General features: G+C 35.7%; 1 protein-coding gene and 1 pseudogene across 3 annotated transcripts; both read left to right on the top strand.

Moving 5' to 3' along the window:
• The first annotated feature begins 27,201 nt into the window (after positions 1-27,201).
• On the top strand, positions 27,202-138,670 carry Hdx (highly divergent homeobox). Of its 3 annotated transcripts, none has more exons than XM_051142411.1 (10): positions 27,202-27,356; positions 47,747-47,893; positions 58,956-60,065; positions 78,787-78,840; positions 100,080-100,226; positions 114,024-114,231; positions 122,035-122,114; positions 124,854-124,937; positions 131,133-131,255; positions 137,770-138,670. In XM_051142411.1, exons 2-10 carry the CDS (start codon positions 47,747-47,749, stop codon positions 137,893-137,895), a joined length of 2,079 nt encoding a protein of 692 aa, XP_050998368.1. In that variant the 5' UTR covers positions 27,202-27,356; the 3' UTR covers positions 137,896-138,670. The 3 variants fall into 3 exon arrangements, with proteins under 3 accessions (XP_050998368.1, XP_050998369.1, XP_050998367.1); XM_051142410.1 differs by lacking the exon at positions 27,202-27,356 and adding an exon at positions 45,811-45,903; XM_051142412.1 differs by lacking the exon at positions 47,747-47,893.
• LOC127185830 (casein kinase II subunit beta-like) lies at positions 84,753-85,990 on the top strand (annotated as a pseudogene).
• Positions 138,671-144,179: the final 5,509 nt, after the last annotated feature.

Here is a 144,179-nt window from a genome sequence, read left to right as displayed (position 1 = left end):
TGGCGCACACCTTTAATCCCAGCACTCGGAAGGCAGAGGCAGGTGGATCACTGTGAGTTCGAGGCCAGCCTGGTCTACAAAGTGAGTCCAGGATGGCCAAGGCTGCACAGAGAAACCCTGTCTCGAAAAACCAAAAAAAAAAAAAAAAAAAATCCAACCTTATGAACGCTTCCTGGTTTGTTCCAAATTGATTTGATTTCTCTATATCCTGTGACCAAAGTATGTGTTATTTTCAGTAATAGGGTCTTAAAATCAAGATTGGTGAGAAACAAAGAGAAATAAAATCTATGATCTAAATTCCAAGAATTTAAAAATTCATATGAAGCACAAAAGAGCCAGATAACCAATACAATCCTGAACAATAAAAACACTGCTAGAGTTATTAATACTTCTAATTTTAAGTTATACTACAGAACCACAGTAGTATAAACAGCATTTTACTGGCTTATAATGGATACATGGTGAGTAGAATAGAATCAAGTACCCAAATAAAAGTCTACCCACTTTCACACATCCAATGTCTGACAAAGATGCCAGAAATACACACTGGGGGGAAAAGATAGCATATTTAACAACTTGTGTTGGGAAACTTCAGGGTTTATGCATAAAAGGACAAAATTTGATCTTTATTTTTCACCTATATACAAATACATTTACAATGGATCAAGTGTTAGACATGAAACTCTGAAATTTCCAAAATAAAGAATATAGAGTACACTTCATGATGTAGTATCAAGTAAGGACTTTCTGAAAAGGATTCCACTTGCCCAGGAAACAGAACCAATAATCAAGTGGGACACCATAAAATTAAGCAAACTAGAACACCTGAAATTGTAAACTGAACAAACTCTTTCCTCCTTAAAAGAAAAACAACAATAAAAACTTCTGTCCTACCAACTGAAGAGGCAGCCTACTGAATGGAAATCTTTGCCAAACAGCTCAGTCTCTTTGATGTGATATTTATGACTACATGTAACAAAAATTAATGAAGAAAGGGTCATTATTTGAAAGAGAGCAAGAAGGGGTATATTGAAGTGTTTAGGAAGTAGAAAGAGAAGAATAAATTTGTATAATTGCATTATAACCACAAAATAAATGAATTATAAAAGTAAACTTTGTCAGTTATATATATAACAGAGGACTGGTGTCTAGAATTCACAAACTTATTAAAAATTGAAACACCAAGAAAACAAACAAACCTCATTGAAAAGAGGGATAGAGTATTCACCATCCCTAGCCATCAAGAAAATCCACACAAATTAATCTTAAAATAAATTTGTACAGGACAGTTTGAATACTGTTATTCTACATGAATGGGTAATGCTGATCCAAGATGACAAAATCATCAAACAAAACTCCCAGTGACTGACATAGCACATATCCCTATGAACTCTTGGCCAGGGAAACCCCAGAGGTTCCAAACACAACACAAGATACTGCTGTTGCTCTTAGTTGCCCACCAGAACTATATAATAAGATTCTATTGCTGAAGACCTTGGTTGCCTGAAAGATAAATCAAACTGCAACTGAACTAGATGTTCCCTTCTTCCTTACTAGTGTTTCTAGTGTTAGAAAGTCCTAGGCCGGTTGCTGGAGTAGATTACTCATCAATAATTTATTAAGCTACTGACTTGTGTTCTACAGTAACTGGAAAGATGTACCCACTGACAAAAATCTATAATTCCAGCTGTAAGGGAAAGGATCATAATTTTCCCTTTTTTAAGCAACAGAGTATATTATACTCATTAACATTCTTGATATCTACACTGTTAAGGCTGATTCTGATTGTCACCTTGATATTTAGAATCACAGCAAGATTTGTGTGTCTGTGGGTGTTTCTAGAGAGGATTAATAAAGTGGGGGAAGGGATGTCTTCAAAATAGGCATCACTTTTCAACAGGAGACCCAGATATACAGAAATGTAAGGCAAAAGCAGTGCATATTTGCTTGCCTTTGCTTCTTCCTATGCGAGCACTTCTAGCACTGTTGCTGCACCATTGGCTGATAAACTATTTCAGCCTTTCTGACCTTTCATTGTGAACTTACTACAGCTGACTCTTGAGGAAGTTTTCAGGCCTTCAATACTCCATACTGAAACATTCATTTTTATTGTCATATTTTAAACAACCATTTTTAGTTTGGGCTCTTTAGATATTTTTCTCCATACTCCACCCAATCTCTTCTAATACCCCAACATCAGGTAGGAGAGAAAGTTTAGTGGTGAGAGGAAATGTAGCTTTCCTTGGCTACTTCCTGCTGTTCAAGGTCCTCTGGTTCCTTGGGGTAAGTTCAGGCCTTATTTCAGGGTATCTTCAACATCTTCTCATCCAACTGCATCAACAGCAACCAGGAGCAGCAGGGAAGGGGAGCACCAGCAGCCCTCTTCCATCTAGGAGGCCCCAGTCTCTCTTTGGAGCCGGCTTTTATGCTCACTGACAAAGACCACATCCTTGCATGAATGTAGATTGCAGCTGACAAGCATCACATGCCCTCTCACGAGGCAACTGTCAGCTGTGGACAAACTGGAGCAGCCCTCATATCCCATACCTGGGATTAAAACAAAAACATGTTTACATATAACCCAAAATTTCCACAGCAATTCTTACAAACTGAGAAATTACTGAATTTTTTCCTTCTTCACCATGTAGAAGCCAATCTAACAAATCACCTTTTATATCCTATTATATATATCTTCTAGAGAACTTTTTTCAATACACATTTCTTTTTACTTTAATATGGCTAATATGTTTGTTAATTTACTGAATTCATTTTCATATAAAATACTGTTCTGCAGTTTTCTTATACTTTTCATCTGGATTTCTTTGTACCATTGTTATAATTTTTAGAGAAGTTTGAAAATAATATGTCAATACTTCTTTAAATATCAGGCACATTTCACCTGTGAGTCCACCTTGTCCTGGGCTGTCTTTGGAGGGTTGTCTCTTCGCTTAATAATTACTTTTATTCTCTCCTGTTTCAGTCTTTCTCTTCCTTCCTCCTTCCCCCTCTTTCTTTCTTTTCCTTCATCCCTTCCTCCCCAACTATGTGTGTGCCTGTTGGGGGGTATGTACACAACTGAATGTGCAGTATATACAGTTAATTGCTGAGCTATCTTTCCAGCCTCTGTTTTGTTTTGTTTTAATTTATTATTAGTTAAATCTCCTTATTAATTTGTAGATGTATTTAAATTTTTCTCCTTCTGAGTCAGTTTAGTAGATTGTTTATTCATTTCATCAAGATTACTATATTTTTTGGTATAAAAATGTTTAAAATACTCTTTTGTACTCTTTTTCTGCCTTAAAAATAACTATTAATATTGTTACATTTGTGTTTTAAAATAACGTAACACCTACATATCTCTTTTCTCCTTTCTTCTCTTTTTTTCATCTCCAGCCTTCCTATGCACCACTTCTCATGTTGTCAATCAAGTTAAAGTTTTGTCAATATTATTCATACTTTCAAAGATGGAAAGTTATTTTTTCTTCCCCAAAATACAAAGTTATGTTGTTTATTGAATGATTATTTTCCTATTTGTTTTAACAAAAATTTTTTATCAGTATAAATTTTTCTGAAAGAACCCCTTTTACTTCATCCCACAAGTTTTATATGTTTAAGAAGCTTCTGGATTGAATTGACAAGATGGCTCAGTAGGTAAAGGTGCTTGCCTTGTAAACACGGTGACTTGAGTTCGATCCTTATAAACTACCTAGCTGACTGAGTTCAATCCCCAGAAGTCACAAACATGTGTATATAGTGAACTTATTCCACAAAGTTATCCTCCAACATCCACATATGTTCTGTAACACACACACACACACACACACACACACACATGCATGCATGTGCATAAACACTTTAAAATTTTTAAAAGAAGCTCTTCTATTTAGAAGAAAATTCATATTGTTTTAAAAAGACTTATACTGTCCTCTTTCACAATCAGTTTATTTTTGCTTCTTAGCATGATATGAGGCTGTTTGGCTTTCCCCAGTGCACTGATAACCCATTTCTCAACAATATTCAAGAGTCAGTAATTCCTCACTGATCCATAAAATCAATTATCTATAGATGAAATGCAAATTATTCATACAGTTCTCTCAGTTGTTTTTGTTCTATGTGCATTCATGATCATTAACTACTTTCTTAGCAGTTCCTCCCATTTTCTTCTTCATGAACACTATGGCTGTTTCTGGCCATTATTACTTTAAGCAAAAGCAACAGAATCAGCTTGTTAAACTCCTAAAAGAAAAAAAAAATTTAAACACATTGCATCTATGCATCAATTCAGGAAGTTGATATTCTTAAATATCATTCAAATAACATTGTCTCAAAATTCTTAAGCATGCTGCATATTTGTGATATGTATGTTTGTGTGTATGTGTTCATGTGTGCCTTAATTTATTTCTATGTTGCAGAAGAATGTTAATTCAGAACATGGCTGTTCTGGCAAGAGATCACATCCAAAGACCTTCTAGGTCTATGTGATCCTGCTGACAGGAGATCACATCCAAAGATCTGCTAAGTCTGTGTGATCTGGCTGCAATACAAATATGCCTTCAATCCAGGAAACAGGCAAACAGATCTGAGTTCAAGGCCAGCCTGGCATAAAGCAAACATCAGGTAAAACAAAGTTTAGGTCCAGGTATGCTGTTACATGGTTTTAATCACAAATGAAGGTAAAGTAAGTTTGTAGAAGGAAGCACCCATGTTTGAAAGTAATGTCTAATTGAGTGGCAGAAAAGGTGACGAATCAGAGTAGGTTTGACAGAATAGGATACGCCCAACTCTCATGAGAAACTTTTGTTTTGTTTTGTTTTGTTTTCGAGACGGGTTTCTCTGTGTAGCCTTAGCTATCCTGCCTCACTTTCTAGACCAGGCTGGCCTCGAACTCACAGGGATTTGCCTGCCCCTGCTTCCCATGTGCTGGGATTAAAGGTGTGCGCCACCACCCCAGGCCAGGGAAGGTTCTTAAGAGGTAGTTTTACTGAAAGAGGAGGCAGTTTTACCAGGACAGTAATAGAAAGATTGGTAGCAAAGAGAGAGAATTCAGGTGAAGACAAGATGGAACAAGCCAGAAAATGAGAAGCCAGAAGATTAGAGCAGATTGCTGAGTTAGCTTGAGGCCAAGCAGAGCAATTCTGGGCAGAGAGAAGCCAGATTAAATAACCCAGCTGGAAGAAGAGTTTGACCCAAAACAGTTAAGTTTAACCAGCCAGCCCAGACACAGTAAGAACAAGAAAGCAGTAACTCTCAGAGGCTGAAAGTATTCTAGGCCTAGGTTAGATTGTATGGAGGCTAGAGGCTTCTAGGACTAGGCCTAGGTTAGCAGCAGGAGACAGTAAGCCTCCCAGACAACAGCTGAGCAAGGAGAGTAAAAGTTACTTTTACGTACTGCATTCAATGTAGGTGGTAGGAAAACCCAAAGTGATTGAAAAACAAGAAAGCCCACAAATATTGCAGAAGCAGAGGACATCTGACAGATAGCCACAGAGAAGTGCACCTGGGATCATCTGCAGAGGAAGATGCAGTTTTTTGAGTTCTGCTGGATGCCCAGAAAGACGTGGGAGATCTTGGAGCAGTGGGAGCCTCGAGCCCAGAGCAAGGGATGACACAGGCGCCTCTCAGACAGTGAATCACAGTAAGCCACTCCAAAAGACAATTTTTATTATATAGACAGGCTTTTCCTGTATTAACAATAGGAAACTCCATTTCAAATCCCTTGAGAACAAGGGTAGGAGTTCAGAGGATAGAAATGTTACTTGAAAAAGCCATTGCAGTACTCATTGCAATTGTGACCAATGGAGTAAACAGCTCTCCACTATCAATTACAGTCTTTATATTTTTCCCCTCAAAAACGGTTGAAAAATAGCTGTACTATAAGAAAAATTAGTTATGATATTACAAATGCTTGAGAGAAAAGAGACAGAGGAACCAAGAGAACAGAAAATGCTTAATTATGAACCTATGCTACCTAATGAGATTGATGATCAGGTAGACAGTCCATTGATAATGGATAAGAAGCCTGGCTTGCTGGGATAGAGATCAGCTCACTGGCATGGAGCTGGGGATATGAGACTGCTTAAATGTCTAGTTTATGTGTGGATTCATAAAGATCTAATTGTGCCTTGAGAAACTTTATGTTTCTTATTTCACCCTTGTTTTACTGTGAGAAATGTTTAATAGAAATAATGTTGAATATTCAATAGTAACAATTACAGTAATCACTCCTAGTTTGTATCTTGATATGAAAAAAGTCTGTATTTCATTGTAAAATACAAAATCCTATGTAGTTGTCTAGATTTTAAAATGGAAATTGGGAACTGGATTTTGAAAGTTTACCTCTGGGTTTGTTTCCTTTCACCATGCAGCTTCTGCTCAGATTATCAGTCACGGTGACAAGCATATTTACCTGCTGAGCAACCTGTTCATTTTACCCACTCTTCCAAAGGGATCTTCACTGTTGATATAATTCTAGATTGGACCAGTTTAAATTTTGTCCACTACGATGAATTTATTATTTCATTATCTTTTGACCTTCTGTGTTGCTATCCATAATGCATCAGTGTATGGAAGAAGCCACAGTGATTTCTTGGTTGTGTTACTGATATCAGTTATAATTTGCTTGCCACTTTTTAAAGATGGTATCTATTGTATAGACTTCTCTTAATGACTTTCTATTTTTCTTTTATAATTGTCTGTTTTCTTATGGTATGTGTAGATATTTTTTACTCTTGATGTCTGGGTTCCTAGTATAGTTAATTATCTTTCTTTCATTTATTGTCCTTGAACAATTAACTGAGACTATTTTGAAAAGTACATCAAAGTTTATTTTATCTGGAGAATTTTCGTCTGCCTTTGAGTGAGTGGGGACAAATGTGTTACACTATCAAAATAAAAATCTACTTGGTGTTTTCTGAATGATTCAAGTGAAATACAATAGGATTATGCAGAGTAGTATACTTCTGGTGCACTCTGTCCTTAATTGTGTACTCTTGAGAACTGAGATTCAAAAGTACATATTCCCTAAGTTGTTGAATATTCTCAGGGGTTAAGCAGTTTCTTTGCTCTTTTTACCACTCTGAATTTTCCCTCTCCCTTCAAATTTCCTGTTAGTTCTCAAGCATCTTAACATTTTTTTATTGGTGCTTCTGTGTAGTTTTGTAACAAAAAGTCTATTCAGTATTTTAATTCTGCTCAGGAGGGTCAAAGTGGGAATTATATAACATCTACTTACCAACATGGAACTCTTTCCTTTACATTTTTCTTAAGTTCAGCTATGTATGCATTCAAAGGGGTGCTCTTACTATCCCATCATTTCTATATATAGTGTAGTGAGACAAATTTCATGCTGTTCATTGTGTAAGTATCTTAATTAAATTTGTAGAATGTATTTTTCAACTAACTAGGCCAAACTATATGAGCCTTAGGCCTATTTTTGTTCCTTCAGTCTAGTGTCAGTATATATGTAATCTGCCTACTTGTTCTTGAGTCCTTGTTCTTCAGCAGATGTTTTTGTGGTTGTTAGGTACCTAACTCAGGTACTTCACATGTTACCCAGATTATCTATCTCTGAGGTGTACACCTAGCCCTAACAAAATGTGATCATGCTGTGCACACCAGCTTTTCCTTTCTTACCATATTGACTACTTTGGAAGAGAGTTATTACACAATTCTAGAGATATTTATGTTTCTGTTATTTAATTTGAAAAAGTCTCAGCTTTGGGAAACTATTTGTTATCTAATTGTATGTCTTTGCGTACACTATTTTGTTATAATCATTGTTATTACTTCTCTTCCTGGGTAGTATAATGCTACAGGTAAGTGGGTGGCAATGTGATAGTAGAGAAGTCTAAGCACTTAATTCTTGTTCTATGGCTAGGAAATTTTAAATTGCTAGGTTTAACTACTGTTAAGAGATAACTTCATGATCTTTGGATAATTTGTCATATTTTAACAATAATGTTCCAGATAAAAGTTTATAAATATCCCTATAGTTCATTCCTTATATTTCAGTACTTTTACTTCATTTTTATTGAAAATAGATTATTCTTTCATACAATACATCTCATAAAGAACTTTAATTTCAATCATTACATTATTTATTATTTTGTTGTTTCTCAAAATTTCCGGACACATTTTTGAAGTATCAGGAACACGCTTGTCTTCTTCTCTTGTTAAACTTCTCTTGAAGTTTATGCGGGACCCCTGGGCCCAAATTTGCCTATCATAATGTTCTTCTGGTAGGTTTCTAGGACCCTCTGGATCCTTCTACTTTGCTATTCTCCCATGCTTCTCTCATCTAGAGTCCCAATAGGATGTCCTCCCCTCTGTCCCAGTTTCCTGGTAAGTGAAGGCTTTCATGTGACATGCCCCTTGGGCTAGTATGCAGATATAAGTTGAGAATATACCATTTGAGTCTTTCTGCTTCTGGGTTAACTCACTCATTCTCCACAGTTGAGTGGAGAGTGGGGTATGACTTTCACATGTACTCTGGTGCCTCATTTTGACCACATCCCCTGAATGGGGAGAGACCTGGTGGCACTCAGAGGAAGGATAGCAGGCTACCAAGAAGAGACTTGATACTCTATGATCATATACAGGGGGAGGTGATCCCCCTCAGGAACAGTCATAGGGGAGGGGAGTAAGGGGAAAATGGGAGGGAGGGAGGAATGGGAGGATACAAGAGAGGGGATAACCATTGAGATGTAATAAGAATAAATTAATAAAATAAAAAAGTGTTATTATTTTTGTAAAGAAATTTATTGGTTATAAAGCATAATAATCATACATATATTTGATATTATATGACATACTTTGTGATGATAGATAAAAATACATCAAATGTAGACATTAAAGCTCAATAGTTTCTGTACATAGTAGTAATTCCATAAATTTGTATATCTTGCTATTTATAAAGAAATATATTTAATCTAGTTGAAGTATAGTTAATCTAGTTGCATATGATTTAAAATTTTTTCCATACTTAGAGAAAAATTTTCTAGTATTATGCTAGTATGATCACCCCATCTTTATGAAGTAAGGAATGTACTATACCTACTTCTCTTCTGCATCATGTTTTAAGTATTCTATAGTTTTTTTTTTTAACTATAGTAAAAATGTAATGCTGGATTCGAACTGCACACTGTGTCCAATCAGAATCTTAGAGCCGGGACTATGCCCAAAGCTCAGCTAGAGTCACTAGGCCCAATCTGTCTACCAAGCACAGTTAGGGACTCTGGCCCCAAACTGCACGCCGAGCTCCACCCGAGTCTCCAGGGCATAATTGTACACCGAGCTCAGCCAGGGACTCTGGACTCGCACTGCGCTCTGAGTTCAGCCTGGGACTCCGGGCCTAAACTGCGTGGAGTCTTTGGGCTGCCGAGCCTGTGTGCAAGCTCAGCTAGAGTGTGTGGATCCAATCTAACCGGCATGTCCAGCTAGGGCCTCTGGGCTGAATTTAGGTGCTGACCTCAGCCTGTCAGCGCCCCAGAACTGCCCGTCGAGCTGAGCTAGTGTCTCGGGCAGAACTGTTTGCTGAGCCGAGCCAGTGCCACCCAAACAAGAAAGAATATATCTTCTTCTTCTTTGCACCCTATTGAACCTTCTCCAAAATTGACCACATCGTAGGTCACAAAGCAAGCCTCAATAGATACAAGAGGATTGAAATAATACCTTGTATCCTATCAGATCACCATGCTTTTAGGCTGCAATTCAACAACAACAGAAATAACAAAAAGCCTACACGTTCGTGGAAACTAAACAACTCTCTGCTAAATGATACCTGGGTCAGGGAAGAAATAAAGAAAGAAATCAAGGAGCTTCTGAAATTCAATGAAAATGAAGGAAGAACATATCCAAATTTGTGGGATACATTAAAAGCAGTGCTAAGAGGAAATTTCATAGCACTAAGTGCCTTTAAAAAGAAATTGGAAACATCACACATAAGCATCTTAACTACACAACTGGAAGCCCTAGAAAAAAAAGAAGCAGAAACTTCCAAAAGGAGTAGATGTCTGGAAATAATCAAACTCAGGGCTGAAATTAACAAATTAGAAACTAAGAAAACAGTCCAAAGAATCAACAAAACCAAGAGCTGGTTCTTTGAGAAAATGAACAAGATAGACAGACTGTTAGGCAAACTAACTAAAAGGCAGAGAGACAGTATTGAAATCAACAAAACCAGAAATGAAAAGGGAGACATAACAATAGACACTGAAGAAATACAAAGAATCATAAGATCCTACTTTGAAGGTATATATGGCACAATATTTGAAAATATAAAGGAAATGGACAATTTTCTTGATAAATTTCACTTGCCAAAGCTGAGTGAAGAACAGATAAACAAGCTAAATAGTCCCATTTCCCCTACAGAAATAGAAGCAATCATTGATAGTCTCCCAACCAAAAAAAAGCCCAGGGCCAGATGGTTTCAGTGCAGAATACTACCAGACCTTCAAGGGCGAGCTAATACCAATACTATTCAAGCTACTTCAAAAGATAGAAATGGATGGAACATTACCAAATTCATTATATGAGGCCATAGTCTCATTGATACCTACACCTCACAAAGACTCAAAAAAGAAAGAGAATTTCAGACCAATTTCTCTTATGAACATGGATGCAAAAATACTAAATAAAATGAATGCAAAACGAATACAAGAACACATCAAGGATATCATTCATCATGACCAAGTAGGCTTCATTCCAGGCATGCAGCGATGGTTTAATTTACGGAAATCCATCAATGGAATCCAACATATAAAAAAAATGAAGAGAAAAAAACCACATGATCATCTCTTTAGATGCAGAGAAAGCATTTTATAAAATCCAACACCCATTCATGTTTAAAGTTTTAGAGAGATCGGGGATACAAGGCACTTTCCTCAACATAATAAAGGCTATATACAGCAAGCCAATAGCCAAAATCAAAGTAAATGGTGAGAGACTCAAGGAAATGCCTCTAAAATCGGGAACAAGGCAAGGCTGCCCACTCTCTCCATATCTCTTCAATATAGTACTCGAAGTTCTAGCCAGAGCAATAAAACAACAAAAGGAGATCAAGGGTATCCAAATGGGAAAGGAGGAAGTCAAATTATCCCTATTTGCAGATGATATGGTAGTGTATATAAGTGACCCTCAAAATTCCACCAGAGAACTCCTACAGCTGATAAACACCTTCAGCAAATCGGCTGGATACAAAATTAACTCAAAAAAGTCTGTAGCTTTCCTATACACAAATGACAAGCTTGCAGAGGAAGAAATTAGGAAAACCACACCCTTCACATTAGCCACAAGCAATATAAAATGTTTAGGAGTTACTCTAACTAATCAAGTGAAGGACTTGTTTGAAAAAAATTTCAAAACTCTGAAGATGACATGAGAAGATGGAATGATCTTCCTTGCTCATGGTTCAGGAGAATTAACATAGTAAAAATGGCCATCCTACCAAAAGCAATCTACAGATTCAAAATACCTACACAGTTTTTTAAAGACATTGAAAGTTCAATTCTGAACTTCATATGGAAAAACAAAAAACCCAGAATAGCTAAAACAATCTTGTACAATAAAAGATGCTCCAGAGGAATCTCCATACCTGATGTCAAACTGTACTATAAAGCAATAGTAATTAAAACAGCATGGTACTGGCACAGCAGCAGGCTGGTTGATCGTGGAATCAAATCAAAGACCTAGATATGAACCCAAACATATATGGTCACTTGATTTTTGACAAAGAAGCCAAATCTATTCAATGGAAAAAGGATAGCATCTTCAACAAATGGTTCTGGTCTAACTGGATGTCTATGTGTAAAAAAATGTAGTTTAACCCATACTTGTCACCATGCACAAAACTCAAATCCAAGTGGATTAAAGACCTCAATATAAAATCAGAGACACTAAGTCGCTTAGAAGAAAAAGTGGGAGGGGGAGCCTGGAACATATTGGCACAGGAGACAACTTCCTGAACAGAACACCAACAGACCAGGCCTTAATGTCAACCATTAATAAATGGGACCTCATGAGGCTGAGAAGTTTCTTTAGGCAGGAGACACAGTGAAGAGAACAAAGCGACAGTCTACAGACTGGGAAAAGATCTTCACCAACCCTACATCTGACAAAGGTCTAATATCCAAAATATATGAAGAACTCAAGAAATTAAACACCACCAAACCAAATAACCCAATTGAGAAATGGGGCTTGGAACTAAGCAGAGAATTCTCAACGGAGGAATATCAAATGGCTGAGAAATACTTAAAGAAATGTTCAACCACCTTAGTCATCAGGGAAATGCAAATCAAAACAACTCTGAGATTCCATCTTATACCCATCAGAATGGCTAAGATAAAAAATTCAAGCAACACTGCATGCTGACGAGGATGTGGGGAGAGAGGAACACTCCTTCATTGCTGGTGAGAATGCAAACTAGTACAGGCACTATGGAAATCTATCTGGTGCTATCTCAAAAAACTGGGAATAGGGCTTCCTCAAGACCCAGCTATTCCACTCCTTGGAATATACCCAGAAGATGCTCCAGCACACAACAAGAAAATTTGCTCAACCATGTTCATAGCAGTCTTATTCATAATAGCCAGAACATGGAAACAGCCTAAGTGTCCCTCAGTAGAAGAATGGATAAAGAAACTGTGGTACATATACACTATGGAATACTACTCAGCTATTAAAAACAAGGAATTCCTGAAATTTGTGGATAAATGGATGAGCTAGAAATGATCATAATGAGTGAGTTAACCCAGAAGCAGAAAGACTCAAATGGTATATACTCACTTATATCTGCATACCAGCCCAAGGGGCATGTCCCACGAAAGCCTTCACTTACCAGGAAACTGGGACAGAGGGGAGGACATCCTATTGGGACTCTAGGTGAGAGAAGCATGGGAGAATAGCAAAGCAGAAGGATCCAGAGAGTCCTAGAAACCTACAAGTAGAACATTATGATAGGTAGATTTGGGCCCAGGGGTCCAGCTCAAACTAAGGCACCAGCCAAGGACAATACAGGCGGTAAACTTTAAACCACTATCCAGATCTAGCCAATGGGCAGAACATTATCCACAGTTAGGTGGAGAGTGAGGTATGACTGTCTCACGTACTCTGGTGCCTCATATTTGATCATGTCCCCTGGAGGGGGAGACCTGGTGGCACTCAGAGGAAGGACAGCAGGTTACCAAGAAGAGACTAGATACCCTATGAGCATACACAGGGGGAGGTAATCCCCCTCAGGAACAGTCACAAGGGAGGGGAATAAGTGGAAAAAGGGAGGGAGGGAAGAATAGGAGGGTACAAGGGATGGGATAACCATTGAGATGTAACAAGAATAAATTAATAAAAAATATAATGCTTTCTAAAAATCTAACATTTGCCATAGACATTAAAATTATACAGTTATGGAGAGGCACTTTAAGAATTAAATCACTCAAGACTTCGAATAAACATGCTTCCCCATTGAAAACAAGGCAAAATTTATCTTTTCCTCCACCACTTTCATTCTATCATCTACTCATTCATTTTCTGTTCCTTTCATAATCTGTGTCTATCAGGCCTTTTTCATATACTCCTAATTCAATAAAAGGGGTCTTTAATTCATGTTTTATTTTCTCTCAGTGTCAAATATTAATATATTAATTGGTTCACATACTTTCTCCTTTCTCTAGCCACACTGGATGAAGGTATCAGTCCCAGATCCAGACCAAGGTCACAAATGTACAGCAGTGATTATTGAGCAAAGGGCTCCATTTTCCTCAGGAACAAAGGACACGTAAATCTTTTACCAAGTTTTCAATAGTTTTTGAGACCCTAAATATTTTGAGACTGTAACATGCATCTCTGTCACATATCACACTTTTCAACATGCAACATAATGTGATCTATAAAATTGAATCTTGAGAATGAGAATTTGAAATCAAATATATATTTATTATTATTCTGGGATACATGTAGCTCATAGGCCACAGAATGGACACGCCCTCAAGCTCCTAAAGGATTTAACATAATACTCTTAATCCATACATGTACTGTATTAATTACTTGGCTCATAAATGATTTAGTATAATATTTTTAACCAAGGTAGGTACTGTATTAGTTAATGTGACAAAATGTCTGGCAAAAAAAAAGATTAAGGAAAGAAAGGTTCATAATGGATTGCATTGTGAGGTTACCATGTATAATAAGGAAGCAAGAGAATGGAGCACTTGCTTGTGTTGAATCTTGAATCAGAAAACAGCAAGTAATGAGTGTTAGTGCTCAGCTAATTTTTTTATTCAGTCCAGGATTCCTATTCTTTAGAATTGTGCTGCCCATAGTTGAGGGGAGTATTTAGATAATCTTTCACATGTATATCTACAGGCTTGTCGCCTAGGTAATTTTGTGTCCTTTCAAGCTGACAATAAATTTTAACTATAGCCTGTACGCACTAAAATGAACTGTAGCTAATGTGTTTTTATCACCCTTATCATTCCTCAGCATAGATATGAGAATTGTATTAGTAAAGTCTGCTTTGGGCCTCTGAGAGCTGTACACATCTTTAAAACCATCATCAAGCTATAGGATTAAAGTCATTACTTCCTAAGCTCCAACTTATCATTTCTTGAATATAAAAAATGACTGCTTAACTTTTCCCTTGCCTGATGCCAAAACCATGAATCTAACTGTTTGTTCATGTGACCAACCAGTATGTACTGAGTACCTATTATGTACCAAGGATTATGCTAGCTTTTTGAAATATAATCATAAACAAGAAAGGCAGAATATGTTGCCTGTACCGCCAAGTGCCTTTTCAACTTGGTACAAACTAGAGTCATCTGGGAAGAGGGGAATCTCAATTGAGAAAATGCCTCCACCAGATTGGCCTGTGGGCCAACCCATGGTGCATCTGCTTAATAAATCACAGATAAGGAAGCACCCAGATCACTGTGGGTGGTGCCTCGTCTTGGCCAGCGGTCCTGGATTGTATTAGAGAGCTTGTTGAGAAAGCCTTGTGGAGAAAGCCAGTAAGCAGTGTTCCTCCATTGCCTCTGTGTTGTTCCTGCCTTCAGGTTCTTTCCCTGCTTAATTCCTGTGCTGACTTTATTCATCAATAGATAGTTACCTGGAAGAATAAGATAAAATAAACTCTCTTTCCCAAGTTGTCATTGGTCATGACCTTTTATTATAGCAATAAAAAAACTAAGACCTTACCTCATGGAATTTATCATCTAGTGAGGAAGAAAATAGTTAGGAAGTAATAAGTGATTTAATATCATATAGTGGTAAGTTACTTGAGCAAAGAATAAGGCTCAGTAAGGATATTAAAAGGAAATGTCTTCTTTTTTAAAGAGGGGTCAAAGTAGCATGTTTCTTTATGCATTGGGTCACTTTGTTTTTTAAAAAATCTAAAGGGAATCAAAGTATAATGTTAAAAATTCAGTGGTCGAGAATTTTTATTGTTTTCAAGACTTAGAAGCAATAGAAAACTTTACAGAGTCTTAGTAGTCACTCACAAAACTTCTCACTATATCACATTAAGTATATGTTGTTTACTTTTCCTGCGAGCAATCTGGGAATATGCGTTCAGATTGTCTGGCAGCCATGTGGTTCTAGTACAGTTGTATCAGATGCCAGTGGCTCATAGTTCAAAGTCATTAGGTTCTGGTAGGACATAGGAAGAAAATAAGAATCATTTGGTTCTGTGTATGATTTGTTAAAAAGAAAGCATGATATAGGTAATGAGAACATCTCTGTTGGCCATTTAGGAAGTGTAAGACCATAGAGGATTTGATTTCTTTAAGCAAATTATCTAGTACTTAAATACATGAGAAAGTGAAGAGAGAAGAAACAACTCCACATACACCCATAACTCAGGTTCAACAATTGTCAGTATTTTGCCACAAATACTTAGTTTAAATGGATCTTTGATTGAGTATTTCAAATCAAACATTAAATATCACACATTTAACCCCTCTGTATATTTCAGTATATAACTCTAACTTATTCCTATGTACTATATAGAGCCAGTCCTTGAGTAAATTTTACCATTGGGACTTTTGGCAAAAGTAATGTGAATAACACATGAACACAGAAAGCAATATAGCTGGCGATAATTGAGCTTTTCTTTTATTATGATTTATATTTTCTTTCTTTTTCATTTATGTATGTATGTATTTATTTATTTAATCACTTTACAGCTTCATCCTAGTCCCTTTCCTCCTCTTCTCCAAGTCCATCTTCATGCCCCCGATTCTCCTCTCTCCTTCTCAGAGGAGGGGAGGCCCCTAGAGGTACCAACCCACCCTGGCACATCAAGTTACAGTAGGGCTAAGTGCATCCTCTCCCACTCAGGCCAAACAAAACAGCCTAGCTAAGGGAAAGGAATCTGAAGGCAGGCAACAGAGTCAGAGACAGTCCCTGCTCCCATTTTTAGGGTACTACTAGGAAAAATTATATTTGAATATTTGTTTTCACACATACAAGTTTCGTGATGTTAATCTCTCTAAGTTTGATTTCTTTTTTAAACTTTGAGTAATAATCTCTTATAGGTTCTATATAAACAAATATATTTTAATTTACTTTGTGTATAATATAGAACTATCATTCAATAAAATGACAGTAAATTTTTGGATGTCTTATTTTTAAAAGGATGGAATATATATAAATAAGTATTATAAAAATGTAAACACATGATTGTGTAAACCTCTTGTTAAAATAATTTATATAAAATGTTTATTAATGTCTGCTTTATTTTCATAATCATTATTCATATTAATTATTCTCATATGTAATATAGATTCAATTATCTCCTTTCTGAATTATGAAGATTAAATGAGATGATGTATGTAAATATACCTATTACAGTGTTCAATATCACTTGAATTTAAAATATCTGACTTTATATGTTTTATTTTGTAGCCATACTAAAATATTCATGAATGCTGTCTTCATCCTTTATTGTTCATAACATACACAGTTACATTATTACAGGGGATGTTATATAGGGACTAGTGTATTTAGAAGGTGAATGATTTCCTAAAATACTAAATGAACACTTGGGTTCTTCATTCATCCAATAAAGTTGTTATATAGAATAATGTTCCTTGGGGTTTAGAAATATCAGTGCTTTGTTTTGTCCAGATAAAGACTACCTTTAAAATTTGAGGATATTGGCCATTGTCTTCAACTGAGTTTATACAGAACACACAAAGTAACCTATTACAGGAAAGTACTGATTTATAAACAGGTCTAACTCATGAATCTCTATTGCATTTTCACCTAGCATTACTTTCAATTCCATACTTTACATATTCTGTGAGTATCCACCTTCTGTTTCTTCAGAATCTGGTTCCATATATAATCACTTAAGTTGGGCTTTAAACTTTCAGGCATAACTCTGTCCTATTTATGTATTTCTTCTCAGACCCAAATGACATATAAAATCACTCAATCTATATCATCTACTATTATCCATCTAAAACCAACTTTCTTGAAAGATACACCTTTTAACCCTGGATTTACATTTACTCAATGGTGTTTTAATTCTTGTTTAAATAAAAATTTAGGTAAAAACAACATAAGGAGATATAAATAGGGTAAGATACATTATAATTTCTAAATAAGTACTTCAAAAGTATACATTGGATTTAAAATATTTTCTCTGTAAAAACATTCTATTTAAAGGTTTGAAAGGTGAATTTGTAAGACATACAGTGGTATGTTTTCACTTCTTCTAATCACAGACACATTTCCAAGTTGTAACTCTTATTTTAATGGTAACCAAATCAAAGTTAACTAATTCTTCTGAGTTAACTTCAAAACACTACTCTACTCTATCATCTTCTTACTCTTGTCAATGTAGTTTTTACGTGAAGGGGTAACAAATAACTTTTTAATGAAGGGGTAGCCCTCATTTGTTGCATTTGCTGATTTTGTCTTACTACCTCAAACATAGCTACATTTTACCAGAGTGAAGTCACTAGAATTGAACTTGGGAAGAGATGAACATAATTACTTCTTTTAGGCAGCTATTGGCAGGCCCTAGCATATCACTGCCTTGATAATCTTATCTTTATCATAACATTGTTATTAAGAGGACAATAATTAGGGCTGGAGAGTGCTCTTAACCTCTCCCAAAGGTCCTGAATTTACTTCCCAGCAACCACATGGTGGCTCACAACAATCTATAATGTGATTGGATGCAGTCTTCTGGCATGAGGCACACATGAGGATACTGTATAAATAATAAATAAATAAATGTTTTTTAAAAGAGCAATAATTTTAGTGTCTCAACTTTTAAAATTATCTGCTCTTTTTGGATATAATGCTTTTAAGGGTGGAAAGAAGGGCATTAGGAATAGAGAGGTAGTTAAGTGGTAGAACACTTATTTATGTGCATATATGTATATAATATATATACACACATATGGGTTTAATACCTGCCCAGTATTCAAAAAATGAGTTATTTATAAGAAATGATAGATATAAAATAACCTATGTTAATATTTAAAACTTAAAATGAAATGAAAGTTCAATTTATTCAAAGCAGCAGATTTTATAGATACAAAGAATTGTAATTTTGTAAATTGTTACACATGATACTTTGTTTAAAAAAATAGTTTTTCTTCTCAGCCCATGGTGGGATTTACATAGCCACTTTCCCACCCTCTATGTTGGAATTTTGTCTGGTGAGAATGTAGTGTATGATGACTATTAATAGAAGGAGACTTGGTTTTGAATTTTTAGTGATGTGATCCCAGGTAGGCAGACCACATGCAACAATAGGCCTCAACCCCAAGACTAGCTTGGGAACATAAACTGGATTCCATGGGGAAAGATAAAAAAAGTTAAAAGGATTAATCTCAAAGTTGGGTGGGAATGAATGGGAGAATTGCAAATGTGGCAAGTGGAGAGGCTGAAGGGTATGGACATTTTCAAAATACAATTATGTGAAAGTTTCAAAGGATTTATTAAAACTGATTTTAACTAAATACTATGCATGTAGAATGTATTATAAATATATCCACTTATCCTTTCCCATCCATCTCACACTCAGATAGGTTTCCTTCTCACAAACCTACTCCTGTGTCTTTTTTGGCTGCTTGCTTTCTGTTTTTTCTTTTCTTTTTGTTATTATAATTACATCATTTCTCCTTTTCTTTCCTCACTCCAAATCATCCCATATATCCTTTCTTTCTCTTTCAATCCATGACTTCTTTTCTCATTAACTGCTATTACATATGTGCATTTGCATAAAATACATGTGTATATATGTTTGTGATTGTAACAGCTATGGAAAATATAGGAGACAATATTTCACGGATTTCCTCTCCATCCTCTGACTCTCTCAATCTTTCAAGCATCTGTACTGCCATGTTCCTTTTGTCTTGGAGGGGGTTTTACAAATGCCTCCTTTAGGCCTAAGTACTCAACACTCACTTATCCTTAGCAATTGTACAAGTTATATGACTCAGCTGTAGAGGAATTTAAACCCAGCAACATGGGTGCTCTGGCACAGGATCACATCCAAAGACCTTTTAGGTTTATGCGATCTGGCTGGAATGCAGACATTTCCTTAGTATACACCTTTAATCCTAAACAATGAAGGTAAAATTAGTTTGTAGAAGGAAGCAACCATGTTTTAAAGTGATGTCTAATTGAGGGGTAGACAATGTAACTAATCAGAGAAAGATTTGATAGAATGAGTCAGAAATAGGACACACCCAATTCTCTTGAGAACAAGGCAAGAAAAGAAGGCTACTTAAAAGCAGCACAGGGAGAGAGAAAAATGTCTTCTTTTAACTGAGAGTTAATTGCAGGGACAGTTTTAGAGATAAAGGTTACAGAGAGAACAATCTAGACACAGATGAAGACAGAATGAGCCAGAGAATAAGAAGGTGCCAGCAGAGTAAAGCATATTGTCAGAATTTGCTTGAGGCCAGGCAGAGCAATTCATTAAGGAGGTAAGAGAAGCCAGTTTGAGTCAGTCATCTTGGAGAGGAGTTTAGGGCAGTACAGCTGAGTTGAATCAGCCAGTGAGAGTTCAGAAAGAGCTAGAAAGGGTAGAGAGCATCTTTCATCAGTTTCGTCATCTGAGGAAATAAAAACAACATTTGTAGTGGTGGTTTGAATAAGAATGGCTCCCATAGACTCATATATTTCAATACTTGGTCACCAGGAAGTGGCATTATTTGAAAAGATTAGGAGGTGTGGCATTGTTGGAGGAAGTATGTCACTGGGGGTGAGCTTTGGGGTTTCAAAAGCCCATTTCAAGCTCAGATTCTCTTTTTTTCCTGCTGCTGCCTGTGGGTCCAGATGTAGAACTCTTAAGCTACTTCTGTAGCACTATATATGCTTGCCTGTAGCTATGATTCCCACTATGATAATAATGTACTAAACCTCTGATACCGTAAGCGCAATTAAGTGCTTTCTTTTATGAGTTGCAGCAATCATGGTGTCTCTTCATAGCAATAGAACACTGACTAAGAAACTTATCCAATGCTTAGTAGTCAGCCATGACATCACATCTGTACACATAAGCTTATACAGACTAAGCAGGTTGGATTTATGTAAAATTTATTATATATAATGTGGTGGTTTGAAGAAAAATGCCTCTATATGCCCACAGGGAGTGGCCCTAGTAGGAGGTGTGGTCTTTTGGGGGTGGGTGTGGCTTTGTTGGAGGGGTGGGCTTTGAGGTCCCAGGAGCTCAAGCCTGGCCAGTATGTGACTGTCACTTCCTGCTGCCTGGGGATCCAGATGTAGAACTCTTAACACCTTCTTCTCTAGGACCATGTCTGCCTATGTGCCACCATGATCTCTGCCACAATGACAATGTACTAAATCTCTGAACTGTAAGCCAGTCCCAATTAAATGTGTTGTTTTAATGAGTTATTGTGGTCATGGTGTCTCTTCTCAACGATAAAACCCTAACCAAGGTGGTGTGTGTGTGTGTGTGTGTGTATAAAAGGCCATGCATTTGAGAAAGAGCAGGGGTATGCATAGGAAGGGATAGAGAGAGGCACCAAAAAGGATGTGATTTTATTATAATTTCAAAAAATAAACATTTTTGTAAAAACTGTTTTCATATTTTACCTTAGCCCTGTCAAGTGACTAATATTAAGAAGAAGAAGAAAAAAAGACAAGTTATAGTGAGGATATAGGGAATGGGAAAGGCTCACACATACATAGTTGTTGGGTCTGTAAATTGTTGTAGCCATTGTGGAAATCAGTGTGGCTCTTCCTGAGAAACTTAGAAATAGACTCATCATATAATCTACTTATGCCACTCCTGGCAATATGACCAAAAGGACTTATTTCCTACAATATAGAGATGATGCTCATCCTTGTTCATAGTTGCTCTAGTCACAATAGCTAAGTCATGGAATTAGCACAGATGTCCACTTCTTGATGGTGAGCGAGAAATTTCTAATTGGACAAAATGCCCAGTCACTAGGAGGGAACCCACAGCTGATACTATATAACTAGCCAACTACCTGTCCTGGTGAAGCCATGGAACCAAGAGGAAAACTTCTACTGCCACTTTCCTAAATAAGTATAAATTTTAACTACACAGTTAAGTGTTGTTCTCACCATTCATCAAAGAACATTCTTTATGTAGCAGACAGAAACCATTACAGAAACACAAAGCTGGTCAAATTGCAGAGAACACTGACTATAGGGTGCTGAGCCTTACTACAACACAACCCCTACACTTAAGGCTTGAGGAACACCTTTGAAGAAAGTGTAAAGATTATAAGAGCCAGAATATCTGCACATCTGCTGTGCAATTGTGTCTATTAGAACACAAAATAAGTTAAGATGCATTTATATAATTATATATATGTATGTATATACATTCATGTACTAATATATATTTTTAAAACACACATATATGTATATATAAGAAATGGAGACCAAAAGTTCAACATGGAGTAGAGCAGAAAGAAGTAAGTAATAGAAGGATTGGATGAAGAAATTATGAAAGTCTCAAAAGTTAATTTAAAAAGTTATAAAGAAAGAAAGTATGGTACCTATATACTGTAAGTAAAACTAAAATTGAAAAATCAATAGGGAAATAAATGGTATTGAAAAATAATACACTGAGTGAAACAACCCCGACCCAGAGAGGTACATGCCATGTATTTTCATCCAAATGTAGATCTTAGTGTTGATTCTTTAGCTTTAACTTAGATTATTCATAGAATTCAGGAAACTAGAAAGAGATCATTCATGGGAGGGAAAAGAAAGGCCTTAAGGTAGAAGACATAATAGAACACTAGTGATATGAAGAGGAAAAAAATAATGGGGAGGAAGGAATAAGAAGGGAAATGAATGGCATGGTAAGGCAGAGGAGTGGGTTGGAAAAGAATTAACTGCTCTTTCTAAGCCAGCGCTCCATAAGGATGAAGCCATGTTCAGCTCAAGTGCCAAGACTGTGAGGCCCAATGGCCAAAAGCCAGAAGAGTTCGAATTTGGCATCCTCAGGCTCTGCTTGAGCTAGAGATGAACTCAGATCTCAAATCACAGCTGTGGGAACTCAACAACACTGCAGCCAAGGAAATTGAAGTTGGCGGTGGCCAGAAAGCTTTTATAATTTTTGTACCAGTTCCTCAGCTGAAATCTTTCCAGAAGATCGAAGTCCAGCTAGTTCGTGAATTGGAGAAAAAGTTTTGTGGGAAGCACATGGTCTATTACCCTGTAATACAGCTTGAAATCAGGGATGGTGGTACCTTCAGAAATATTTAGCTATTCTGTTTTTTTTTATTTTCATATGAAGTTGAGGATTGCTCTTTCATGGTCTGCAATGATTTATGTTGGAATTTTCATGGAAATTGCATTGAATCTGTAGCTTGCTTTTGATAAGATGGCCATTTTTACTGTGTTAATTCTACTGACCCATTAGCATAAGAGATTTTTCCATCTTCTGACATCTTATTCAATTTCTTTCTTCAGAGACAAGACTGAGGGAACAGCCAACCAAAGACCCATCCTATGGGAGAAAACCAATCCCTGATACTATTAATGTTACGCTGCTATGCTTGCAGACATGAACCTAGCATAAGTTCTCTGAGAGGCTTCATCCAGCGCCTGATGGAAACAGATTCAGAGACCTACAGCTAATCATTAGGCAGAGCTGGTGGAGTCCTATGGAAGAGTTGAGGGAATGATTGAAGCAGCAGGAGGGGTCAAGGACTCCCCAAGAACACCTTCAGAGTTATCTGACCTGGGCCTATGGGGGCTCATGGAGACTGAACCATTGACCAAAGAGCATGCATAGACTGGTTCTAGTCTCCATGCACATATGTAGCAGATAGACTGCTTGGGCTTCATGTGCATCCCCCAACATCTGGAGTAGGGGCTGTCTCTGACTCTCTTGTCTGCCTTTGGATCCCTTCCCTCTAACTGGGCTGCCTTGTCTGTCCTCAGTAGGAAAGGACATGCCTAGTTCTGCAGTGACTTGATATGCCAGGGCAGGTGCACACTCATGGGGGACCTCCCCCTTCTATGAGGAGAAGGAGAGGGGAGAATGGGGGGTGGCTGTATAAGGAGGAGGACTGGGAGGAGAGGAGAAGAGCTGAAATCAGGATATAAAGTAAATAAATTAATTAATTAAAAAGAGAAAATTTATTCTAACAGAAAAACATGATACGCATTTTTAGAAGAAAGATTTTTATCTTATTAATTGTTATGAGACATTCAAAACACTGTATATTTTTCTGGGTTTATTGTTGAAATCTGACTGCTACAAGTGATTCCTTTTGTCCACATGAATTTCACTGTAGACAGATATTCCTGATTATTTCCTCCCATCTTCAGGACAGTGTCTGAACACATTGAGGTTATCAAAGTTCCAGCTAAAAGCTGAGCATCTACCCTTATTTATTAGATCTGCCTTAGCATTAGTATGTCTATTTTACTTTCCCATAATTTGTTCTTTACATTTTTATTTCTCTCTTTATTAAGTTGCCTTGACTCCTAATCATTTTCTTGTTTGATGTGTCAAACTGACCTTGTTTGCATTTATTTGCTTGAGTCTCTATTTCCTTTCTTTTGGGGTTGATTTTTATGACTACTAAGCTTTTACTGCCAAATCTCTTTAACTAAACTCTTAAGTTTTGAAACTCAACTTGAATATTTCTTCATCTGCAATCTTGAATATTATCGTATGTTATTTTTCACAACTAGCTACAATTTGGACTTTATTTTCTGATTCTGGCTGTTAAGACCTTCCTGTTAGACACTTGCTTTCCTCAGGTGATTTCAGAACATTAATTCTATCTTTACTTAGCTCCAGTCCTTGAAGCCCTGACTCATTTTGCCAAATCTTAGCTCTTCAATTTGTATCTACTACCTGGTGCTGGAAATGACATGGTTGTTAAAGGTCATTTTCGAATGATCATCAACTCTATCGGATTGAAAGATATAATTTAGTAAATTATTAATCCATTGGCTTTAGGTAATTAATTCACTTTGTGCTTTCTTGTACTTTCCCCCACTTTTAAATAGTGATGCAAAAAAAGGTACAAATGATATGATGGTCTTTACTTCAAAAATAACTATTTTAACACTCTATATTTTTAGCCCATTCAAAAGTTTGAATGGCTCAGGACTTTTATTTCAACTGGTTGAGGTGCTTCTAATCACATCCTTTGGAAGCCAGAGGCAGAAGGATTGAGAGTTCAAGGGCAGCCTCAAATAAAGAGAGAAGCTTTCTCAAAAGAAGGACTAGATGTGTAGATAAGTAGTAGAGTACTTGTTAACCTGTGGTGGGTCTGAGATTGATCTGCCGCACTAGATAAAAAATTATTTACCCTTTGCCTTTCTGTTTCTAACCTTCACAGAACTCTACACACAGTTTAGCACAATTATCCTTCTGATTTTTTCATATTTATTTTATTTTATATGTGTGGCTCTTTTGCCTGCATGTATATCTGTGTGTACCATGTGTGTGCCTGGTGTCCACAGAGATGGGCATCAGATCCTCTGGAACCAAAGTTGCAGATATTTGTGAGCCATTATGTAGGTGCTAGGACTGAAACCTGTCAAGTTTATTTGGTTAGGGGATAAGATCGTTTTAGATCAACATAAAGAAGTTAAGTTATTAGAGTTGAGATAGGATAGATATTGAATTTCATTCAAAAATTTAGACCCAACAAGACAGGAAAGGCGGCAACTTCAAGCTGGGCAAATACAAAGAGCCAAACCATTTATAAACATATATAGAAATCATGATTCTCATGATTGTCACATGGTTCTCCCTGCTGTAGGTAGTTTGTTTTATACATATGTAATAAAATAAATATATTTTTAAAAAAGAAATGCATCCAGAACTTTTAACCACTGAGCCATAGCTATATACTGTTGCTATGCTTATTATATTGCTATTTTGTTTGCTATTCATGTGAATGGCAAAGCATTAATTTGGATGATTCTTCAGATATCTTTTCCTTTTTGGCCAAAAGTATCTCAAATATAATTCTTTTATTTTGAAATGAGAACTACTTACTGGTCCTTTCAAATACTTTATATCTTCTAGTTTCTTTATGGATAGATGGTATGACAGAACAAATCTTAAATATTTGGCTATATGTTGGTGTGGATCAGAGGGGGGATGATTTAAAGCATTCTGAGATGGCCCACACTTTGCAGTGCTTAGTAAGTAACCAATTCTTTCTTTGACATTTTTTTCTGTACCAGTAACACTATTATGAACTAAATAATTCACTATGTATAAAATCTCAAGTCATTTAACATGAGAATTATTTCATTAGAATCTATTCATTACAGAAAGTGTACAGGAAATGTATAACATCTCTCCTTCTTTAATAGATACTAGTCAATTCTCCTGTGTATGGAGAAACTGAATGTCACATTATCAAAACTATCCACAATGCTTCTTGTTGAAAATTACTTCAGAATTTAAATAAACATTATCAAATCTCTCCAACTACTAAGTTTCCTTTCCCAGAACAATAATATTAAGGTGACTCCTGAAGGCGATTAAGGTAAGTCTGCTGCTACAGGTATGGTAAAATGCTACAATACATTTCTGTAGGGTTGATAAGAATTTACATTTTGTAGTGTCTGAGAATGGAAGACATTGAGAAATCTAGAGTTGGGTGTGGTTTGAATTATGTTTGATAAAAATTGTCAGAGCTTTTCATGGATCTTTGATTTGAGATTGAGAAGCTTTGAACCACAGCTTTTGGTGGCTTTTAATTGAATCAAAGTATTCTATTTCCCAAGGCTTTTATTATCAGCCTATCCAATCTCACACTAGTTCTTACTATTGGCCAAGTTGGTTTAATCCACAGTATACATATTTACTTCTCTACTCTTGTTTATTCCTTTCCCCCCTTTAAGACATTTGTTTCTTCTTATCTTAACCAACAGCTAAATTAAAATATTAACATAGAATGCTTCCCCAGTTCCCATCTTACTGATGCTTTCATTCATAAAACAATGTAGATCTTAGTTAATGATAGGACATATAATCATGTATTTTATTTTATTGTTGTCAATTTATTGCATGCTAATTCTATCTTCCAAATGGTGTCCCAAATTCTTCAATAGTAACTAACCAATAAATTCTCTCTCTCTCATGACATCCAGCTAATTTGGGTAATGCATCAAGTGACTAAATCAAGTGCTGATTTAACTCCCCCCTCCCCCCCCATAACAGTGATCACCCAGGTAAGTTTTTTGATTTTTTGTTTTTGTTTTGTTTTTGTTTTTGTTTTTTGCAAAACAGGAATTAAGTGAAGGTAGTCCATTTCTTGCCTTAGTCACCATAGTCAACCCAGTCACAACTGAGCACACTTGTTTTTTATTGGAAAAATTCCAAAGGGTCCTTGGTAACCTTTTTGACTTTAAGAACAAGCTTATATACCTGTCAGTTGAACCCTTACACTATAATTTAGTTTTGGTAATGGGAAACAATTTTGCTCAAAGCAAATCTCAAGTTTGAAAACAAGGCATCACTTGACTTAAATGATTGCCATGAAACTTCTATAGGCACAGGGATGCTGAATGTGCACAGCTATCCAGGGAGAGAAGTACTGAGAGGCCTCACAATAGATCCAGCAGAAAAGTGCTTGGAAGAGCCAAGCCCGCTACAGGAAGTCATCTCTCCTCCCCCTCCCTCCCCACTCTTGGGTTCTGGGCTGAGGCCAGGGACTGTCCGGAGCTGATCTCGGGCTCCCATTGGCCGCTGTCTTTTGTGACGTCACGATCATGATGAGAATTGATGATCGGACACGCTGATTTCATTGTCTGAGGCGGCAGTGACGACCCACGAAAAATCTCTCGGAATCCGACTGCTCTGGCCCTGGTCTCATCTTGGATCCTCTTATCTCTTCAGTGACCGCACCACGCCCGAGGTAAGCGCCTAACCTGGGTGGCTGTGAAGGGCAGAGGACGACTTTCAAGACACGGGGACAATGTGCCCAGTAGGGGGCCCGTAGGGTCTGTGGCCTAAAAAATACTGCCAATAAATTGGTGCTGCTTCTGAGAAGCCAACTGCCTCTACCCTCCTAGCAAAGGCTTGCAAGAGCGTGAAATTAGAAAGCAGCTGAGGATGGGGCTACTGTGGGGATTGCCTCACAGTGCAGGACCTTGCTCTGAAAGAGGGCGATGGCTGGGGCATACTATTGGCTTGATAGTAAGAGAAACTGGATCCTCTGTTTCTGAAGAAAGAACAGGATTGAATTCTACCACTTCTAGATTTCACTGGACAGTAGATTTCTCATAGCCCCACTCAAACGCACCGTGGACGCTGCGCCTGCGCCTCAACACCCTGATTAGAGGGGAGGGGGGCGGTTCACTGCAGGGAGAATGGGCATGGAAATTGCGCAGGCGCCTTTTCCCTTTAGCTGAAGGGGGAGGGGCTGAGCTCTGTCTGAACTGAATAAGGGAAAGGTTAGGGATTTGGCCTTGAGATATTTCAAGTGCCATTTGAAGTGCAGGGATCTGCCACTGTTTTTGCATTTGGCCTACTGAGTGTACTCAGCATCAAAATGAACCTGAGTAAAATGTATTTCTCTGAGTCTCCCAAATGATGTTCCAAATTACTGAATAGCATAGCAAACCGAAGCGCTGAAGATTGAAAGTTGGATTTATTTGAAAAACTAGTGTGTTCTTTGCCCCATCCCAAACTTTTAATCTAAGTATCTGGAAATTAAGAATTTGCTTTCTCAAACTTATCAGGTTCATAAAGTGAAGGTCTCATCAAATATTGGCCCATTTTCCTTTGAATGTCTTCTTATGCCATCTTCACCTACTCTGAAATGCCATCTCTTATTCTCTTCTAGTAACCAAAGGTGCGCCCTAGCCAGTACATACCTTTCACCCCACAAGACTACTTGTCTATGAACACTATTTCAATATTGCTTTCTCTAATAAGGATATTCTTGGCTTCCTAATATCTATGTTCCCAAGACACTTTATCTACTATTCAAATCCAGACTCCACTTGGTTTGAAAAAGAACCTCAATCTAGCCCTTTTGAATAGTAACACCTTTTCTTCAGTGTATATTTCCCTAAAGTTTCTTGAACGATTTTGTGTGAACAATAGCTTCTTTATTTTTGCTTCTCACACCACTATTCTACATAATTTAAATCTTGTCCCCCTTGAAAGCTCTATTCAAATTATGCTTCCTATATGTGCCTTTCAAGTGTAACTCAATGGCTATACAGTCACCTATCCTAAAATTTTCACATCTATTCCTTTTTTGTCACTTTGCTCTACCCTGTTGTCTACCACCTTATTTTGTGCAGTATGTGTGTGTATGTGTGCGCGTGCACGTGTGCACACATGCACATGTGCATTGTTGTTATGTACTCTTTTAGTGAACTTTGTAGCCTTAGGCATTGGGAACAGACCAACAAGTTCTTTATCATCTTCCCACACAGCTGGCTGAATAAAGAAAAGGGCTATAGCCATTTAACAGCTTTTCTTCCTTAGAAAAACAAATTCCCTGGGGAGCTAATGAATATTGTTTTGGAGAGAATTATACACACATAAAGTTTAGTCATCATTAGTCAGGCAAGGACTCCTCTGGTGACTAAGAAAACCTGACTGTGAGTCAGGCAAAAGGCATAATGGAGATACCTGTTTTGTGAGTGGCTTTCAAATATACCATGTTTTAATAAACAAGACCAAAGGACCATTGCCTCAGAAGTAAATTTGTTTGAAATTTGGAACATTGGAAAGACACTGCTTAGAGATATTCGATCACTCTATACTTCTTTCTGATCACATTGTATCATGAATCCTTTCTGGAAAAGTCTGCTGTTAATCACTGTTTATTGCATTCTACTTTAAATTGCTATATTAGATTGACTACCCTTTATAGTTTTCTTTTGACAACTGATCAGCATGATGGTTGTCACAGTTGTGTATACATACATACATACATACATACATACATACATACATACATATTCACTTGGGATTAAAATTCAATTGTTCCACAGAGCAGAACTTTTGCTTGAATGATAGTGTAATCATAGTTATTATAGAGTTTTGGGTTTTTGTTTTGTTTTTGTTTTGTTTTTTTAGATAAATAGTTTTCTTTTTTCAATCCCTGCTTCATTTTGGGCACTATGTAAATACTTTTTCAACGTTGTGGTTTGAGACAATAGCTTAAAAGCAATTGAGAAGGCTAGATAATTTATGGATTTAAAGGGGTTATTGTAAGAGAACTATGAATGTTATTTATTATTAGGGAATGTTTTTATACCCTGACCTTTTCTCCTGTTACATAAATTATGGAGTTCTTTCAAAGAAGTTTTAGCTTGTAGACAACAAGTATAATAAGTAATATGATTCCCTTAGATGTTTATTTGCACACCAATAGACAGAATGAGTCAGCTAGGCAACTATGAATAAAATGTGGGCCTTAAGATCGAAATATTCTTTGAATACTCTTGAAAGGAGATGTTGTAATCAAATTACTCAAAAGCAAAGAAAAAGATTTATTTAAACTTAAAGAAAAAGAGGCAGGGTGTGGTGTCGCACACCTTTAATCCCAGCATTCAGAAGGCAAGGCCAGCCTGGTCTACAAAGTGAGTACAGGGCACCCAAGGCTACACAGAGAAACCCTGTCTCAGGAAAAAAAAAGATCAATTTAGCCAGATGGTAGTGGCATACGCCTTTAATCCCAGAACTTGGGAGGCAGAGGCATGTGGATCTCCATGAGTTCGAGGCCAACCTGGCCTACAGAATGAGTTCCAGCACAGCCAGAGCTGTTACACAGAGAAAGCCTGTCTCGAAAAACCAAAAACACAAAAATCCAAAACTAAACCAAAACAAAACAAAAAAACAAACAAAAAAAGAAAGATAGAAAGAGAAAGGAGCTGGGCATGGTGATGCACGCCTTCCTTTAATCCCAGAACTCAGAAGGGAGAGGCAGGTGGATTGCTGTGAGTTCAAGACCAGCCTAGTCTACAAATCGAGTCCAGGAGAGCCAAGGCTACACAGAGAAACCCTGTCTCAGGAAAAAAAAAAAAAAAAAAGAAAGAAAGAAAGAAAAAGAAAGGTGCTGTAACAGCTAGGGCTGAGATTTGGGTCAGTGTTAGAGTACTAGCTTAGTAAAATTAGATCCAGAGTTTGGTCCCCAGCAATACACACACACACACACACACACACACACACACACACACACACACACACACAGCTGGAACATTTAACATATTGAGAAACAGTTACCAGCGTCTTGGAACCTTTCCAGTCGTAAGTAATACCAAAGCAATAATTTAAAACTTATCTGTGTAAATAAAGTCATCCTTGTGCCAGCTAGTGAGAAAACTGCCAGAATTAGATTTTTAAAATCTATGTATACTGTAACTGGATACTTGATATTATACCACGTCAGTCAGTCAAACAATACATTTTACATCTTCATCATGTGAAGGTGTACAAGAGTAGTTGCTCTACTTTCTTGATCCTCTATTATTTTACAGCTAGCTTTATAATCAATTGAATTGATCAAGATAATTTGCTCCTTTTCTTTGGCAGAGAGACAAAAATTTCAGGAAACTTATCTCCTTAGTTTCTCTTCCCTTGGAATGGGAGAGATTTCTTTTGATGTGCTTTAAGCACTCTTGCAAATATATGACTTATATATCCCAGTAAAAGTTTTTCCAATGTAGACAGATATTTGGGGGGGGATGTGTTTGTGCAAGGTCATGCAATTAGTAAGTGGCAGATCATGGACATAAAGAAGTGTTATTTTAGACTAAACACGTCTTTGTTAAAACTCACTTTGTTTTTCAAATGTTTGTACATATATGTGTTTGTGTATATGCCCACTAACTTCTCTCTTTCTGAATTTGTAAAGTCTATGAAATTTCCATGTTTTTCTCAATGGATACATTTTTCTTACATATACAAAAAGCTGAGACTTAGGGGAAAGAGGTCATATGAACCTTCAATGGTGTCAAATGGCATAAAGTAATAGACTCATATTCTTTACTATGTCAAAGCAACTAATGGTAAACAGATTCCCTCATGGAGTTTTATGAATCAATGCATTATAAGATTATATGCTTTCAACTACACTAATTTATTGCTTTAATACTTTGTTATTTGGTTAGCTGGATGTACCTATTGTGTATTTTATGATTGAGTAGCTGCAACATTTGAGAAAGTAATTATCTCAGACCTATCTTCAAAGTAGCTTTGCCCTTTCATAGACTAACAACTTTCTGTGTCAAAATCTTCACAAAAGAGCATGATTGGTAGAAACCTAATAAACTCTAAAATATGGAAGAAGAGATATGTTCTTCATTAGTGGGAAGTATTACATTAGATAATCTGATTTTTCAGCCTTGAACATCTCTCCTCTTCTAAGACAGTAGTATAACCACTTGAGTTATTTTTAAATATAAGTTACTTATTTTGTTTAGAACCCCACCCTTATATTTATTACTGACAAATGATATCACATTCATGAATGTATTGGAAAAGTCTGTGTCTACATCATTTCTAGTTAGAAGAAAAAAACACTTCAGATTTACCTCCAGCATTTTAAAATAATTTATCAGTTAATTTACTTTTCTGGTTGGGTTTGGTGTATTTTTGTCTACTAAATCTTTGATAGCTAAAAATGTTCCATGGAATGGATGTATGGCTGTCTTGGAAAGGACGTAGAAACTGCAAATCTGTATTCTAATCCAGATAAAAGCTCATCATCTGTACTTTTAGCAAGATCCCTCAGGTGATCTATATTCACAATAACATCTGAGAAACCCACTTGGAGATCAAAGTCAGAATTTCTTCACTATCTAGACTTTTGAAAGCTGGTGATCATAGACAAAAACTGAATTTCTTTTTGTCCTCTTATACAACTGTACAGAAATATGTAATCAAAGTATTTTCATTGTTCATTACCTGCCTAATCTATATAAGCTTCCATCCATCATGGAGTTGATACTTTTTTATTAGAAGAATAGCTATAGCTATTTACGAAATTACATTGTTGAGTTTGGATGAATCCTCTTACTTTGATGATTGCAGTCTCATCACCACTAAAATGATATTTATTGTTATACTTGACTCATAAACAGAATCAACACAGTCACAAAAAGCATATACATAGATGTATTGGGGATCTTCAAGCATATTAAATGGAGAAACTAAACAGTTTTTCTGTTTGTTGATGGAGTATAGTATCATAAAATTAGTATTTTAAGATAGAATTAATTTGGTATTGTAGAATACTGTAGCTTCAGCACTTGCAAGACAGAGACAGAAGAATCACAAGTTTGAAGCCAATACTGGCTTCTTAGCAAGATCTTGCATTGAAATAAACAAAATAATAATAATAATGATGATGATAATAATAGTAATAATAATATGCATTTGTTGTGAAAGTGATATTTATCAGGTGATTCTCACTGTATTAAAGTAATTTGTCAATAGAATTTCCATTTGTGGCATTCTAGGAAAGAAGCCATTTCCTTGCTTCTCCCAACTGTTGTAAGTTATCTACATTTTCTTGTCTTATAGCCTTTTTTTTTTTTTTTTTATCTTAGAGCTGGCAATGTTTGATTAGGTCTCAGATGTCTCATCATTCTTGATACTGTTATGGCTTCATCTTCATATTTAAGGACCTTTATGATCACCATATTTATCCCACTCAGATAATGCGGAATAATTTATGACTATCAACTACCAATATTTATTTGATCTGCAATCTTAATATTCTTTAACTATGTAATCTAATATTTTCAAGTTTCAGGAATTCAGGGATGAACATCTTGTTTGTGGTAAAAGACATTATTTGACCTAATATAAAAATTGGTAATTCTTTTGGTTCTTAAATGATGTTAACACTTAATCTTGTTATCTTAATTTTGAATTAAGTAGTAATGAGGCTTGAATTATGCCCACCACTCATATCTCAAAATTCTAATCCTTGGCATCTCGGAATGTAAATGTATCTGTAAATAAAACCAGCGTAGATGAGTTATATAGATAAAGAAATATAAATTCATTCTGGACTAGAGAGGGCATGTAATCCTATATGACTGGTGTCCATAAAAAGTGAGACATATTGGGATGTCAAAAAATACTCAGATGACAAAAGATAATGTCATCGGAGTATACACATGATATCAACAAATCATGAATGGAGACCTGGAACAGATCTTTCTTTCACGTTCTTCAAAAAATAATGAACTAACCTAAGATGATGTGGAGGGTGTGGTTCAGTGTGGTCCTAATATGTGCAAGGGCCTGTGTTCCGTGCTAAACACTTCTCTCTCTAAAAGGATCCTAATATCCCTATTGCAGTTTGTTAAACTTATGAACTATAACATGATACATTTTAGTGATAAAGTTAGCCAGGGTGTGATTTTCCCCCACTTTTTTAGATCAGCTTAAACAAATTTAGTTACTCAAGACTGTCATTTAAGATATATAAAAATATTTATTTAATAGTTTTGTGTCCTATAATACCCTCAGTTTTGACAAAGGAATCTAGACATTAAAGAGTTTATGGTGTGTATTAGATATTTTTGGTAAAACAAGTTCTGAAATATGTTACTTTATATCTCTGGTCTTTAGTTTCCTGATGATACCACAATCTTATTTATTATAATATAAGGTTACTTCTAACTTTTTAACTCTATGATTCTATTATTTTACTAACTTATTAAATCTATGCATCAATAGAAAGTACCAAGTGCAGGCCAATTCCTCAAGCTCTTGTAAAATCTTCAGAATGCTGCGTCAACTGGACCTTTTCCAGTACTTTACTACCCTCTTTCTAACTTTCTGTTTTCCCTTGAAGTATAAACATTGTACTGAGAAACATTATTTGAACTCTCTTGACCTTTTTAAAATTTATTTAAGATTCATTTTCCAGCTTGACATGAGGGTTCATACCTGTAGTCCCAGCACTTGAGAAACTGAAACAGGATTGTTCAATGATTGCTTGGGATACCTACTAAGATTCTGTCTCAAAAGACAAAACAACACACACACACACACACACACACACACACACACACACACAGAGCACTTTCACACACACAGGTACACATACACTCACACACAGAATTATTGTAAAAACAAAATATATGTTCAAAAACATAGCATATTAATGGTCTTATGCATAAAGTGTATAGTTTGATCCTTTTACCTGCATTAAATATGAATGATAAAATAGCATTTGCTGAATATTGTCAAGATTAGACCAGGGATAGAATATTCTGTAGATTCAGATCTGGTTTGTTTACCACAAAGGAATAAAATTATAATGAGTCAAAAACATATCATCTGTATAACAATATTCCTTACTGTTATATATATATATATATATATATATATATATATATATATATATATGAATATATAGCCAAGAGTAAATGACAAGAAAAACATTAGGAGTTAATGCTATTGAATATATACATGATTATAATGTGGCAATGACACATATGCTCAATTTTAATTTTACAAGCTTGGAATAGGACAGTATTTCTAAAACTGAGGCTTATAGATACTGTAGTAAGTCCAATGAATTGCTTTGCTTTCAAATGTCTGAAAAATGATTTTTTTAAACTTAGAAGTTTTAGTTCACTGATAATAAAAGAAAATGCCTGTGTGTACATACACAACACAGAGAAAGATATATACTTCCTTATTTCTGTGTATAAAGACAAAAACTTCTGTCTTATAGTTGTAAACAACTGAAAGACAATCACTGTACTAAGAATTGAGTACCTTGAGGTAGAATACCTTAGACTCAAAGAAATTTTAATCTCTTTAGAAAAGACTATGTTTCTAGTTTTGGTTGTCTCTTTCAAATGAACATTGAACAAGTGCCTTTAAGGATAAGGATGTAGCGCAGTTGGTAGAGTGCTTGCCCAACATTGATAAGACCCTAGATAAGGTACTTACCATCACACCAAACTAAGCCTGTTTACAAGTGATTGCAAGTTCAGTACTTGGGAGGTAGAGACTAGAAGAACAGAAATTCAATGTCACCCTTGGCTACACAACCTGAGCATGAGAAAAAAAAACAAACAAAATAGAAATGTCTTTCTTACCCATGGCTATTGAACTCAGAACTGTTTGCTTAAGAGGCTTTTAAGTAAGGAAGTACTTTCTCAGTTTATGAAAATGTGTCTGAAGATAATTATTTGTTATTTAAATGACAATGATTATATATGTATTATATACTTTTAACTTACAGTGTTTAGGGAAACACAATCTCTATGTAGCCAAGCTTGAACTTCAGCTAATGGACCTCTTGTCTTAATTCCCCAAAGTTCTGGAATTAAATATGTACACCACAACATCTTACCAACATGATGTTCTAATATATGTACATACTGGAATACATAAATCTAATTAACATACATATACCTTACTTACTGTTTTTGTTCTGAGAACTCTTACAATTTATATTCTATCATCTTTAAAGTAAATAATCCATTATTAACTACAGTCATGATATATGATAGATCTCTTGAATTACTCCTTTTACCTATATGACAAGTTCTATCTTTTCATCAATATCTACCCACCATCTACACAATTCCAATTATGGTTTTATGAATTCAACTTTTTTGGATTCCATATATAAACAAAATCATGCAGTATTGTTTTTCCTATTCTTGGCTTATTTCACTTAGCATAATTTCCCCCACTTCCATCCATGTTGTTGCAAATAGCAAGATTTCCTTCTGTTTTAAGGTTTAATAATATGTCATTTCATAGATATACACACTTCCTTGATTTAGACATCCATTTATGGGCACTCAGGTTGAGTTCACTGTATCTTGGCTACTGTGAATAGTTCTATAATGACACAGAAGTGCATATGCTAATTTCATTTCCTTGGATATATACTTACTAATGGTATTACTGAATCAATACAACAGTAATATTTTTAAGTTTTCAAGGAGACTTCATACCATATTTTATAATAGATGTATAAATTTTACTCTTTACCAACAGTTAATTTGAGTTCTCCTTTTTTGAGGGAAATAAATCTGTTTAGGTAAAAATATGTGTCTGTTTGTATACTCTTTGTCCACTATATATCTGTGCACTTATACAATGTCACTTACTTACCACTAGGTGGTGTGCTTTGAGGGACTCTTCTTAAATCCTAAAGAAGAGCTTGTGTATGGAAATGTTTTCCCCACTAGGATTTTGTAGAGTTTTATAAATCAGAAACAGGAGATAGAAGAAATAGATAGTACAGTTTCTCTTATCAAGACAAAGCTACCTTTAACGTAAACTGTGCAAATCTGATTCAGGAAACGTCTAAAGAACATTTAAGTAAAGAAATATGACGCTAACCTTTAAAAACTAATTTTATCCACCAACAAAAAATTTCTTCTGGTAGTAGGGTAAGAAGAGAAATTGGATGAAGTTATATGGATTAAAAATTTTGAGAAAGAATGATTAAGAACAGACTTCCAGTATAATACAAGGGAGAAAGGTTTTCCTTGCAGTTTGTTTAGGGATAACATTGCAGAAAGAAGCATAATTTAATGATGAAAAATGTATGAATCAAGGTGCTGGATTAGTTTATGAGGTGTTACTATTAATCACAAAATATTAATTTCATATGTTCTGTATATGGATGGGCTGTAGATTCATGTGAAATCAGAGCTAAAGATACAGCAAGATTACTCATATATTATAACCTTATTTATGTTTCTTCCTTGTGCTGGAATATTTGTTTGAAAATAATTTTTCTCCTTTTTATAATAGTATGAATTTTATTATCCAAATATAGTTTATAGACAGTTTAATTTTACCATTAACACATGACAAATGCTAATGTCTTCAAAGCTGATAAATGATTATTGATGAAGCATTTTGAGATCTAGGGATTTACTTGCTGACACATTTTCCTACCTTGGAACACGATTTTTCTAAATTCTTTAGACTTTAAGCATTAGAGCTGGACATGGTGGCTCATATTGGTAATCCTAGCACTCAGAAAGTTAAGGTATGAGTATTGCCATTAATTTTTTAAAATTTTTTTATTAATTTATTCTTGTTACATCTCAATGTTTACCCATCCCTTGTATCCTCCCATTCCTCCCTCCCTCCCATTTTCCCATTACTCCCCTCCCCTATGACTGTTCCTGAGGGGGATTTCCTCCCCCTGTATATGCTCATAGGGTATCAAGTCTCTTCTTGGTTACCTGCTGTCCTTCCTCTGAGTGCCACCAGGTCTCCCCCTCCAGGGAACATAGTCAAATATGAGGCACCAGACTACGTGAGAAAGTCATACCCCACTCTCCACTCAAGTGTGGAGAATGTTCTGACCATTGGCTAGATCTGGGTAGGGGTTTAAAGCTTACCGCCTCTATTGTCCTTGGCTGGTGCCTTAGTTTGAGCGGGACCCCTGGGCCCAAATCTGCCTATCATAATGTTCTACTTGTAACCTCAGCATTTGGAATTATCCAATTGCTAAAATTCAGAAAAACAGAAAATATGAAAAGCAGGAAAAAGGATGGAGCACTACACTTTATGAGATGCCTCACTGCAAACAAGCTAGAAGGCAGTGAAGCCACACCATTTGAGAACTTAAAGAAAATATAGCCTGTGGCTTGGAAATGTAGCTCAGTTAATAAAGTGCTTGTCTAACATGCATGAGGCTCTGTGTTCAATTTCGAGTACTGTATAAACCATATGTGCTGGAGCACATTTTTAATCTTGGCACTCAGGAGTTAAATAACGACAAAAGGATAGGAAGTTCAAGTTCAGCCTCCAACACATAGAAAGTTTGAAATCTTGCTGGCCTACATGAAACTCTCAAAAATCCTGAAATGGTAGCCTACAAGATGACTTAGCTGGTTGGCTTTGTGCACAGACCTGGCTACCTGTTTCTGGATCCCACAAGGTGGCAGGAGAGAACTAACTCTAGAGAGCTGTTCTCTGATTTCCAGGCATATAGAGAGTGGCTGGGAGGGAAAGGCGGAAAGCACGGAATGAGGGAAGGAAAGAGGAAGAAAAAGAAGTTTTTAAAACCTTAAACGTTAAAAATAAGTAAATGAATACAAATGCAATGAAATGTAGTTCTTAGCTACAAAGTGAGTCCTTGGCTACAGATGGAGTCCAAGGTTAGCCTAGGATACATGAGAATCTGTTTTGGAAAAAAAATCAATCCGAATTCCTTATCAAAAACGTCAAAGCAAAATAAATGTATTTTTGCTTATGCAAGAGAAAATATTTCTAAAATGTTCCAGCAGCAGGTGCACAATAACAAGGATGTTAAAGTCCTTTTTAAAAAAGACAAAAATGATAGCAAATTGAAATATGGAATGTGTAACAGTAAAAACAATACTAGAAATAGTACATTTGTAGATAAAAAATGAAAGATCTTTTTCATTTTAGGAATCATAGTATGACAGCACTCTTTATTTTTTTTAATGAAAATTTATTGAAATCTTTAAAACAATAATAAGAAGCTGTTTTACAACAGAATAAAGGCTAGTGGCAAGAGAAATTAAAGTATATCATTGGAAGCATATTCAGTGTGATGTAATATGATATAACTTAACATGGCAGTGAATTCAAAAGGTGTGCCACCATCTCCAAAGAATTTACTAATATAAGAAAACAAAGAATGATGAGCCAGTAAGTTAGAATCATGAAAACATTGAATGAATACAAAAATTCATTAAAGAAACAGAATGGGTAGAACAAATACACAAATAGGAAACAAGTAGAAATATTTTATACTTAAACTCAACCAAATAATATTTATATCAATTAAAAATCTGTCAAATTGTGCACCCTAAAAAGCAGAAGCTATATCAGATAAAGAATAATTCAAAAGAAAATATATTTTTACATATAAAGATGACGGTTCATATTAATAAAGGGATCAACTAATTAAAAGAACATAAAAGGTTTAAACAATTTATAGCAAATAATAGCACTCTAAAATTTGAAATAAAAGCATAAAAAAGAAACAATGACAAATCATATTCTGAAAGCTTAATTACCTTTTCTTAGTATTTGCTATAAATGTAGAGTCAAAAACCAACTACTTTTTAAAGACTTAAATGGAACTCTCAGTAAACTGGACTTAGTTGATTAGTACACGCCATGAAAAAATAACAAAATATATGTTATTATAAAATGCACATAGAAATTTGATCAACATGGACCATAGTTGGGGATATAAAACTGTCAAAAAAGTAACTCCAAGAAAGTATGTTCTCAGGTCATAATACAATGAAACTAAAAGTCAATAAATGAAATACTTGGGAGCTCTCTAAATTTTTGGAAACAGAACTTTACACCCACTACAAAGAAAAAGAAGGAAATATCATTTAAAGGCAGAAATACGTGAAACTGAAAAAAAGAATTAAAAAAGCCAATTTGCTATTTTTTTAGAAAAGAATATACTATATATCAGTGTACATAGGGTTTTAGCCAAAAATCCAATGAATTAAACATAAAGGTAAAAACTATTAAAATAATTCAAAATAAATTGGAAAAGTCCCAGGTATGGTTGCTCACATCTATAGTCTGGGCTCCTGAGGGGTAGATGCAGGAAGAGTTCAAAGTCACCCTCAGCTTCCTGTGATTTTGAAGCCAGCCTGAGAAAAAGACATACATAAATTCATCAGCTGTTACATGATAGCATGTTTCTAAATAAAGAAATCAGCAAGTGGGAAAGAAGGCATCAAAGAACAAACTTTAAGAGTCAAGCAATTATTAAGTTGAATATATTAGTCTAATTATGTCAATATATTCAATAGCAGTGTTCTTGTTATTCTAAAGACATTGATTACTTGCTGGATGGTGGTGGTGCACGCCTTTAATCCCAGCACTCGGAGGCAGAGGCAGGCAGATCTCTGTGAGTTAGAGGCCAGCCTGGTCTACAGAGCAAGTTCCAGGACAGCCAGGGCTAGACAGAGAAACCACGTCTCAAACAACAACAAAATCTAAACTATATGCTTAATAGAAAGAATCTACTTTATATTACAGTCATAGAATATGAGTAAATGGACGTAAAATGCTAAATATACTTTTCTTTTTCTTTTTTGGATTTTCAAGACAGGATTTCTCGGGGTATCCTTGGTTGTCCTGGACTCCCTTTGTAAACCAGGCTGGCCTTGAACTCACAGTGATCTGCCTGCCTCTGCCTCCCAAGTGCTGGGATTAAAGGTGTGTGCCACCATGCCCAGCTTACACCGTGATACAATCTGTAAACAAAACTGAGGTATATAAATTGATATTAAACCTACTTGAATGCAGATCAAGGAAAAACACAAGAATAAAGGTTCAATATTCCAAAATATATGACAATGCTCAAATGTCCATGTGCCAAAAAACAAACTTTAAAATACATAAAGAAAAACCTAATATAAATAAAAATATAAAAGATTCATAACTATACTTAAAGACATTATTTTTATTAACTAATTTAAAAGATAGCAAAATCCATAAATATATAGAAATCTCAAACAATATTTTGAGTCAAGGTAACCCAATTGACATTTTTAGAAATGCTCATGTAAAACTAGAATACATTCCTTTAACTGTACACGGGACAGTTAGCAAGGGACAAGCACATAAACTTTGAAAATTAACTAACTGCCCAAGGAATTTTAGAAATGAACAAAAATAAGCAAATTGGAGAGGAAATCAGCATTTAGAGAAATGACCATATGTGGGTAAGTTTCCCCCCTTTTCTTCAGTAACTCAAATGACATTCTCTGCTTACAAAGTAGACTCAAGGGCTGGAGACATGGGTCAGAGGTTAAGAACACTTACTGCTCTTCCACAAGACCTGAGTTCAATTCCCAGAAACCACATAGTGGCTCACAACCATCTATAATGAAGTCTGGTGCCATCTTCTGATGTGCAGGTATACACGCAAGCAGAATACTATATACATAATTATGAATAAATCTAAAAAATACCAAAGTAGACTCAATACCAAAATAATATAATACCTAGATATTTTAGCTATCTAGAACCAAAGGGATTTTGAAAGAACCTTGAGCTGAAGGGCAACTTTAAATTGGTACAACAATTTTCAGAATATGAATGACTTCCTAGAAATTGATATATAAACAATTGCCTATAACTGTGAATAGTAAATCTCAAAACAATGGTATAAAATCTTATTAAGAATCTATGGAAAGTACAAATTGAATCTAAAAAGGTCAAAAATAAAGGAACCAGTAAGCAGTAAATAGAGCAGAAATTAAACATAAATGTAAATAAAGACAGGAAATGTTGACAAAAATCAATGAAATGAAAAACTAGTTCTTTCAGATCAATATAAGTGATAAACTTCTTGCCAAGCTCACAAGAGGAAAGAAACACATCACCAATACCAAGCACAATAGGATAGATTACTGCCGACTCTATAGTCATTAAACAAGTAAAAAGGGAATGGAATAAATAAATTCACACTTTTGAATTCAGCTATTTAGATTGGATGAACCAATTACCTGTGAAAGACAGCATACCCAAATCACTAAAACTTAGAGCATTTAGATAATATAGAAATATGATTTGCAGTTTAACACTTCACAGTAATAACAAGCATGGCTTGATTTTTAAAGTGTGTGTGTATGTATGTATGTATGTCTGTGTGCGCATGCACATATGTGAATATTAAAGTACAACTTTCAGGAGTCAGTCTGTTCACACAGTGTGGATCCTGGGGATCTCATTCAGGTCATTAGGCTTGATGGCAAGTACCTTTATCCTCCGAGTTACCTTGTTGACTCTCCATGGTTTTTGTTTGTTTGTTCTTTGAGAGGGTTTCTCTGTGTAGCCTTGGCTGTCCTGGACTCGTTTTGTAGACCGGGCTAGCCTCGAACTCACAGCGATCTGCCTGCCTCTGCCTCCCTGAGTTCTGGTATTAAAGGCATGTGCCACACACATGGTTTATTTGGTAATTTTAAAACAAATATTTAAGATAAAATATAGCTGTTCTATGTAATCTCTTATAGAATACATGTAGAATATCTATTTTGTTGCTCATTAGTTTAGTACCCATGCTAAATATAGCATAAGAGAGCCACAAATATCCCAAAAACCAGACTCAAATGTAGTGATACAAATATTTACAAAACAATCAGTCACTAGGGGGAAAATGTTTCTCTTGCTAATTAAAATAAATTATGCTGTAGTTCCTAGCCAGTGTAGTAAGGCAAGATAAAGAACTAAAAGATAATTATTGGAAAAGAAAAGGTAAGCTTATCTGTGGGGATATCATATGGTGGGGCAGGAGGTCCCCTTCTCTCAGAGGTCTAAGGGAGGGGAATAGGGTGAAAGAGGGAGGGAGGGGGGAATGGGAAGATACAAGTGAGGGGATAACAATCAGAATGTTATCTGAATAAATCAATTAAATAAAAAATAAAGTATAAAAAGGGCAGGTTTGTTTGGGAACTGAAGCTCATGGGTGAGTTCAACAGCCTCAGGGGACTAGGCCAGAAGAAGTCACACCCCAACTATGGTGGCAGGGGGCGTTGTTTAAGAATTGCAGGTTAAGTAAGATGACTTGTATGCCACTTGCTGGATTGGGGAGCTGGTGACTCCAGGAGAGCGAGTTTGGGGGGGTTGTTCCTTCTAGGGGACAGGGTTGGAGAAAGCACTAGGATTTAACAGACCATGTCGGGGAGGAGGACGAGGGCAACCCTCCCACCAAACACTTACCTCAAAGGAAAGAGGAGACTGTTTATTCTACAACTATCTATGAGGGATTAGCCACACAGATTCATATTGCTCTAAACACAAAGTTCCAAAATGATAACAGTTCCATGAAGTTTTCATATTTATAAAACAAAAGGAAATTATGAATCAAGGAATGTCTCAAATGCAGTGATGGGAACTTCAGATGGACAAGTTATCAACGAGAGAGGGATTTCCTGCTGTACTGAGCAGGCACTATCTGATAACATTATTACTTTCAATATATTTCTTTTATTTTTTGATGTTAGAATGTAATAATTTCCCCCTTCACTTCTCTCCAAACTCTTTCATATACCCTTCTTTGTTTTCTTATGTATTTATGGCCTTTTCCCAGTAATTGTTATTACATATATATGCTTATACATATACATATACATATATTTGAAAATACATAAGTAAAACCTGCTCAATCTTTGAAAAAAAATGTACCAAGCAATCAAAAAGCTTTTGGAAATAATATGTGAACTGTGCAAAGTTTTAGCCTGCAACGTCAATGTACCAAAAGAACAGTGTATTTATTACACTGGAAATTTTATAAGGAATAAAATTTACAGTAATACCTTACTCCCAAATAAATACGTTAGCATAAGTTTAACATTACAGGTATTTGACCTATATATTGAAAACCAGAAATCAACATTTAATTAAATACACTGAAGGCATAGTAATACTAACATAGATTCAACATACAATCACAGCAGGATTCCAAACTAATGCCAAAATTTGTATGAAAAAATATTGGATATACAATAGTCCAGGTCAAGCAAAATTAATATAAAAAGCACAATCAATAAAAGAGGAAAACATAAATAGACCATCAAAATTATGCCCTGAAATGTATTTCTAAATGTTAACCCAAATATTATTGCATTATTTCCCCCTTCCCTTCCCCCCCCCCCCCAACCCTTCCCATACTCCCTTCCTCTAACCACTCAAGCCCCAGGACCTCACTCCCTCTCAAATTCTTTTTTTTTTTCAATTTTAAATTGAAATTTTTTCATACAAAATATTCTGATTATGATTTTCTATCCCATAACTTCTCCAAAATCTTCCTCACCTTCCCCCTATATTGTTTATGTAGATGTCATGTTCAAATACTTTCCAAATGCTGTAGATATTTTAAAATAATTATCAAGTTTTCAGTGTTAATTATAGGCTTTATCAGAAATGTTGTCTTAAAAGATCTATCTGATATCAACTTTTTATTTAGTATTTAAAAATTTAAATACTAAACAAGATAAGTGGTATAAATGAGTGTATTAAGTGCATGTTCAACATCATTAGCCACAAGAAAATTACAATGTAATAAAACTATAACAATGTCCAAATCACATACCTATTGACCACATTTTCAATAATCTTGAGAGTAGCAAGTGCATATGAGGAAATGAAATAATGTAACTTTGTATGTTTATTAAATAAGAAAATTATAAGATAAGCTAACAGATACCAGATATTATGTTATAGAGGAGTTTATTAAATGAGAATGGGGAGAGAAGGAAAGGAAGGGCAGAGGAGTACCCCAGAGAGAAAAAGATATGGAGACAGAAGCAGAGAAGAGGAGAGAGAGAGAAAGAGAGGGGGGGGAGGTAGCGAGGAGTAAGAGGAGTAAGGGGGAGGAGGTAGGACTGTCCTTTTATAGCGCCCTAGGCAGGGCCATGCCCCCGTGGCAGGTAGGCAATGACATCACAGGTAGGCAGACTGATGTAGAATCCTAACAACCTTCCAATGAACACTGCATTTGAAATCATATAACATATACCATTAACATACACTTAAAGCATATGACCCAGCAATCCCACTCCTGGTTATTTATACAAAAGAAGAGAACACTTATTTGAACCCATAAAATTGCACATACATTTTCTTAACCACTTTGTATATAATTTCCAAGAACTTGGAAGAACCCAGATGTTCATCAATAAAATAAAAAGGAAGCAAACTATTGAAAACACAAATTAGTCTGAAATACAATATGCTGAATAAAAAGAGTGAAGTTCAGGAGACCACACTGTATGGTTCATTTACGTGAATTTCTTTAAATGTCAAAATCATATGAATAGCTTAGTGGGTCCAATCTGGGGTGGCTGGAGGCATCAATTACAAACAGGCAGCCTAAAGAAAATATTTGGAAGAGCTTGAAATATTTTATATATTGACTGCCATAGTAGATTTATGACTATATACATTTGCCTTACTAAAACCATACTTTCAAAAGAATGAGTTTTACTGGATTGTGCTGGGTAGGTGAGGAGATGTGTAGAATATAAAACTAGAGAATCTTGAGGTAAGGCTAAAGGATGTGTGATTTCAGTAGTCATCCAATCCAGACCCTCTTCCCATGTTAATCCGATGACTGTTTCCATGGAACCGATGGCATGCCATTTGTTTTACATAAATAGATACTTTTGAAAGATCTTTCTGATTATTTTTGCTTTGTAACTGACTAACAATTTTGGCTGTGTTTTCATTCAATATAGATAAACATAGATAGGGTGAGTAGATACAATGACATCTTATTCAGATGGGTTATCTAGTTTTTACAGTAAGGAACGAAATCATGTAACTTGAAAGAAAAATAGCTCTTTTTGTTGTTAGTACTGAATTTAAGGGAAAGACTTAAAATGTCCTTCGCATTTCCTATTTCCAGAATTATAGATGTGTTTGGTACTCAGTCGCTTGCATTTGAGTTTTGGTTATCAGTGGAGAAGTTCAATCTTGTTTTTTATAAGGTAAGTGTAATGACTGCAGCCAACCAATAGGACTATAGTCCATTCTATATTTCAAGGGAGGTATGCTCACACATGGGTATCAACTGCATCCGGCAGTGTAGGCTTTTTACTGTAGGTACAGCTAGCGGCATAGGAAAGGATCAGAGTGATTATGCTAATTATGCGTTTATAACTTGAAGTTTGCCACCCTCAGAAACCATCCCAGAGTGCCTTGCTTCCAAGTCAGATGAGGAATTTCAGGTATTTGACTTCCATCTTCTGGATTTTCTCCTGATTGTGGCTGAACCATTTAGGGTAAACTCTGAGAGTTGGAAGCCATAATAGTAAAAATTGATTTGATGGATACCATCCCTACCTACTATTGCAATCATCCTTGAGTGTTTGGTCAAGTTGACATCCACATTACTGAACATCCTTCAGAACTCTCCTTCGGAAAGTTAATGGAGGTCTTTATTTCTGGATGTTCCTGAAAGAAACTCTACTCTCATTTCTCCTGTGACCTCTCCTACATTTAATTTTCTCTAATCAAATCTCTTAACAGAGAAGGGCTTGTGTGAGTGAAAAACAAAGTTTTAAAAAAAACATTGTGTATGGTTACATTTTATGATTCATTAATTTTTATTGTATGGGTTTACTGTTATAAGTATTCAGAGTTAGGAAAAATAATTTGTCTTTCCATATTGGTGAACTTGATTGTTTCAATATACTGTATAGTAGGAAAAATGTTTGATTTGACGGATGGTGCCTTTATTGTGGCAATTTTCCTAACTTTAAGGAACCACTTCCTCAGGAAAGTTTTTCTATATGACAGATTTTTAACAAAGATTTGAAGTTCCCTTTACCAAATTACACATGTTCTTTATAAAATATACTACTATACTTCTTCCTTTTAAAATAGAGTTTAGCCTGCCATTTACTTGTGAGATGCACAAAGTTCTTTGCCCTTTGTATTAAACATCTCATCCATTGGCAGGAGAAGTAAACTTATTTTGTCTAATTTGATGGTGTCAAGTTAATTTAAAAGTACTGTTTCCACATGGTTTTAGCAAGTTATACTGATTTTGAATTTTCATTTAGATACTATAGTTATTAAAATAATTATGTTGGTTAATATAATATAAAGAAAAGGCACTTTCGTGGTTATTAACCCCTTCTATTTGTTGCTAATCCGTTATGAAATGCTTTGTTGAGCGGAAGGTGTTTGTGACTCTTGTAATCCCAGCATTCGCTAGAGGCAGGAAGATAAGGAGTTGGAGGCTAGCCTGTGCTACATGAGAACCCATCTCAAGAGCAAAAACTAAAACTAAAAATTAAAAGAGAGGTTTTAAAATATATAATAAAATTCTTTTTAATCTCAGAATGAGGAGAAAAGAGTCCCCTTTATTTCTGAACACAGCTTCTGACTGTGAAGACATATGCCAGATGTTTTTCTCGACAAAGAACAGTGAGTGTCCCTGTTGATAATTGACTCTGTATGGCTAACACCATCTCTGGCTTTACTAGCCATAAATATTTATTTCAGTGAAAGCCGTTTTTCCCATGTACTGACAATAACCAGATAAGGGATTGCCTCTTTTTTCTTTTTCTTTTTTTTTTTTTTCATTTTCTGTTTATGTCTTTGAAGTTTGTGCTTTTTAAGGCAAATTAAATGTTTGTATATATTTTTCATGGAGAAGCTGTCTCCCTTTAACACACAAATTACTGCCCATTACTGAGGATTAATTTATTTAAATAAATTCTGCAGCTTAGCAGCACTGAGATTGTATCAAGAACCAAAAGTGTTCAAATTCTACACCTACCAAATTTTTATTCCAATTTTCAGAGTATCTTCTTTTATTTTTAGATGAATCTGCGTTCTGTATTTACTGTAGAACAACAAAGGATTTTACAGCGTTATTATGAAAATGGAATGACAAATCAAAGTAAAAATTGCTTTCAGCTCATATTACAGTGTGCACAAGAGACTAAGCTGGACTTCAGTGTAGTCAGGGTAAGTATTGAGGTCTTGCACTTGAATTTATAGCTTTTTATTACAAATGATATTCACTTACTATAAGAAAAAATTTTTTCAGGGAATGAAGTCCTAACTTTATATACAGCTTCATTTCCCTGATGTAAAAATACTATTTTGATAAATAGATATACTCATATAGTACATATTTGTTTTCATAAATACCTTGAAAACACTAGAACCATTGTAGTATAGACATATCTTGTATATAAATCTTTGAACTAATAAATCCCAGTAGCATTAGTTATGGGTTGTTGATCATATGCTTTATTGAAACTCTCATTTAATTTACACAGAGCCTTCACCATGATAGTGACACAGAGATTTTTCTGAAGCTTTTTTGTTGTATTTAGAATTTTTCTTCAGATATGAGAGTTTTTCATTTTAGGAAAGTAAAATTGGTTTTAGGAATACTGGTTACTGATTAAGAGACAGGGAGTCTCAAAGAAAGAAATTATTGCAATCATTCTTACTCTGTTAAAAAAAAAAAAAAAAAAAAAAAAAAAAAGACCAAAACCAGAGCTGCTTCACATTCCTGAAAAGCAATGAGGTGATGGAGCGGATAAATATACCAGAACTAGTGACTGATATTGTTGAATGCGTTGGTCCTTTCATGTTTATTTAAACATTTTACAAAGATTCACAACTTTCCAGTCCATGGCATTCACTAGACTAATTTTGGGAAATGAAGGATATATGTTTTTCAAGTTCATTTTGCTGTACAATTATACCTTCAAAGATCCTAGAGAAAAGATTTTTTTCATAGAACTGTGTTCAAAGTGTTTCTTAAGAACTGAAGAATACTTTAGTTTTAAATAGGAAATTATGCCATAAATTACAGGGAAAAGTATTCTTATTATCTGAGATGAACTGTCAGATTCATATTTCTGCAAAAACTAGAAATATCTCCTATTGGTAGCTTTCTATGCACCATTTAAATTAACTATTGAATCTCAAAGGAAAATATTTAATAGCTTTAGTAAAAATAATAAAACATTTCAAGTTGATGAGATTGCACTTTATACAAATAAACTTTTTTCCAGCTGATATTTCCTTGAACTTTTTCTCCCTTTGTCTCAGCATTACTTTGAATTAAATCATCTTGCCAGGCAGCTGCAATATAGACCATCTTTCATATTTCAAATTTGTTATTGCACTCTTTCCTTTATAACTAATATTGTATTTCAATATAGAAATTATAGAAATATAGATCTTTATATTTTTATTGAGCATGGAGTGAAAATCTAAAATAATGGGGGTATTAGATTTTAATTCTGAGAGTGTAGGATTATGACTGTGCTATTGTATAGATATAAGGACTTGTGTGAAGCAATCAGTTCTCTTCATTCCAGGAAATCATCATTGGTACACAAGGTCATTGTTTCAAATTTAAATCCCAATATAATGTTAACTCTTTTCCACTCATACAATAGCTCAGCAGATCAGTTTGTCGATTTGTAAATCTATGATCATCTCTATCTTTTGCTTTTTATATGTCCCACTTGAGAGAGATCTTTATTGTTTTTAATGTAAAGTTATTGTGGTTTTTCTCACAAGAACTTAAGTCCATTATATTAAGTATTCACTTCATACGTTAAGTGAACTTAAAACGTTAAATAAAAAATGCAAGGAAAAATCAAAATGAAGCAAACAGATGAGAGAATAAACAGTGAGATATAGAAAAGGGTAAAGAAATTTGGAACACAAAAGTTTAAAAATGCTTTAATGAAACCATTCTTTTGTATGTTAATTTTCCAAAAATTAATAGAAAATAATAAGTAGTGGTAATGATTATAGAATGCTGGTTATATATAGAAATAAATTGCTGGACTGAAAAATGAAACTTAGAGGTAATGAATTTCTAAGATAGATCTAAAAGAGAACTTTATGACTTCCAAATATTGGCAACTCAAATCCATTTCCTTTCTTTCTTCCTGTATATAGTATATTTGCTACATCATTACCTTAGATTCTCATTGCACCAGTTTAGTCTGACATGTTTTTCTTTTTGATTAATGAGGAATTTATAAGTGGTGGACATTTATATTAGATAGGCATTGCAAAATTTTAAATCTTAACCCTCAAGCAATGAGTTTTCTTTATTTTCAACATTTTAATTAGAAGTATTTCTTAAGTGTATGTTTCTGTACTTTTTTTCAACAGGGATCTTCAAAAATAATTGGACTCTTAGATTTTGTTGCTTAGTGATTTCTTATGAAATGGTTTTATGTTAATATACTTAATAGTGGATTTCATTACACTGTTTTTATGATTCCTCTGTCTCTTTCTTATGGATAAGGAATGTTGTATTTTTAAACACTCTATGGCTTATTCAATGCATTGTTGAGCTGGATGTGGTGATGCATGCCCATAATTGCAGCATAGGGGAGGCAAAGATAGGAGAATCCCTACAAGTTCAAAGCCAGCCTGTCTACATAGCCCTAACCTGTCTCAAAAAAGAAGCTGTACAGAAGTATTAACTTTGAAGATTTAAGAAAACAGATATTGCCATACAAAAGCATTAAAACAAACCCCAAAGTTCTACAAAATACAAAATCTGCACAAAATACCCACTATGAAACAAACAGTTTTTAAGGGTTTTGGATATTCTAAATGTTTATAAACCAAGGAACTGTGGATTTGTTTATACTGGTAAGATGATTTTTTAAAAGTTAATATATAGTAATTTAATCACATTTCTCCCCTCCCCCCCCTTTTGACAAAATTAATTCTTTATTATGGTCTAAGTTTACCAATTTCAAGAAAAGAGACAGTGATGCATATTTTTTCTTTATTGGTCCAAAAGAGAAACATTTAGAACATGGAGATTATGTAGATGAAGAAAAATCTAAGAGTTACTCCATCCAAATGAGCCTAGACATCAGCCTGGAATAACTAATGTTAATCAATCAGAAGTGATGTAACATTAAAATTTATTTTACCACTCTTGTTTTAGATTTTTCTCCCTTCTTCTTCTTCCCTCCAATCCCTATGTCCCATTCTTCCTCAGATTCATGGCCTCCTTTTTTGCTAATTGTTATTGCATGCATATATTTATGTATATACATATATATTCCTGAATATATCCTCCTCAGTCTGCATAATTGTATGTATTTTCAGAACTCACTATTTGTCACTGCGCAACCAATTTGTGTGGTCTTGCCTGAGGAAGACCACCTCTCCTGTTTGCAGGTTTGCCCAATTGCCTATAATTCTTAACATAAGCACTCTAAAATCAGGTGTGGTTGGGGGCACACCTGTAATCCTGGCACTTGGAAGAAAAAGTTGGGGGAGAATCAGGAAATCAAATGTCACCTTTGGGTACATGTAGAGGAATTTTAATTTATAACATGGTTGTTCTGGCAAGAGATCACATCTGAAGACCTATATCTGTGTGATCTGGTTCAAATACAAACAGGCATTTAATCCAGGAGACAGAGGCAACCAGGTCTGAGTTCAAGGCCAGCCTGGTATAGAGCAAGCATCAAGTAAAGAAAAGCCACTAGGAGTGGTGGCACAAACATTTAATCCCAAACAATGAAGGAAAACTTAGTTTGCAAAAGGAAGCACCGATGTTTGAAAGTAATGTTTAGTTGAGTGGCAGAAAAAGTGATAAATCACAGAAGATTTGATATAATAGGATATGCCGAATTCTCACAAGAAGAGAGAGGAAAGGGAAGATACGTAACGGTCAGTGCAGAGAGAGAGAGAGAGAGAGAGAGAGAGAGAGAGAGAGAGAGAGAGAGAGAGAGAGAGAGAGAGAGAGAGAGAGAAGAGAGGCAGTATTGCTGTAATAGAGAGACAGGTTGCAGAAAGAGAATTCAGGTGAAGATGGAATGAGCCAGAGAATGAGAATGAGCCAGAAGATTAGAGCAGATTGCTGGAGTTAGTTTAAGGCCAAGCAGAGCAATTCTGGGCCAAGAGAGAAGCCATATTGAGTAAGTCAGCTGGGAGAGGAGTTTGAGCCAGAATAGCTGTGTTGAACCAGGCAGCCCAGACATTAGAAAGAATAAGTGAGTTTTTTAAGCACTAAGTCTCAGATGCTGAAAATGTTCTAGGCCTAGGTTAGATTGTACGAAGGCTGGAAGCTTCCAGGACTAGGCCTAGATAGCATATAGAGACAGTAATCCTCCAAGACAACAACTGAAACAGGTGAATGAAGTTCGTATTACAGGGACATAGCATGTCGAGGCCATCCTGACCTGCATGAGACCCTGTTTCGAAAAGCATACGCATCAAGTGTACAATGAAAGTTCTTCATGACTAAAATAGAAACTTTATTGCTAATATTAGGTCATTTTTTTTCTTTTGAGATTATAATCCTCCCACAAAAGTTTATTCCAAGTATTGTATTTGAGTCAATTCTGAAACATTTTTACTGTCTCTGCTTATAGTTTTAATTTTAAAGCACCAATTAAAATAACAAGGCATGGTTATGCACACCTGTGATCTGAGCCCTTGGAAGGCGAAAACAGGGTATTTAGAATTTTGTGCTCATCCGGTAACATATAGTAAGTTCAAGGACAGCCTGGGTACCCTATCTCAAAAGAAAAAGAAATCATACATCTAAACTAAAAACAAACTAACAAACAATGGTAGTACTATAGTACATAATTGAAATGTATCTCAGATAAGTGCAATTAGTATAATGATACCTTAAAAAATAGGGCTGGAAACATAGCTTGGTTGGTATACTACTTGCCTAGCATCTAAGAAACCCTGGGTTCTGTCCTCAGTAACACATAGATTGGGTGGTGTGGTAAACAACTGGAAGGAGGTTAAGGTGTGGGCAATCACAATCACAACTTCAATATTGTCCTTGGCTACATAGGCTAGCCTGTGCCCTAGATACTGCATAATGCAAATTTACAAGTATGGAAATGAACAGAAAAATCAAATGCACAATATTTTAAAAGTGTTTGCTTTGAACATGGATGGAGTCAACATGACAAGTGAAATATTCTTACCTGCTCATCATATTTTATTTAGTAGCCATATAAGCAAGCATATGCACATACCTCAGATTTTTATTTTAATAACAATGTATTGAAAGTAAATATAAACTTTAATACTGATTTGCTTTCAACTAGTCTTCCAGATGCCTACTATATTCCACTTAAATCTTGTATTTGTTAATGCTCTAAATTTATAAGAAGGATAATTAAAGGTTCTACTCAGAAATATAACACAGGACTGGTAAAATAATCATTTGGGAAAATAAGTGAAAAATTTGAGCTGAACATCTTTATTAATATTGATCGATGATTCAGCCTTTAACTTGGACTAAGATGCTGTTTCTTTATCCTAATAATACGGTGTAAGATATTGTTAACTTGTTGCATAAAATACTATGGAGCCAAAAATTTATCTTCTTAAAGCACTGTGAGAATTTCACAATGGGAGTTAATGAATGGCTTGCTACACAGTATTATTCCTAAAATGTGTCTATTATACATGAAGAAACAAAATGGATCACACTGTTTTGCATACCCAAGGATACTAGCAAAACTAATTTTAGAATCATAAATCCTCTGTATCTCCTTTCCTCTTCCCAAGGACCTTCTTTTTCATCTTTAGCATAGTTACCATCATATTTATCTTGATTTTATTTTTTCTTTGATATGAGATTCATTTTTCTTCTTCTGAATCTGAGCCTGTTTCATTGTTATCCTCTTATTCTTCCTCCTTCATTTCCATTCTTAGAATTCTCTTCTCTTCTGAGTCTGATTCATCCTGATGAAAATCCATCTAAGTGTGTGGTTGCTGTAGCAGTTCAAAAATACTTTATGATCTCCCAGTTATACAAAGACAAGTTCCTATATTGTGGTTCTGACTTTCGTTACTACTTAAATTGAGGTAGGTTAAATTTGGACATTTCTCTGTCAGGATATCCAAACCTCCAGAAATTATGTTGCCACTGAATTCTAGTTTTTGAAGCACAATCTGGGAATCTGGGCCAATAAGTCTATGTCAGCTCTATTCAGAATTGTAGTTATTTAAAAGTGCCATCCACACCTTCCGCTCTTCCATCGACCCAAAAGCAATTATCAAGACTACCATACCTCCCTTAGACTCTATTCCTTAAATCAAAGTTAATTTTTCAGCCCCATGTTCTTTTCCTTCCAGTCTGCTTTTACTCTTTTCCTTCCCACTTACTTTGCTACCTCTCACAATACCCAGAATCCTAAATCACTTTACTGATCTGTAAATGAATAAAAATAAATACAAATATAAAACTCCCATTGCCGTTAAATGGCTTTGCAGGAAAAAGAAATGAATATCAAATGGAGTCTAGGGAGTGGGACCTCTTGACTTGACTACCTCCATTTCCTTGTCCATACACATATTCATACCCTGAGTAGTTGCTAGGAGACTGAGCCTACTTCCTTTCCCCTTTTTTTTAATGAGCAATGTTTAAGTGCTTGATTTTAAGTATTATCAGGGAGCCTGATCACAAGAACCTCTATTATTGATTCTACTTTTTTTTCTTTTTTTTATTAATTTATTCTTGTTACATCTCAATGTTTATCCCATCCCTTGTATCCTCCCATTCCTCCGCTCCCCCTTTTTCCCATTATTCCCCTCCCCTATGACTGTTCCTGAGGGGGATTATCTCCCCCTATATATTCTCATAGGGCATCAAGTCTCTTCTTGGTTACCTGCTGTCCTTCCTCTGAGTGCCACCAGGTCTCCCCCTCCAGGGGACATGGTCAAATGTGAGGCACCAGAGTACGTGAGAAAGTCACATCCCACTCTCCACTCAACTGTGGAGAATGTTCTGGCCATTGGCTAGATCTGGGTAGGGGTTTAAAGTTTACCTCCTGTATTGTCCTTGGCTGGTGCCTTAGTTTGAGCGGGACCCCTGGGCCCAAATCTGCCTATCATATTGTTCTACTTGTAGATTTCTAGGACCCTCTGGATCCTTCTACTTTGCTATTCTCCCATGCTTCTCTCGTCTAGAGTCCCAATAGGATGCCCTCCCCTCTGTCCCAGTTTCCTGGTAAGTGAAGGCTTTCGTGGGACATGCCCCTTGGGCTAGTATGCAGATATAAGTGAGTATATACCATTTGAGTCTTTCTGCTTCTGGGTTAACTCACTCATTATGATCATTTCTAGCTCAATCCATTTATCCACAAATTTCGGGAATTCCTTGTTTTGATTCTACTTTTCTGATGCTTTTAATTTGTGGGAAAGTATGATACTGTTCCTGTTCAAAATATGTGTAAAATCAGAGAAAGTGGACAAGGTTTGTGATCACTGTATTGATGAGCTACATCAATTGATCTTGTGAATTCAGTGTTGATTGTGTTCCAGATAAATGAGGTTTCTGGGTTACTAGATAGCTGAATTTTAGATGTACATGATATTTTACTTTTGATGTGTACATAATATATATACTATTATTTATAATATACAGCTATATATGTAGACAGTAGAATTATATAAGTAAGACATATGGTCCAGAGATGTTCTCTAGGTATAATAGTTTCTGGATTCAAATTTTACCAATTTGCCATGGTTTTCCTTAATATTTTTTTAAGTTTAGTGGCATATATGTATACAATGTTAGAGTACATCATCTTATGCATCTTACATTGAAAAACTGGAAAGATTTTAATATTTGTATTTGTGAAATTTACTTTTGGGAAATTATGTTTACCCAAAAATATTTTTCCTTCTCTTGTGAATATTTATACTTACACACATTTCAGATCCTGCTTGTAGATCTTTCTTCTCTTGTTCAAAGAAATCAAAGTAATTCTAAAATTCCCACTATATCATCTGAAGCAACAGGGAACATCACAGTTTCTAGAATACTTTCTGTATTGAAAATGTAATCTTGAAAGTAAGATGGTCAATGGATAACTGGTTCAGCAAGTACTAGGCACTTTATATGAGGCAATGGAGGAAGAATACATTTGAAATCAAGCAGAATTCACTGAATCATTGTTACTTGCTGGCAAGTTATTTTCTCTAATGTTATTATTTTGGGGCCTCAGTTCTTCATGTATATAATTTAAAAAGTAGCACCTACTGAAATAGCTAATATATAAAAATAGTCATTGTAGAATCTAGTACATACATACAGTATTACAGCAACATTATTGTTGTTTCTCTGCATTCTGTAAACACTGGAAATTGGATAATTTATGAGGTTTTCGAAAGTACATCGTTAAAAATTTCCAGAAATCAACCTTACATGATTTATATGTGAGATTAGTTTATTTAAGATTTTAATTTACTCGTTTATTTTGTTTAATTCTTAAGAGATTATAGTGTTTTAGTAGTTTATCATATGATATATACTTTGAATATAAAGTTGCGTAATCACATTATGGAGTGCAATATTTTTATTGTGTATTTTAAGAAGAACCATGATTCAGAGAAATTATAGGAAGGCAATTATAATAAATTATTTATACAGAAAAAAATGTATTTTATAATTAAATCTTAAATGCCAACCTATTGTATTACTTTTATTCAAAAGTTTTTTCTGTTCTTAAAGTAGTGCATATTCATTATACAAAACTTTTTAAATAGAAAAAAGTGAAAAAAAGGTAAATGACTACCATAAAATAACGACAAACCAAAACAATGGCGTTGTGTAACCAAGTTACTATCTTTATAGAAAATTGTCTTTGAAAATCAGTTTTAAAAGGTGAATATCCTAGTATAAAAAATAAGCATATGTTAATCGTTGACCTTAGAGCCTGGGTTGTTGGTGTTCTGTTCAGGAAGTTGTCTCCTGTGCCAAGTACAAGGCACTTCCCACCCTTTTCTTCTAAGATATTTAGGGTGTCTGATTTTAGTTGAGGTCTGTAATCCATGTGTACTTTACTTTTGTGCATGGTGATAAATATGGGGCTATTTCCATTTTTCTACATGTAGCCATCCAGTTAGACCAGCACCATTTGTTGAAGATGCTATCTTTTCTCTGTTGTATGGACTTCACTTCTTTGTCAAAAATCGAATACCTATAGATGTGTGGTTTTAATCTCATGAGGCTGAGAAGATTCTGTAAGGCAGAAGAAATAGTCAGCAGAACAAATTGCATCTCCACCTATGTTATAAAACAGTGTCTCTCGGCCCGATCTTGAATAATTTTAAATTAAAATGAGAATGGAAATATTACTAGAGGAAAATAAAAAGAACGTTACGGTAAAAAGAAAAAAATTTCTTTTATTAATATTAAAAACCCTCATAAAAATTAATAGTTTTTAATCCAAACTGGACATAAAATTTGTAACAATAAAAATTCTAATATCAGTAAACTATTCAGGAAGTACATAAGAAAACAAATAATTTCAAAATAAAAATGGTTTAATAACAAAAAAATAAGCATATGTAATGCATGATATCAAAACAATGCATTATCAGAAATCCAATCAAAATATGTACTTTTTAAAAGATCAATTCTTAGATTAGTAAAAACTACAGAAGAGTCAAAGTGGAGTTTTGAGGAATACAAAATTTTTGTTTGTTAGAGGGCAGCTAGAGAATAGAGATTTTCGTTATTTCTCTTCTAGTATTGCATGACAACAAAAATGTATGCAAGATAAGGTGTATAATAATCAGTATTTCTGAAAATGATATAAATAGTAGTATGAAATTAACCACATGTATCCCTACAATAGAAGTCACTTAGCCTGATGATTATGCATACATATTTGATTAATAATACAGTGAGCATTTTCTAATGAGTTAAAGAGCTGACCCTTAGTGTGCTTTCATTTTTTTGATATTGTAAATAAATGTATAATGAATATGGTTAACTATAAACTTTGTCTACATCTGTGCCTACATTTTAATAGTTATTAGCATATATTATATAATATTGAATTGCACTGTGGCATTTTCACAATGTATATATTTTGATCAGATTCACCTCCCATTTCATATGATGCCCTTCCTTTTTCCTCCAAGTCACATTTCTACTTTCATGCCCCTTTTCAATTTCTTCCTGTGTGTGTATCTCTATCTATCTATCTATTTTATTTTTTCTGAAAGAGGGTTTCTCTTTGTATCCTTGGCTGTCCTGGACTCACTTTGTAGACCAGACTGGCCCTGAATTCACAGATTCGCCTGTCTCTTCCTCCCAAGTACTGAGATTAAAGGCATGAGCCACCAAATCCAGCTACTCTGTCTCTCTTTTTATATCTGATTCTGATGATTGTAAATTTCATTAGGGCTGTTTTCAGGGTCCTAGGTAAGGAAATACAGGAGCATGGGTTTGTTACTAGAAGCTAAGCCATTAAAGAAAAAAATGTATTTTCTTTACCCCAGAAGCTATTAACTGCTTATAGATCCTCAGGGATTGTTGAAACCTGGTAAGCCTTCCCCATAGCTATTATTATTTTCTTATAGGTTGGGGAGTAAGGGGGACTCAAGTATATTGGGTAACCAACCACTCTGATCAAATTTGAGACCTGTTCTACAGGAAGGAATCCACTACTGGCACTGTCAACCTTGTCAAAACCCGATAGTTGGCAAGGTCATCAGCCCTAGTGGGAAGCTACTGCTATTATTTTCAAAATGGACACTATGTCTTCATCATATTTCTGTCCCTATAGCTATTTTTATACTCAGATTTGTGCTCCTATCACGTTTGGTTAGAGGAAGTTTTGGTTGTTTTGTTGTTGTTTTGTTTTGTTTTGTTTTGCTGTGGGCAGGGGTAAAAGCAGAGAGTTATAACTAGTCAAAATATAAATACATTTTAAGAGATGTTCCTAGAAAATTATTTATTGGGGCAAAGGACAAAAACAATGTTAAAATTCTTAAGCATTTTTGGCAGTTCTTACTACATATTAATTGATGGATCTATGGCAGAGAGGAGTAATAATAGGCTCTTACTAGTGTTCTCAAGTATTTATTGAGTCCTTAATCATGTTTGCTCTTACACTGGTTAATTTGACTTTTACTGGATTATTTTTGTTCATGTGTAGGCTTTGTTTCGATAAGAAGAATACAATTTATCACTTAGAAATTTTTTCCAAATTTGTTTACTTTTTTCATATTGCCATTTTTTTCTTTATCCTTTCAGACGTGGGTTGGCAATAAGCGGAGAAAAATGAGTAGTAAGAACTCTGAATCAGGAACAGCAGGAACTGCTTCTGGTACTTCATTGGCAGCTCCAGATATTACAATCAGAAATGTGGTTAATATTGCCCGGCCTTCAAGCCAGCAATCTTCTTGGACTTCTGCTAGTAATGATGTCATTGTAACTGGTATATATAGTCCAGCAAGCTCATCAAGTAAGCAAGGGACAGCAAAGCATACAAATACACAGATTACCGAAGCACATAAAATTCCTATTCAGAAACCAGCCAGTAAAAATGACACTGAGTTTCAATTGCACACTCCTGTTCAAAGACATGTAGCACACTGTAAAAATGCTTCTGTGCTCCTAGGGGAAAAGACAATTATTTTGTCAAGACAGACAAGCGTATTAAATGCTAGAAACTCAGTGTACAATTCCACGAAGAAAAGCTATGGAAGCTCTCCTCTGCAAGCTTCTGAAATGACAGTACCTCAAAAGCCATCTGGGTGCCACCGACCTTGCAAAATTGAACCAGCTGCGATTCAAAGGTCATATAAAGCTGAACATGCAAGTCTGGCATCACATAACTTATGTGCTCAAAAGCCAACCCTAAGAGACCCTTACTGTAGAACACAGAACTTGGAAATTCGTGAGGTGTTTTCATTGGCAGTCAGTGATTACCCTCAGAGAATTCTGGGAGGAAATACCACACAGAAGCCTGGCTCAGCAGAAGGAAATTATTTGTCCATTGCAATGGAGACTGGAGATGCAGAGGATGAATATGCCAGAGAAGAAGAACTGGCATCAATGGGAGCACAGATAACAAGCTACTCAAGGTTTTATGAAAGTGGCAATTCCCTTCGAGCTGAGAACCAAAGTACAACTTTGCCTGGACCAGGAAGAAACCTGCCAAATTCACAAATGGTGAATATTAGAGATTTGTCAGACAATGTACTGTATCAAAATAGAGACTACCATGTAACACCACGGACCTCATTACACACAGCATCTAGTACTATGTACAGTAATACTAATCCATCACGGAGTAATTTTTCACCACATTTTGTATCATCAAACCAATTGAGGTTATCACAAAACCAAAACAATTACCAGGTAAGGTATAAATTTATTTTGTAAAGATTCTTAGTGGCATGCTTGTTTTAAAAACGATGTTTGTGTACAGTTAGATTACAGCCTAGGCCACAACTCATATTTTGAAGTAATTTGGTACTTTTATTTGAAAATGGTGGATGGCAGTAAACACCTTGAAGAAAGTTGTATTTTCTTTATTACACTTAAAAGTGAAGAGGTCAAGCCAGGCGTGGTGGCACACACCTTAATCTTAGCACTCAGGAGGCAGAGGCAGGCAGATCGCTGTGAGTTCGAGACCAGCCTGGTCTACAAAGTGAGTGCAAGACAGCCAAAATAAAAATAAAAAATAAAAAATAAAAAAGAAAGAAAAAAATGACGAGGTCTTTTTTTTTGATTAAAGGAATATAGACATTTAATAGCACCTTACCATTGACATGAAAAAACATTTTTGTTCAAGAAATAGTACCTTTATAGGAAGCATAACATTTCCCACATCTAAATTGAGATTAAATTGCCTATGTACCCAATTGCCCTCCTTGGGTGTATAGGTAGGCAAGTCAGTCAGCCCTTTAGATGATACTAGCTAAGAACTTAGAGCTTACAGTTGTTTTTTATTTGTTTGAAAGTAGATGCCTGATTAAATGTTAAGTTCAGCATTAATCAAATAATCTTTCATATGGCACATACCAGGAAAAGATATATTCCAGAGTAAGATTTTTAGTAAACATTAGAACTGGGAACCAAACAGGACTATTTCCTTACTGCTTTACATATTCAGTTGCTTAGATATGTTTCAAATACTCTTAACTATCTCAGAAGCTTTCATTTTAAAATATATTTTATTAATTTATTCATATTACATCCCAATTGTTATCCCATCCTTGTATCCTCCCATTCCATCCTCCTCCCATTTTCCCCTTACTCCTTTACATTGTGACTGTGATTGAAGGGGACCTCCTCCCCCTGTCTATGCTCATAGGGTATCAAGTCTCTTCTTGGTCGCCTGCTATCCTTCCTCTGAGTGTCACCAGGCCTTCCCATCCAGGGGACGTGGTCAAATATGGGACACCAAAGTTCGTGTGAAAGTCAGACCCCACTCTCCACTCAATTGTGAAGAACGTCCTGTCCATTGGCTAGATCTGGATAGGGGTTCGAAGTTTACTGCATGTATTGTCCTTGAATAGTGCCATAGTTTGAGCAGGACCCCTGGGCCCAGATCCTGTCATAATGTTCTACTTGTAGGTTTCTAGGCCATCTGGGTTCTTCTATTTCCCCATTCTCCCATGCTTCTCTCACCTAGAGTCCCAATAGGATGTCCTCCCCTCTATCCCACTTTCCTGGTAATGAAGATTTTCATGGGACATGCCCATTAGGCTAGTGTCCAGATATAAGTGAGTATATACCATTTGACTCTTTCTGCTTCTGGGTTAACTCACTCATTATCTTTTCTAGTTCAATCCATTTGTCCACAAATTTCAGGAATTCCTTGTTTTTAATAGCTGAGTAGTATTCCATAGTGTAAATGTACCACAGTTTCTTTATCCATTCTTCTACTGAGTGGCACTTAGGCTGTTTCCAGGTTCTGGATATTATGAATATGCTGCTATGAACATGGTTGAGCAAATGTTTTTATGTGCTGGAGCATCTTCTGGGTATATCGCAATGAGTGGAATAGTTGGATCTTCAGAAAGCCTTATTCTTTGTTTTCTGAGATAGTGACAAATAAATTTCCAAAGTGGCTGTACTAGTTTGCATTCCCACCAGCAATGAAGGAGTGTTCCTCTCTTCCCACATTCTCGCCAGCATGTAGTGTCTCTTGAATTTTTGATCTTAGCCATTCTGATGGGTATAAGATGGAATCTCAGAGTTGTTTTGATTTGCATTTCCCTGATGACTAAGGAGGTTGAGCATTTCTTTAAGTGTTTCTCAGGCGTTCGATATTCCTCTGTTGAGAATTCTCTGTTTAGTTCTGAGCCCCATTTCTCAATTAGGTTATTTGGTTTAGTGGTGTTTAATTTCTTGAGTTCTTTATATATTTTGGATATTAGCCCTTTGTCAGATGTAGTGTTGGTGAAGATCTTTTCCCAGTCTGTAGGCTGTCGCTTTGTTCTGTTGACAGTGTCTCCTGCCTTACAGAAGCTTCTCAGCCTCATGAGGTTCCATTTATTAATTGTTGACATTAAGGCCTTGGCTGTTGGTGTTCTGTTCAGGAAGTTATCTCCTGTGCCAATGTGTTCCAGGCTCTTCCCCACTTTTTCTTCTAACTGATTTAGTGTCACCGGTTTTATGTTGAGGTCTTTGATCCACTTGGACTTGAGTTTTGTGCATGGTGACAAGTATGGGTCCAATTGCATTTTTTTACACATAGACAGCCAGTTACACCAGGACCATTTGTTGAAGATGCTCTCCCTTTTCCATTGAATAAATTTGGCTTCTTTGTCAAAAATCAAGTGACCATATGTGTGTGGATTCACATCTGGGCCTCGATTTGATTCCACTGATCAACCAGCCTATTGCTGTGCCAGTACCATGCTGTTTTAATTACTGTTGCTTTATAGTACAGCTTGAGATTAGGATGGAGATTCCTCCGGAAGATCTTTTATTGTACAAGATTGTTTTAGCTATTCTTGGTTTTTTGTTTTTCCATATGAAGTTGAGAATTAAACTTTCAATGTCTTTAAAAAATTGTATAGGTATTTTGATCGGGATTGCATTGAATATGTAAATTGCTTTTGGTAAGATGGCCATTTTTACTATGTTAAGTCTCCCAATCCACAAGCAAGGACGATCATTCCATCTTCTGATGTCATCTTCAATCTTTTTTTACAGAGTTTTGAATTTTTTTTTTCAAACAAGTCCTTCACTTGCTTGGTTAGAGTAACTCGTAAATATTTTACATTGCTTGTGGCTAATGTGAAGGGTGTAGTTTTCCTAATTTCTTCCTCTGCATGATTGTCATTTATATATAGGAAGGCTACAGACTTTTTTGAGTTAATTTTCTATCCAGCCAATTTGCTGAAGTTGTTTATCAGCTGTGGGAGTTCTCTGGTGGAATTTTGGAAGTCACTTATGTACACTATCATATCATCTGCAAATAGGGATAATTTGACTTCCTCCTTTCCCATTTGGATACCCTTGATCTCCTTTTGTTGTCTTATTGCTCTGGCTAGAACTTCCAGTACTATATTGAAGGGATATAGAGAGAGTGGGCAGCCTTTACTTGTTCCCTATTTTAGAGGAATTTCCTTGAGTATCTCACCATTTAACTTGATTTTGGCTATTGGCTTGCTGTATATAGCCTTTATTACGTTAAGGTATGTGCCTTGTATCCCTGATCTCTCCAAAACTTTAAACATGAATGGGTGTTGGATTTTATCAAATGCTTTCTCTGCATCTAAAGAGATGATCATGTGTTTTTCTTATTTTCAGTTTGTTTATATGGTGGATTCCATTGATGGATTTCCATATATTAAACCATCCCTGCATGCCGGGAATGAAGCCTACTTGGTCATGATTAATGATATCTTTGATGTGTTCTTGTATTTGTTTTGCAATTATTTTAGTGAGTATTTTTGCATCAATGTTCATAAGAGAAATTGGTCTGAAATTCTCTTTCTTTATTGAGTCTTTGTGGGGTTTAGCTATCAATGTGACTATGGCCTCATAGAATGAATTTGGTAATGTTCCATCCATTTCTATCTTTTGGAGTAGCTTGAATAGTATCGGTATTAGCCCATCCTTGAAGGTCTTGTAGAATTCTGCACTGAAACCACCTGGCCTTGGGCTTTTCTTGGTTGGGAGACTATCAATGATTGCTTCTATTTCTATAGGAAAAATGGGATTATTTAGCTTGTTTATCTGCTCTTAATTCAATTTTCACAAGTGGAATTGATCAAGAAAATCGTCCATTTCCCTTAGATTTTCAAATTTTGTGGCATATATGCCTTCGAAGTAGCATCTTATGATTCTTTGTATTTCTTCAGTGTCTGTTGTTATGTCTCCCTTTTCATTTCTGATTTTGTTGATTTGGATACTGTCTCTCTCTGCCTTTTAGTTATTTTGGCTAACAGTTTGTTCATCTTGTTGATTTTCTCAAATAACCAAACCAGGCACTGAGCTCAGCTAGAGTCAGGGGCTGAACTGCGAGCTGAGTCCTGTTTGGGTCTCAGGGCATGAGCCAAGCGCTGAGCTGAGCTCGGGTCGCGGGCCCAGTTTTTGCACTGAGTCCCCTCTCCCTCAGCAGTTCACACCAATCACCGTGCCACTTGCCTCTGCTAAAGGGTTCCCAACTCCCAACCTCAGCTGCTGCTCCTGTCGCTCTGGTCCAAGAATATCCACGCTCCTCTCGTGTGCAGAGGTACGCAGGTATTCTGTATTTTGGTCATTTCGAACTGTGGAGTACTCCCAGTGTAGTGAGGTGGGGAGCTTGGTGTTTCTGGTTATGGACTGAGCTAGAAATGGTCATAATGAGTGAGTTAACCCAGAAGCAGAAGGACTCAAATGGTATATCCTCACTTATATCTGCATACTAGCCCAAGGGGCATGTCCCACGAAAGCCTTCACTTACTAGGAAACTGGGACAGAGGGGAGGACATCCTATTGGGACTCTAGATGAGAGAAGCATGGGAGAATAGCAAAGTAGAAGGACCCAGAGGGTCCTAGAAACCTACAAGCAGAACATTATGATAGGCAGATTTGGGCCCAGGGGTCCCGCTCAAACTCAGGCACCAGCCATGGACAATAAAGGCGGTAAACTTTACCCCTACCCAGATCTAGCCAATGGGCAGAACATTCTCCACAGTTGAGTGGAGAGTGGGGTATGACTTTCACACGTACTCTGGTGCCTCGTATTTGACCATGTCCCCTGGAGGGGGAGACCTGGTGGCACTCAAAGGAAGGATAGCAGGTTACCAAGAAGAGACTTGATAGCCTATGAGCATATACAGGGGGAGGAAATCCCCCTCAGGAAGAGTCATAGGGGAGGGGAGTAAGGGGAAAATGGGAGGGAGGGAAGAATGGGAGGATACAAGGGATGGGATAACCATTGAGATGTAACAAGAATAAATTAACAAAAAAAATAAAAAAAAAAAAGATTCCATGCAATTCCCTGAATCGTTTACTGGTGCTTCTAAACAAGGTCCATGCTGCTTGCTGAGATCTTGGATCTCGCTTCCTCAGAAGCTTCCTTAAGGTATTATCCCTAATATATATATGTGCTTTTGAGAATTTGAGTAAGAGGGTGCATATCATTGCTATGTTTCCTTGCTACTGCCTTAGACACTCTTACCTGTTCAACCACAATACTGAAGGATATATGCTTCTACGATGTTGCCAATTTAACACATTTTCTCCTAACTCTATTTATAGTTTTATAATTCAAAATGGAAAGTAATGGCTGGTTGTAGCGGTATATATATATACCAGGAATCACAACAAGCTCCTGGCCATCCTAATTTAGTAGGCCAGCCTGGGCTACATTTGTGAGTCTGTCTCAAAACAAAGACAAACTGTAAGGGTTGGGGAAGAGAAGTTAAAAAGAAATGGTGTAGCACTGGAAGTACTCTTTCTAACATCTGTCCCTAACAAAGAGGAATTTGGGTATCTATTAGTAGTTATTTCTTTCTGAAAGTCAATTCATTTTTCTGTTTGTTCTTTACTATTAATATCTTCTTCACTTTACACGTCTCCATTTCTTTTTTTTTTTTTTTTTTTGTCTGATTGTTTGTTTATCACAAGGGCTTGATGCATAGCTCTGGCTGGCCTGAACGGTCTGTCTATGTAGACAAGACTGGCCTCAAATATATTATTCCTTTGCCTCTGCCTCTTGTGTGTTGTGATTATAGGTGTATGCCAACATTTCATCATCATCATCATCATCATCATCATCATCATCATCATAATATTTACTATGTGTTTAAGGGCTTTCAAACGTCACAGGCCAACCTGAGCTACAAAATTAAGCCCTATCTTAAATGTAAACTAATTAAATGTAAATACCCTGGTTCTCTTTTATTTATTACTTGTACAAAGATATTTTCCATACCCTTAATTGCAGGACTATTGATGTCCTTGAATCCAATATAAGTAAAGTGTGGATAAAGGATTATTGAATCTTGTTTTTGTTTTCTTCATTTAGCCACTCTATAGTATCACTACAGAATAAAATTCATTTATGCTTAAAGTAATTGTTGACAGGAAAGGACTTACTAGTTTGATATTTTTGCAGTTCCTTCTTTCTTCCTGTCTTGATGCCTTCATTTGTAATTTTAAATGTTTTTTATAATATGCTTTTATTCCTTTTTTGTATATCTACCAGAAAGTTTTGTTATTGTTTTTTGCTTTGTGGTTATCATAAAGCCTGAATACAATCTAAAAACAAATTCCTAAAGCTTTTTTTTCTAATGAACCCATTGTATGAAGCTTCTCTTAGAATATTTATTAGATTTATTTTCTTGCTCTGAATAGATAATAGTGTCTTGTTTCTTTGCATATACTATTTTTTTTAACATTGATAGTATGAGGAGGAAATAAATTTACCAGTTTTAGCATTTTGGCTTTATGGAGACATTCACTGGTCAGCCTAGCATAAAGTTTCAGGTCTTTTAGTCCTTTCTTAGCTTTTCACTGAGCCCTTGTGCATATTTACCAATTCCTCTGAGTTAAAAGCTTTGTTATAATATTTTAATTTGTCCGAGTCTTACTCTTACTTTGTGAGGAGCTTTTAGTTATTCTGTTCTAGTCCAAAATCTACCTTTTTGTTGATCAGCATTCTCCGTAAGATTTTCATAACCATTGCCCACAGTTTCCCACCATTTCTTCTAGCCTGAGAGCTCACCTGTACCACTTTTGGATATCTGAACATCCAGTTCATAAATGAAGAGACCAGTCCCTCAGACAGCTCCAGACACATTACAGTAATGAAAAAAGTTCAATCACATTAAGTGTACTTCTTGTTCACAGAAGAAACTAGGGATTGGGCCAAAACTGCCTTCAAGTCATGTAGTGTCACACTAAAATTAGTTCTAAAAATGATCAATAAAAATGCCATACACTTTACAAGTACTTTCATCATGACATTTTCTTGGGCATTTGCTTGCTTAGCTGCTATAGGTTTTTCCAGGGCTTTTATAGCTGCCACAATGCTGTTTTAGTCATTCACTATTTGCTTTTCATTTTTGCATGTTTGTTTTGACATAGGGACCCAACATATAGTCTGCTGGCTTTAAACTGCCTATCTAGGCTTGTCTTAGTCTTGTAATCCTCTTGCCTCAGACTCCCAACTTCTGGTTATGTGCTCTTACCTCCATGAAATTAGTTGTTTATTTAATATTGTCTTGGCAGAGCTTCCTAGTTCTTATTGTTGCTAACTTCAATCTGTGGCTTGTTTTCAAATTACAGAGTTACTACATTTGAGTATATAAAGTTAGTGCAGCAAACAGCTATGGTGTTTAACACAAAACAAAACTCCTGTATTTGGTTTCAACAAAGAACTGTGTATGAAGGAGAGATATGGTAAAAAACAAACAAACAAACAAACAAACAAACTAATATAGCCCTCCAAAAATAGTAGTTTACTAACAACAATGGCTTTTCTATTGCTGCCTAGAGCTCTGATATGATAATATCCATGTTATAAAATTACTTCATTTCAGTTATAAGAAGATATTGAAGACTTATTGCTAACATTTGGTAGGTACATTTTCTGAAATTAGTAATGAACATTTATATTTTCTCAAAATTTTTGTTACCAAACTTAGTTATTAAAATGTTATGGAGGGTTTAATTTTAAATTTGTAATTAGACACTTCCCAGTGCTTTTGAATCAGAAAAAATATTTCCAGATAAAAATTTATATGATTTTACTTATAAGTTTGCATTATTCTCTAGCCAGTATCTCAAGAATTAGAAATAAAATTAGAAGTATTTTAAATGTTATATCCCAGAACTTTTCTAATTTCAAGTTTTTTTATCTTTATTTTTGTAGCTCATAAAAATTAACTACTAAAATCATATACAAATAAATTCAAATTAGCATCTTGCTTGTCAAGTGTAATAATTTTGGTGGGCTCATAACTTTCCTAAACATAAAATTTTCTAATTTTTTAATGAAAAAACTTAATAAAAACTTCAACTTAATGGATAAAAAGATTTGTATACCTAAAACATCAATTACTTATCCCAAAATGATAATATTAAAAAAGTAATTTGTAAAACTAATCTACTTCTCAAAGCCCGGATAAAGACTTGGTAGGGCGAAGAATGGGGAAAAATTATATATGCAGAAGGACATTATTTCTTCTTTGCTTCCAGGCAACTCATTCTCAAAAAGACAAATGCCTAATGGTCTTTCTTATGTGTTTCCTAGCCTCTAACTGTTAAATATGTGTATACAGGAGCGCTTAAATTATGGTTAAACTCGGAAGGTACAAAAGACTTCATGATACGGGGACGAAGTGGGGCTTTAAGGAAGGGAGTGAGGAAGACAATAGAAGAAAATGAAACTGAGAATAGTGGCAGTGAAAGAGTGCATAAGGGAAAGGGTGGGTAGGAATATAAGGATGGCGTGGATAAGAGAGTAATCAACAAAAATGTAAAATATATAAAATGCCAGAAGCAATTTCCTCTTATATCCCCATGTTCTTACTCTATAAAAGTCTTTTGAATATTGTCATGCTTAGCTTTTTGTTGAGATCCAGAAAGTCAAAGCAAGTGAAGAATGAAGGTTCTAATCAATACAATTAATTAGAAAGTATTTATTGGCTTCCTATCACGTGCCCAACAGTATTCTCATGTTATAAATCTGGTACTCTTAAAAAAAAAAAAAGAACTCTAGGAGAGCACAAATTAAGCATTGTAATTGGCAGGCACTGGTGCTTAGCTAATACCAGAACAATTGAAAGAAAGCTAAAACAATGATTTATGAATTTCTTACTGTCAAGAGACAGTTATTGGCTAATTGTTTCAGTTAATCAAATTACATTTAATGAAATGCTAATTAATAAAAATTCAATTTTCCTAACTTATATAAAATGAAACATATTTCAGGTAGTAGCTTCAGTCTACTCATAACATTTAAAATTTTAAAATTAGGGTATCCGGCATGTATATACAATTCTTTACAGATGTCATAGTTAGGATCTATTGCTGTGATAAAGACCATGATCTAAATCACTGGGGTGAAGAGAGAGACTATTTGGCTACACTTCCACACCACAATCCGTCACTAAAAAAAGTCGGGGCAAGAACTCCAGCAAGAACCTAGATGCAGAAACAGAAGCAGAGACCATGAAGGGATGCTGGTTAGTGGCTTGCTCCTCTTGACTTATTCAGTTTTCTTTCTTTCTTTCTTTCTTTCTTTCTTTCTTTCTTTCTTTCTTTTTCTTTGGGTACAACATTTGGGTCTAAAGCTAAACTTTGTTATTTTTTTTTGTTTTTTCATTAATTAACATTTATTTACTTTATATCCTGATCTGAACTTTTAGACCTTCCCTCCTCTCCTACTAGTCCCTCCATGTCATCTCAATTTCCCCTTTTCTCCTCAGAGAAGGAGAGACCATCCATGGATATCACCCCACCTTGGCATAATACCCTGGTACCATCTGCTCATCGATAGCATCACCCACAATGAATTACCTCCCTATCAAAAATTAATCAAGAAAATGCCCTACAGGATTACCTACAGGTCAATCTCATGGAGGCATTTTCTCAATTGAGGTTCTCTCTTCTGAGATCACTTTAGCTTGTGTCAACTTGACAAAACTAGCACAATTGACCTCTTGTCAACTTGACACACACAAAAAAACAGATCACTATTAAACCAAAAGCTGTTCTTTCCTGTTTGTCTGCAAAATGTCATGTTACTATTAATAGTGAAATATAAAACATAGTACAACTTTAAAAGTTCCAGTCTTCAAATTTTTTGACAATTTAAAAGCCAAGTTCTCTTTGAAAACTCAGTGTCTCTTTAAAATTTCAAACTCTCTAAAATATTCAAGGTCCCATAACTATGGGTTCCCAAAAATAAGAAAACAATCTAAATACTTTATTGTTCCAAGAAGGAAGAAAAAAATGCATAGTCACAATCAAAGCAAAGCAAAACCACCATCCAGAAGTGTAAAACAAATCTTTCAGTTGAATGTCATAATTCTAGAATTCTCTTAGATTCTTCTGATCTGCAAAACTTAGGCAGCTCCATTTCTCTAGTTCTGCCATCCACAATATGCATAGCTCATTTGATAGGTTCAAGTTGGCTTCGTGCTACTGCTGCAAAACCTTTATCCAGGTTCTGTGGAGCTCAGACCATGCAAGTGATAACTTGAGTTGCAAACATATAGGTTTTGGTCAGCTAGGGCTGAAAAATCAGTAATGATTAATAACAGAACAGCACTATTATAATGAAACCTTTTCTATGCTGGGACAAATCAGCTGGCTGATTTAGACTGAGAAATCAGCTATGATTAATAAAAGACCAGCATCATTGAGGCACAGTAGAGCACTTGAATGGCCTGGATAAAGTTTTTGAAGGATTCTCAAAAACTTCACTCTAACTAAACCTTAAGCACCCAGGCTTCCATTCTCTGCATCTTTTCAGCATTATCTTTTAAACTACCACAGAACAGCTCATTATATTTTGGGTAATAAATGACTTTTCCAGCCTAGCATCACAAAAAACATCACAATATTCCAAAGACTAACATGGTCAGGTGTGTCACAGTGATACCCCATCATAAAACACCATTATAAAAGTGACTTGGGGAAAAAAAGGTATTTAGCTTACACTTCCACATCACAATACATTCTTGAGGGAATTTGGTCAGGAACACAAGCTGGAACCTGGAGGGAGGAACTGGAGCATAAACCATGGAGAAATGTTGCCTACTGACTTGCTCTCCATGGTTTGCTTTTTTTTTTTTAGTTTATTTTTTCTTTTATTACGTTTTTACTTTTACATATACATTTATATTATCACACACACACACACACATACACACACACATAATAAACTACATACAGCAAGAAAGACCATGAACCAATGATGAATTATATAAATGTTACATTCATAGTATTTTTCCTATTTGTATTTGGCAACCTAGGAGAAAACATCTTTCCTATCGTGGTGAGTTTGGAATTCTGAATGTAAATCAATATCTATTATATCTCTTAATCAACTTAAAACATCTACTACACCCAAAAACATCTTAACCCCTAAACAACTAAGCTTAATTGTAGAACTAATCTATCTGGTCTTCAATCCCATCAGTGACTTGAGAAGGAATAAAATTAGTTATCTGAGTAAACAGGAAGCGCAAGTTAGCAGCTTCCAAAATGACAAGATGACAGACAGTTTGTTGCCTGTAAAGTCATGCAGAACTCTCTATAACATTGGAGCATCTTCTTCAGCCTTCTGGCCCAGTATATCTGAAGACATATTTGTGAGGCAGGAACTATTGAGTACTTGCTTACCCTATCTTGGCAGAATTTGGCCATGGACTCTGCCTTCATCCAAGCTTGCCTATTTTTAGGCAGAATTCTGTCTCTGGCAGACACGAGGACATTTTGCCCAGTGGCTTGTTTGCTGCATTTGAAGCCATCTATCTCCATAAGAAGGTTCTTCGATGCTCATCATCTTCTTTGAAGTAGGCTGGGTGTTGCCAGGAGTTAACCTATCTCATTGTCAAAAGATCCTTAAAATGATAAAGAAAAATCTTTAAATGGTATATTCAGTATGTCTTTAAGGATTTTGAAGACCTTATCTATTTATTTTGTCTTATCTAGCTGTAGAACCTAGGGTGTATATTCTTGTGATGAAAATAGACTAGTAATTGAAATGGCCATGAGTTGATCAACTAACAATTAACTTGTATAACTTACTTATCCTAAACAGCCTACAAATCACTTAAAAAATATTAGAAGTAAACCTTGCCTTCTAATTGAGTTGTACGAGTATACTATCTCATATTAGAGTACACACATATTTAATGTGTGAACAATAATCTTGAAGTTGAATTCTATACCAATGTATCAAAATAGATCTTATTTTACATCAATATACAAAATTCTATATCAATGAATTAAAAATAATCTTGTTTGTGAGTAACAGTTAAGGCCTAAAGTGGAGGAGTAGATTCAATAAACTACTTTTTGTACTGTCATCCTTATATATTCCTATATTCCGCCTTCTTTCTTTTCAACCCCTATTTCCACACCTAGGAAAGAAAGATAAAGGAAAAGAGAAATCCCTGAGTCTAATCTCATTTTCTCTCTAAATACGACCAATAGTAACTTATAACCAACTCCCAATGAAAATAAACCTCCATATTCCAAGAAAACAATCAAAACCCCACCTTAAGGGAAATGGGGTGTCATTCTCTTTTTAAGGCTTCTTTTGGCTGATTTGAGACCAATAATACCTTTGTAGGGGCCCAAATACATTTGGGAAAAATGGTTAAACAAGCTAGGAATAACATTTGTGGTCCAGTCTCTAAATGTTGAGAAATTACAGTCCTGTGTGGGACAGACTGAAATGCTGCAACAATTGGAATCACAAGCTTTCTTTGAAGCTGTCTTGGTAGCTGACTTGTTCAGATAAGGAACAACAACTGAAGTAGTTAGTGCTGGAACATAAAGGATGCAGGATGTTAGTGTCCAGTATGCTGAGAAGAATGATTCATGTCAGGTCTGATCCAATGTCAGTGTCCATGTCCGGTTCTTTTGTTCTGAAAATATATAATTTCTCACAAGCATTATACAGTCCTAACATTATAAAAGTATGAGGTGTACATGATGCACAGAACAATTAAGGCTAATTCTCTGCTCTTTGTATGAGCAGAAGAAAGACATCTGTAAATCTTCATTCATACCATGTGAAGAATGGCATCTAATAGTAATTCATAGGGATTCTGTAGCCAACAAGAAGCCTTATCTATGCATAGACATTCATATCTCTGCCAGTCTCAGAGCTATTCTTATGTAGTGCAACTAGCAATATAAGTTACCTGCTTGTTCTGCAGTTTGAGTTCTTCGCATCCCAATTGAATCCCCTCCCTCATCCCCTCTCTATACCCCTCCCTTCCATATCCTCTCTCTCTCCCTCCCCTAGTCCTCAGAAAGCAAAACAATACTCTCCTAAAATCTGACCTCTACCTATCAAGAACAGAGAATTCTTAACAAGGAATATCGAATGGCTAAGAAACAATTGCTCAGCACCCCTAGTCATTAAGGAAATGCAAATAAAAAAGACTCTGAGATTCCATCTTACACCTATCAGAATAGCTAAGATCAAAAAAAAAAAAATCAAGTGACAGTACATGCTGGTAAGGATGTGGAGAAAGGCGAATATTCCTCCATTGCTGGTAGGAGTGCAAACTTGTACAACTGCTTTGGAACTCAATCTGGCACTTTCTCAGAAAATTGGGAATAGTGCTACCTAAAGACCCTCTTATTCCACTTCTGGGCATATACCTGAAAGATTCTCTACTATACAACAAGGACATTTGCTCACTTATGTTCATAGCCTAGAAGTCCCTCAACCAAAGAATGGATGAAGAAACTGTGGTACATTTACACAGAGGAATACTATTCAGCTATCAAAAACAAGGATATCTTGAAATTTGCAGGCAAATGGATGGAACTAGAAGTGATCATCCTGAGTGAGGTAACCCAGACCCAGAAAGATATGCATGGTATATATTCACTTATAAGTTGATATTAACCCAACATAGATGTCCTCTGAGAGATTCTACCCAGTGAGGGACCAAGAGAGATGCTGGAACTTGCAACAGGACTCTGGAAGAAGAACTGCAAATTACATGCAAGAGTTGTGGGATGGAGGGTCCTGGAGAGAGCAAGAGCCCCACAGGGAAACCATTGGAGCCTAAGGATTGGGACATGGGGGTGGGCTGTATGTTCTGATGCACCAAGTACAGTGCATGCGGAGAACCCCCTGCTCAGATGATCTACTGCCAATTCCACATGGGGAAGGGAGGATACTGCTGCTGAACCTCTGGCATGCCCTTGGGTGCCCACACTTTGGTCTCTGCCCCTAGGCAAGATGGCCTTGCTGGCACACAGAGGATAATGATGCAGTCTATCCTGTTGAGACCTAATAGACTGTCACTGGACATTTGGGGTGAGAGGCCCTCCTGTTGGAGGTCTGTGGTAGGGGAATGGACAGAGGAAGGAGGGAAGGTGTTTTATTTTTTATAGAACTCAGAACCATGGGCCCAGGAGTAGCACCACCCACAGTGGGGCCTCCCATACCAACCTTAATCAAGAAAATGCAAGTACAGACCAATCTTTTGGAGACATTTTCTCAATTGAACTTTCTTCTTTTCAGAAGAGTAACCTGGGTCAAGTTGGCAAAACACTAACAAACAGAATAAGTAAATTACTTTTAGAATCAAGTTAATGCTTTTAAGATGTGATTCCTGTGTTACTTTTTATAAGATCTAAATTCTCTAAAAAGAAACAATGTTTAAATGTAAAACCTATTTTTAAAAATCATTTTTAAAATTCCTTTAAGTAATCCATAAAAATTAACCCTTTTACATAGCTTCTTATGGATGTACACCCATGAAAAATAGTATCTAATGTATATTTAATATATTGGTATACATCGTTAGTTTCAAGTGTAATTGTGATTTTACATGCAATGTGTGTTACATTTGCATTCACTATGCTCATAAACACACACAATGTAGTTCCATTTTGTATACAAGCAGTTGTGTTGTTTTTTTTTAATATATCCATTCTTAGCCATAAGACACATATTTCTATCATTTCCTTGTAATAAACTTGTAATTCTTAGTTGGATTGAATAGGTTGGACTGTCTAGAAAGTAGCTCTATAGTGATCATTTTAAAAGGGCCATTGTCATCTCCCAAGCATCCAATTATTTTCTGTCTCATATATAAGATCTGTCTTTGGGTGTAGGTATTTTTTGCATTTTTCTTCTTTCTAACTTCCCCTATCTTAGTTTCAAGCCTGGATTTCCTCCTGTACAAATTCATAGAAAATTTTCTCTACTTCTTATACATGCACAGTCATATTAAACTTCATAGTATATAAAAATACAGTTCTGTCACATAACAGGTATACCTCAGAAATATCATGAGCTCCATATTTTCCTCAGCATTCGGTTGAACTGTATATGGCATTGCTCACTTCCACAAAGTGCCCTTCGCTTACCATAGTAGCAGTAGTTGAACTGACGTTTCCTCAGACACAGCTCTCCTTTTATGCCATGGTGGTGATGCTATTCCTTTTTCCTGGAACGTCTTTTTTTATTTCTATCAAAGTTCTCACCTTTTTAGATTCAGCTGAGATATCAACACACAAGTGAGTATAATTTTGCCATACTTCGAACTCCTATTACTTTACTTATTGGAAATCGATTCTAATTCTTATTATAGTTTTCTCTGTATTAAAATCTTTCATCTCCCTGTCTTTTCTCTTCCTTCCAAATAATAGTTCTTTCCCTACAGGAAATTAGGTTTTACCTATCATTTTATTTCTTGCAATGGTTAAAACACTATTTCATATAGAAGAGATACCTGATAGACATTTGAACGGAATTTAAATTAGATACCTTGAAAAGTTATATCTACTTATTTTAATAATGTTCAATTTGTCAAAAAGTTTTTGAAGTCTCTTACAATTGTTTTAAGAACCTGTGGGATTCTTTTAAATGCTTTTAGTGATGACAAATCATCACTAAAACTTGATTTTGGAAAATAGAATTCATTCTGAGCCACATTTAGTGAATAGTATGAATGTTTAATCTAGGGCGTATCTTTTAGATACAATAAAAGGTGTGTGAACTAATGAGACAGAATCTTTGGATGAAGCATGAACTGACATTTCCAAGTTTCCCAAATGCTTTCAACAATGACAACATTATTGTAATGAGTTTATAATATCCTAAATTTTCTAGTTTGAAATATAGAGCACTTATTTGGCTGTGTAAGTTCTGAAATATTTGTTAGATCCATATCTACTCCTTGTAACTTAATTTCATAAATTTCTAAATCAGGTTGCTTTTATGTAAAAGTAAAACTTATGGTACATTTCCTTTGAGTGCTATGTTTTATAGTATCTAGTAAGTGAGAATCCTGTCTTCAATCTGGTACAAAAAAGACTCCCCAAAGTTAAAGGAATGTTTATCTGTACCATCAGTCAATGTTTTCTACAATCTAGCTATTTTGGTTAGTGGTTCTTTGGGTTGTGCTAGAAATGTAAGGAATTAAAACTACATTACAGTGATTTACATTCGGAGTTTTAGACGTACCAAGACAGGAAAGATGTTTTCATCAAGGCTGCCAAATACAAATAGCCAAAACACTATGACTGTTCCTGATTGTTTCATGGTTCTCCTTGCTATAGGTAGTTTATTGTATGTATGTGTAATAATATAAATGTATATTTAAAATTAAAAATATTTAATAAATTAAATAAATAAACTAGAGTAGAGTAGATTTTAGCTGAATATAAAATTTTAGTATCATCCAACATAGTTTATAGTTTGGGAATCTGTTTTATCCATAATTGTTTTGTATACCATACTTGTTTTCTAGAAGCTCTATGTAACTACTTTTAAAATATTCTTACTAAAAGGAATATGTGAAGTGATAATTCAAAATAATTGAATATTTCCATTTAAATGGAGCATATGATGTGATTATTTTAGTTAAAACATAAAGTCAATTATTCATACCCTGTCATGCCTTTAGCATTCAGCTAATTGCCATTTTATTGCCATTTTATTAGACATTGAGTGAAATTATTTTACATTGAATAAAAATACTTGTACTGATCTTGGGTCAAGCTCACATGTTTGTTATATGGAGAACTGATGTAAGTATATTCTTAGATCTAATCATTACTCTGTTCCATTTGTAAAAGTAAAAGTCTCTCAACATTTAGAAACAGTATTAACAAGTATTTGCTGAAATACGAAATACTTGTATACTATGGAAGATGTATTTGTTCATGATTGCAACATTGCAAATCTTAATTATCAACATTAAACATTGAAATGCATCTCTAAAAGAACAGATTTTACTGGACACATTTTTATCTAGAGAATTTTGATGTATGGATAATATAGCTTAAAATTTGCCTTTGCTACTTTTTACAGTCATGTATTATTTATACAAAAGTGTCATCCTTTAGATCAGTGGTCCTTTAAAATCTACATTTTACCATTCTGTGATAAAAGGTGGAAAACATAGCAAGATATGTATCTAATGAGGATATACTTTAGAAAACAGTGTTTCAGTGATTTGTACTGAATTCCTATGGTTCATATTAAGAAGGTGACTGTAATAATATTTATATTAGTAGGTGCTCAGTGTTCAGAGTAAATACAAGTAGTGCCATCTCTTGTTTTGTGATGATGTGCTATTTAAAAAGTTCTTTCTGCTTAAACCACAGGGCATTAAATTTTTAAAAATAATTATGTTTCCTTCACTTTCTCTTCAGTCCCGTTGTGAGGATTGAATGTGGGGAGAGCAGGTGGTGGGGTGGGGTGGGGTGGGGTGTGGACAGAGGGTTTGCAGAGAGAAGAGAAACCACAGGCGGGGGTATATCTGTGACAAGCTAGAGACCTGCAACAGAGTACGCTTTTGGAATATATGGAAGTGACTCTAGCTGAGACTCCTAGTAGTAGGGGTCATGGAGACTGAAGAGACAGCCCTCTAACCAGACAGGACTCCTAATGGAGAAAAGGGAACACTAACCCAACCACAAAAATTTCAACCCAAAATTTACCCTGCCTACAAGATGTGCAGGGACAAAAATAAAGCAGAAAGTGAGGGAATGTCCAGCCAATGCCTGGCTCAACCTGAGACACACCCCATGGAAGACAGACAACCTGACACTATTAATGACACTCTGCTATGCTTGCAGACAGGAGTCTAGCTTAGCTGTCCTTTGAGAGGCTCCACCCAGCAGCAGATGGAAACACAGAGACTCACAGCCAAACATTGGGTGGAGCACAAGAAGTCTTGTGGAAAAGTAGGGGAAAGGATAAAAGGACCTGTTGGTGACAGGAGCCTCACAAGACAACAGAGACAACTAAGCAGGGCCCAAAGGGGCTTGGAGAGACTGAAGTACCAACCAAGGACCATACATAGATTGGATCTCGAGCCCCCTACACAGATGTAGCAGATTGGCAGCTCAGGCTTTATGTGGGTCCTCTAGTAAGGGGAGAGGGGTCTGTCTCTGACGTGGATTCTGTTTCCTGCTTTTTGATCACTTCCCCTGGAGGGCCTGTCTTGCCTGGCCACAGGAGAAAAGGAAGTGCTCAGTCCTGATGCAACTTGATGTGCTGGGGTGGGTTGGTGGGGGTGCTCCCCTTTTCTGAGGAGTAGGGGAGGTGAAATTGGGGAAGAGGGAGGTACCAGGAGGAGAGGAGGGAGGGGGATACAATTGGGATGTAAAACGAATACATAAATAAATTAAATAACAAAAAGTAAAATATAGTAATAATGTTATTTTCCACATACTTTCATATCCCTTACAGAGCTCACCAAACTTTTTTTCCTGAGGAAATTTTACACCATTTCTCATATTTTTCTACAAGGGAAAGCTCTTTAAATCAGTAAAGAAAGAATGTCTTTGATTTGGAATATATCTAGTTACAGACCTATTTCCCTTCACATCATATACAATGTTTTTAGTGTTGCTTAACATTACAAGCAATGTTAATACATACTTACTAAGATTTCATTTGTTGTTTTCACAGATTTCAGGAAACCTTACTGTGCCTTGGATTACAGGGTGTTCTAGGAAAAGAGCAGTAAGTAATCTTTGGTTTAACACAACAAATGAGTTTTCTCTCATATTCTTAGTGGGAATATCATTGGATTTTTTTATTTTTATAGAACTAGAAAAACCTAGCTTTGATAAATGGAATGGTCTCAAAAAACATATTTCCAGATCGTAAACTCTAATTTTTAAATGCAACTGTAATTAAAATCAAGAAATCAATATACTGAATATCTTGTGGGCAGGACTTCTTTCTGTTTAAAAACAAATTTATATTTATATTTGCAATTTTTTATAATGCAGTTTATAAAACAAAAGAAACATCTAAATAAAATTAAAGAAAATGGATTTATAAATAAAAGAAAGCATTTAAAGCAACTCGTTAAAATATCTTAGCTTTCTTCAGCTTAGTTGATCATACAATTTAATCTTAATAGACAATAAATATTTACTAATATACGTTACCATTGTTACTACAATTCAGTATTAAAAGTGATATGTCATTAATAGTTATAACTACTCTTAAGTTTGGAACTATATTTTCCCATGAAATCTCATTGAATTTTTCTGTATAGGATCCATAAAACTATATCTAACAAAGTGTACAGAATACTTAGTTGTAACTGGTACATAGAAAACTATAAAGCCATGAAAAATAAACAGACATTTAGAAAAGTAACTTAGTTACAAAAGGATTGGTAAGTTAGAGGACAAATAAAATTAAAGCTAGGACTTAAATATTTTGGACAATACTGTCCAGGTAGTTTGCTTTTTTCTCTTCCTTATAAAATAGAGATACAATACTAAAATTAATGTAAGACATTTCTGAAAGGTGGAAACAAGGTGAAATAAGGAGAGAATCCAGGGCATGGAGAAACCATAAGGTATTTTGTCATTTAAGTAACAGCAAAAGCAGAAGGCCACCTTATTTAAATGAGTTATAACACTCAAACTAGCAACAGAAAAAGACAGCATTAATCCCTTCACCCTCTTCAAGACTTCCATAAATACGTTTGCTAATTTGGTAAGGAAGGTCAACTGGAAAGATGCTTTTCCTGACATTTTACTGCCAGTGAGGTGCTCAACTTCCCAACTGAGCCTGCACTTACGTGATCTCCAAGAGACATCCTGATAGAATGCTAAAGGAGGACTCTGAAACAAACAGACTTGTCTGGGGAGCCTTTGTCTGTGTCCTATACACTACACAGTTCTGTGTTCCACGATCAAGCCAGATTGCGAATCAACACTGTCAAGAGGAATTAAACCACCACAGGAAGCCCCGAATATAGTGAATCCATTTTTGTTTCTACACTTAAGGGTCTATTGAGTGGCATTATCAGAAAGTTATCCTCACAAGAGCCTTGGTTTCCATCACTTTAGGTGGCACAAAGATTAGTAGAAACATCAATGATGTCAGATAATATGAACATAGCATATAGAAATGAAAAAAATATCACTAAAACAATAACCTTGGTGAGTTTCCAGAGTTCTAAGGACACAGTGGTTCCAGAGATGCCCAGGGACAGGCAAAAATTTAATAGAAGTCAATCTACAGGCAGTGTCTGAGGTAAAGGGACAGCTAACTGGGGAAAACCAAAGGGTGTTGTTTTTCAAAGTTTCCTTAGGGAGGGTAAGTGTTGCACCACAAGAAATAGGTCTTGAGTCAGTTGACATTACCATATTAGGTTAAAATGTACTGTGTACTTAATGGTTTGGGGCTAAGGCAGATGTTTGCAAAGTTCCAAGCACATCTCCGGTTAAGGGCTAGATAGAAAAGAAACACAGAACAAAGGTCCTAGATAATATATGACTTATCAACATGACAATGCTCAGCCTGTTCTGGGCCTGGGAACCAGGGAAACTGAGTGTGTCCTTGCTCTGCTGAAGCCCTTTAATTTAGTACTTGGTTGTCTGGAAGGCTGGTTTCCAAGAGACATGGGTTTCCCTGCCATCTGATGTGACAAACCTGCAGGCACCACCAGGCTTTCTAAGCCAAGCCTAAGTCGATACGTATCTATTAAAAAAGATAAGACTGAAAGCCTAGGGAGATAATGGTCAAAATGCCCAGGGATCTGGTGAAATCCCTCAGTATACAAAAAACCAGAAACGTTGCAACCCTGGTAATAAAAGGCCCTCTAATGAAGCAAACACAGAGGTGAGGCAGATGCTGGTATTATCTGTTAAAAAGCTTCAGTAAAGCAGGTCCACTTTATCATAAACAACAGAAAATGAGTGTTGGTAAGGTAGCTCTTGGCACAGTGTTTGCTTGCCATGCACTAGGCACTGGCTTCCATCCCTAACGCTTAATAAAATAGTCTAAAGAAAGCATTACACATTAGCAGAGTAAAATAAAGTATAGTGTTGAAAAATACATCTATGGGGTCTGACTTTCTCATGTACTCTGGTGCCCCATATTTGACCAAGTCCCCTGGATGGGGAGACCTGGTGGCACTCAGAGGAAGGATAGCAGGCTACCAAGAAGAGACTTGATACCCTATGAGCATATACAGGGGGAGGAGGCCTCCCTCAGTCACAGTCATAGGGGAGGGGAATAAGGGGAAAGCGAGAGGGAGGGAGGAATGGGAGGATACAAGGGATGGGATAAACATTGAGATGTAACAAGAATAAATTAATAAAATATATTTTAAAAAGAAAAGAGAAATACATCTAACATAAACCACTTGCTAGTTGGCTCAGAATTGGCATGGAGATGAAAGACTACATAGTAAGTGAACCTGAGACCAGGTAAGTAGAATTTAAGGCAACCAAAAAAAAGGGGGGGGGGCATGGGAGTAAATTTCAGAAGATTGAAGTGAGTTTATAGTGCATCTTAATTATAACTTAATAAATCTTTAACAGTTTATTCCATTCAGTTACTGGTACACCTAAGTATTTTAATATATGTTAAAATTCTAATACTCGAAAATGCTAACTCTCATGAAATATAAATACAGTTATAGTACATATAATTGTAATGTTGCCTTCAAATTGGCATGTCTAATAAGTGTAAATTACATATTTGATTTCAAAGATCTAGGGTGGTAATTCAAAGTATCTCAATTTTTATATCGATTTTGATAAATTTCATTAAAACAGAACATGAGATATTATGACTTAAAAATAAATGTGTAAATAGAGTATGTGGCTTACTGGAAGAGCATGTGCCTAACATGCTCAAATAGCTATGTTTTATCTTTGATGTCTTTGAATAGTTCAAATGCACAATGCAATATTATAAGAATAGGCACAGTGTATTTCCAGAGCATACTTAATTTTTAGTTATTTTACATACTTTTGCTTTTAAAGGAAATGATTACATTTTGCAACATAATTTTTATAAACTTGTATACTGAAGCAGTTAGAATATCCATCTCATATATGTATCATTCTTGATTTTGTTTTATTTCAGAGCTGTGGATTAGATCTAAGATCTGGAAAGGCTATAGGCAAATGCTCTACTGACTGAAGCATGTCCTTAGCTGGCCATTTCTTTTCTGTGGTGATAGCATTGACAATCTATTCTCTAAGTAAATTCCCAATATATAATATAATTTATTGTATCTGTACTTATTTAAATAATGTTGGTGCTGAAAGATGCCTCTGCAGCTAAAGACACTTAGCTGACATGCTTGACCATCTATTTGAGTTTGATTCTTAGATTCCACTTGGTGGAAGAAGAGAACCTACTCTTACAAAGTGTTCACATAAAGTCTGTGGCATGTACCATCCTGACATAGAAATTAATGAATGTAATTTAAAAGTTTAAATGATCTTTCTTATCTCTCATTGCCTTTATGAGACTCTTCATACATATATTTGTTCACTGGGTGGTATCCCATAGTCCCCTTGCTCTTTATTCATCCTTTGTTATTATTTATTTTCTTTTTATCTTCCAACTGCATAATTTAAACACATATCTCCATGTTCATTGGTCTTTTCTTCTGCTTAAGTCTCCAGGTTAACTGTTCTGTTAATTTTTTGTTCTGTTATTACATGACTCAGTTCCTTAATTTCTAGTAACTAGAACCTAGCTGGTTCTTCATCATATTCATCTTGTTAATATCCTTCTTTTATGCATGCATTCTGTTCTCAGTTCAAACGCAGTGCTCACCTATGACTTTTGTAATTTGTTGAACTTCTTTGTCTGATAATTCATATTCTTTTTTTTCTTTAAGGCTCCTTATTGGAGATTAATTTTGATTTGACTTGATTCTTTTCCTTATTATTCATAGCCTTTATACACTTCAGCTGGTGTTTGTGTTTGGAAAAATAGCCCTTTCCTCCACACAGACTAATTTGCATGACCCATCTTTACCTAGAAACCTGGTTAAAGAGTCCAGGTGTCTGTTGTTAGCTTTTCCAAGTATGCAGAATTGCTTGTCCAGAAACTGATAATTTGTCTTCCCTTGCTCCCTGCCTGTGTCACCTTGTCACAGTAATTTTTCTATGGGAGATGTGAATAAATGTCCACTTACCTCATATAGGGCACCACCAACAGAAGAAAGTATGATTTCACTGAAGTCTAACTTGAGTACCATGCTATGTAAGAAAAATATAAAACCATGTTTGTGTCTTCCCACAATGTCAGGTTTTATTGAAAAAGTAATTTCAAGCAGTTTCAGTGTCAGCTGTTTGCCAGACATTCCCAATTTCTTGGTAACCCTTGTAAAGGGAACATGGGTTCTTATTTTCTAACATTAATTAATAATATTTACTTTCAGATCACACATCATACAGTAAATGCATCTGTCTGTCTGTATTTGTGTGTATGCACGCACCTGGGAATTCCTGCACAGTGACTTCAGTGTTCAAAGGGGCAAGGCATTTTGAAGAGGTCTGGGAAGCCGATATTGAGAAACAGCTGGGGACGATAGAGTCTGTGTGCTGATAAGATAAAGAGCCAGAAGAGGCCTGCGGGGAAGAAGTTTCTGTCATGAGTCAGGCAGCTGCACGTCAGAGATTTGAGAGGCAAGCTGCTGGGTTGAGTCTAACTAGCAACAAAGGTGAAAAGGCAAGGACGCAGGGATGAATAGAAGTTATGTCAAGATGGATAAACAAGAGGACATGCAGACAGCATAAAGGACTGCAACATTTTAAAACCTATCCCCTTAGATTATATTATTTTGCCCTCTTTTGGAAACCAGCCTTGATCTAAGGTGGCACCTTCCTGGGTTAGCCTCCCCACCCTAAATTTAGACAAGAAAAGGCTAAAAGACAAAGCAATAAGGAAAGAGGAATGTCTGCCCTAAAATATAGCCTCCCTACTGGTCTTCTGGTTTTCTAGGCTTATAGGAGAATCTTGTTTTGGGTGTTACCTATGATAAAGGATAGCTGCCTGCTGCAGTAGGAGGCAGTTTATAATAGTTTTAGGATTAGATGTTGTTAATTATGAGGGATCTTTGGAAGATATGGGTCCCTTCTTCTAAAATGGGAATATGATCATGGACAATAGCATATTTAGAATTATGTAGATACTTTATTGTTAATCTCTTGTGTGGAGTTATGTCAGCCTAGTTCTGGAAGCTCAGAGGTTGTAAGATAATTCAGGTAAGGACCTCAACTCTAGAACTGAGTCTGAGGCAGCCATAGCGTACCCTGCTTAGGTGGTTCCTGCGTTTTAATGATGATCACATCTCTTAACTATTGTAGGAACTAAAGCGCGTAAAGGAGAGTCAGAAACATTAGGGAAAGGCTTAAAAACTAAAAACATAGTCTAGGCTCCAAGCTCCTTTTCTGGAGCTGGGAGGATTAATGCTCAGCGTTAAACGAAAGCCCATGAGGACACAAAGAGAGATCTGTGGCTTGCTGAGGATGAAGTAACACCACAGCGCCCATCACCACTACTCTGAGCAGGTTTCGAAGAACACACTTAGGGTCTGCAGCAGGATGCGTCACTCAAGCCCTGAAGGAAGGGAGAAGTGCTAAGGGAAGAGCGACAGAATGGCTGGCGCCACCTCCGCCTACTTAAAGATGAGTAGCTCTGAGGAGGTGTCCTGGATTTCCTGGTTCTGCGGGCTCCGTGGTAATGAATTCTTCTGTGAAGTGGATGGAGACTACATCCAGGAGAAATTTAATCTTACTGGACTCAATGAGCAAGTGCCTCACTATCAACAAGCTCTAGACATGATCTTGGACCTGGAACCCCAACTAGAGTGACCTGATTGAACAGGGCACGAAGATGCTTTATGGTTTGATCCATGCCTGCTACATCCTCACCAACTGAGGCATTGATGGTAAAGTACCAGCAGGGAGACATTGGCTGCTGCCCTCGCATGTACTGTGAGAACCATCCCATGTTCCCTATCGGCCTCTCGGACATCCCAGGTGAGGCCATGGTGAAACACTACTGCCCCAAGTGCATGGACATGTACACACCCAAGTCATACAGGCACCACCACACGGAAAGCGCCTACTTTGGCACTGGCTTCCCTCAAATGCCAGCAATGTGCATCTGGAATACTGCCGCAAGTGACCCACCAACCAGTTTGTGCCCAGGCTCTACAGTTTCAAGAGCCATCCAATGGCTTACCAGTTGCAGCTTCAAGGTGCCAGCAACTTCAAGAGCCCAGGCAAGAAGATTCACTGATCCCCCAACCCCCCTCTCCCTTTGACACTACCATTCCTTTGCTGCCACCCTTTCAGGAAGTTTATGGTTTTTAGTTTAAATTAAAGGAATTGTTATTGTGTTGGGAGTATGAAATAAAGTGGAAGAAAAAAGGCTGTGAGAAAAAAAAGTATAGCCTAGTATCTCAGAAAAATTATGAACAGCGTTTTGGGAAGCTAGTAAACAGGGAGATGAAGAGACATATAGTTGTGTTTAGGGAAAGATATCTATATAGAGATATGTATATAGTTTGTAGGAGAATTGCTTACATAGCTTTGAGTTAAAAACAGAAGATCATAGAGACTGGTGGGTTAAGAGAAGTTGTAGACAATGAAACACATAGATTTGAAGATGGAGGGCTTAATGAATCTCCACCGCTTAGGTCTTTTGGATGAAGAAATCAGTAACTAGTAGAACCCTTAGGCAGGAAGGTCATTCTATAATTATTTTATCGAATTGTTTGGAAAAGTATTCAACTACTTGCATATCAAAAGTCACAATGCATATGATGTTGGATATTTTCACCAGTCTTTTCTGCAACTAATGATATGATTATGTGCTCTGTACTTAGACTGTCCATGTGCGGGGTTATATATTTATATTGATTTTATGCATGTTGAATCATCCATACATTTTTTAGATGAAGCCAAATTAACCATGCTACATAAACTTTTAATACATTATTGAATTCAGTCTGCAAGTATTTTTATTAAGAAGTTTTGTATCTATGTTCATCAGAGATATTCTGTAATTTTTTCATTAGGTTTTGGTTTGGGTGTTGGGATAATACCAGATTGTAAAAACAATTTGGAAATATTATTTTAGTTTCTAGTTTCTAGAATGATTTGAGAAGTATAGGTGTCAGTTCTTTGAAGATCTGGTAGCATTCTGTGCTGTATTCATTAGCCTTGAATATTTTTAAGTTGGAAATTTTTTCTTTTCTTTTTAAATATATTTTATTAATTTATTCATATTACATCTCAATTGTTGTCCCATCCCTTGTATCCTCCCATTCCTCCCTCCATCCCTCCCCTTTTTGCATTACTCCCCTCCCTTAAGACTGTGACTGAGGGGGACCACCTCTCCCTGTATATGCTCATAGGGTATCAAGTCTCTTCTTGGTCGCCTGCTATCCTTTCTCTGAGTGCCACCAGCCTCCCCATCCAGGGGACGTGGTCAAATATGGTGCACCAGACTTCATGTGAAAGTCAGTACCCACTCTCCACTCAACTGTGGAGAATGTCCTGTCCATTGGCTAGATCTGGGTAGGGTTCAAAGTTTACTGCATGTGTTGTCCTTGGCTGGTGCCATAGTTTGAGCAGGACCCCTGGGCCTAGATCCGCCTGTCATAATGTTCTACTTGTAGGTTTCTACGACCCTCTAGATCCTGCTATTTCCCCATTCTCCCATGCTTCTCTCACCTAGAGTCTCAATAGAAAGTCTTCCACTCTGTCTCACTTTCCTGGTAAGTGAACTTATATCTGGACACTAGCCCAAGGGGCATGTCCCATGAAAGTCTTCACTTATCAGGACATTTTTTTCTTAATGTCTCATCTTTTTTGCTATTATGGGTCTTTATATTATTTAGTTTGCCTTTACTTAACTGTGGCAGATCATATACATCTACAAATTTGCCCATTTCTTTTAGATTTTCCAGTTTTGTGGCGTATAAGATTTTGAAGTATGTTGTCATATTCTGAATTTTTCAGTGTCTGATATAATTTTCATTTCTAGTGTTATTGATTTGGGCTATCTCTTTCTTTTGGTTAATTTGTCTAAAGGTTTGTCAATCTTGTCAGTCCTTTTAAAGGAACAACTGTTTCATTGGAACGGTCAGAAGCTCCACATGAAGACCAATGGAGCCAACAGGTCCAGGAAATGGAGGGAGTGCTGCAGAGACTGATGCATTGACCAAGGACCATGTGTGGTGTAGACCTAGACCCCTTGTCAGATGTAGTACATAGGCAACACAGTCTCCTTGTGGGTCCCATAATATGGAGAGTAGGGACTACTTCTGACATGGACTCTGGTGCCTTGTTGATCACTTCCCCCTTGTAGAGAAGCCTTGCCAGACCACAGAGGAAGAGGATGCAGGCCTGATGAGACGTGATATGTATGCTGAGGTCAGATGATGGGGGGTAGGGGGAGTCTTTCTTTTCTGAGGACTAGGAAAGGAGGGAGAGGATATGAGGGAGAGAGAGTGGGATTGGGAGGTGATGATGAGGGGACTATAATTGGGATGTAAAGTGAACAAATTAAAAATTTAAAAATGCAGAAAAATATTCTTTGTCTTTAACCTGGTTTTCTTCTTGCTCTATTCCTATTATTTGTAGATTTGGTGTTTTCATACTGTCCTAGAGTCTTGGCTGTGTTGTTCCTTTTTAAAAAAAAAAATATTAACTTTGACTGAGGCATCTATTTTCTTCTATCTTTTCTTTAGTGCCTGAGATTTTCTCTTCCATCTCCGTACTTTGTAGGTGAGGCCTACCTCTGAAGTTTTTGTTTGACTTCCTGAATCTTTCGTTTCGAGTTTTATTTCAGTTAAGCTTCTTTTTTGTGATTCTTTCTATTTAATTCTGTTTTCATATAGTGAATTGTGTTCATTATTTCATTCAGCTTTTTGTAGTTTTTCAGTCTTCATTCAGGCGTTCATAACCTCTTTGAACTCACTGAACATATTCATACTTTCTCTAAGTCCCTGTCTTGTATATCAGCTAACTAACTTGCTTTTCTGAAGAATTATTATGACTTGGGTATTGGTTTCAGGATGAAGCATATTGTTTTTGCTGTTCATGTTGTTTGTATTTTTTACAATGAGATCTATGCATCTGGAGTTAGGTCCTTTTGTGGTATTGCATATCTTTTCTCTCATTTGTTGTATGGTTTATGAACCAACTGGATGGCTTTGTTTTCAGTCTTGGAGCCTTGGGTATGGGTGGGACCCTCAATAATCACAGAATAGAGTGATAATTAATGCTTAATAGACAGACAGGGTCAGAGAAGGATACTGCTTCTGCAGATCTTTAATGATGATTCTGGGCTGCCACACAGTCTCAGAGGCCATGGACTGGTTCTAGGAGTTTCTACTTGGAATAATGGTTCGACTTCACTCCACATAGTCCCAGGTCTGCACCTATGATTGGGTGAGTGGCTTTGGATTTTTTTTAATGCCATATGGACAGGAGCACAGGGGCCTGCGTTAGTCAGTGGAACCAGAGGTGGAAAGAAAAGGAGGATGGAGAAGACAGTTCTGAAGGGGTGGGAGAGGAAGCTAGCTGACTTGGAGGGGGCTAAAAAGACATAAGGAAAAGAAGGGTCAACATGGTCACAGGGTCAAAGTCAGTAAAAGGGTCTCTTGGAATGAGTAAATTGTTCCATAGCAACAGGTTTTTCACTTAGTAGCACGATGTAGCAAATGTAAAAGATTCACAGAGAAATTTGTCAGTAACAAAGAAGATAGCCTGCAAGTTAGGAGCTGTAGACAACCTCAGATTGTTCTACATAAACTTCTCTAAATCTCTAAGAATGTTAGAGCCAAATGGTACCATTTTCAAGTCAGTGGACTCTTGTAATGCATTTTGTTTGTGACCAGTATTCTCAAAGAAAATAATTTTTGATATTTCCTCTAGGATAAAATTTCTTCAGGTTATGCAAAAGGCAGCAAAGCGGAGAATCCTTGGTTAGGTAAGATTTGGTGTCTGTCATTCATTATGAAAACTGCTCAGTTAAACAGGTCCACCAGAAAGGGTGTGAAGGAGAAAATCATCCCTTTGCCCCTCAGGTTCCCTTCTAGAATTATACATGGGGACTGCCAGTTGATTATGACCATGCAAGGGGTGCCTTGACTCCACAGGTCTTGGTGAGAGAACAAATCCAAAGGCAGAGTAACCCCTGACCTCTTGCTAGGATTTGTGAACAGATAGACAAGGAATCCTGGAGATTAAGAGGAGGACAAAGGTCTCCTCTTTTAGATGCAAAGATAGCAATGGCAAGGGTGCAGCAGTCTCCTCGAGCAACCCAGCTCAGTAATACCTGCCTCAGATTTGGGCACCAAAATGTTAGATTTGTGGAGAGAAGAGAGAAAAGTATAGTTCAAGGGAGCTACGGAGGTGAGAGGTTTCCCTCTAGGCAAAAGGTTTATTAGATATGACAGCACAAATATACTTTAAGCCAAAAAATAATAAATTCATCCTAAGTGTATTTTAAAAATCTGAAAGTTTTATAAAACAATATTATGAATGGTCCTTATATGAAAATTTTACATAATTTTTGAAAGTATCCAATTAAAATTATATGTATGTAATAAAAAATGTATATCCAAAATACTGGGAATATAAATTGTTGATTAAGAAAATAGTAAATCACAGTTATTGCTGGTGAGAAAACAATGTGTTATAACTAATTTGGAAGATTGCATGGTAGTTTCATAGAGAGCCAATAAACAGTCTTATCATATGATCTAGCACTTTATTCCCAGTTATTTGCCCAACTAACCTGAAAATATATGTCCATCCAAATTTTTACTATAATTATTAATAGCATCTTTGTTTATATTCATCAAAAACTTGAAGCAACCAAGATTCCCTTTAGTAAACAGATAAACAAAGTGCCATTAATCCATAGAATAGATGGGTAGTGAGTTCATTAATTTATATTCACACACTGTATGCAGACGTTCACCCTTGCTAACATTTGTTTTTTGTTTCTCAATAGCAGCTATTCAGACAGGTGAGATGATAACCCAATATCATTTGATTTTCATTTACTTGATAACTAAAGATAAATATTTTATGTCTTTATTGGTCATTTACACTTGGTTTGTTGAACTATCTGTCCAGTTTACTCATACACTGTTTCTTTCTAGTTTTGTTGGTTTATTTTTAGGAGGCAAGACCTCATGTACCTATGTGAACTTTAGACTAATCAATGACATACACACCTGATCTTCTTTCCTCCACCTCCCAAGCACTGGGAATGAAGTAGTCATCATGATATATGATACGCAAATATTTTTCCAGCATCCCCAGCCCAGGTTATCTGTTTTTAGTTATTTAAATTTTAACATTTTATATTTTAAGATCTTAATTTCCTGTTGGAACAAAAGGGGCATAGATTTTTCTCCTATAGACTCTAATGATTGATTGATTTGTCTTGCAGAAGCTTGTTAATTTAATGTAATCCTAGGTGTCTTATCTTGCTATCTTTCTTTTTTTTTTTTTTTACCTTTTGTAATTCTGTTGAGAAAATTGTTGCCTAGGCAATCAAAGACCTTAATATAAGGTCTAAAATTACCAAACTCCTACAGTCTTCAGTACTTATTGGGCTTAGTTTTTCTGTTTTTCTCTTTCATTGTATGTGCTTTTGGTATCGTATCTAAGAAGCCATTTTACCAAATGCAAGGCATAATAAATATACCTATATTTTCTTTTAAAATTTTTATAATTGTAGCTTTTACATTTAGGTGTTGATCAATTCTGAGTGAATTTTTATATGGTACAAAGTAGAAGTCCAGCGTCATTTTATGTATGAGGCTATGATATCATGCCATCAGTTTCCACTGAATGCTCTTAACATATAATTCTCATAAAACCAATCAACCAAAGCCAGACATGATGAGGAGCACATTTAATTTCAATATTTGAGAGGTCAAAGTCATCCTTAACAACATAACAAAATCAAGACCAACCTGAGTTAAATGAGGCCCACCTCAAAACAATACAAAAATTAATCGACCAGAGATACATGTGTTTTGTTCTGGAATCTCAATCTGTTTCATTGATGTTTCTCCATGTCTCATACAGTTTTGCATTATATTTATTAGTGTGCTTTGGTAATAAGTTTTTCAATCAAGAAGTGAGTTTTTCTTGGGTAGAGTCTGTCTCAGTTCATGGAATGTTTACCTAGCATATACATAGTTCCAAGTTCAACCCTTAGAACCACATACATCTGAATGTGGTGGTATAAATCTGTAACCCAGGCACTCAAAAGATAAAGGCAGGGAGAGAAGATAGATGTTCAAGGTCAAGTAGAGCAGAGAGCTAAGGCCAGCCCAGGCTGTTTGAGAGCCTGACTCACAAAATGAAAGAGAAAAATATGAGTTCTCCAAATATTGAGTTATTTAATATACTTCAAGGAGCAATGGGTTTGATAGTAACAAAATTTCAAGCAGTGCCTGTGTCCTTTAGTACTAATTACTTGAAAAAATTATTAAAGCATGCAGAGTATTTTACCATTTTCCAGTGCCAATTAACAGGATCATGTGAGTTTTTTTCCTCCTGAGTTCTACTAATATGTAGTTTTACATAATTGATTTTTTTTGTTGTTGTTGAACCACAGTCATACTTCATGGAAAAGTCCCAATTGACCACTGTAGAGTGGATATGCTTAGTTCCAATTCTCTATTATTGGCTTGCATGATTTTATATGTGTTCATAAAAGTTACTGAACATGTAATGGCATGAAATCATGATGTCCTTACCTGGTGTGGGTATCAGATAATGCTGGCCTCAAAAAACAAGTTAGGAAGTTTAATTTCTGTTTGATGTTTTCTAAGAGTGAGGAGACCTGATGTTAATTTGTTCTAAATGTTTGATAGATTCACTACTAATGCCATGTTTATGCTGTTGTTTTGTTTCCTGAGGGGTCTTTTTTACTATTATTATTATTATTATTATTATTATTATTATTATTATTATTATTATTATTATTATTATTATTTCCATCATTGCCTGTAATTGACCAGTTTCTATTTTTTTATTTCCTAATTCATCATGTTTGGCTTGTATGGTTTTCAAAATTATCCATTTCTTCACTATTTACCACTTGCTCATATTAGTCCCTTATGATCTGTGGGTTTATTTCTGGAAGTGTGTGGGACTAGCATCAGCATCTGTTCCTCTCTAGTGATGGTCAGGCTGGATCATAATGAAAGGAACAAGTGCAAGAGGGAGAAATCACATGACTAAACAAGAAGCTAGAGAGAAAAGTGGAAATTTTAGAGCAAGCAAAATAGGTCTAAGATCAGGCAATTTAATGAGAGAAACTATCTTAACACTGTCATTTTGAAGTTATGATTGTTTTAAATATATTGCCAAAGTAATTACCACTGCTTTGTCTTGCACGTGGGACTTTTAGACAAGTGATTAAATTGCAATATAATTTCCTTGTACATACATATTTTATTAAATTAAACTGCTTGTTTTACATCACAAGTGATATTTCATACCCATGGCAGAAGATTTTTCCATTTACAAATAAAAACCTAGCTAAGTCACCTATGATAAAGCCTTGAGAATTTAAATACATCTTATGAGGTGAAGTTCTCATTTTTTTAGTTCTTTATTGTGCTTTCCTTGAGTGAGATTGAAAATGTTTAAAGCATAATATACAAACCCATTCTTTAGAGAATACTTGTCTCCGGTATGCAAGGGCCCCATAAGAAGGTCCTCAGGCTTCCAAGAAGATGGGAAGACTATGCTCTTGGACTTGCAGAGTTGTGCATTAAATACATCTTTTTTTCTTTATACAACATGGTTAAAGCAACAGATAGAGAACAACAAAAAAATCTATAAAGTGGATTGGTAGTAAAAGAAAAAAATTAAGGTAAACAGCTATCAAGTTTCAAATTTATTATATAGAATTTTTGGTTATACATAGATTTTTTGGAGGAAACGTAAGATTATAAATAGTACTGATCTCACTTGGTCATTCTCCATATATATGTATACATATACATATATATGTGTGTGTATACCTATGTACATATAGATACACATATGTGATATGTGTAGATATCCTCTGCATTTATGTGTGCACATTCATGGTGTATGTACAGTGTTAATTGACTGACAAAAGATCTTATCTAGTGGAAGGCTTATCAATTTCTCTTATATCAGGTTATACAAAATTTTATTTTCTTTAAAAGTTTAAGTTATAGATTAAATATGGTTAATGATGATTTATGATGCCAAAAGTTATTTTTTAAAAGATGTAACAGCACTTTTTGTTGTTGGATTAAAGTTGTGAGACATATGAAATTGTATAAGTTTTCCCAATGACTTTATTACTTAATTTACTACAATATTTACCCATTGAGCTATCATTTTTATAACACGCTTCTTTTTCTCCCTTGATCTTACTTTATTCACAAGATATCCACATGTTCATCCTATTATAGCAACTAAGCAACTCTTGAAAATTACATTCTAGGACAGATTTTCCAATTTGACTTATTTTAGCCAATTGCATCCCAATTTTATGTATTTATAAATGGGAAATGGAGAAATACAGCCATTGTCCAAAAACTGTAAGAAGTTAGCAAGAAATATGGTAAAATGAGGAGCTGGCTAGATGCCTTATTTTATGAACTTACAGCAGATTCCCCTGCAGCCCCAAAATTTGTCTATAAAGTAGAAACATCTCAAATTTAAATTAGTCAACAGATACATTTCCTCATACAACAGAAACAAGAAGTAATAATTGTGAATCAGAAGTACCATCCAAAAAAAAAAAAAAATCTCTAAAAGAGTTAATGAAGCTTCAACTGCATCCTAATGATCCAAGAAAGGAAATCAGATTCTTTCCGTAGTCAAAATCATCTGTGCTATGTAGATACTGTGACTGAAATATAAGTAAGAAACTTTTTGGCCACATACACTATTTCGAATATATTCAAATGTTTGCTTTTTTAAAATAGAAAAACAGTATTTGTAGTATGGTGCACTTTACTAAAAGGCTGGGAAAATTCCAAGCATTTTGAACTAATCCTGCTCTATCTAAAATTGGTTATTCCCCTGAGGTATCTGGGATTTTTACTTCAATTAAGTTTACCTCTAAATATCTTGTACCTTTTCTTGTTTAGGATATAGATAGACACGTGGAGGAAGTGAGAGTCAGGATGCTAACATTTATAAAATCCCTATGGTTATGAGCCTCATTTATTTTGTGTAGGATTTCTTATTTAATCCTTTTAGTGGTGCTAGGAGAAAGATAGTCTTAATCCCATCATTATCGGATAAAGAAAGGAAGCCTCAGATATTAAATCACTTGGACCTCACTTAGGAAGAAGAGGAGCTGAGATTTAAACTTAGGATGTTCTAGATTCCCACTCATTATCACTGAAGAGAAAAATAACAGCTTTATTTATGAGGTGCTGAAGGTTGAACCAGGACTTTATGATGTTAGGGAAACAGCATGCCTACTGTGCTAAAGCGAAAGCCACAACTCCTCTTTTTATTGAAATTGCTTCCAGAAAAAAAGTGTTCAATTATATGAAGACTAGTGAGCCGATTTTCAGTGGAATTCTAGTTATGCAGATATTCAATATGTGTAAGATCATCAATCATAATAGAGGTTTCGGTCCTTCAAGGTGATAGTGGCACACACCCTTAGTCCCAGCACTAAGGACGAAGAGGCAGGCAGATCTCTATGAGTTTGAGGCCAGCCTGATCTACAAAGTGAGTTCCAGAACAGCCAGTGTTATACATAGAGAAACCCTGCCTTTAAAAACCACAAAAATGAGTTTACTTTCTATTATATGATGACTGAAATGGCTTGTGAGATATGTCATATTTCTGGGCAATGTCACTTCTAACTCTAGACTTCACTGCTCATCTTCACTTAATTAATGTTAGCCAAAAAGCCAACAAATCGGTCACCTTTTGAAGAAAAGTTAAGCCAAAAATTATATCTATGGGCAGAGGATATATGTCAATAGTAGAGACCTTACCCACTATATGAAATATACCTGTAACAGTTCCAGATTTTCAGGTAAGTATATATATTTATACTAATAAATACATATAATTGTATATATATGTATATTGTATACATATATATATATATGGTGGGAAGCGAAAGGAAGAATCTTACACATAGACTGTGCCTATCCTACTGTTTGTAACTCGAGTGATTCTCCTGCCTCAGCCTCTGTAATGATGGCGTTATGACATAAGCTACTGACCCTGGCTCTCTGTATGCATTATAATCCTAGAATGTTACTGAGTCATCTACTGCTGGTGGTTATGTTTGCTCTGATAATTGCAAGTTTGCAGGTGAAAGGAGAAACAGTAATTGATTTGATACTCTTCAGGATTTATTTTTTATTTAATTGTATTTCATATTAAAGGGTTTCTTGAAGGTAGCTCACTGATAGTGCTTTTTTTTCTTCATGTAGGAAGCCCTGGGCTTTGGGAATGCTACTCTTTACACGAAAATCAACAAAATTATTTGCCAGTGTTCTTTTACTAAGCCAGAACTTTAGGCTTTAGTATATGTCATAACATGAAGTTGACTTGAGAGTCCAATAGAAAGACAAAATTGACTTCAATTTCAGACTTCCTTACGGGAGAATTCACCTCATCCTTTAAATGTCCACCCACTCTGTTCTTTCACTAAATGGGTATTCGCAATTTTAATGCTAATTGATTTTATTACCTTATTTATTTTCTTAGTTAAAATATGCTCTTAGGAGCTTTAAAAATAACTGTGCTTCTTTCATAAGCTTCTACTTAATAGGCATTGTCATAATAGATCGCCTTTAGCATTGCTAATGCTGAGACCCCAGCACATTTCTAGCAAATCAAATCAGGTTTTATTTAGTTCAATTTAAAGAATGAATCAGCTTTGGATGTCCTCTAAATGAATTACAAATTAATTGGCTGAGTGTGTTCAGTGTTCTGTTCATTACTCCTTCCATTCTGACAGTAATGTAGGTTAACTCGAACTGGAGAATTTGGTGCAATGGAAATTCACAGAAATATTCATGACAGCAGTTGTGATTGATTATTTGAGTCTTTCTAGAATCTTCTACCATTGAGTTTATCCTTATTTTTGAGAATTTTAACTCCCCAACTGTTGTGGAATCCATGTAGAAGGAACACCTAATGTGAATTTTATGTTGCAAATAACTTAGTTATATCCTTTGATTGGAAAAAAACATAATTGGCATGTTTACATTCATTCATTGAAAACATGAGATTTAATAATAGTAACATACAATAAATATTACTTGATTTACTAAGTAAAGAGAAACAGATTTAAATAATAATTTTTAGGTTTCATTTTTAAATTGTGTGTTTGTGTGTGTGTGTGTGTGTGTGTGTGTATGTGCCTGAATGTATGTTTGTGCACCACATGTTTGCGGTTGCTTATGGAGACCATAATAGGGGTCATATCCCTTGGAACTAGAGTTACCGGTAGTTGTGATACATCCAACATCAGTGCTGGGAATCAAATTGGAGCCTTCTGAAGAATAGTATATATTGTTAACTGCTGAGCCATCTTTCTATCCCCTTGTAATTGAATTTATTAATATACATGTTCACATACACACATGCACACACACATGGAGAGGGGAGGAGAGATACATATACACACATGTGCACACATACACACACACATACACACACACACACACACACACTGGAAGAGGAAGAGAGGGAAGAGAGACTTAGAGATGGAGACAGAGATGGTTACAGAGCGATGAAAGTCTCTTTGAACCTGAAGCTGCCATTTTGTCTAGATTGGCTGGCTGGTAAACACTGGGAATCCAGTTAGTTCCACTTCCCAGTGCTGGGGTTACAAGCTCACTTTGCACACACCACTTTTACATGGGAGCTGTTGATTTGAACTCAGGTCCTCATGCTTACATGGCAAGTGCTTTTGCCCACCTCTCCAGCCCTTGTTGTACATATTTTATTTCTCACTGTTAATCTGAATCTGATTTTAGATAATCCTCATGTTAAGTTTCAATTAGAAATAAAATGTTAAAAGGAGTATGTGAGTAGGAAGTATTTGAAGGGTAGTCTTAGCGTAGAGCTAAGTAAACTTCATCTTAGGCAGACGGCAACACCAGAGCCTCTATTGTACAGCTTTTCCCTTGGTGCCGTGAACAAGTGTCTATTCATTCCAGATACAGCAACAAAGACAGAACAAAGGAAATATTCCATTCAAATCCAGTCTGTGTAACCAGTGGGATTATTGAGTTTACTTACTAAAGCATGGATGACTCAAAAGCACCTGTGCTATACAAAAGGCCTACCCCAGCATATGCAGACCCAACCTCACTGAGCTGCCTCATAGAGCAGTGCATTCAATTAACCTGCAGTGCACTTTAGCACTTCTGAAGGCCACTTGCAGTGAGGAGGCAGGAGAGAGTACTAGATATATTCCCAGTTGAAGGTCCTATACTTTCCATCTGACCTACTAGAGAGAGATACTTGGCAGTTTCACTACTATTAGCAGAGCCCTAACTATTAGTATATTTTATTTCCTTGCCTGGTGATGGGTTCAGGATTATCTTTGCTCTGTGTTGGTAATGAGAAAGTCATGTTAGGCTCAGATGGACTAAATATACTACAATGACCTCATACCCCAAACATGATTTGTAATGTTTTCTAAATAACTCTTACAATACCCTCTTTCTCTCTCATTTGTCTGTCTGTCCATCTGTCTGTCTGTGTATCATCTATTTTCTCTTCTTTCCTCCATAGCTCCATTCCTCTTTCTCTCCACCTGTCACTCTACGCAACTCCCTGTGCCGTCTCTCCACTGCAACCCACCTTCTCTCTCCCTATCCTCTCCCTCTCACTTCTTTTTTTCTTTCTCCTTTATCTCACCACACAAACAAAATACACATGGAGGTTTTTCAGGATATATTTACTTTAGATAATTGGATAAATCGTAAAGTTAAATCTTATGAAAGAAATTAAAAATGTATATTATATATATGAGATATTTCTATCTTTACCTCTGCATTGGATGATTTGTGCCCTATTGAATGAATCTTTTGACCTTTTTTTTCCTGTCATATTTCTAGTTTACTTCCTAAGGATGCCTCCAAGACTCATTGAATTAAGCAGTATATAAAGAATGTAGTATACTACGTTTTTTAAAAGCCTAAGAACTAAAAGAGTTAGGTTTATTGGAAACTTTTGAACCTACAAATATGATTAATTTGTACAATTACAATGTCCTCTTCACAGTTTACTAACTTGTGTTTTAAATTCATCCTGTTACGCAGGGTCTTTAAGTTCATGAACCTGCTTCATTGTAAAAGAATGATGAAATAAATTGATGAAGCAATAGATTTGTTTGCAGTTTGGCCCAACTGGGAGAAAAAAAAGATTTATAGTTTCTTTCTACCTTTTCTGTAGCAGTGTTAGAATTTTATAAAAAAAAAAGATAAGCTATGAAATATATATGGGTTAATTTAAGGTGTCAGATTTGTGTGAAATCTCTTCTTCGGAAGCAAGTGTTTTGGGGGCCTTTTTCTCTACCTGTAAAACAACTCTAGATTAACATTAAAAGGCAGCACAGTAATGATATACTATCTTGTGTGTGTACATGCATGTATGTATACATGTGTATGTTCATATATCTTCCAGATATGCATATGTGTATACATTTATATATATGTTTAAAGTCTAGGGTATTACCTTTGAGATAGGGTCTCAAAATTGGCCTGCAGTTCTACTATTAGGCTAGGATTGGCTGACCACTGAGGCAAAGAGAGTCTTCTGCCTCTGTCTCCCCAATACTGGGTTTACAAGAGCACACCATCATATGACCTTTTACAAGAGTACCTAGTACCCAAAGCAAGTACTCCTGCATGCAGAGGTAGCACTTCAGTGAGTGCACTGTCTTATACCCTGCCTCCATCTTTATTTTGTTAATTTTTTGGAAATGTATGAGTGGGAATGTGTGCATTATAGGTAAAAGTTTGAAAGAATATAAATTAAAATGTTAAGTGTTATTCCTGGATCTTAATTTAAATTATCTTCTTGTTTATCTGTTTGATATAATGAACATATTTGCATAATGAAGAGCATTACATTGCTGTCATTTAGAAACAATTCTCCTTTCATCCTAGCATACTTATTATGGAAATTTAAAACAAAATGTACCTTTTCATAATGAGGAAACAGTATAAAACTTGTAAAGTCTGTTTATCTGTTATTTTTGCTGAACACTTTGGTTCATAAACTTATAGTCTCAGCTTCTCTGTATTTTAGACAATTTAAGAAACAGAAATTAGTACAAGCAAATGGACTTATTGACAGTTTGGCCAAAGCGGGGAGGTGCCTAATTTACTCCCCACCATTCCTGTAGACATTTCATAATTTCTAGAAAGCCAGGAGACAAAGGATAGCTCATGCATAAATAGTTGTAAATGTAAGACAGGCCAACGAGTCCTTTTCTAGGAATAAGGAGACCTCTGGGTTTCAGGTTTTCTCTGGAGTAGGTTGTTGTCGCTATTTTGTTTTGTTGTAGTTTACATCCAGATAGAGAAATATAGGATCTTAGAAACCCAGCATTTTGAAAGGGAAAACAACATTGGATTCCTACCCATTCTGGGCCTGTTAAGAGTTTTTTGTTACAAGTCTATTGCTTTGAGAGATGCAAAAAGGCCAGCCATTTGTGCCTCTTCTTGAATCATCAGTTTGAGCTCCTGACTCCTGTATTCCCTTTAAACCTGCTAATTTCCCAAGTGAAAAAAAATTATGATGTCTTAGCTGAAGGAAGAGGCCCACGTGTGTCTCTCAGAGACTCTCTGGAACACTGTCACAATATTATATATGGAACGTAGCTTGGTGTGTTCCACCCTGTTTACCTTCTTAATAACATTGCTTCCTTTGATCATAATAAAATTTATATATTTTTTCTAGCTACAGGACCGCACTCAGTTCAGTGATCGAGACTTGGCTACCCTTAAGAAGTACTGGGACAATGGTATGACCAGCCTTGGCTCTGTATGTAGAGAGAAGATTGAAGCTGTTGCAACTGAATTAAATGTCGACTGTGAAATAGTTCGGGTAAGACATGTTCAGTAATTTTCATGCTTTAGTTGATGAGCAGCATAAATGAAAACTTGAAAGTAGCAGCATGGGGTACTGCAAACAATATCATTAATGAAGTGAAAAGACCGGCTTAATGGGAGACTTTTTTTCAAATTATGTATCTATCTGATAAGGAAATTATATCCAGAGTGTGTAAATAATATAACCGAATGATAAAAGAAAAATAAAGCATTTTAAGTAACAAGATATATATATATACAAAATGTGTGTGTATAAATTTCTTCAAACATTATATATATATATATATACGAGAGAGAGAGAGAGAGAGAGAGAGAGAGAGAGAGAGAGAGAGAGAGAGAGAGAGAGAGAGAGAGAAGTGAGATCCAAAGCTATTGAAATGGTAACACCCACAATGATGGGTATAATTAAAATTACAGATAATTAAAAATAGGTCAGGACATGGAGAAACTGAAACCCTGTGTACTACTGATGGGAATGTTAAATATTTACATTTGTCCTTCAGAAAACAGTCCTAAAAAGTTTAGAATAGGTTTATTCTATAAGTCATCAATTCTACTTCTGGCTTTATACTTATATAGAACAAAACAAAAACCTCAATCCCAGACATCTGACAACATTATCCATAGTAGCCCCAAAGTGCAAGCACTGTAATTGCTCTCCAAGTGCATATATAAATAAATATAGTATAGATATATAATAGAATATTATAGATCCATATAAAGAAAACTGATGCTTCTGCATGCTTCAAGAAGGGAAATCCTTAAAAGAATCTAATGACAGTATGATTAAATTTATATGAAATGTACAGAATAGATACACTGTAGAGTCAGCAAATAAATTGGGGTCACCATGGTCTAGGAGCAGGGAGGTAAAGGTAATAACTATTAGTGCATATAGGGTTTCTTTTTGGCATGCTATAATAGTTATATAACTTGTGGTTGATGCACATCTCTGTTAATATCTTTTAAAAATCTTAATTTTACATGCTAAATTAGTCAATTGTATGATATAAGAAGAATTCTTTATACTGTTTTAAAGGTGTTACTAATACTATGTAATAATTGAGTGAAATGATCTAAAATAAATCTCATGTGTTATTATAATAAATGATAGATAAAAATGATTGAGCTGATCAATTGTAGGGATAGTAGTTTATATTCCATTTGAAAGACATATATAAATATATATGATGTTGAGATAATTGTACTATTGTGAATACTTAATAATCTTTCCTTAAGGTAAAAATGCCTCTTTTCTTTTAAACCATTTTCTGGTTTCTATTATTGGGTTTCTAAGTCTCATTCAACTCAGAAGTAAGAACAGATGATAACACTTGGCTCTGTGAAAAGTTATTACCTGATTCAGCCATACTTGAGGGTCATCTCTGAAGGTAAAGAGGGAAGTACCATTAAAGAACAAGTGACAAAACAGAAAACTCTTCAGATGAAATAACATTTTTTTTTTCAAACAAATAAAGAGGATACGAAGGACAAAGGTTTCTCAAAATAAATACTTTTGTCCTAGTCAGAGCTTTGCTTTTTCTTCTTTTGATCCATATATAAAATTCAGTTTTCATCCTTTGTTTGTCAAGTGTGCTGCTATTGGATAGTGTATATTTACAGTGAGAAAGAATGCACCAGATACATCCTGTTCTAAGGGAGTTTTGAGTATAGTAAGAGAAATGATACCAAAAAATGACTGGAGACATCATTAATGTGAGACTGCAGCATGGAGAACCCAAGTAGAGACCACTGACAGGGAAATGGAGAGCTTGAATTTTTGTCATTTTCAATTTGATTTTTAAAAATCAAAGATACCGATATAAGTGAGTATATACCATTTGATTCTTTCTGCTTCTGGGTTAACTCACTCATTATGATCATTTCTAGCTCAATCCATTTATCCACAAATTTTGGGAATTCCTTGTTTTTAATAGCTGAGTAGTATTCCATAGTGTATATGTACCACAGTTTCTTTATCCACTCTTCTACTGAGGGACACTTAGGCTGTTTCCATGTTCTGGCTATTATGAATAAGGCTGCTATGAACATGGTTGAGCAAATTTTCTTGTTGTGTGCTGGAGCATCTTCTGGGTATATTCCAAGGAGTGGAATAGCTGGGTCTTGAGGAAGCCCTATTCCCAGTTTTCTGAGATAGCACCAGATAGATTTCCAAAGTGGCTGTACTAGTTTGCATTCCCACCAGCAATGAAGGAGTGTTCCTCTCTCCCCACATCCTCGCCAGCATGTGGTATCGCTTGAGTTTTTGATCTTAGCCATTCTGATGGGTGTAAGATGGAATCTCAGAGTTGTTTTGATTTGCATTTCCCTGATGACTAAGGAGGTTGAGCATTTCTTTAAGTGTTTCTCGGCCATTTGATACTGAAAATGGGGGGGGGGAGGAATGGGAGGATACAAGGGATGGGATAAACATTGAGATGTAACAAGAATAAATTAATAAAAAAAAATCAAAGATACCCCCTTGAGTAGATATGCTCTCCCTACAAGCCATGGCCTAAACTTGAGCCTCGTTTACATGGTAGAAGAGAACTAGCTAGCACCTGAAAATTGTCCTCTGATTATCACGTGCACACTGTGCCTTGGGTGTATCTGAACATTCACACACACACACATACACACACACACACACACACACACACACACCACATATATATGACATACATACAAATAGTAAATAAAACAAATAAATATTTTAAATGTCTTAAATTTTAATTAAAATAGAATTATATCGCTTTCCCCCTCCGTTTCCTCTCTCCTTCTCTTCCCAGTTACCCTCCCATGTTCTCTCTAACTCGTAAGTTTAAACTATAAAACTCCCTTTTTCTTTGATTGTCATTGTTATACACATACACACATACAGAGTGTGGGCCAGTTTTGGTTTTGGTAGGTACTACTAATTTTCCCCCAAAGCTTCACAAATATACAAACAACTTTTTATTGTTTGCATGTATTTGACTTCAGGGCTGATAGTTCTGCTGCATTAGACAACCAATAGGCAGGAGTTAGATGCAGCTATGCCTAGGAGAGGCTAATTCTCCTTATCCTCAATCATTGGTTGCCTATGGTTCTTTGTCTAGGAGTGGGACCCCACAAAATTCTTTTCATTTCATAATTATTCCCATTAGTATTGTCATTGTTTCAATCGTGTTCATGTACCCATTTCATGGTTAGATTGTTTCACCACACACTTCCTGACATTCTGGCTCTTACAATTTTTCTGCCCTCTCTTCCATGATATTATCTGAGACACATAGGACATAGGACAGATAGGAGATGTGATGCAAATGTATCTTCTGGGGCTGAGCTTCATACAGTTGATCATCTCTGCATTGTGTCACATTGAGGTTTTCTGTGATGGTCTCCATTTGCTGTAAAGAAGAGCTGATTTTTCTTCTTCCTCTCCTTCTTCTCCTTCTCCTTCTCCTTCTCCTTCTCCTTCTCCTTCTCCTTCTCCTTCTCCTTCTCCTTCTCCTTCTTCTCCTTCTTCTTCTTCTTCTTCTTCTTCTTCTTCTTTTTCCTCTTCTTTTTCTTTTTGCCAGTTGTGCGCCCCCAATATAGGAGCTGAGAACTGAACCCAGGTCTGCAAAAGACATGCTCACAAATACTGAGCTATCTCTCCAGCCCCTCTATTCGTTTTCTTCACACACACTCTCACAGACGTGCATGCAAATGTTAAGGCATTAATGTTAAAATTCAGCCTTTGTCAGAATTCTGAGGAGTTCTAGAAGTGTGTCCAGGAATGACAGAGCCTTCCTATTTATTTGTCAAAGAAAGAAAAATGGTCTGGGCCTTGGTGTGGTGGTGCAATCCTTCAGTCCCAGAGCTCCAGAGGCAGAGGCAGGTGGGTCTTCTTGGGTCTCAAATCTAGAACAAATGCCTAACTGATACACCTCTTTAACATTTCAAAATAGACACAGGCCTCCAGGTTCTCTCAAGTACCTGTTACAAATCATCCTGGCTGGCCTGCCCTACCCACTACCCTAAACACCTCTTATCCCTGAGTTTCACTTCAAGAGGAGCTTTGATAGCTACACTTATTTCTGAGTATAAAGATGCATTTTCAAATGTAGTAAAGATTTATACTGCCCCAGTAAAGTGACAAAAAATAGATTCTGTTCTAAGGTCCATAACTTTCCTAGCCCTGGGAAGCCAGTACCAGATATAATTTCCCTCTGGTTGAATGGGTCTAAGTCCAGTTAGACAGCTGTTTGCTGCCACTGACATGTGCAGGCCACTTATTTCACCTCTATGCATATCTTGCCATCATAGTAATTATGGTTCACAGGTGATACTGACAGTTGGAGACTATTTAGCTGCTTCAGTCCTTTGGCAGTTTGCATAGGATGTTCTGGAACAATGGAAACTATACTGCAGGAAAGAGACTTTCAAGTCAGATGGTCTAACTAAACTTCAAGGGAAGCTACAAATGGAGTTTTACTGTGTCAATCATGTGCTCAGCTAAACCTGTTATTGCCTTGGAAGAAAGGAGAACAAATATAAGAATATATAGCTAGCCTTCACAAATCTATTTACATTGCTCCTTTTTGGGTTTTTTCCATGTTAAGCAGTGTCTATTAAATTTTTGCTATTAATGTCAAAGCTTTAAAAATCCGACATTGTTACATTGATCTTTTCATTTACTTATTTTCATATTTTCCCTCGATATCCTCCTTTAATGTTGATATTCCTTAGTGTGATATTCATTATTAACATTGGGCTGTTAGGGTGATCTGGCCATGAGGAACGAGGATGATTCAGGTAATTTGATTGACTAGGCAGGTGTCCCCATCCTTTCTTACTACTTTGTATGGCTTCCTCCTGAAACTGAGGCTTAGTTAAAGAGAGCAACCATTCTGAACAGAAGAGACCTTCTTCTGTGAAAGGTACAAAAGTAGTGTCACTCTCCTGCTAGAATGCCCAAACAAATTTGCAAAATATTAATGTGGTTATAATGTAAATGCTTGATACCTATGAATGGTGCAATATTGTTTTCCTTTAAGTATTATATACTTTATTCCCTCAAAACTTGTACTTCACTTAGCCTTTTGTTTTTGAAACACAGTGTCCCTATGTACCTCTGACTGTCTGATACTCATTGTGAATCCGAGGCAGGCCTTGCATTTGTGGAAGCCTTAGCTTTCCAAGTGCTGGCACTATTGGTGTGTGCTACTACAGCATCTTTCTTAGTTTGTGTCTTTTACATTTACATGTTTGCTTATGTAGTTTTGTAAGTACTTGATACTATTTTTTCCTTCAAACTTGCCACACATTTGGCTATAGAACAGTTTTGTAACCTTGAAGCTATTTTTCCTGAATTTTATAACCTACTCACTCCAATCTGAATTGGTCACTTTCTTTACCAGAGATACAACTATCTCTCTGTAATCCTTATTTTTAACCTGTTTTTATTTTTAATCTATCTTCAATAAGGAGGTATCCTCAATTTATTTCTTCTAACTTTTTATAGAGTTTTTAATATTTTCCAAACTTTCTGTTTAATCTTCCATTGTTAATAATAAGTAAGTTATGCTTTAGGACCTTTCTGAGACCTCTGTCCTTCAAAAGAAAAGAGATAAGGACAGTTTATTTTCATAAATATACACTTCTCAAATGCAAGGTAATATAGCCATAGGATTCATGGCTACAATTCTCTCAGTGGTTTTTAGGCATGTTCTTAGGATACTAGTTTTAAGGCCAGTGCTATTAATATGAAGTCTCTCATAGCTATTATTATGTGCATAATCTACTATACCTACAGAAATTCACATATGCAAGACAATGTGAAATGCTATTTTATTTTTGCTTAACTTAGTGAAAACTTCTCGTAGTGAAGAAATGGGATGCAATCTGCTATCCTATTTCTTCTGCTGAGCTTCTAACATGCCAGCCTGCTCACAAAAGAGGGGAAGTCTGCAGAGATGATGGGATTTAAAAGACCTCTTCTGCAGTATTGGATAAATTGCTCTGAGGAAGAATTTTTGCCATAAAAACATCTCCTTGAGATTGCAGAAGAAACTATAAGTACAGAAGACCTTCATGTTACTGATTACCAAAGTGAGCTTCGCCTCTAGATGGCTAGTCAACTATTACTTATGGTATAATTTTGGTATTTTAGATTTGTTTTCCTTGTTATGTCACATTAAGTTATCTCCTTTATGGAAGCATTCCAAGACCTCTAGTGCATTTCTGAAATTGAAACCCTTTGTATATTGCTTTTAGCATATGTATACATGTCTATGATAATGTTTGGTTTCTACATTAGTTACAGCAAGATACTAATGACAATGACCGATAATAAAATGAAAACAATTATAACTCTATACAGTGATAAAGGCCATGTAACTGTGGTCTCACTGATGAAAGTCAAGACAAATGTTTCTAGTCCCAGACTACACTTGACTACTGGTAACTGAAACTGCAAACAGCAAAAACACAGGTCTGAGAGGATTAATATACTTGTAAGAAGTCTGAAAAGAAAACTTCGCACACTATTTATGTGACTTTTATTAAGTATTATGAGTTATAAGCTTTTTTAACTTAAGAAATTATTTCTATATTACTGTCTATTGTTTATTAGCTTATTCATTTAGCAACTGCGTGGAGCACCTCTCATGTGCCGGAACCCGGTGCCATATGAAGACTGAAGCTTTCTTAAGGAACTTACAAGTGCTTAAATGTCTCTGAGATCCACTTAACCATAAGTGGCAAGACTTTTTACAAAGCTATAGAGAAATTATATGGGAACAGTGCTTGGGGGTGACATACTCAAAAACCATCAGTATACCCCCTATCTGTTATAATGCCTGCCTTTTCCATCTGTGTTTGGGTTATGACAGACAGGTCCAATGTACTCTATTATGACCAAATGTTTGTATAAAAAATACGTGATTGAATACAGTTTGTGAAATTTAAATAAATTGCATGGAAAATACATGTACATTTTAAGATTTAAGACTATTTAGTTTCAGAGGAGTGTGGCTAGATTTGAAGTGTATTTAAACAGACCAAAAATTTTCAATTATATAGTAAACTCTCTGTTATCTTCTTTGGTTTGTTTATTAAAAATAATCTCTGAGTCTAGGTTAAGTAGCTGAGGTTACTAGCCTTGAACTCACAACAGTCCTCTTCGCTTAGCCTCCTAAGTGCAGGGATTATAGATAAAAGCCACCAAGCCTGGCTTCTATGATCTCTCATAGATATTAATTCATTTAAAGTCAGTGGGCACTGAGGCAGAGCACTTGTGTAACAGAGTGCTAGCAGAGTCCAGCATCATGCCTTGGGAAGCCCAGGGTTAAACCCCAGCATTAAGAAAAAGAAGCCAAGTATGTTTCCTTATAGGCTGGGACACTTTTAGTCTTATAATACTTGCCTAGAATGTATGAGGCCCTGGGCTCAGTCCTGGCCCTCAAAAACATGGTTAAAATAATAAATTTTATAGGCTGGTATTTGGTTTACACCTTTAGACTTACAGTTCAGGAGGTAGAGGTGGGAGGATTCCCATCATTTTTAGGTCAGCCTCCTCTACTTAGTAAGTATTCACACATAGGAAGGAGTGAGAGAACATGACAATTAAAAAGAAGTTGGTGAGAAGGTCAGGTTCTTCAGGTTTTCTGGAGTCTAGCAATTCATTTGCAGTGAGGCAACATTAAGGGAAATGGAAACTACTTTTTAAACTAGTATTTCTCCTCTGTAAGAACATTAATCAATTTAGGAGAATTTTTATTACATTCATAAGTATTTCCCTATTGGACTGCTTTTCCTCTAAAACAATGCTTGTTTTAGATTTCATGTTTAGTATACACTGATAAATACTTCTAAGGTTCTATATTTTCTAAATTTTCTTCCCCACTCCCACCCAGCAAGTACTAAAGCTAACTTTAATCACATATTTATTTATGTTTTCCATTTATTTTTTAATTGAATCGCTTTAAACCTGATCCCAGGCCCCTCCCTCTTTTTTTCCTGGTCCCACTCTCACCCTCCCCCATTTCACTCTCTTCATTTTCTCAAAGAAGGGGAGGCAACAAGGGTCAACCCACCCAAGCACCTCAAGTCACATATTTAGTTTACATTTTTATTTTTATTTACATTACAAAGTATCTACCGTGGCTTTGTACTGGTGTAGATTTTATTGCACAGAGTAAATCCTAGTTAACATATAAACTAAGGGGCTGGGAAGATAACTCTGTCAATGTAAACAAGAGGGCTCCAGTTTCATCCCTAGATAACACAAACAAACAAACAGTAAGTGTGTGTATGTCTATCAGTGGTACTTTTGGCCAGCCAGGATTACAGCAGAGATGGGGGAGTTGCTTTCCAAGCCCCATCAGTTACTGAGATGCTATTGGCAGTTGAAGGCTACTGGGAGAAGAATTATTATTTGATGGTATGGCCAATGGTAGGTTTCACATACTTCAATGGGTGGACCCAAGTCCATGTGCATATGAACAGAACACATTAGATTTAGTAGGTTAACAACAATAACAAAAAAGACATAAAGATCAGAGGACAGATGTATTGGAAGGGTTACAAGGAATTTGGAGGGATAAGTGAGGGGTGGATGTGATCATATTTCATTTATGCAGACATGAAATGCTTAAAAAAAACAAAAATAAAATTAAAATAAATAAGATTTTAAAAATACAGACATGGTAATGCCACACACCTGTAATTCCAGAACAAGGGAACTGGAATTGGGCCAACCCTTTTGCCTTGCAAGCCAGCCAGATTAGACTTGCCTGGCCATTAAGCCCCAAGGTAGTAAGTGACCCTGTCTAAAATGGCTAGGTGTGGTGTTATTCTTTTTAGTCTAGAACTGGGGAGTCAGAAGCATTTGATTTTCTATGAGTACGAAGCCAGCCCGCTCTACATAGTGAGGCTAAATAGTGAGACCCTTTCGCAGAAAGACAGAAAGACAGGATGCCTGTGGAACAACCACTGAAGTTGATATTCAAACACATCTGAATAGGTGTATATACATTAATATACACCTATAGAAATATAACTATATAGAAATATAGTTCAGTGAATAAACACTTGCCATACTAATGTAAAGACCTGCATTTGACTCTCCAGAACCAGTGAAATCTGGCATGACAATTCATGTCTATAATCACACTACTTTATGGTAAGATGGAAGGCAAAAGCCGGAAAATATTTGGAAGCTCAACAGGCAGGTAACCTGTGTATTCACCAATGAACAACAAAGAAACCTTGTTTCAAAGTGAAAGCCAGAGACTGGCATCCAAATTTGTTCTCTGACCTCCTCCAGCACAATGGGACAAGTACTAACCTTCAGATATGCAAATAAACACACACATTTCTATACATATTTTATTGTTTATACATAAGTATTTGTTTTGTTGAGGGATTTAAAGTAGTGTAGGACTAGGGGTGTAGTTCTGTGGTAAAGAGCTTGCCTGCTATGCATGCTGGACTTAACGCTCAGAACCACAAAAAGAAGAGGAGGGGAGAAATTAATAGAATTTAATTTTAATTTCAATTTGTTCCTTTTTCGGTTTGGTTTGGTTTGGTTTGGTTTTTGTTGGTTTGTTTTTTTGTTTTTGTTTTTTGAGACTGGTTCTCATTATGCATCCCTGGCTAACCTGGAACTCACAGAGATTTTCCTGCCTTTGCCTCCAGACTCCTGAAGTTAAAGGTATATGCCACCATACCCAGGCAAGAATGCTTAATTTTACTATATAAAACCACAATTGGTTTCTTCATATTGACTAGTATTCTCCGATATTGCTTAATTCATTTATTATTTGTAGATATATTCCTTGGGATCTTCTGTATAAAATATCCTATAATCTGCAGATAGGGAGAGCTTTAATTCTTCCTTTCTGGTCTGTATACATTCCTGTACTTTCCTTAAATTGCTATGTGCATTAAAATCACTTCTATCATGAGTACAAGTAGCCAGAATGGATATCTTGTTTACTCTCATTCTTAGAATTTTTTACATTCTATTTTCTATCATTAAGCATAAAATTATCTATAAGCTTTGTGGGCCTGAAGATTTCTTTACAGGGTAGTTTTAATGATTAACTAAATTTTCTTAACAGTTAAAATGCTATTCAAGTAATTTGTTTACACTGCAGTAATTTCCACTGTTCAAATAATTGCTCCATCTTATCCAAGTCATCCAATTGCATGTTTAAAGTTGTTTATATTGTCTCCTTACTGTTTATTTTGTGTATACAGCATCTACAATGATATACTCTAGTTTATTTCTGATTTAATGACTTTGAACCATCCCTTTTTTACTTTGCTAGTCTTTCTAAGTGTAAGTGTCACTGATCATTTCAATGAACCCATTGTCAAAACATTAATAAGTTTTCTTTTAGGTAATGTAATATTTGTATTAGTTATTTGATGATTTCATAAATGCATATGGTTATTTTGATCATATTAATCCCCAACACCCCCATAACTTCTCTCAGATCCACTCCCTCCCAATTTCATTTCTTCTTTTTCCCCTTTTATTAAACATAGATTCTTTTCTCATACAGTATAATCTCTATACAGTTTTCCTTCCCTTTACTCCTCCCAGTTCCTCCTCACCTTCACTCCCATCCTGATCCACTCCTTTTTGTCTCTCATGTCCTCTTTTAAAAAATAAACTACTGAGCCCAGTTTGTACTGGATTTAAATCCATCAGTGGGAAGCTGTCAACCTACTAGTGGCTACACTCTTAGAGAGAACTCACTTTCCTTACTTCAGAAACCATCAAGTGTTAATAGCTCTTCAGCTCATGAGCCACTCTACCCTCCACGTTGAAATATTGATTGGCTTGAGCTTGTGCAGGTCTTGTGCTGCCAGCCACATCTGGTGTGAGTTTATGAGTGCAACAGTCATGTCATGTCCAGAGGATACTCTTTCACTCTGGTCCTTTTAAATCTATAATTCTTACATTTGTTCATGTCCTTCTTCTGATATATTCCCTGAGCCTTGGAGGGAGGGGTGTAATATAAATGTCTCATTTGTTACTTTATACACAGTATACCCTTATTTTCTGCACTTGACTATTTGTGAGTTTCTGCATTACTACCGTCCACTGCACAGACACTTCTCTAATGAGATCTGAGAAGATGCACTATCTATAGGTATAAAGATACAAATTTAGGGGATGGTTTGATACTATGTCCATTAAGCAATATAATAATAGGTTCTCCCATAGGATCCTACCCATAAAGCTCTGCACTCATGGTTTCTTAATCAGATTTACAGAAGTAGGTGTGCATTTCTTTCCATGGAGCAGGACTTGAATCCAATCGGAAATGGCTGATTATTCCGATAGCATCCAAGCCACTGTCTCCCTAGTAAGAGAGTATTTGGTCACACTGATCATTATTGTAGCTTACAGCATTAGTAGCTTGATAAGACTGTTGATGACTTTTTGATCTCAGCAACCAACATATCACTTTCTGGGAGGATGCTTCTTAGTATCAACTGGATTCCTTCAAGTTCTGTGACCAGGGTATCTTTTGCAGTTAAGGTCTTAGCATCATGTTCTGGTAGGCAACCAAAAGCAAGGATAGTAGCCTGTATTGTTTTGAGGGCGTCTGACACACTTCTGGCCAAAAACTTGTTTTCAAATTTTAAAGATGTTTTATATCGGTGCTGCAGAAAACCTAGAATAGATATTTGGGTTGTACACCAGGATAAAGCATTTGTCAACCACATTACTGACAAATAATACACAGAATACTTAAAGAACTTTCAAAATACTGTTGTGTGAGTATTCTGTTAAATACTTCAATTAGAGAAAGGCAAAAGGAATAGACACCAGAAAGGGAACAGGATGGGACCCTACCATAGAGGTCCTCTGAAAGACTCCACCCAGCAGAGGATCAAAGCAGATGCTGGGACTCAAAGCCAAACTTTGGGGTGGAGCACAAGGAGTCGTATGGAAGAGTTGGGGGAATAGAAAGAGCTGGAGGGAACAGGAGCTCCACAAGGAGACCAATGGAGCCAACAAATCTGGGTGGAGGAGTGGGGTGCTGCAAAGACTGATGCACCAACCAAGGACCATGCATGGTGAGGACCTAGACCATCTGCTCAGATGTAGTAGATAGGCAGCACGGTCTCCATGTGAATCCCATAATATAGGGAGTAGGGGCTACCTCTGACATGGACTCAATTGTCCACTCATTGATCACTTCCCCCTGGCGGGGCAGCCGTGCCAGGCCACAGAGGAAGAGGATGAAGACAGTCCAGATGATACTTGATAGGCTAGGGTCAGATGATGGGGGAAAACGATGAGGGAGAGGGCTACAATTAGGGTGTAAAGTGAACAAATTAAAAATAAATAAAAAGAATAATAGCACACCAATAAACATATTTCAATTAGAAAAGTCATTTCACTGAAGAGGCTATATGAATAGCAAATAAACATGTGGAATGGTATTTAACATCACTAATCGTTAAAAAAAATCTAAACAAACACCATGAATTTCATTGAGGAAGGGCTTGCTTAGCTTGAGTGTAACCCTGGGTTCAATAATTAAATACTGAAGATATATATTAAATACAAAATGGTCTCACATACATTGTTAAGAATATAAAATGAAATTTTACATCAACACAAAAAGTTATATAGGACTTTTCATAAGAACTTTATATGTAATAAATAAAACCTGGGCAAGGAATATGTCCAATTTTTCATATATATCTATCATGCTAAGTAGGCTTGGCTGGCCTGGTACTCCTTGTTTATCATAAGTTAGCATCAAAGTTGCAGCAGTCTTTCTTTATACTCCAATATCCCAAATGCCAGAATTGTAGGCATATTCCACTACAACTGGTCTAAAGCTTTTTATATTGTGCTATAATTTTGTAAGACATAAGGCACAAGAAACAAAGTGAATAACAGATATCTGCTCTGAAATTTGATATTTTCTGTAACCTACAGTTATTTTAAGATAAAAAAGTGTTAGAGCTAGCCATGTTTTCTCACACCCGTAATCCAACCAGTGAGAGGACAAAGGCAGGAGGATTGTTTTTTTTATTTTATTTTATTTTATTAATTTATTTCTTGTTACATCTCAATGGTTATCCCATCCCTTGTATCCTCCCATTCCTCCCTCCCTCCCATTTTCCCCTTACTCCCCTCCCCTATGACTGTGACTGAGGAGGATCTCCTCCCTCTGTATATGCTCATAGGGTATCAAGTCTCTTCTTGGTTTTAGTTTAAGGGGAGCACAGGCTTCATCCTGGCCTGACCCTGTCTCAAAAGCAATAAAAGTTAAGTGTAAGGATATAGTTCACTTGTAGCATGTTTGGCTCTCTGGATTTGATCCCAAATATTGATTTAAAAACATCTTTAATTGGTTCTAAATGTAAATTTAAAATACCCGAAAATATTAGACTACTAGAAACAAGTATTTTGAAGCCAAGCATACAGAGAGAGCACAATTTTACCTATGAAGAGGGAAATTTGAAGTGGAATATGGAGTTATGAGCCTCATTTCATTGAAAAAAGACCAATTCATTTTTCCTGTTTAAGGATTCAATGAATTGTTTTCCTTAGAAATAAAAATAAAAACAGGAACAAAAGCATTCTTTAATAGCTTGCATGTCATTTTAAGGCTTAAATATTTAAATAATACAGTCTTCTGATAAAAAAAACTTTCTAGTTTTGCTTATTGCCATAAAAGTTTTATTGTTTCATGTGCTCATGTGTCCTTTCTAATTATGTTTTATGCCTCATTTGTTTGTTATTATAATGCCCAGATTTTCTAAAACTGCTTATATTTCTCTTACAAAGACTTGGATTGGGAATCGAAGAAGAAAATACCGTTTAATGGGAATTGAAGTTCCACCTCCAAGAGGAGGCCCTGCTGATTTCTCTGAGCAGCCTGAGTCTGGTTCTTTGTCTGCACTCACACCAGGAGAGGAAGCTGGGCCTGAAGTAGGAGAGGATAATGACAGAAATGATGAAGTGTCCATCTGTTTGTCCGAAGCAAGCTCTCAAGGTACTTTACTGTGTCTCTTAATAACAGCCTTTGGAAGTTCGATGTATTTTTACTTGCTTTTCATTATACTGCACTTTAACTCTAGAGTGTTCAAAGCATGACCAAGCATTTGAAAAGAACATATTTATTTTTTTAATGCTTCTATGTAAAAAGTCTTCCATATCAAGTCATCACAAAGCGCATTCACCTATCACAATACTGATGCCCTACTTCTTGAAATGTTAGTTATTACAGCAGTCCTTATACAAGAAGCAGGTAAATGATTATGTTTGGAATGTTAGGTGAGTGCTTACAAATACTTTAACAAAAGAGAATACGGTACATGATAATGCAAATAGGCTTGTGATCTGGCATACAAATGTCACTCAAAGCTTTTCCACTAGCAAATTGTTCAGTTTCGGGCAAAGCATTTAACTAAGCTCATTAGACTCTTTTCTTTATTCTGTAAAAGGAAGTTAAACTGGCTCATCTTTATAATACCACTCAATGCATCCCTGAGTGAGACTGCATTCTATAACACAGATTAATGCCACTTACCTAAGAAGAATTTTTTATTTGACTTCAAACATAATAAGTAATTCTAATGTAATTTTATTAAAATTTTAGTAATATTTATTTTATATATCATAAAAGTCTTTATAAATATACAATCCAGTTATTTTTTAGTAAGGCTTATAGATTTGTATTACTAAAACTTAATTTTAGATCTTTTTGTTATCACATCAGGAAACTTCTCATGTTTAGTCAGTGATCCTTGTTTCCTCAGCTTCAGGCACACTAATCTGCTTTCTGACTATTTAAGTGTGTCTTTTCCATGTGCTTTATCTGAACCTGATAACAAACCCTGTAGTCTTTTTGCGTCTGTGCTTCAGAAATTAAGACCCACTCACTTGAATATTTGCTTGTTTCTTTTTCTCTTTTTCACTGTTACTAGTTCAGAATACTGGCAAATTATTTTCTGGTAAACCAGAAAATATCTACTTTGCATATGTATTTATGCATGATATATGTAGCTGTATTTGTCTGTGTGTAGGCATACATGAACCCAGAGATCACTTTTCCAGTTCTAGCCAGCTTGTTCTCGGGTTTCCCTGTATGCATCTCATATACTGGGCTGCAATTGCTGGCAGGTGACCATTCTCACTCTGCTCTGAATGTTTATATGGCAAGTGCTTTACTCACTGAGCCATCTCTCCAACTTTGTGTTTCTTATTTGTCTCTTAACTTTGTTTATGATTCCTCTACAAATATATATGCACATATTTTGGCTAAACTGGCCTTGGACTCACTCTACTACAAAGACTGGTCTTTAGACTCCTGATCCCCCAATCTTTACCTCCCAGGAACTGAGATTGTTGCCTATTTATACTAGTCATCTTCAAGGGTGGCATTATTTATGATACAAAATTTTATGTTACAGTAATTGCTAATTATACAAAATCTCTTTTAGTAATTAGGGCAGAAATCAAATTTGACGGTATCCCTAACTTTTGTGCTATTAGTGGTCTTTCTGTGAGTTCTATATGTTAGCTAATCACCCAGGATACCTCAGAAGCTCCAGTGTAGAGAGCATTCTAGATCACTAGGAAACACTCTCATCCCAAGTTGAAACAACTCCTCTTTTTTGGATTAGGGGAATAAACAAATTATCACTGGAATAGGTTGATCAAAGTGACATTATATAGAAAAACAAGATATATCATTGAAATGATGATGCTTGAATTTTTAAATTAGAATATCTCATTACTTCTGATCCTCCTATCACCACCCCCTGTTTCAGATTTTTGGTGGTAGAATTTTTTGTGTATAATTTTTACATTGCCAGACATAGCAATATTTTTCTTTGTGGCTTCTGACTTTGCAGTCCTAATTATAGTCTCTTCTTGCCCTACAATTGTAAAAAAAAGCTCATATATTTGGCATCCTTATGGTCTTATTTTAGCAATTTTATATTAATTCCATTGAGGATTTAGTTTGCCTTAAGATATAAGAGGAAAATACATAATTTTACTTTTACAAATAGTTTAGCAATTGGCCTCTATTATTTATTGCATAATTCTCTCTTTAGTTAGTTGCAGTATAACTTTTAAAATAAAATATGTATTTGTATATATGCATATGCAGGTACACATACATATACACATGAGAAAGCAAAGAGCTTCATTGTGTATTACATTAATCTGTTTTTAACTGTGCTTTATAAAATCTCATGATATCTGGTAAAGGTTTTATTTTAGTTGTAGACAAGCTGAAGAATTATTTAGCTATATATCTTTTCACAGTTTTTTTCTCAAAATTTATTTAAAATTTTATTGCTGGCACATTAAATAGATAAACTATCATTAGGAAGGTTAATTCAGTTTGCAGTTCAGAGTTTTCTATAATAGCGGGACACACATAGAGAACAGTTGGGTAATATTGGTCTGGAACTCAAAAGAGAGGTTAAATCAGGAGAAGAAACATGGTAATCTGCCAAACTGCGGCCAATTAGTACCTACCTACAGAAGTAAGAGTTTTAATTGAGAAAATTAAAATAAAAACCAAAACAAGACAAAACAATGGAGAAGGGCTGTGTGTTGAGAAATATTTACATTTTGAGGCCCTGGGAAAAAATTAGCCACTGAAAGAACATTCAAGCACAACAGAACTGGATAGTATGCCATTACTAAAACGAAGGAAAGAAAAAGTTTTCAGAAATAAGAGGGGTCATTATCTCAATGATCTCATAGAAACTGAGTAGAAAGGAGAGGCCATTGAATCAGTCTTTAAGAGGTTCTTTGCAAAAGCAATTAATTGCATGCCCAGGGGGCAGGCAGGCAAATTGTAATGGGTAGAATAATGAAAGGGATAGAAAAGCTGTCACTGTTGAGAGGACAATGCATTGTAAGTCCAGGTGTTTGAAAGATTATCGAATATGAATATTCTCTCTTCTTTTTTCTCTTTTCCCTCTTCCTTCCTCCTTCTGCCTCTCCTTCCCTCCTCCTTCTTCCTCACCTATGATTGCAAACGATAACAAGGATTAGGAAAACCGATGCAGGCATAAAAATCACAAGGAAAACAAAATGTTTCGTGATTTCTAAAGTCATTTCTTTCTCATTTAGTTGGTCCAGTAAATACAGGTTTATCTTCTGTTAGCCTTTCCAGAATAATATGTGCCTGGAGATCCTTGGAGAATTCCCAATATTTATATGATGGGGTCCTTAGAGCCTAATGCCCAACAGCTATTTGAAGTGACTCAGGAAGAAGGGTTTCTAGTTGTCTCTGAAAGGGCAGTTTTGCTGTGAGGAAGTATTCTGATGAAGCAAAATGCATGGGCCCCTGAGTGCAGAGTTACATCCCGACTGCTACTTCCCCTCTTGAAACAGAATTGTAGAAAATAAGCACTTAATGGGAAAACGGTGAATGTTAATTTTAAAGTCTGCATTAATGGTCCACATGTAATAAACCACTGCTCCTGTACCAGAGTCCTTTGTCATATAATAGTGTGTTGTCTAGATAGCTGGCATAGTAATCAAGACCTAATGAGAAAAAGGAGAGAGAGAATTTAATGTATGAATCAAAAAGTGCAGGATGAGAAGTAAGCCTAGAATTTCTCTCAGTGGCTTATTTTTCACAATCGCACAGTAACCTTTTCATTCTCATCAGAAATTATGGCAGGAAAGCATTTTGAAAGACTGGAAAGAGCCCCTTTGGTGCTGTTTCCTGCTAGGTCTGTACAATTTCTTCATTTCATTGATGGAGAATACTAATCTGACTGGGTTGACTGTGTGATCCGTTTGTAAAAACTAAGTGTATCGTGTGGCTGAAACTAATACCCTACCTCTTAAAATATACTGATCTATATTCTTTTCCAGTTTATGAAAATGTAACTCAATTATGTTTACATTGCGATGTCCATTCATTCCCTCTTAGAGATATAGAGATGTTTCCAAAACCTATTAACAAAAGTCAGAGTCCTTATACACAATTATTATTTTAACAAGATTAGAGTGTTTTAAATGTTTAAGAGAGGGCTGTATCTGTAAACTAGTGCTTCTATATATTGCAGTACAAGTTAAAACAAACACAAGAAAACAACATAGAGTTTTCTTTCAGCATCCTTGCAAGGAAAAATATTTGCCTTCAAATTACAAAAAGAGGCAGGCTTTTGTCAGCTAACAGAAAGTGTAAGTATTCATGATGTCTTACAAGTTTCCCATGGAATCCTTTGTTTCTTAGCAAGCATGTAGGTCCCTGCCACAGACCTTCTGATTCACCTCATTTCGACCTTGCACTTGACCTTCCTCTCCCTCATTTCTTTTCTGTTTTCCTGGGAGGGAGTGAAAACAGGCATGGTTGACTTGATTTGTGAAAAACAATGCATGGCTTCACCCTTCGTGGAGACTTCAGCAAAAATGATACTTAGTAACTCAGTTCCTTAATTTTAGGTTTAGTTTCTACCAAAATATATTTATGACTGAGGAGTTTTAAAGATTTTCACTTTTCTGAGAATCAAATTCTTTAAAGTATAGGAGTGATTAATACTTACAACATTGCATTTATAGCAGTGCCTCTTTTACAGCTGTATCTTAATATGTGAGTGTGTGGTGTGTGCATCAAAAGATAATACTCAGGCTAGAGAGATGGCTCAGAGGTTAAGAGCACTGGCTGCTCTTCCAAAGGTCATGAGTTCAATTCCCAGAAACCATATGATGGCTCACAACCATCTATAATGAAATCTGGTATCCTCTTCTGACGTGCAGTTGTTACATGCAGACAGAACACTGTGTACATAATAAATAAATAAATATTTTTTAAAAATATAATTCTCCATGGCTTACTTAATCTGAGTTTATAGTTACCATATAGAGTGCCCTCTAGAGTTTTCAAGGATTGGTTCTATTTTTTACTTTTTGATTAACAAAGCTCCATTTTTTGAGGAATTATTACCATGACACAATGACAGTGTTTATATATCAAACTTTATACATACATACACACACACACACACACACACAGAGAGAGAGAGAGAGAGAGAGAGAGAGAGAGAGAGAGAGAGAGAGAGAGAGAGAGAGAAACATTCCTTATTTAGTTTATGTTACACATTTTCTTTCAGAAGCCTCAAAATAGCTTTTATTTAAATGTTCTAAAATAACCAAGCCATACAATATGCTGTCAGTGAACCACACTGTGTATAAAGTTATGAGTAAACCTGAAGAAGAATGTACAACAATCCTATAAGGAATAGTACCAGTAATGATCTTGTTGATGAGCAATATAACCCATCTTCTGAGACTACGATTCCTAATATAAGATCTGTATCTAAATCTGATGACAATTTTCCCTCTTTCCATTTCATTTCATCACTGATTATGTAGGACTTGAAATGTCTGTGACTTGAAATGTCTAAATAATGAACAGTTAACTTTCCTTTGTCTAGGAATCATTGTTTTTATAAAATTTTAAATTGACTCTTCTTACATTTCACAAATAAATGAGATCATGCAATTTATTTTCTTTCTTTCTGCCTGGCTTATTTCACTTAGATAACATCCCCCTGGATTCATCCATGTTGCAGCAAATAGTGGTGCAAGGAAGGTCAAATATATCAAATACAAATAAAAGAGTGGAGGGAGGGGAGAATGAAGAAATGTAACTCAGAGGGCACAAAGTTACAATGTGTGTGATGAATAAGGGTAAAGATCTAATGAAGAGCATGAAGACCATAGTTAATGATAGTGTATTGCGTATTCAGATTTTCAATAAGTGATGATAGCAGCTGTCGCCTAGGGCATAGTAAACTGTGACGTGATAAATATGTTAATTTGTTTCATTGTAGCAATCTTTTTGCTATATACTTATATTGTGTTATATACCACAAGTACATACAATAATATTTAATTGAAAATATATGATAGAGATAAGAAAGTTAAATAGAATTTATACAAACATTGTATTAAAATTCTCTTGAAGTTTTCTTGAATATCATGCACTTGAATTCTCACAAGCAATTCTTATAAGTGCATTTGTCCTAATCCTTCTTCCTGTTTATACATGGGAATGTATACTAGGAAGATATTAGGAGGGGTGATAAATATTTTTGATCTACTCTCTAAGTTGAATTGAAATGTTATTTACCAAGGATCAGAGAAATTTTACTAGTACTTATCCAAATAATCTCCAGGAAATTGCTGTATAGAAAAGAGACACAGAGATAAACAGTGCTATTCTATTTTTAAGGCATCTCTCGGTGAGGCTAATATAAGGTAAAAGGGCAAAGTGGTGATGTATGTAGATACACCCAGTGCCTTGAAGCAGACACTTGACCTAGCTCATCACAGACAGATTTTGATTAGACTAATTTCTCTGAATTGATTCATATCTCACTATTTTATTATTTTCTATTTTAAAATTAATGAAATTATTTTTAAATAAAGAATTTTTAAACTTATTTTTGTGTTTTTTGTTTAAATAATTTATTCAGATTACATCCCAATTGTTATCCCCTCACTTGTATCTTCCCATTCCCCTCTCCATCCCCTCCCTCTTTCACCCTATTCCAATATTATCAGAAAAAATATATGTCTATTGTTGAAAAGATTTGGAAGAACTACAAAAATGGAAATAATAGAGAATAACCTTCTGTAAACAATTACAAGGGAATATTTTTGTGTTATCTCTTTGCATATGTATACAAATGTTGAAATAATCTTGCCTTTTATACAATTATAAATCTGCACTTATAATAGTATACTTTTTATTGAGAAATTATTTTATTGCTTTTGTCTTATAATGAGCAAATCTAGATGTGGTGGCAGATGCCTGAAACTCCACTACTTAGGATGCAGAGACAGAAAATTTATTGAAACTTAAAGATTAATCTTGTCTATACAGTGAGTTCTTTGCCAGCCAAGCCCTTATCCACCAAAAAAAAAGAAAGAAAAGAAAAAATTGAATAATATTATAGAAAAGCTTAACTAAACCAAATTTTAAAACTTAAAAATAAAAGTAAAAATCAATTACAGTTATATATAATTCTATCTAGAGATAATAATGGAAACACTTAGGCACAAATAGTGTCATTTTTCTTCATTAAAAACATATATGTTTCTTTTATAAATATAAGATTACGCATACTTACATCACAGATTTTATCTTTCAGGGTTTTTCTCACTTGCAAAAAGCTCATTATACTTTTTTTCAGTAGCTTCATACTACTTAAGTGAATTCTTTATTATCCATTGTTGAATATACGGGTTTCTTCTATCTTTTCTATCATAAATAGCACAGTGTTGATCATTGTTGTATTTCTACCTATCCATATATCTAAAATATATATGACTAAATAAGATATGAAAATTCACAACAAAGCACACTCGTGATTTGCCACGCATATGTTTTTTTCAAAAGACACATTATTTAAGTATTCTTTAAAAATCTCCACAGTTGAGTGGAGAGTGTGATATGACTTTCTCACGTACTCTGGTGCCTCACATTTGACCATGTCCCCTGGAGGGGGAGACCTGGTGGCACTCAGAGGAAGGAGAGCAAGTAGCCAAGAAGAGACTTGATACCCTATGAGAATATATAGGGGGACGTAATCCCCCTCAGGAACAGTCATAGGGGAGGGGAATAATGGGAAAATGGGGGGGGGAGGAATGGGAGAATACAAGGGATGGGATAAACATTGAGATGTAACAAGAATAAATTAATAAAAAAAAAAGAGAAAAACAAACAAACAAAACAAAACAAAACAAAACAAAACAAAAATATAGTAAGGTTTTGAGATACAACATATGAACTCTTTACTTTTTTTTCCTGTAGAGGAGCCCAGTGAAGTTATCCCAAATGAGACCAGGGCGCATAAGGATGAAGAGCACCAGGCAGTATCCGCAGATAATGTGGTATGTACAGTTTGAAATTCTTTCCTCATTACCAGATGGATTTCAAGGACAGTGTGCCAGTTGATGACAACATCTGTATTGTCAGAATAAAGTCTTGCTTTACCCTGTAAACCAAAGCAGAGCTTTCCCCGATGAATTTAATATATCTTTCAGTTTTCAATAAGTAACTTTAAATACTTCCTTTTTAACCTTAGGAGATGTCGAAGTATAAAAACCTAGTGCTCAGCTCAAATATGACATATTTTATATATAACAAGTTACTTTCTTCAACACACTGAGCAGGGAGCAGATTCATTCCATTGGACAGATGGCAGAATTGAAATGGAGTTTAGCTGGAGATCATGAAGGAAGTCTTTGTTAGTACTCCTCCTTGCGTCCAAGGATTTCTCTGTTCAGACCATACCTATCTATACTGCATTCAGGACTTTTTTCTTTCTTTTTTTTTTTTTTTCTGGTTAAATTGGACCCTGTTAACTGCTTTCAAAATCACAACAAAGAAGGAAAGACCATATTATAAGAATCTGAATAGCAGCAGGGACAGGCTACATGTGTATTAAGCTGGGTTTTGTAAAAATATAAACATATAGTGATGTTCCTTTAGCAGCTGTTTTAGCAGAATTTGTTTATATTTTGGCCCAATAAATTAGTACAGAAATCAAGATAGTATTAAACAAAGTCAGGCATAAAGGGAAATGCCATCATATTTCCATTTTGCCTTTGAATCAATGTTCTATGCATGGTTTTCATTCAAACAGATCTTATAATTTTTTTTCTGTTACAAAGTAGCTGTGATGTCACAATATACTCTGGCTTCTATTTCTTTGACACTATAATCCTGAACGTCTCTTTAATAAAAATGGAGCACATAAAATGTACATTTGGGCTCGTATTTGTTAAATATCAACAATATTTAATGTTGTTTTCTACATATAAATTAGAATTCAGAATTGAATTTCGTTGATTTTTTAAAGTCCCAGTTTAAGTCCATGTTTGATTCTTCTTAACACTGAACTCAACAGGCCTATTGAGAAATTAGGTTTGATTTGGAGGCAGTCATTTTTTTTCATCAAGTGGTTAATAATCATTGTTTTCCACAATAAACTGTTCCCATACTTTAAATCTCACCAAATGTCTCCTTCTGCTTGAAATTTGAATTATAGTGTATAAATATAAACAATTATTTACAATTAAAATATCTTTTCCCCTAAAGATCTGTTCATTTTTAGCCTGAATTTCTCTGCATTGACTTTCCCCAGCAGCAGACAGCTGGAAATAATAAATGAAGTCGTGGCATGGTATGACTCATAGTCACTTAGGCACCTAATTTTTCAAGAACAATTGATTTTCAGAGACAAAACTTCAAACTTTCAAAGGTTGATCTCCTCTGCCTGTAACTTTTGAGTGCCCCCAATTATGCATGGATGACAAATAAGAGACATATAAGACTTATTTATATGCACAATCTATTCAGTGGCTGTTGGTGCCTTCTTTTCTTAAATGCCTAGCTCCATTTTCCAAGAATCCAGCCACATAGGTAGAAAATCTAAAAACCTTAGAACAGGAATTATGATCTGATTAAGACTCAAGTTTATAGTGATTACACTAGAAAACAAAACATTAGGCTCCTCTCAATGCAGCAGGAGAAATAATGTTGCTGCAGCTCTCCATCTGCCTCATAGACTGCAGGTCAGAAACACTGTGATTGTGTCATATCTTCAGAGGAAGCATAGCAATTATAATCATTCTGTGTGTGTGTGTGTGTGTGTGTGTGTGTGTGTGTGTGTGTGTGTGTGTGTGTGTGTGTGTGTAATCTGGGTAGAACATCTATTCTGCCTAGGACATGCTGCTATTAATGTGCTTGTGCATAAAAGACTGTCTAGTGACTAAATCTGGTTTAGCTTCCTCCTTTTTGAAACTGTCTTTTGGGTTGGTCATGTTTAAATGTTTTAAAGTACGGTTTCTTTTCCCTTAACTGCATTTTTTTACAAGTAAAGGAAAAATTTGAATGGATTTAGTTTATTTTTTGAAAAAAAAATGCTTTATGATTTAAAAATTTGCTTTACCTTCCTTATTGCAGCTTTTTGGTCATTCTTTTCATCAGCACGGAACTGTACTGTTTAGCCTTTTGACAAATAGGTAGTCAGTATCTATTGTGCACAACATACTGCCTATGTTTGCTGTGCCTAATTCTGAAGCTAACGGAGCTTCTCTCTCTGCCTCTGTGCTCTCTTCACTGCCTTTGTTACTGTCCTACGAAAAAAAACAAATCACCATGCAATTTTCACCATTATATCATAGATGTCTGCTTTCAATTGTCTAGCTAATGGAGCACATTAAATATGTGAATTTTTAGACATTGTATTTTCCTTTGAGATGCATGCCATATGTTAACATTTTTCATTAGAAGGAAGAATCTTGTGGAGACAGAAAAGGAACCCTTTTGTGTGTGTGTGTGTGTGTGTGTGTGTGTGTGTGTGTGTGTGTGTGTGTGTGATTAAAATAGACTATCATTACTAAAATCTAGTTCCCTGTTACTGGAGGGAGTCACCAATCACCAATTAAAGATACAAGGGTTGAAATACATGCTGTGTATAACACCGAGGAGCCAATTATCAAGGTTTAATCCAGATAACCTAGATCACTGTATCACCAAACTAAATATTGAGAAGGTATGTTGTATACCTTGTATGTACGAATAGATCTCATATATTTGTGAAAGTTTCTCTGCTTATATTACAGAAAATAGAAATTATTGATGATGAAGAAAGTGACATGATAAGCAATTCTGAAGTAGAACAAGTAAATTCTCTCCTGGATTATAAGGTAAAGGCAATTTCAAGTTCTGACTTCATTAAGGGAAGTTATTGAGTTGAAAAAATTTATAGTGCCTCTCATTTTTTTTCCATCTGATAGGCTGGGCCTCTTCTTGGGTATCTTGAAAATTAGTCAAAATGTTGGGCACTTTAAAATATCTGGCTTATTTGGTTGTTATGATTTTAAACAAACTATTTACTGGCTCAAAATGTAGCATTGATGGTGTTAAGCAAGTGAGAACAACACATAATGACAGTGCCAGTTAATATGGAATTTATGGTGAAGACAGCGTTTTCTTTTAAATGGTGGCCGAGCTGCTAGAGGTTTGTACATGGAGCCCTAGGTATGTGTAGGGATGATGCAGGAACAGCACTTTACCCCAAGGATTTCACATCAGGCTGTGCAATATGAACAGACCCCGCCTCAAATAAAATAAACACAACAGCAACGTGGAAGGGGTAAGGAGTAAAGGGCAGAATATCTTTCCCAGTGTCCATTGATACTTTTATATTGGATTGCAATTTCTTCCGAGAATATACCTCATACCAGTTTTATGAGAATTTAAAAAACAATTCCCCAATGAAAAATGAGATGAATATAAATAAAGATGACCTTTTCTTAATGTCACTTGTTCCTAAATTAGAAGACGTTCTTTGATAGTGTGTCATGCATAATTTTGTTTTTACTCAATTTTAACATAAGCTATCAGTCTGCTTATCGATATATTTTTTGCATAGATGGAGAAGCAGCCTCCCCAGTAGTCTCCCCTTGTTACTCCACAGCCTATCTTGCTAGGAAATTTTGAGTTTTCTGACATTTTGGCACAAAGTGCTTCTTTCTAAATACAAAGTTTCTTTTTGTGGAACATAACCAGCATTTACAGCGAATGCTAGTAACAAAGACCACCATTTAATTAGAAAACAGCTGTCCCTCTTCTCAAAAATTCTTTTCTGTGTTAGTATAGTATAACTGAAATTAATGCTATTAGACACATGTTTTCCTAATGTTCATATGTCGAGCCTTAACATAATGAGTGCTATAAACATGCCAAGAAATTGTTTTTGACTTTTTATTTGCTAAGTGGTCAGAGAGAAAAGTAAAATTCTGTATTTCAGCTACGTTTATGGCTAGATCTGGTGGGTCACACCTGTAATCCCAGCACTCATCAGACTGGAGCAGAAGGTCCAAAAATTCAAGGCCAACCCAGGATACATGAAGTGATCTTGCCTTAAAAGCAAATAAATAAATGCTCAGTGAAAAAAATAAACTGTATTTTAATTAGCTGAATTATAAAGTTGCTGGTTTTGAACTAGAAGAGATCCTGCTAATAACTCCTCCATGGTCATATAATACTTCTAAATACTGATTTCAGGATTAAAATGACTCTGCAGGCCAGGTCACTACTTGGCACAGGCTGTGGAAAGTCCAGGCGAGAGGACTGGATTGCACAGCTGTTAAGTGTGCCCCACTTAGCACTCTTGAACAGGTCAAATAGGGTTGGGCTCAAGACTTAGAGGATTCTTTCCAAGACCTCTCCCCTTTTCAGTGCCAGTCCTCTTGAGAAGGTTTGCAGCTAAAGGACAGGGATGGCAGGATAGAGCAGCTAGCCCAGAAATGTCAGTGAATGTTTACGCTGAACACTGAAGGGCATTTCACTAACCAAGTGTTTTGAATTGTCACAAATATTGTGGGAACAAGGGATCCCATAATAGGTCATTAGGGACATTCTTTATAATCATCTCTATAGTGTTTAAACTTTTTTCTTTGAATTCTCAATAATTGTACACATATATAGAATATATATATATATATATATATATATATATATATATATATATTTCTATACACATCATTTTAAAGTGCTTCCTTTTACCAACTGCGAACTTTGTACCTGGAGTTGCCATTGCATATTTTGAGTGTTGATGTAAACACACCAGTTTAGAAATGTAATATCTTGAAGAAAATGCTGTACACAGCATTGTTTTTTGTTTAGGAGTAGAAGTCATTTTTTTCATTTAGTATATTCATCATAAGTTTCTTGAAGGCAGAAACATACTTTAATCACCTACATATTATTTGGTTGAAGAACCTTCGCACATAGATGTTTAGCAAGCAGTTGCTGAGAAAGTAATTGAATAAATTAATTTGTCTACGGAAATAAGTTTAATACTGTTTCCCAAGTGCTTATTTATATAAATTCAATTAGTATTAGGGGCTACAGCATTTTTAAACTTTCCTACAGTGAATTCATCTTCTGTGCTTGGGATTTATTTTAGCAAACAAAAAGAATATTCTCTATGGTGCATTTTATTAACACACCCATTAGACATGGTAGCATTCCTGATTGAGATACATCATTAGAAACCCATATTTCTAGGAGTTCTAACTAATCCCAAATCCTTAGGAGACAAGTTGATGGAGACAATACCTGTGGCATGAGCATCTATATCATAAAATAGGACATCAGGCATGGTAGCCATTAATGGCCTTCCAGAGATTAAAGCTGGCATATTTGCAACCTTGTGTCCCACAACAATCATCTTGCAAAGTATAAACATTTTGCTGGGAATTCAAGGAAGGCTTTTGACAAAAAATAAAGTAGGCCTTATTTTGTAAAACGCTGTGACTGTTATTGTTTTACTTGTTACTTTCACAAGTACTCCATTTACTTAGGAAAATCTCTATAGTACACATAAATTACTGCCTGTAATCTAGGAAGCAGTTAATAGGCTTGCAAAAAGCATTTCTGAGATGAAAATGTCTGCAATATTAAATTATCTTAAAGCTGTTTATGCTTTTCAAACATTTCATAAACACCGAAGAAGGGAAATATTTGCATGAGAAATTAGAGATCCGCATATGAAAAGATGCTTTCGTGACTTTCGCAAATATGAACTAATGTTTTTAAAATGTTTTCTGATGGGCTATGAGTACAGTTCAGGAGGACTGTGAATGCAAATAAGTCAGCATTAAATGATGATAGATACTGCCTGTCTATAGTCAAATGACTTTCTACCTAGTGTACTGGGGAAGTGGAGGCAGAAGGTACCTTCAACTGCTAACCTAATTACATGAGACTCTGTCTCAAAGAAAATTAAAAATACAAATAACAATTCAAAAACCTCAACAACAAGAGCAAAACAAGGAGCAGGAATATAACTCAATTTGTACAGTGTTTTCTATGCAAGCATGAGCACCTGAGTTTGGATTCCTAACACCCATGTGAAAGACCTAGCCTTGTGACACATACTTGTAAACTGGGTGCTGAAGAAGCAGCAGAGACAAAAAACGCTAACTGAGCCCAGCTGACATAGTAGGTTTCAGGTTTAGTAAGAGATCCTGTTTCAGAAACTAAGATGGAAAGCAATGGAATAAAATACTTGATATCAACCTCTGGCTTCCATAGCACACATGCATACCCACACATACATAGAGACACAGATATTTGCCCACACATATCACACATACCATGCATATACCATATGCATGTGCATCAGATATGAAACAGACAAAAACAGAAGAAAACATTTTCTGGTAAACATTTTACTAATACTCTGACTTCTAATAAGAGCAAAGGTTTAGAATTAGCAAAAAACATATCATTGCAGAAACATATTGAATTTCCTTAGAGTGCTTACTTTTGACTTAGTTGTATAGTGACTGAATAGAAATTTAGCCTGGACAGATGTTTCACTTATTAAGTGGTCTGGAAGGAAGCAGTTTCATCCCCCAAATTAAGATTGAAACTGAGCTAACAAGTAACATAGTAAACATGTTCACAGATTGAATGCAATTAATACAACATCCACTTGACTGAAACACCAAAATGGCCATGCAATCAACTAATTTTAATATGGTTTTAGGAAGCATTTTGAACAAATCCTGTTTTAAGTCCCTCTGTGCTCTGAGACCAGGTCTCCTGCTAGAAAGAATATTCCCTCTCTTTCTACAGTTTTTTCAAGGAGGATGATTGATAATTTATTAGTTTTTGTTTATTTTTATTTTTTAATAATTTACATTTTAATTGTAAATTGACAAATGATAGCTTTATATATTCATGAGGTACCAGTTTATGGTATGATTTATGAATACAATGTAAAATAATTAAATCAAGTGAATTAACATATCCATCGCTCCAAGTACTTACTTTCTATGGGAAGAACTTTAAATTTTGCCTTTTGCTTTATGGAATGCATATTATTTCCAATATTCTCCACATGTACTCTTAAACAAAAATAGTGTTTTCCCTTTATGAAAAGATGAATAGAATTTGAGAACACAAATTATGCTAAGTGAAATAAGCCAAGTACAGAAAGACAAGTATGGTATTTTCTCACTTAATATTTGCTATCTCAAATAACTGAACTCAGAGAAACAGAGGCTAGAATGGTGGCCATCCAAGGCTGCAGTGAGGATTGGGAGATGACTGATGGTCAAATGGTGTAAAGCTTCTATTAGGTAAAAGAAAGTAAGTTTATTTTGTTTGGTTGGGATTTGAGCCACGTTCTCAGTATGTACCCTGGGCTGGCTTCAAACTCTTGAGTACTGGTATTAATAGGAATATACCATAATGATCATCTTAAGTTTTATTAATGTTGTTATTATTTGAGATATTCTGTGTGCTTTTATTTAATCTGTGTACTGTATTACATAGCTTCCAAACAGTTAAAAAAAAAAAAGATGTAAATACAGTGAAATTCACCTTTTTAATTTAATGTACAATTAGTTGAATTTGACAAATTGTTTATTATTTGTATATTAGTTTCTTTTCTCATGGATGTTATCAAATACCTGACAAGAAGCAATTTAAGGGAAGGTTTTGTTTTGGCGTGCAGTTCAAAGGAACATAGCCTACTGTGGCAGGGAAGGCATGGAGGCAGAAGTGTAAGGGGCTTGGTGACACTGTATCTACTATCCATAAGCAGATACAAGACAGGAAGTGGCACCAGCTATGGCACATCAAAGGCCAGCCTCCAGTGACTCACATATTCTAGCAAGGCTCTACCTGATAAAAGTTTCACAACCTTCCAGAATAGCACCACAGGATAGGTGCCACATGTTCAAGCAGGAGCCTATGGCAGAAATTTCACATTCAAACCACAACAGTATATAATGAAAGCCTGAATTACTTGCATATGGGGGCTATTATGAAAAAAATGTTGAAAATCTAAGTGTTTTCATTGTTCTTAAATAAATAACTAAAATAGTATTACTAAGAAAGAAGCAGAATTTTGTGATAAATGTTTTACAGAGTTCACCTTATTATTTGACACTCCCACTAACAATGTATATGACTATTAATTGCTCCATATTCTTACCAGCAACTGAATCTTGTCAAGACCTTTAAAATTAGCAAACTGGTAGTAGTATTTTTTCATTTGCATTTCTTAGCTGAAAATTATGTTAAGTATATTTTGAACATATAACTTTTTTCATGAAATCTCTGCTTGAATATTTTTGTCTATATTTTAGTCTGTTGCTACTTTTAAAATGGAATTTTTTATATCTTTCCTTTTATGTGAATTAGAATATTTTCGTCCAGTATGTAGTTTATGTTTTATTTTTATTTAGAGCATGTTTCTAATTATTCCTTCAATGCTTTTTTGTTTGGTTGGTTTTTGGTTTGGTTTTGGTTCCTTTAAGACAGTCACCATACAGGCACAAACACACTTAGAGTCAAGGCTGGGCTTGAACGCCTGATATTCCTGCCTCTACCTCCTATTTTACTGTAGATAGTTTTAATTATTTTAACTTTTGCATTTAGTCAAATGTGTACTTAAAATAATTTTCATCCCTACTTGGTACAAAATAACTGTTTTAGCTTTTAGAATTTGACTTTGTGAATATCACACCTAATATTATTGCATCTCTATTTCTCTTGGGGTTAATTGGACTCTATTCTTAACCCTAATCCAAATGCTAATTAAGTTTGATATAGTAAAGTTGTTTCCAAGAAGATGTCTTTCCTGTTTTCTTCTCTTCCTGGAATCTATTTACAAATTGTTTTCTATTGATGATTTATTTAAAAGGCAGCCATTGAATACCAGGATAATTTCCTTCTATGTTTTATATTCCTTTATGATAAAATTTTATTTTCTTTATTGTTCCTTATACTTTGATTGCATTCTAGCTTTATTGTTCATTAAACTTATACAGCCTTGAGTTTACATGAGGTAATTTTTTGCTTGATGTTTTCTCTTTTAGAATGAAGAAGTCAGGTTCATTGAAAATGAGCTCGAGATTCAAAAGCAAAAGTACTTTAAGCTCCAGACTTTTGTTAGAAACCTGATTCTGGCTATGAAAGCTGATGATAAGGAACAACAGCAGGTAAGTCCCATGAGAGACCAGTAAGCCACAATGTGTCAAGTTGAAAAATGGCTTGTCATATTTTGATTCTTCATATTTGTTCATTTGTAGTCTCCATTCTGGCTTGGAATTTCATGGAGCAAATGTTTATTGTATGATTTTTTAAAATATAGTGTTTTTAAGAATAGGTGTTAAGATTTGTTTGTGTGTGTGTGTGTGTGTGTGTGTGTGTGTGTGTGTGCGTGTGCGTGCGCGCATGCGGGCACGCGTGCATGTGTGCAAGCTACTATAGTGTAAAGTCAAGATAGCTGATTAGAATATTTTCTCAAGCTGGGTGTAATGGTGCACACCTTTAATCCCAGCACTTGGGAGGCAGAAGCAGGTAGATCATTGTGAGTTCGAGGACATCCTGGTCTACAAAGCGAGTCCAGGACAGTCAAGGCTACACAGAGAAACCCTGTCCCCCCCCCCCCCGTCAAAAAAAAGAAAAGAAAAAGAAAAAAGAATATTTTCTCAATCTCAGAATAGCATTTAAGTAGAGAAAAATCAAATTTTAAAATTAAATTTCAGGAAATTCCTTAAAATTTTTGTAGAGGTGTAGCTCTCTCAACCCCTAACTAGATAGTGTGTTTATTGAACGTTTTCTGAATGAAAAAGTGGCCATTTATTTATCTGCTAGCAGCTGCTGGAACTCACAAATGTTTGGACATAGTCTGTTTTATAATATGTTGATCCTCACTAAGAAAGCATGAAATTCTTTGTGACCATAGTGTATCACATTTTGCAATGTAAGTAAAAATGTTTGGGACATCCCACCAAAAATGAAATGCCTTTTGTTTTTTGCTATGGATGTTTGTTTATAAATTCATTTCAAATTGGTTTTTATTCTAAGATCTTTCTTGAGATAATATTAATATAATATAATGTATTTTTAAGCCTAGTTATGTAGAATAATATATTTAACACTAAATGATACCAAATTTGCAAAATGATGCCAAATCATCATGCTGATTTCTTCTAATAAAATTTATATGTGTATAGTCTGAGATACAAGTAGCTATATTTCACTAAATAGTCTTAGGAGATTTTATTCAGAAAAAAAAAGTCAAAAGTGAAAACACTAATGTCTTATACCCAAAGAATATTGCACATATATAGCCAATCCCAGACATTTCTAGGGAAATAATGTTTGAACATTCCATAATTCTCCTTTCTTTCAAAGGAAGAAGTGTTTGTATCTTTAACTTATATATTGAACAAAAAATTAAACTAGAAGAGTCATCTCATAGGACTAAAGCCAGCATGGATATTATTTGCCCAGATTCATGAATTTTTCTCTTTCAGCTCTGACCATATAGAGAGATTATAGTACAGAAGTCTTTAGTTGCGTGAGCTAGCATTAAGTGTATTGCTTCATTATACATGATATACACATTTCATGGCATATTGAAAATGTGTTTATAAGACAGGTATGGTGGCTTATGACATCGCTCTAGCCCTAGGGCAGCTCACATAGTAGAACTGCTGTGAGTTCGAGTTCAGCCTTGGTCATAAACTAAGAACTTGCCTTAAAACAAACAAGCAAAGCACAGCAAAGTTAAAATATGTTTGTTTTTTAAGAACATAAAATACAGACTTTTACATGAATAGGAGTGATAATATTGAAAACAATCCCAGTAGTATCACAAAATTTAAATAATTGTAGAACACACACACAAACACACACACACAGAGGCTCCTACTTTAGAGTAACAGAGTATTTCTTGTCTAAAAATATCGTACATCAATTTTAAATTCAGTTCTAGGACCAGTTAATTAGTATTTGCCATTGTCTCTTGACCTCTGAGAATAACTCACAGACTGAATTTCTACTTCTAACTTCAGCTTTGCTTTGGTTCTTTCCCAACAGTTGCTAACAAATAAGAAAAGTAACTAAAAAGAAAGAAAGGAAGGAAGGAAGGAAGGAAGAAAGAAAGAAAGAAAGAAAGAAAGAAAGAAAGAAAGAAAAGTAACATGCGGTTTGGGTTTCCTTTTCTAGTTTTCTTCTGATAAGAGACTAGTGAAATAAGATATGAGCATAATATGGTCTGAAATAGAAAATGATGCAAAAATTTTACCAAATGCCACAGCCTATGGAATCAGCAGCCTAAATAAAAAGTATGATTTTTTTGTAATTGAGATTGGGTATAGTAAATTTCAAAGTGTATTCCCCAAGCATAAAAGACACTGGGTATTACGGGTGGTGATACACACCTGTAATCATGTGGAAACTTGAGGAAAGAAGGTAATATATATAGTCTCTAAAACATAGATATGATACTAATAGTGATAACAAAAGCAATCCAGGTTATATATTAAACTAATGATATTTAAAACTTGAAATATTCAGTAGTTTATTTCTAGAAATACATTTTATTCTATCCAGTAAAATAGACACATTTGCTGTTATTTTATTTTTTAAAAAATAGACAGTATTTATTTCATTAATATTTAGATTAGTTGAATGAAATACGTGGTCTACAGAATATTTTACCCCTACAAAGAAGTCCAGAGTTTAAAATATATATATGGTACTTTCCAACTGAAACATTAGATTACCTAAAGGTTGTCTTTTTAAAATCAATAATAGCCATTTTAACATCCAGATAATGTTGCCAACATTGCTCTAAGTCATTAGTTATGGTCTTTCTTCCCCTGATAATTCACTGTGTGATCCTAGCCAGATCGATTGCCTTTCTTAAACTTCAATTTCTTCACTCTGCAAGGAGGATAAGAATGATTATCAATTTTACCTTCACATCTTAGAGCCTAGAATAAGTATTACGGACACTGAGCATGTATTTGGGAAAAGTGTTAATGATCTCTTGGGACAAATGGCACTTGGTCAGACCTCGAAAATGGTTGTTACTGATGAAAAACATATTATAAAAAATATTGAGGCTGTAGATGTGAGTCATTGTCAGAGTGTTTTTCTCTGAGTAAATGACACTCAGGGTTCAATGTACAACACACGGGATGGAAGAATAGAAGAAATTTAATTGTGCCTACTTATATCTTTGTGAAAAAGGCAGTTCCAGTCACTGGCAAAAAGTTGTTTAATGTCCCAATATTGCAGTCTGGTATGATATTGAAAGAGTTTTGCGGTGAAATCTGTATATAAGTAATGTTGTGAACTACCTCATACATTGAACATTTTAAATTCTACTCTCATTTTAGTCAGTCAACTCTATATAACTCAATGAAGAAGAAATGATACTGCTTTTCTAGTTTCCAGCTCTCTCCACTAGAATTGAGAATACCATGAAATGTTCAAATCCACTTGACTTTCCAATATCCGAAGCTCATATTCAATGAGTGGCAGTTTGAACCCCTTTCATCCTTAAGATGCTATAGTTCAAACTGCAAAGTGAACTGAATCCAGTGGTGTGTCACTCACATTCTGAACAACTAATATTAGCAAAGGTCCCATTGTATTCGAACTGGATCAGCAATAGCTCAGTGTTCTAAAAGAAAATGGCATGCTTTATATTACTGCAACATAGTAACTCGGAAAAAATGTGGTATCTTTATTCTACTTTCACGTGTAAGTTCACTTAGTTTCAGCAAGACATCCATGGGCAATTTAGTGGTACCAAATAAATAACTTTCTCCACATGTTATTTTTTCATTACATAGCCTGAAAAAAATAGAATGTTTTTTTCTTTGTGTAGCACAAGGCAAAAGTTATAGGATGGGTAACTGTCACTATTTTATTGAAGAGGAGAATCATGTCTTATTTCGACAGTATATTTCATATGTTCCCCTAGGATACCTTGCTCTTTGTTCCTTACCTGGGTAATGGCCAGTTTTCATTTGTTCCCATTCCCTTACTTCTCGTTTACTAATTTCCCTAAATCCAAAGTACAAGCAATGCTGTTGAAATTTTTTCATGTAGACTATGCTATTTTAGGTCCAATTTCTTATGGTTATGTGGGCACCAGCACTGTCATCCACATAAAACTTGACTGTTTCTCTATTATAGATTCATGTTCTACAAATACAAATGAAACAATTAGAACATGGTTAAGCTTAGCTTATAGATGTTCACAGATCCTAATGGTTCCAGCAAACATGTGAGCAGACACACCATTACCACAGCTATAATCAGAGATCCACCTGCATCTGCCTGCCACAGTGCTGGGATTACAGGCGTGTGCCACCACACCTGACAAATTGTTAAACTCTTTTTAAATATATTTTATTCATTTATTCATATTACATCTCAATTGTTATCCCATTCCTTGTATCTTCCCATTCCTCCCTCCCTCCCATTTTCCCCATACTCCTCTATCCTATGACTGTGACTGAGGGGGACCTCCTCCCCCTGTACATGCTCATAGGGTATCAAGTCTCTTCTTGGTAGCCTGCTCTCCTTCCTCTGAGTGCCGCCAGGCCTCCCCATCCAGGGGACATGGTCAAATATGGGGCAGCAGAGTTCATGTAAAGGTCAGACCCCACTCTCCACTCAACTGTGGAGAATGTCCTGTCCATTGGTTAGATCTGTGTAGGGGTTCGAAGTTTACTGCACGTATTGTACTTGGCAGATACCATAGTTTGAGCAGGACCCTTGGGCCCAGATCTGCCCATCATAATGTTCTTGTAGGTTTCTACTCAGCTATTAAAAGCAAGGAATTCCTGCAATTTGTGGACAAATGGATTGAACTAGAAATGATCATTATGAGTGAGTTAACTCAGAAGCAGAAAGCGTCAAATGGTATATACTCACTTACATCTGGACACTAGCCCAAGGGATATGTCCCATGAAAGTCTTCACTTACCAGGAAAGTGGGACAGAGGGGAGGACATCCTATTGGGAGTCTAGGTGAGAGAAGCATAGGATAATGGGGAAATAGAAGGATCCAGAGGGTCCTAGAAACCTACAAATTGTTAAACTTTTATCTAAAGTAAAATAGAAGAATCTCTGCCATTATCATCCTCATTACTAAGGATTTGAAGCAACAGCCTACAGACTGGGAAAAGATCTTCACCAACCCTACATCTGACAAAGGTCTAATATTCAAAATATATAAAGAACTCAAGAAATTAAACACCACCAAACCAAATAACCCAATTGAGAAATGGGGCTTGGAACTAAACAGAGAATTCTCAACAGAGGAATATCAAATGGCTGAGAAACACTTAAAGAAATGCTCAACCTCCTTAGTCATCAGGGAAATGCAAATCAAAACAACACTGAGATTCCATCTTTACACATCAGAATGGCTAAGATCAAAAATTCAAGCGACACCACATGCTGGCCAGGATGTAGGGAGAGAGGAACACTCCTTCATTGCTGCTGGGAATGCACACTAGTACAGCCACTATGGAAATCTATCTGGTGCTATCTGAGAAAACTGGGAATAGGGCTTCCTCAAGACCCAGCTATTCCACTCCTTGGAATATACCCAGAAGATGCTTCAGCACACAACAAGAAAATTTGCTCAACTATGTTCATAGCAGCCTTATTCATAATAGCCAGAACATGGAAACAGCCTAAGTGTCCCTCAGTAGAAGAATGGATAAAGAAACTGTGGTACATATACACTATGGAATACTACTCAGCTATTAAAAACAAGGAATTCCCGAAATTTGAGGACAAATGGATTGAGCTAGAAATGATCATAATGAGTGAGTTAACCCAGAAGCAGAAAGACTCAAATGGTATATACTCACTTATATCTGCATACTAGCCCAAGGGGCATGTCCCACGAAAGCCTTCCCTTACCAGGAAAGTGGGACAAAGGGGAGGACGTCCTATTGGGACTCTAGATGAGAGAAGCATGGGAGAATAACAAAGTAGAAGGATCCAGAGGGTCCTAGACACCTACAAGTAGAACATTATGATAAGCAGATTTGGGCCCAGGGGTCCGGCTCAAACTAAGGCACCAGCCAAGGACAATACAGGCAGTAAACTTTAAACCCCTACGCAGATCTAGCCAATGGGCAGAACATTCTCCACAGTTGAGTGGAGAGTGGGGTATGACTTTCATATGTACTCTGGTGTCTCACATTTGACCATGTCCCCTGGAGGGGGAGACCTGGTGGCACTCAGAGGAAGGAGAGCAGGTTACCAAGAAGAGACTTGATACACTATGAGCATATGCAGGGGGAGGAAATCCCCCTCAGGAACAGTCATAGGGGAGGGGAATAAGGGGAAAAAAGGAGGGAGGGAAGAATGGGAGGATACAAGGGATGGGATAACCATTGAGATGTAACAAGAATAAATTAATAAAAAAATTTTTTAAAAAGAAAAAAATAGAAGAATCTGTCCTGTAACTCCTAAATTTATTATTTTATATATTTTATTTTTTCTTAATATTATGTGAAGACTTACTCTTTTAGGTAAGGAATTATATAAGATTTTTAAAAAGAAATGTTTCTTTCTCTAAATCAATAATAGTAAATTTAAACAAAAGAACGACTATTAACAAAAATTGCAAAAAAATAAATCTCTCTGCATACTAATCCAGCACAATTGATTTTTTTTCTGACACAGGCACTGCTGTCAGATTTACCTCCTGAATTAGAAGAGATGGATTTCAGTCACGCCTCACCAGACCCTGATGATACCTCATTCAGTGTGTCTTCTTTATCAGAGAAAAATGCCTCAGACAGTTTGTGATTGGTGGTGGGGAATATGATGTAGTGTGTTCATTGCCTAACAGGTGTGCATTTCAAGATAACTGTATTTTGTTTCCCCAATAGTCTTCAACTGGAAAAACACATTGTTAAAACAGACATATTCTGTGAAGGAATGACAAGATATAACGGCTACAAAAAAAAAGCATGTAAAAATACTTGAAATGTTTTTTAAATTATATAAAATCCTAGAAAACTTATATTTAATTTTGACCAACTCAGCTATGAAATCTACTATATCTGATTTCTGAAATGTTTTTTGCTTATTCTCTAAGAAGAATCTTTGTTGTAGTTTTATCCAGAAACATAAAAATAAGCATATTTCAGCATTACTGAGTCTTAAAGCTTGATTAGTCTTATTTTTGTAGCTATTACATCTTTCTTCCTATTTCATTTTGTTATCATTCGTATGCATTTTTACTCAGGAAAGTGGGCTAAAAATTAAAAACAAACCTAAACATAGATTTAAGCTGGATGAATCCTGGGATTTATTTTTCAACTCCTATGAGAATTTAATGATTGGGAATTGAAATAATTACTAAGATGTAGTTGTACATTGTTGGTATTCTAATGTCTAACCCTGACACTGGGGTGAGGGGAAAATCTTCTGGAAAGTCAATTCACCAGTAAAAAGTCAAAACATTTAAGTATACAAAAATAGTACTTTATAAAAGACAGTTTTAATCTCAATTCTTATATATTGCAAGTGATAGGTATTGATGACTCACATTATACTATATAGTACAATTATATAATTCAGTCAGACAAAATATTGCACAAATAGTTCCAAGTTTACCTACATTTCCACAATATTTTTCACAATTTAAATTTTGTGATATAGGAAATCAAACATGCCATTGATATTTGGGATTTTTTAAAATTCTAGTCATATAACTTTGCCACAAAATTTACCTCATTCCCATATGAGGCCTCCACAGAGCCATCAGCCAACAATAGTATCAAACAGAGTTATACTATTTTGATTGTAAATCAAAGTCCTCTGAATTGCCTGGATGCTATTCTATGAATACACACCTAAATGGGCATGGTACCCAGTTGTTACTATTAGTAAGTACCAGATGGCAGCGCACTATAAACATCTCTTTGCAGATCTTCCCTTCTGGAATACCAGATGGTATTACTAAGATCCGTAGATGGGAAAATACTAGTTGCTCCCTAAGCTCACAATGTCATATATTTGTGAGTAGGTTGTGTGGAACTGTATTACATGATTAAATTATTGTGTAATCCTGAAAGATGCATGAAGCAGCTAGATAAACTGGTTTAGTGGTCATTTTGGATATTTTTAACTTTTTTTAACTGCAGCTATTCTGATCTTGGAATTCACTGATAACAACTGATACTGCAGATAGGCAGTCACAAATGCCTTTAACTTGGAAATGCTCCTTCTCCTTGATAAATACAAGTAAAGTTCATTGGTGGTCATTCAGTTTATCATCTGTTTAATTTTATATTGCTGCCTCATAACTTCTATGGCATCTTCGTTAGCAGAAATAGTTCAGCAGTCAGCTACATGCCCTTAGCTGAAAGTCATGTGATTCTTTGCAAACAAATTTTGGTATTCCTTACTGACAAATCAAATTCCATTCAGGGAAAAGACCAATGAGCAACAGAACCTCAAACAGTCAGATTAAGTTTTTCCGTCATATAAATTTCTCCATGAAATAAAGAGTCCCCGATATATACAGCAAATGCAGAAACCATTATTTTATGATATGGATAATTAATACAAGTTCTCCGGTAGCCCAGGCTGGCCTTTAATTCCCAATATAGCTAAGGATGGCCTTGTGTCATGCTGCTCCTGCCTTTGTTTCCCAAATGCTGGGATGACAGATGTGCTCCGCCATACCTAGGAACTGTTTCTTTTAGTATGAGCAAATTTCTAGTCTTAAGTATCTGCTATGGTCTTCTTCAGTATCATTGAGTTTCTGTTTAAACTTAAAGTGCTTCAGTTTAAAACTCTTCCTAGTTGGTTTTCATTACAGAGTAAGAACAGGTGAGTCTTCTGTGTTTTAACACTCAGAATTTTATTTTTCACACCTTAGAAATTTGTTACTAAATTTTAAAAAATTCATGGAGTTCTTCCTATAGGAAAGACACTGTGCCAGACAGACTATAAAGAGTTATTTCAGCTAGGCACTAGAGCACATGTTGAGAACTCCAGCACTGGAAGAAAGCTGGCCTTCAAAACACAAAGAAATGTTTCCTGTTAACCTTTTCATATCTATTAATAGAAGGTTTTCCACTAGCACTTGTGATTGATTTAAGGATTTTAATAGATGTGATTCTTAGAAAGATTCCTACATCTGTAATTTTGGGAGGACACATAAATTGTTCCCTTATTCACAGTTAAAGTTTCATTAAAATAGAAGCTATGTGTTCTAACAGTCTACTTAGGACAACTTTCATCCTGGCCTTTTTCTTCAGCCACAGATTTATATCATTCATGAACATAGGAATTAAACATTCAACAATATTAAGTAGGGATCTTCTACAACCAGACCCAAAAGAAATAGCTGCATCAATGCAAAAACAATAATCATACCAGATTGAAAATATAGCAATGACCTTGAAGAAGTCAAGATCAAGTATTTAAAAAACGGTTATGAAACTGGGATACCAGCTTAATATGTGCACAAGGTCCCAGGTTCACTCCTAAGCACTTCAGGAGGAAAAATATGAAATAATTATAATAGAAGCATATTTTTCACATAAATGTAGTGGATTTGGTTTTGAGATTTTTTTTTTAAACAAGAAAAATGACAGCTTCTGAGTGCTCTCATGAACATATTTGTGGCTGATAGTGAAAATCAACTAACTAGTATTTCTTTCTTTAGGGCTTTGACTATTAAAACATATTATACTATCAGAAGTATCACTTAAAGAAGCAGAAGTAAGTAGGATACCAAGCAATTTCTAAGTATATAATGTATATCTGAGAGCACTTACCTTCTAAAATATGAGTTAAAAACAAAACCCTGAAACCACAATAAACAAAAAGAAGGTACTTTCCTCATTCAGCCAAGCTAAAATTAGTTACAAGAAAATGATAATTGCAGTTGCCCTGGAGAATAGGAAAATTAACACATGCAAAGAAAATGTTAAAAGAAAATTGGCCTGTTTAGAGAACCTGGGGCTGTTCTATTGTAAGGTCAGCTATCACCAGGTCTTTTACACTGCAACTGTAATCAGTGTTTGTTACTATTGGAGAAAAAAGGCTCTGGCCCAGTCACATCCTGTTTTCAGTTTGCTGTTCCTAACAAGATCTCAAAGAAATACCTATTTTATGGCCCCTGTATTAGGCAGTCTTATCAGTTTACAAGAGAAAAGCTAAGTAGTGGATACAAACAAACACTGGATGATAAAAATGACTTTGTTTCCCTTTTTGCAGAGGGGTGTTCAGCCCCCACTTCTTAGCCTGATTGTTTATAAATCACCTTTGAAAGACATCCTGAGAACTGACTGCTGCCTTTTATCCAGGAGGTAGTGATGAGATACCAGGAATGATGTGTCCTTTTAGAATATTCAAATCCCACAAATTAAAATTAAAAAAAAGAAAAGGTTTTGTTCTTTGAAGAGTTATCAGTGCCACTGTATCTAAATGGTGGCTAGATTTCTTTTTGAAGTTGTGTTAACCTTGACAGACAGCACTGTGCCATGCCCTTCACCAAGCTGTGCTTTGTAATGCTCTAATGAAATAGCCTACTAACTTGTGAGCCTACAGTATACACAAGCTTTTATTAAGAACAGATTTGCCAAGGGTGGGGAGAAGAAAGGAATATTTTCATGCATATATAATTACTATTGTTTCATTAAATTGTATACTGGGTATATATTGTTCCTCATTGGAATTTTATTTTGCATTAACTTACTGAGTAATCCCTTTCAGCAATCTTGCATCCCATCTTACTGGTACTACCTCTGAAGCTAATTATCTCCTTAAAACCATATCAGATTGTAATGTGAATTTTTGTAGAGTTTTTATTTAAACTTTTATAGAGGCAATAAATGATTTCCAACTAACAGACCTCTCTTTTAAAGTTCATTTTTCTGTGTGTTGTGTTTTTTCTCTTAAAGGTGAATTATTTCTTCCCTAAAATAAGGTTCTGATAAGGAAAGGGATAATAAGGTGTTTGAGGTTCAAAGAAGAGAAAGAGTATAGAATATTCAAGTGAAAATGTGATTGCCATCTTAAGCTCACATTTATATCATTCTAATGAGCTTTTACTTAATAAGAACAAAGCCAGGACTGCCAGAATCAATGGGACAAAGTCACTATTCTGTGACAGGCAACAGGTTTTTCCCCAGTAGCATACTTAAATGGTAAGATAAGCAAATACACTGTTACAGTATAAACACCAAACAAAAGCTGGTAGTTTGTTAAGATTTTGTTAACTACTAACATGACATCTAGCTTTTCTTACCTCCCTTTGACACTAATTTGGCATGCTTTTAATTTGGATGAAATATGCCTATGATTTTTTTGTCAAAGCCTGATACCAATTAAAACTCTTTGTGCTGCCTAACTAGTGGAGAAGGGGGAAAGGAGGGCAAAGTGTGAGTTTGAAATAGCACATAAGCAGCTTTCCTTCCCAGCTGATAAATTTTCAAAACTGTTGCAAGGAGAAATATGACATAAACACATTCAAATGACTTGGGTCCTTCCAAGGTCTGCAAATTAATTGACTTAGGATAGTAAAGTGTTTTTATTTCATAAACATGAAGGACAGTCATTATAACTCTCTTTAAAGACAAATTCATGGCTAAATATGTTCGTAAAACTAAGTGATATTTTTCACATTCCTCGAAGTTGAAGGAGTTTTAATATTTTTGCTAGTATTTTTTATAAAAACAGACTTCAACAATTAATAAATGGGACCTCATGAGGCTGAGAAGCTTCTGTAACTCAGGAGACACTCTCAGCAGAACAAAGCTACAGCCTACAGACTGGGAAAAGATCTTCACCAACCCTACATCTGACAAAGGTCTAATATCCAAAATTTATAAAGAACTCAAGAAATTAAACACCACCAAACCAAACAACCTAATTGTGAAATGGGGCTCAGAACTAAACAGAGAATTCTCAACAGAGGAATATCAAATGGCTGAGAAACACTTAAAGAAATGCTCATCCTCTTTAGTCATCAGAGAAATGCAAATCAAAACAACACTGAGATTCCATCTTACACCCATCAGAATGGCTAAGATCAAAAACTCAAGTGACACCACATGTTGGAGAGGATGTGGAGAAAGAGGAACACTCCTTCATTGCTGGTGGGAATGCAAACTAGTACAACCACTTTGGAAAGCTATCTGGCGCTTTCTCAGAAAAATGGGAATAGGGCTTCCTCAAGACCCAGCTGTCCCACTCCTTGGAATATACCCGGAAAATGCCCTACCACACAATAGGGGCATATGCTCAACCATGTTCATAGCTGCTTTATTCATAATAGCCAGAACATGGAAACAGCCTAAGTGTCCCTCAGTAGAAGAATGGACTAAGAAACTGTGGTACATTTACACTATGGAATACTACTCAGCTATTAAAAACAAGGAATTCCTGAAATTTGTGGATAAATGGATTGAACTAGAAATTATCATAATGAGTGTGTTCACCCAGAAGCAAAAAGAGACAAATGGTATATACTCACTGATATCGAGACACTAGTCCAAGGGATACGTCCCAAGAAAAACTTTACTTACCAGGAAAGTGGGTCAGAGGAGAGGACATCCTATTGAGACTTTAGGTGAGAGTAGCATGGAAGAATGGGGAAATAGAAGGATCCACAGGGTCCTGGAAACCTACAAGAAGAACTTTATGACAGGCAGATCTGAGTCCTGGGTTCCTCCTCAAACTAAGGCACCAGCCAAGGAAAATATAGGCAGTAAACTTCGAACCCCTACCCAGACCTAGCCGATGAACAGGATATTCTCCACCGGTGAGTAGAGAGTGAGATCTGACTCTCACATGAACTCTGGTGCCCCTTTTCTGACCACGTCCCCTGGATGGGGAGACCTGGTGGCACTCAGAGGAAGGATAGCAAGTTACAAAGAAGAGACTCAATACTCTAAGAGCATATATAGGGGGAGGAGGTCTCCCTCAATCATAGACATAGGGGAGGGGAGAAGGGGAGAAAGTGGGAGGGAGGGAGGAATAGGAGGATACAAGGGAAGGGCTAACAATTGAGATGTAATATGAATAAATTTAAAAAATAGAATAGCAATGGAGGTCAGCCAACAGGGGCA

The sequence above is a fragment of the Acomys russatus genome, chromosome X (genome assembly GCF_903995435.1).
Source record: "Acomys russatus chromosome X, mAcoRus1.1, whole genome shotgun sequence".
Lineage (NCBI taxonomy): Eukaryota > Metazoa > Chordata > Mammalia > Rodentia > Muridae > Acomys > Acomys russatus.
The sequence above is the reverse complement of the archived record's forward strand: the minus strand, read 5'-3'. Positions and strand labels throughout refer to the sequence as shown.

What these genes read in the sequence shown, in the direction of transcription:
- Hdx (XM_051142411.1), top strand. Translation starts at nt 47,747, where the DNA reads ATGAATCTGCGTTCTGTATTTACTGTAGAACAACAAAGGATTTTACAG. An exon ending in AAAACCAAAACAATTACCAG is followed by an intron (nt 60,066 to 78,786) that starts GTAAGGTATAAA and finishes TTGTTTTCACAG; the next exon opens with ATTTCAGGAAACCTTACTGT. An exon ending in GTCCGAAGCAAGCTCTCAAG is followed by an intron (nt 114,232 to 122,034) that starts GTACTTTACTGT and finishes TTTTTCCTGTAG; the next exon opens with AGGAGCCCAGTGAAGTTATC.